General features: G+C 45.1%; 5 protein-coding genes and 2 long non-coding RNA genes across 23 annotated transcripts in view; 2 read left to right on the forward strand and 5 right to left on the reverse strand.

Annotated features, from left to right (window-relative positions):
• The first annotated feature begins 1,399 nt into the window (after window positions 1-1,399).
• FBXO10 (F-box protein 10) lies at window positions 1,400-41,029 on the forward strand. Its single transcript, XM_083481704.1, has 11 exons — window positions 1,400-2,445; window positions 9,711-10,301; window positions 12,719-13,576; window positions 21,278-21,427; window positions 24,083-24,219; window positions 27,329-27,399; window positions 29,448-29,600; window positions 30,389-30,664; window positions 31,825-32,135; window positions 36,916-37,097; window positions 37,260-41,029. Exons 2-11 carry the CDS (start codon window positions 9,717-9,719, stop codon window positions 37,435-37,437), a joined length of 2,901 nt encoding a protein of 966 aa, XP_083337830.1. The 5' UTR covers window positions 1,400-2,445; window positions 9,711-9,716; the 3' UTR covers window positions 37,438-41,029.
• On the reverse strand, window positions 26,039-27,360 carry LOC310696531. Its single transcript, XR_014520617.1, has 2 exons — window positions 27,249-27,360; window positions 26,039-26,658 (listed from the first exon to the last, which is right to left on the reverse strand). It is a non-coding gene; the product is annotated as an uncharacterized lncRNA (long non-coding RNA).
• Window positions 35,884-37,264, reverse strand: LOC310696533. Its single transcript, XR_014520619.1, has 2 exons — window positions 37,179-37,264; window positions 35,884-36,130 (listed from the first exon to the last, which is right to left on the reverse strand). It is a non-coding gene; the product is annotated as an uncharacterized lncRNA (long non-coding RNA).
• Window positions 41,030-43,072: 2,043 nt separating the features above from the next.
• POLR1E (RNA polymerase I subunit E) lies at window positions 43,073-63,010 on the reverse strand. Its single transcript, XM_083481818.1, is given in 16 exon segments — window positions 43,073-43,360; window positions 44,266-44,397; window positions 46,382-46,463; window positions 48,622-48,755; window positions 49,880-49,976; window positions 50,814-50,921; window positions 52,244-52,388; window positions 53,358-53,413; window positions 57,146-57,231; window positions 58,067-58,143; window positions 59,775-59,878; window positions 60,774-60,959; window positions 62,557-62,596; window positions 62,598-62,612; window positions 62,614-62,679; window positions 62,682-63,010. Coding segments are annotated over 16 exon segments (1,770 nt in total). The 5' UTR covers window positions 62,976-63,010; the 3' UTR covers window positions 43,073-43,212.
• ZBTB5 (zinc finger and BTB domain containing 5) lies at window positions 62,665-73,169 on the forward strand. Of its 15 annotated transcripts, none has more exons than XM_083481753.1 (4): window positions 63,139-63,455; window positions 64,073-64,449; window positions 65,192-65,237; window positions 68,215-71,115. In XM_083481753.1, the coding sequence occupies exons 2-4, from the start codon at window positions 64,392-64,394 to the stop codon at window positions 70,244-70,246; spliced, it is 2,136 nt and encodes a 711-aa protein (XP_083337879.1). In that variant the 5' UTR covers window positions 63,139-63,455; window positions 64,073-64,391; the 3' UTR covers window positions 70,247-71,115. The 15 variants fall into 15 exon arrangements, with proteins under 15 accessions (XP_083337885.1, XP_083337876.1, XP_083337881.1 ...); XM_083481752.1 differs by lacking the exon at window positions 65,192-65,237 and adding an exon at window positions 66,099-66,279; XM_083481747.1 differs by lacking the exons at window positions 63,139-63,455; window positions 65,192-65,237 and adding exons at window positions 66,099-66,279; window positions 71,373-73,169 and having other exon boundaries at window positions 63,573-64,449; window positions 68,215-69,995.
• On the reverse strand, window positions 72,795-88,197 carry GRHPR (glyoxylate and hydroxypyruvate reductase). 2 transcript variants are annotated; one of them, XM_083481885.1, is made up of 11 exons: window positions 88,171-88,197; window positions 84,624-84,692; window positions 83,311-83,576; window positions 82,150-82,274; window positions 80,436-80,508; window positions 79,641-79,757; window positions 77,945-78,033; window positions 76,583-76,687; window positions 75,295-75,430; window positions 73,744-73,874; window positions 72,795-73,018 (listed from the first exon to the last, which is right to left on the reverse strand). In XM_083481885.1, exons 1-11 carry the CDS (start codon window positions 88,180-88,182, stop codon window positions 72,897-72,899), a joined length of 1,245 nt encoding a protein of 414 aa, XP_083338011.1. In that variant the 5' UTR covers window positions 88,183-88,197; the 3' UTR covers window positions 72,795-72,896. The 2 variants fall into 2 exon arrangements, with proteins under 2 accessions (XP_083338011.1, XP_083338012.1); XM_083481886.1 differs by lacking the exon at window positions 88,171-88,197 and adding an exon at window positions 87,772-87,789.
• Window positions 88,198-129,008: 40,811 nt separating this feature from the next.
• The window catches only part of ZCCHC7 (zinc finger CCHC-type containing 7), a 122,077-nt gene continuing 108,527 nt past the window's right edge, over window positions 129,009-142,558 (reverse strand). For both annotated transcript variants that reach the window (XM_083481903.1, XM_083481902.1), the window contains exons 7-9: window positions 134,764-134,859; window positions 130,616-130,733; window positions 129,009-129,787 (exon numbers count right to left, since the gene is read on the reverse strand). In XM_083481903.1, coding sequence (XP_083338029.1) covers window positions 129,363-129,787; window positions 130,616-130,733; window positions 134,764-134,859 — 639 coding nt within the window. In that variant the 3' untranslated portion in view covers window positions 129,009-129,362. The remainder of the gene's footprint in view (window positions 129,788-130,615; window positions 130,734-134,763; window positions 134,860-142,558) is intronic.

The following is a 142,558-nucleotide window of genomic DNA, read 5'->3' on the forward strand; positions in this document are numbered from 1 at the left end:
ATAGAAGGATCTGGCAACTTCTGTTTCAGTGTATCTGAAGAAGTGTGCATGCACACGAAAGCTCATACCAAGAACTAACTTAGTTGGTCTTTAAGGTGCTGCTGGAAGGAATTTTTTTATTTTGACCCAGACTGTTGGTTCATCTTGCTCACTGCTGCCAATGGCTCTCCGGGGTTTAAAACAGGGAGTCTTCCCCAGGCCTACCTAGATATGCTGGAGACCAAATCTGGGACCTTTTTTCATGCAAAACAGATGCATTCCCACCAAGCTATGGCACCTCCCCATCTTTGGAGCCACAGTGTTTAGTGTTCTCAGGATGCAGTAGGGCTTAGGGAACAGATATAACTGATTAAATGTGGCATGAGCCATGAAAGCCATATTGCAATTAATATTAGTCTTTAAAAGTTGCCTACCATGCAGTCAATCGAACTTCAGCTGTAGAAGAGAGACAGAGCAATTGTCCTCTGCAAGGAAGGTCCAAGGTCTGTTGCTGAACATCACTAGGAATTCTGGCTCTATGATTAGGGATAATGAGGCGGCTGCCTCAGGCAACAGATACTGGGGTGCAGGGAACATTGCCTATGATAGCTGAGGCTGATGGGAATTGTAGTCCAAAAACATCTGGAGAACAGGGGAAACATCTGGGGGATGCTGCTTTTATGGTTTTTCGGTGCAACATGACACCTTTTTTGCTTTAATTTGGTTTGGGCTTTTTTTACCCCTGCCAGTGTATATTTTTATTTGTCTCAGATTTATCCTCTTTTGTTTTTTATTGGGCATGCTGTATTTTTATTTATGATTGTGAACCACATTTATGGGCCAGTGAGGGGCTAAAAGGCAAGACAGAAATGTTTTAAATAAAGGGGGTTAAGGAAAACTATCTGCTTGATTACTGCACCAGACAGATCAATTATTATTGTTTATTAAATTTGTATATCTCTTGACATTCTATATGTAGATTATAAGCATCTTACAATATGGATCCACCATAAAAAACCCTTTTTACAATGTCTACACTGAGTTACGTATTTTTATTTATTTACTTGATTGTGGGGGCAGCTGCCCCCTCCCCGGCTACGCCCGTGCATAGCTGTCAACCGTCCCTTATTTGGCGGGAAACTCCCTTATCCCAGCGCCATGTCCCGCTGCTGTCCCTTATTGATGATGTCCCTTAAATTTCCCAGGCTCACCCGGCTGGGGAGGGAAGCAGCGGCTTGGGGTCCTCCGCCAAGAGAGAGAGAGCGCGCGCATGGGCTGCTGCTTCTCCGTCTCTCCCTTTTCCCCCTCAGGGGCGCATCGTGAGGAAACGGGTGGCAGCGAGACTTCCGCCGCGCTGCCAGGGGAAGCCGGAGGAAGAGGAGGGGATGGGGAGGGACGCAGGAGGGTGGCGCTTCAGCGGCTGCAGCGGTGCCGCAACCACCTCATGCTGGGCTGGCGGGCGGCGTGGGCGAGAGTCTCTCTCCCTCCCTCTCTCTCTCTTGGGCGGGGAAGGGCCGATGGAACTCCTCGCTCCAGGACGACGGCAGCCCCGACGTGCTGCTTAGCATCCCCTCCAGCCAGTGCAGCATCTTAATGTAGTGATTTCCCCCTCTGCATTCCTTTCATAACTCTATTTTCATAAATCATTTGTCCATCCATAGTTCAAATTTTTACTACAAGTTTTCTGTCAATCCTACCAATGTATGTAACTCTTTACAATAGCTTTTCCAATAAATTATAAACTTTCCCCATTCTTTATTAAAGAGGTCCTCTTCCTGGTTTCTAATTCTGCCTGGAAGCTTTGCCATCTCGACGTCGTTCATCAGTTTTGTCTGCCCCTCTTCTTTGGTCGGAGTTGTAGACCCTTAGGATCATCTAGTCCAACCCCCTGCAAAACACAGTCAGGGGCAGCCAAAGCAGCCTGGCTCCATCAGTGCCGGATTTCTGTATAAACTAAGCCAAAATCCCTTATTCTGGCTGCTGATCCCTTATTTTTGAGGCTGCTGGTCCCTTATTTTCAAATCTGTAAGTTGACAGCTATGCCTGCCCTATCATGGAAGTGAGTTTTCCCGGGACTGCCCTGTGCACACGTGACGAGCCTGAGCCCCGAGGCTACTTAGAAACAACATCGCGAAAGATACACGCGTGTGCGTGAACGTGGCTGGTCTGCAAAGACACTGGCGACCCCCTTCCTCCAAACCAGGCTCCCCTCTCTTCTCCCCCCTTTGCTGCAGCCGATCTCTCTCCTCCAGGACCCCGGCGACCATGTGATCGCCATGATAGAGATCCCGAGGAAATGCTCTCCTCGTGCGCCTCCCTTCCTTGGGAAGATCTCTATGATCGGCGCGGCCGTGCGCGCCGGAGCCGGGGGAGTGGCTCCGATCCCGGGGTGTTTCCAGCAGCCTCCGGGCTCGGCTCGCTGGCGGAGAGGCGCTTTCTCGCCAGAGACCGGGATGCCGTCATAAGGTAACGAAGCAAAAGAGCAAAACCAGATCGGGAAACTCATGTTTGGCGGTGTGTTTTTTTGTGTGCACTTTCTTAGCTCTGCTAGCAAGCGGGGCCGGGGGGGCGCGCGCGCCCTGCACGGTGCAACCCGCTTCGCTTTTGCAGATCTTCAGGGGCGGCTGCATGCATGGTTTTTCCCCGAGATGTGTTTTTCTGCATGCATAGTTTTTCTTGGTGTGTGTTTTTCTGCATGCATAGGTTTTCTCGGGGCGTGTTTTTCTGCATGCATAGTTGTTGTTTTCTCGGGATGTGTTTTTCCTGCCTGTGCCCACACTTCTTCTCTTGGAGCAAGTCCCCTCGGGACAGCAAACATGGAGCGGGATTGCACAACGCGCTCACAAAACGAGATCTGTGGATGTTGTCCGGATGTGCTTCCGATTTCTGGGTGGTTTTTGGTGATATTTTTGGAGGGGAGGAGGAAGGCGGGATTTCCCCCCTTCACACAATGGCTTTAGACTTGTTGGCTTCGCTCTTTGTGCTCAGAGCTTCAATCCCTATGTTTGAAAACCCGGTGGGCTCCCCACTTTTTTGCGGGGGGCATTAGCAATGTATATGCACAAGTGGTAGATCTGTGCATAGGATGTGCTTTGCAAGACGCACATAGGATGAGCTTGATTAGTATTTATTATTATTATTATTAATAGCACAGGAGATAATAGAAATGCAATTTGCGAGCAGATCTTAGGAACCTAGGTGAAATATACTCTAGTGTGAATTTCATGCTCTTTATTCAGCTCATAGTAGCAATGAATGAAACTTTCCCTAAAACGTCTAGCTATATATACATTATTTACACAATAGGGCCCGCATGATTGGCTAATTCCGGGTTGCTCCTGTAGGCCAATCAGGTTGCAGATCCACCTCCTCCAGAAGCCTGATTGGCTGTTCCTGCAGGCCAATCGGGTCGCTGATTCACTTTCACCTGGAGCTGGATTGGGTGGCTCCTGCGGACCAATCAGACTGCTGCATTCTGGATCCTGTTGTTCTAGGATTCAGCTCAGTACATAACACTAGGAAAATGCTTCATAGTAAACCAGACTAGGGGTCCATCTAACTACAACCTTGGCAGCTGTCCCCCAGCCCTGCCTGGAGATAACAAGGACCGAACTTAGGACCTTGGGACCTTCTGCTCTAGCACTGAGCTGCCAAACCTTTCTTAAAATGTTACGGGAGTTTACCTGCCTTGGAAGAAGTCTGGGTGCTTAACAGTTCCCCTACAACAGGTAGATTATGATCCAGTGGTACATCACCGGGCGTCTTTGGTAGATTGCGGTAGACCCTACTCCCCGAAAAACCTTTGGCTCTCCCCAGATAAGCTCAGCAACTTTGCCTCGCCTAAAAACAGCTCAACAACATTGCCTGTCAATAACAATGGGTAGATTACAGCCGGTATTTTTATAATATGAGTACAGTGGTACATCGGGATACATACGCTTCAGGTTACATACGTTTCAGGTTACACACTCCACTAACTCAGAAACAGTGCTTCAGGTTAAGAACTTTGCTTCAGGATGAGAACAGAAATTGTGCAGCGGCAGCAGGAGGCCCCATTAGCTAAAGTGGTGCTTCAGGTTAAGAACAGTTTCAGGTTAAGAACGGACCTCCGGAACGAATTAAGTACTTAACCCGAGGTACCACTGTAGATCACAGTCTCTTGGGAGTTGGATGTGCCTGCCCTACAGTAAAGGAGCAAGCTAGAGAGAGACCCTGATGTTAAGGAAGTTGATACAAGTTTTAGTTTGCATTGGTAAAACACTTTTCTTTCAACCTTTAGGGGCTCATGCAACTGTGTGGCCTTTGCTTTCCTCTTAGGCTTAATTAGGCTTGCAGTTAACCCTCTTGTTATACTTGCAGTTCAGGATAATGAAAGGGTGGGTTTCATTTTTGCACACAGTGTGTATCCAGCAATCGAAATTTGCCAGGCGCATTTTGCACCTGCCTATTGGCCACATGCAACCGAGTGAAGATGCTCTGGCGTCAGGATGATGCCTGACGTCTCCACCATCTGGAGCGGCATGCCTTCAAGATCCTTGGATTTTTTTCTTTTTAAAGTGGCTACATACAAATTCAATAAAACAGAGAATATAGCACAAAGCAATACATAGTGTCGCAATAGCATTTCCAAAGCAGCTCCAAAAACCAGCCACAATGTATTGATTAAAAACCGGAGGAAACAAAATAGTTTTTCAACTACCTGCCTATATTATACGAAGCAGGTGCCAAATGTCATTTTACATGGATCCTTGAATCTTGACTGTTTTCACACGCTAGCAGCGCACCCTGCAGAATTCTAACCATTACAGTGGTACCTTGCGTTACAAATGCTTCGGGTTACAAACTCCGCTAACCCGGAAGTAATTGCTCCGGGCTGCGAACTTTGCCCCAGGATGAGAACGGAAATCGCGCGCCAGCGGCGTGGCAGCAGCGGGAGGCCCCATTAGCGAAAGCGCGCCTCAGGTTAACAACGGTTTCAGGTTCAGAATGGACCTCCAGAACAAATTAAGTTCGTAACCCGAGGTACCACTGTGTATTTTATCTGCACAATCAGAATTGATTTCAAGCAACCAAAAAGTCGTATTGAAAAAAGCAGCTTTTGAGTCGGTCTGGCCCCAAAATGGCAACTGGACATTCTGTTTTGGCGACTGCAATTCTGATTTAAGGACCCATTTGGCACCTAGTTTATATATCTGAGTTTCTAGCACCAATACAGTGGTACCTCAGGTTACATACGCTTCAGGTTACATACTCCGCTAACCCAGAAATAGTGCTTCAGGTTAAGAACTTTGCTTCAGGATGAGAACAGAAATCGTGCTCCGGCGACATGGCAGCAGCACAGGAGGCTCCATTTGCTAAAGTGGTGCTTCAGGTTAAGTACAGACCTCCGGAGCGAATTAAGTACTTAACCTGAGGTACCACTGTATCTGGAGGGTGAAGTGGAACTTATACCTTGCCTTAATGGTGTTGTATGTGGATCCAGGGAGCTATTGAGCTATGGGGTGCGTTTGAAATACCCCACAAGCCACCACTTTGATTAAAGTGGGACTAATAGCTGCTTTCAGGAGATGGGGGCGACTTCAGTCTAAAAAGCATTGTGGGGGGAGTTAACGCCTCCTTTCCCGGCACTGCCTGCTCCGAGCCAATTTAGCTTCTTTGAGCTTTTTATTTTTCATTTAAAGACATTGAGATGTTCAACAATAGATCTCCTGCGTCATGCGCGGTTTGGCTCTGAATGTGCGTATCAGTGGTGGCCTTGAGGAACTGCTTTTAGCAGAGCTGAAAAACTACAGTATAGCAATTTACCTCCAGATTTAAAAAAATAACAATTTCCCTCCAGTTACAGATAGGTAGCCGTGTTGGTCTGCCATAGTCAAAATAAAAAAAATTCCTTCCAGTAGCACCTTAAAGACTAACTAAGTTAGTTCTTGGTATGAGCTTTCGTGTGCATGCACACTTCTTCAGATACACTGAAACAGAAGTTGCCAGATCCTTCTATATAGTGAGAAGGTGGGGAGGGGTATTACTCAGAAGGGTGGTGGGAATGGGAGATTGGCAGATAGCTGAGATGAGCCTGTTGACGACTTAAAACCATGGAAAGACCTGGTCTGAACAAATACATTGGATTCTTATCTCATTATACATGACTAAGCCATTTCTCACCTTCTCACCCCTTGCCTTTTCCTGTAAGACCTATTACAGTCGTTAAGAGTCGTCAACAGGCTCATCTCAGCTATCTGCCAATCTCCCATTCCCACCACCCTTCTGAGTAATACCCCTCCCCACCTTCTCACTATATAGAAGGATCTGGCAACTTCTGTTTCAGTGTATCTGAAGAAGTGTGCATGCACACGAAAGCTCATACCAAGAACTAACTTAGTTGGTCTTTAAGGTGCTACTGGAAGGAATTTTTTTAATTTCCCTCCAGTGAAGCTAGTGATTCATGTTCTTTTGTTAAGGGACATCCTGAGCCCCCAAAGAGCGGCAAAAACAAGAAGGGGGAAAAAAGGATTCCACTTTAGAGGGTGGGGGTGAGAGTTCCCCCCTGAAAAAATGAAAATGAAGGCTAACGGTCAATGAGATCAGAAGGTGATGGTAAAAGAAAGTACTTGGTAAAATTCGTTTGGCAGTAATGGAAGAGAATGTACACAACAAACTGTCAATAGTGTTAGAAACTTGGTTAGATAATTTAGGCTCCGAATGGCTCCTTAAACTGAGGTTACAGTCACCAAAATGGAATATCTAGTTGCCATTTTTGGGCAAGACGGCTCAAATCACCGGCTGACTGTGATTGATTATCAGTTCAACATCTGGCTAGTTCAAATGACAACCTTGAGCTGGCTTAAGAGCAGGCACCCCTAAACTCGGCCCTCCAGCTGTTTTGGGACTACAACTCCCATCATTCCTAGCTAACAGGACCAGTGGTCTGGGATGATGGGAATTGTAGTGCAGAAACAAGCTGGAGGGCCAGGGTTGGGGATGCCTGGTTAAGAACTTTGAGCACCGAAAGAATAAAAGTCTCTTTATCCAGGGACAGTCCACAAAACCAACATAAACAAGACGGCGGAAGAAGATTGGAAGAAATTTAAGAACTATCTTAAGAAACATTGTAAAATTAATGAGTGTTAAAATGATGCGGCTTTAGAAAGTAAGTGGATTACAGCTGTAAAGATTAAGTTAAAAGAACAATTAGATAAAATTAAGGGTGAGGATTTGCTGAATATTTGAAATTGGAATGCAGAAAGGGGAGGTATGAGGAGGTCGGTGAAGTAAGTTTTAAGAAAATAAGGATTTGAAAGTATACTTGTTTTTTCTTGTTTGTGTTTGTTTGTTTTGTTGTGTTTGATTATATAATTTGTGAAAACTTAATAAATATCTTTTTAAAAACAAAACAAAACCAACATAAACAACAAAGACAAAATCATAGGAGCCAATTAATATATTATCAGAACAAGCAAACAGACAAAACCCCCATCAAGGTACTATATAATAACAAACAGTTATATTTTTATCTGCACAGTCGGAATGAATTTCTGGAACCAAAATGCTTTTCCTGTGCAGCCTGAGCAGCAATAGTCACAATTAAGAAAAAGAGGTTTGAATAGACCAATATGTGGATTGTCACTGGATCAAGTGACTTTTCTTCTGTAAGTTCTCAAAGCTCTTAGACTAGCTCAAGTTTGTAATCTGAACTCGCCGGATGTTTAACTGAGAAAAAATCACAGCCAGTCCATCATTTGAAAAATAAGACTTTAGAGCTGTCTTGCTCAAAAATGGCAACTAGACATTCTGTTTTGGTGACTGTAACCTTGATTTAAGGAGCCATTTTGTGCCTAACACTGCTCCATGGCCTGCAAATGCTCGATTTTCTTGTGCTTTCTTGTTGAGATTTGCAACTTGTCTTACAAGGTAAATAACGTGAACTACGGAAGGGCTATTTTGAGGCTGCCGAGCTGCCGCTGTGGCAACAGCGGAACAGATACAAGTTCTAAAAGGTGCCTGGTTTTTAAAAGGGATTCTTTCCCTATATCCCCTCTTTTGTTCCGGATACGTTACAATTTTTCATTGTAAAAGAAAAAAAAATGCCAGTATTTTCCCAGAAAATGGAGAGCACTGGCAGGTGCTGATAGGAGCTGTGATCCAAAACACCTGGAAGGCAACAGGTTGAGGGTATAACATTGCCCGGTTTGCAGATGCATATAGATCACTCGATTTCTGAAAAGTGTTGTTTTTGTGGGGATGTGAAATGATATGAACATAGGCATTTCTCTTGGAGGCAGAATTTGAGGGGCTGGCTTATTACAGGTGACAAAGCCCTAATGTGCTGAGGTTGGACACACATAAAAGCATCCAGATGTTTTGGAAGTTGCAGTCCAAATCATTCTAGAGGATAGCAGGTTGCTGATGGTTGCTTTTAGAAATTGCATTCCCTCGTGTGAGGGAGAAGAAAAAAGGGGGCTTGTTGGTCTCAGGTGCAATAGGTCGGTCGGTTTGAGCGTTGGACTAGCTGATCCTCATAGTCCATTTCAGCTCTAAAATTCTCTGCTTCTCTTTCTAAAAATCTTTTTTATTGATTTTTCACAGAAAAACTTTACAGGTTTTGACACAGACCATAAATTGCTTTAGCCATAGACTTCCCGCCCTGCCCCCCTTTCCCATGGTTTCCATATTTACCCTTTAAAGCTGCAAATTTCACGTATAATATTCATTACAGCCATTTTAACCTATTTATCTTAATACAGTGGAACCTCAGTTTCCGAGTGTCTCAGAAACCGAATGATTTGGAAGCCAAATGCCGAAAACCTGGAAGTAATTGTTTCTGTATTCGAACGCGCCTCAGAAGTTGAATGGATCCCGCTGTGTGTTTTTCCATTTTTTCAATGGATTTTGCCACCTATTGTTTTTCGAATGTTTTGGAAGTTGAAAGGTCTTCCGGAACAGATTACGTTCGAAAACCGACGTTCCACTGTAATTAATACTGATGCTTGTATTTCAAATGGTGCTCACGTTTTCATCTCGCTATAATAGTTCTTTAAATACGCGATAAAAAGTTTCCAGTTCTCAATGGTTATTATTTTTTGTTATTTTGGCCTCTAATCATTACTGTTAATCTTGCCAGTTCCACCTACTGCATCGTTTTCAAAAACCATTTACAGTTCTTTGATTCTCTTTTTTTTAAATAAATATTTATTAAAGTTTTCACAGTATTACATAATGAAAAAGAAAAAAGAAAAAATAGGAAATAAAAAAACCAGTTAAAAATAATTCCATCTTTACATCACTTATCTTTCATTTACTTGTTTCCCGGACCTCCTCATACCTCCCTTTTTTGTATTCCAGTTCAATTTATTAGTTCAGCAATTCCTTTCCCTCCTTATTATCCTGATCTTTAATCTTAATATATTATAACATTAAATTTTTACTATTAAAAATCCAATTTTCCCATATTCTTTTAAACCATTACAACTAGAAACCACTTAACTTCAATCCAACATCATTCTAACATTCCTTAATTTTGCAATATTTCTGTAAATAGTCTTTAAATTTCCTCCAATCTTCTTCCACCGACTCTTCTCCCTGGTCTCGGATTCTGCCAGTCATTTCCGCAATACAGTTCTTTGATTCTCTGGTCCCCATCCTTCATACAACCTTTGAAAGGAAGGGGCGGAAAGAGATGAACATCTCCTCTTAAGTCTAGAGAGTAATGAGTCTTTGTGCCTTGCCGTTCCCAGGTGACGATGGAAATCAGTGGCTTGCCACTGGAGTTGTGGCGCCTGATATTGTCCTACTTGCGCCTTCCGGACCTTGGCCGCTGCAGCTTGGTGTGTAGAGCGTGGTATGAGCTCATCCTCAGCCTGGACAACACCCGGTGGAGGCAGCTTTGCTTGGGCTGCATCGAGTGCCGGCACCCAAATTGGCCCAACCAGCCCGACGTGGAGCCCTGGTCGTGGAGGGAAGCCTTCAAGCAGCATTACCTCGCTTCGAAAACCTGGACCAAGAACAGCCAGGACCTCGAATCCTCCAACTGCTTCTACCTGTTCAGAAGGAAGAAGGACCGGCGCGTCCTTTGCGTGGGTCCCGGCTGCGAGTTCGAAAACCTCCGGAGCGCCTTGGTTTCGGCGTGTGTTTATGACCGGATCGTCCTGTTGCCCGGAGTGTACGAAGAGCAGGGCGAAGTCTTCCTTAAGGTCCCTGTGGAAATTATGGGGAGGGGCAAACTCGGAGACGTGGCTCTCCTGGTGAGCTTCGACCAGCACTGTCCAACCGTGAGGTTATGCAATTTGGTCTTCATGCCAGCCTGGTTCACGCCCATCATATATAAGGTGAGTGTGAATGGGTCAGTAAGGCTCTCCAGATATCGTTGGACTACAACGCCCATCATCCTGATGACTGGGGCTGATGGGACTTGAAGTCCAACACCTGGAGCTACCACCACCTTGTCTACCACTTACCGTATTTTTCGCTCTGTAGGACGCACTTTTTTCCTTCCAAAAATTAAGGGGAAATGTTTGTGCATCCTATGGAGCGAATGCAGGCTCCTTGGCTTCAGCGATAGCAACGCGAAGCCTCCAAAGCGCTGAGGGAGCGCTCCCTCTGCGCTCCGGAGGCTTCGCGTTGCTTTCGCTGAAGCCTGGAGAGCGAGAGGGGTCGGTGCACACCAACCCCTCTCGTTCTCCAGGCTTCAGGTATAGCCGCCTGAAGCCTTTGGACCGCAGCGGGACCTCGCACTGCGCTCCAAAGGCTTTGGGTTCCATTTGCTGAAGCCAGGAGAGCAGCGCCCCTTCAGCCAAGCGGGAGGAGAAATGGAAGGGGCTCTGTTTCTCCTGCTGCTTCGCTGAAGGGGCGCTGAGCAGAGAGGGGGAGATTTTTTTTTTCCTTGTTCTCTCCCTCTAAAACACGGTGCGTCCTATAGAGCGAAAAATACGGTACCTTTGTGGATCAAGCAGGGAACTCGGCACCAGTAAGAATAACAGAATGGGCAATGGATGGATCTGAACCAAGCGACGCAGTCCAGTGAAGGTTCTCTTGCTCAGGTTGTAGCACATTGAACAAGAGCTTCGCGAGAGCATGATGGTTTCTGTTTCGGGCATGAAAATGTCAGATCGGTCCTGCAGCAGGGGTAGGGTGGGATCATGCCTCAGTCATAGGTTTCTGCTCCCCCCCCCAGGACAGGTAGAAGACCAAGAGTAAACTGGGAGGTCCTGTGCTTACGACTATTGCTTTTAAAAATGTGTTTTTATTAAAAGGTGTACAAAGGTACACACAGGTTCTCAGTTTTCAGATCATAGAGTCCTTTGTACAGAGACATTACTGTTGTAGGCCGTATGGGGCTGGGGGGTGAGGGAAGTGGGGAGAGAGGGGAGGAAAAAGAAGTGTGTGGGGGAGACAGTAAAGATCCATTATTTATTTGGTTTTTCAAATTAGAGTTTTACAATCACATATCCAGCATACAACATAAAAACAAGATTCCAAAGAATTTCCCAGACTTCCCTCCTCCCCTTGGCAGGTCCTATTGTTAATCATTTCCTCCTGCATCTTTTATAATAATCCAAATCTTTTACATCTCCCATTATATCCAAAATTCGCCATTAAACTACAAGTGTTATTCCAATCCTACTAACAATTTTGTTTACAATGGTTTTTAAGGTAAATTATAAATTTCCCCATGTTTCATTCTTTTACGTAGTCTACGAGCAGAAGTTTTGTTTTGGCAACACTTGAGTAGGTATCTTTATTTTTTGCTGGCGGTGCAAGAGATCAGGAAGCCCAGGACATGGCCGGTTGTAGCCGGTGGGTTGCAGTGTGTTTTGTTTGTGTGTGTGTGATGGGAATGGAACCGTATCAAATTAGCCATATCGATTTGTGTGCTGTTGGGGGATCGGTCATTGTCTTGTTGGCCTATATATGTAATAAAGGGGAGCCACACCAGGGTGAAGGCGTCTTCCTTCGTTTGTCCCCATACTCGTTTCCATTGGTTAGCTACCTTTCTAGTAGAGCAGCTTCCCATGCAGTCTCCCTTGGGTTCGTTTGGTAATCTTCTTGGTGTCTGTTGTGAAATTGTTTTGTGACTGTGAAATAGTAGTACAGTGGTACCTCAGGTTAAGTACTTAATTCGTTCCGGAGGTCCGTACTTAACCTGAAACTGTTCTTAACCTGAAGCACCACTTTAGCTAAGGGGGCCTCCTGCTGCTGCCACGCCACCAGAGCACGATTTCTGTTCTTATCCTGAAGCAAAGTTCTTAACCCGAAGCACTATTTCTGGGTTAGCGGAGTCTGTAACCTGAAGTGTATGTAACCTGAAGTGTATGTAACCTGAGGTACCACTGCACAGTCATACCTCAGGTTACAGACACTGCAGGTTGCGTGTTTTTGGGATACGGATGCGCCGAAACCCGGAAGTACCGGAATGGGTTACTTCAAGGTTTCGGGACTCACGTATGCACAGAAGCGCTAAATTGCGCTTTGCACATGCACAGAAGTGCTGAATCATAAGCTGCGCGTGCGCAGACACGGCGCTGCGGGTTGCGAACGTGCCTCCCGCATGGATCCCGTTCGCAACCCGAGTGTCCACTGTAGTATTAATAATAATGATAATGATAATAATTCTATGTCACCTATCTGTCAGGGTTGCCCCAGCCACTTGGGCGGCTTCCAACAAAATATGAAAACCCCAATAAAACATCAGCCATTAAAAACTTCCCTGAACATATATTGATCTGGTGTCATTCTTTTCCTCTAGACAAACTCGGGCCACGTCCAGTTTGACAACTGCAACTTTGAGAACGGACAGCTTCAAATCCATGCCCCGGGCACTTGCCAAGTTAAATTCTGCACTTTCAACCAGTCCACCATCAATTTCCACAGCGTAGCCATCTGCCTGCTGGAAAACTGTGAGTTTGTGGGCAGTGAAAACGCCTCGGTGACTGTGGATGGCTGCCCATCTGTGGACAGGAACTGGGCCTGTAAGCACTTGAGCACATTGGCCAAATCCTGCTCTGCTTTGCTACAGACGCCGGAGCCACAGACACATTGCAGCGCATCGAAGCTAGAGAGCCGGGGGCCTCTGGTGACGAGCGTACGGACCTGTGAAATTGTGGTGGGTGGGGACCCTGGCAACACGCTGCCTGCTTCGCACCCTCCAGCAATGCCGAAGAAAGGGTGCGAGAAAGGGAGCGATGTCGCTGGGCATCTCCAGGGGGCCAACAAGGAGGAGGCCGCGACAATGGAGACGGATTCTAGCGACAGCGAGCTGAGCATGAGCAGCGAGAATGAGGAGGACGACGAGTCGATGTGCCGGCTGCCTTACCAGGCGCATAGCCTGAGTCACATGCTGGCCAAAGTGATTGACGGCAGGCCACAGGCCGACGGCTTGGCGGCGCTTCCGAGCGACTACGAGCTGAAAACTCTGCAGCAGGAGCTTCAGAAAGACAAGGAGGCGCAGTCTCTTGCCAACGCCATGCAAGGATGCCTCGTTCGGAAGTGTCTCTTCAGGGATGGGAAAGGCGGCATCTTTGTTTGCTCCCAGGGGCAAGCGAGAGTGGAAGGGAGCATCTTCCGGGACTTGACCTATGCTGTGCGATGCATACAAAACAGTAAGGTGCCGTACAAGACGAGGAGCAAAATCTTGCATGCCTGGGTTAAGTCGGCGGTAGTGTTCGGTCGGTTTGGGATTTCCTTTTATAGGCAAACGTTTTATCACAACCTTGAGCTTCACGCCTCTTAATAGTTGGGCATGTCGGCCTCCTAATTTATATCGCAATTTGGAATAATTGATGCCTGCCATTCCTCCCTAAGGAGATCAAAGCGTTGTGTGATGGAAACAGGAGAACACCGCAGAATACAGTCATACCTCGGGTTGAATATGCTTCGAGTTGAGCGTGTTCGAGTTGCGCTCCGCGGCAACCCGGAAGTAACTGAGCACGTTACTTCCAGGTTTCGCCGCATGCGCAAACGCTCAAAATGACGTCACATGCATGCGCAGAAGCGGCGAAAACGACACGCGCGTGCGCAGATGTGCCGTCACTAGTTACGTTTACCTCTGGATGCGAATGGGGCTCCGGAACGGATCCCGTTCGTATCTAGAGGTACCACTGCATAAGAAACATGGTAGAAAGCAGTAAAGCAGCAGCAGTAAGCTAAGATTAAATAAAGGACCGATTAAATAGGAAAGTTTTCACCCAAACAGAGGCAGCAAAGAAGCCAAAAAGAAGAGTTTGGATTTGATATCCCGCTTTATCACTACCCTAAGGAGTGATAAGCCAAATGGAGGTTGAATTGTAGAGTTGGAAGGGACCACAAGAAGCATCTAGTCTAACCCCCTGTTACTCAGGAATCTTTCGTCCAACTGGAGCAACCCAGTCAGTTGGGCATGGTACAGATAATAAAATAATAATAATTATTATTATCATAACGTGGGACTCAAACCCACAACCCTGAGATGAAGAGTCTCATTCTCTACCGACTGAGCTATCCCTCATCAGTCTACTTTAAAACAAGTAGGCCAGTAATTCTGCCATCTGTATAAATTATACAGATTAAGATAATTCACATGAGTATTTATTATTTTTCTCACCTGAATTCTTCAACACTGTTTTTGCTCATTTTTTTGTATACTTCTACTAGTTATGGAAGGGACACGGGTGGTGCTGTGGGTTAAACCACAGAGCCTAGGACTTGCCGTTCAGAAGGTCGGTGGTTCAAATCCCCGCGATGGGGTCAGCTCCCGTTACTTGGTCCCTGCTCCTGCCAACCTAGCAGTTCGAAAGCACACCAGAGTGCAAGTAGATAAATAGGTACCACTCCGGCGGGAAGGTAAACGGCGTTTCCGTGCGCTGCTCTGGTTCGCCAGAAGCGGCTTAGTCATGCTGGCCACATGACCCGGAAGCTGTACACCGGCTCCCTCGGCCAATAAAGCGAGATGAGCGCCGCAACCTCAGAGTCGGCCACGACTGGACCTAATGGTCAGGGGTCCCTTTACCTTACTAGTTATGGAGAATGGCAAATACCAGGATATTTGAAAGGTATTGAAACACCAAACCTACGACCTGTAAACGATGCCTTATGAGGATCGGCTAAGGGAGCTGGGCATGTTTAGCCTGGAGAAGAGGAGGTTAACGGCTGATATGATAGCTATGTTCAAATATATAAAAGGATGTCACATAGAGGAGGGAGAAAGGTTGTTTTCTGCTGCTCCAGAGAAGCGGACACGGAGCAATGGATCCAAACTACAAGAAAGAAGATTCCACCCAAACATTAGGAAGAACTTCCTGACAGTAAGAGCTGTTCGACAGTGGAATTTGCTGCCAAGGAGTGTGGTGGAGTCTCCTACTTTGGAGGTCTTTAAGCAGAGTCTTGACAACCATATGTCAGGAGTGCTCTGATGGTGTTTCCTGCTTGGCAGGGGGTTGGACTCGATGGCCCTTGTCGTCTCTTCCAACTCTATGATTCTATGACCATTGAAAAACTTCGCCAGCCTCTCTCCTGGTTTCAAGTCACCAGGCGTTCATTGCCTGTACACCTGCCGGCATATCATCATATCCATAAGGTTTCTTGCTTTCTTTAAAACGAAGCAGTAGCAATGAAAAACAGAAAACAGGAGTTTGTAGGGAAAATAATTTGTGATTTCCCCACACTTAGCTTTCAAAGCATACCTAAAGCTTGCCTGCCTTTTTTGCCAGCCCCCAAACCAGAAAGCTCATTTGAGCACTTGTTTGAGGGGTGCATTTAGTTGCGGAGGCCTGGCCAAAGAGCTGATTTCACCCAGCCACCCTCCTTGAAGTCAGAGATCAAAATATGGAGAGATTCTATTTTCAGAATCTGGTGAGGTAAATGTATGAATGTATGTCCCCACTGCCCTGATTTGAAATTCGTTGGTCTATCAGTACGGCCTTCACCATTCTTGAACTCAGGAGTGTGTGTCTGAATGAGCTTTCGCAAACCTGGACCCACCCCCAGATGCTGGCAGTTCAAAACATCTGGAGGGCTCCAGGTTGCTGAAGGTGGGTCATTCCTCAGAGAAGGGGGCTCTGGGGAGAAAGGCAGAGCTGCGGGAGTCCTCCCTGGTTGCCATTTCCACGCCGAAGAATTCAGAGGTCTAGCCAAGGTAGTTTTGAAAGGGCTTGGGAGATGTTATGTGAATTGTAATACACAATTTATGGTGCCTGCAACCATTTATGACTAGGTCTTAAATCCTGCGCGTATCTCTTCAAGAATCTGGCAAGCGTGCTTCTGCTCCTTGCTTAGCAACCTTTAAAAAGGAAGCCTTTTGTGTAGGGAGCTGCTGAGATTTTAGGATCCTAATTATTCGGAGACAGTGGCTAGGATATTGGCAGCTCCTGGGTACGGAAAAAAGAAACTGGGCCACGTTAATTGCTTATGCTGCACCCTTCATCCATGAATGCTTTGCTGCAGGGCTGGCTGACTGACCTTTTTGGGGGGGGACTGAGGGCCACATTTGACCTCTGCCAAGCATCTGAGGGCCACAGGGGATGTGGCCATCCACACACTTGCACACGCATTTTTCCATGCGCGCGCACACACATACAGGATTCCTTCCTTATTTAATTGTGACAAGGAGGAGGGGGTTGTTGACCCATCCCCAATCCGATGACTGGCGAGGGGGCCATTTGCATCCCTGTCAGGGTGCTGGGCTGGGCAGACACCCATCTCCCCCCCCCCACCTTCTTTCTGCCGCTTCCAAAACAGTAGAACTGTTTCCTTGGAATCCGTTCCCCCAGGGGGACAGCGGCTGGGGGTCTGCCGCTTTTTACAACAAAGGTGTTGAGTCGTACCTTGATGGCTGACAAATTTATGGTGGCATAAGTTTTTTTGGACCACAGTCCTCTTCATTAAATGCATGAATTGTTATCCTCAGTTGCAGATATACCCGTGGGTTGTGTTTTCATCTTGGGGTGCGCCTGTTACAAGCAGTGAATTCAGAGGGAAACAAAATTCAGGAAATATAGTGATGATTGCATCATTAATACCAGCAATTCTCGAAACAGTAGTAGACGATGCAGTGATCCTGGCATCAGTCAGCCAAGTAATGCATGCAGCGTGGTGAAAACCTGTTGTCCTGATTCAGTCCAGAACTGATGGCATTGAATTTCTTGATGAATTCAGGGGTTCCATATCACAGTCTCCCTTGGAAGGTTGCTTCTTCAACTATTAAGGATAGCACTTCATGCATCTCAGCTGGTCAGAGCGTGGTGGTGCTAACGCCAAGGTTGCAGGTTCGATCCCTGTATAGGGAAGCTGCATATTCCTACATCGGACTCCCTCAGAGTCCTTCCCAATTCTACAACACTGATTCTGTCTGATGCCATGTGATGTACAGCGGTACCTCGGGTTAAGTACTTAATTCATTCCGGAGGTCCTTTCTTAACCTCAAGCTGTTCTTAACCTGAAGCACCACTTTGGCTAATGGAGCCTCCTGCTGTCGCCGCGCCGCCGGAGCATGATTTCTCATCTTGAAGCAAAGTTCTTAACCTGAAGCATTATTTCTGGGTTAGTGGAGTCTGTAACCTGAAGCGTATGTAACCTGAAGCGTCTGTAACCCGAGGTACCACTATAGTCAACAGTACAGTGGTACCTCGGGTTACATACGCTTCAGGTTACAGACTCCGCTAACCCAGAAATATTACCTCGGGTTAAGAACTTTGCTTCAGGATAAGAACAAAAATCACACGGCGGCAGCAGCGGGAGGCCCCATTAGCTAAAGTGGTGCTTCAGGTTGAGAAAAGTTTCAGGTTAAGAACAGACCTCCAGAACGAATTAAGTTCTTAATCCGAGGTACCACATTAGTTTATACCAGCGCTAGCCAGTGTGATGCCTTCCAGCTCTTTTGGGCTACAGCACCCATCAGCCTAAGCCAGCATAGTTAATGGTGGGAGTTGCAGTCTGCAACATTGGCTACTTCCAGCTTACGCCATAACGGGTTTGTAAGCCTTAAGGTATCACAGGAGTCTTTGTCGATGTTGCTGCACCAGCCTCAACATGATGCCTCTTCTGGGAACATGGAAATGGAGGGATGGTCTCCGCAGATTGTGGAGGACGGCGTAAGCATTCTCTGTCTCTCCCCTGGATTTGCTCCTTTGCAATAACAGCATCGAGAAGTGCAGAAGTAAAACCGGGAGATGTCAATTGTCAGTGCAGGACTCCTGCGTTCTGCGCGTTCGGCTTAGCTGATGAGTGAAACATTAAGTGGGGGTTTGTGTGCCGTTCGTTACGCAGCTATTGTTCCCGGGTGAAATGCTCTGCAATTACACCTGCATTTTTCTGAGCAGCGTTCAGCCTGCCGTTCCAAGCCAGCAATTTGCTGCTCGTTTGTTTCACAGAGGAGGAAGGGAGGAGGGGAAGCAGAGGGAAGTTTTTTTTCTTGGCTTTTAAGAACAGAACTTTGAACAGAAGCAGAGGCTTTTTTTCTTAAAGGAATGTGTACTTTTTAAGATGGAATCCCATTTGTTTTGATTCCTAGTCCACTACATTCCCAAAACCTAGAAGGGCACTGAGAAACGACTCTGTATCTCATTAATTCTCATTACACTGTGAAGTGCAGTTTAAGTTGCAGGAGTGAAGTTACAGGGAACCAGGCAGAGGGCCTTCTTGGTAGTGGCACCCACCCTGTGGAACGCCCTCCCATCAGATGTCAAAGAGAAAAATAACTACCAAACTTTTAGAAGACATCTGAAGGCAGCCCTGTTTAGGGAAGTTTTTAATGTTTAATAGGTTATTGTATTTTAGTGTTTTGTTGGAAGCCGCCCAGAGTGGCTGGGGGGACCCAGCCAGATGGATGGGCGGGGTATAAATAAATAAATTTATTATTATTATTATTATTATTATTATTATTATTATTATTATTATTATTTATTTGACAAGAGCTGCATGTTGGATCGCCCTGCTCTAGTGGAAGCCGGTGTAAGGATGCCCATTAGGGATTTCCTTCCCCTCCCAAATTTGGCACGAACCCCCAAAAACTGCACAGATGGAGGAGAGGGGAGATCATTCAGTCAGCGGGAATGCTTGTGTTGATGGACCGATCGCATCAGTGCGATGTGGAATTCCACCCAAAGTCTCCGTTCAACCATACAGGACAATATGTCACGATATACCTAATAAAAATATTTTCATATTCAGGACGTACGATTACATGGAGAGTGGCTTGCGAATCGGTAGCTAGATTACCGGCTGCCTGGCTCTCACCAAACAGTTGTTGCAGGCCAGTAACTTGTGTGGCATTGCTTACGAGGCTGACCTTGGCGTCCGTCTCCTCCACCCCTGGCCCGGCTGAATGATTCCGTAAGTCCCCGAGGTGGATCCGTCCCGGTCAGAAATTAAGAGAGCTGTAAACACCTGTCATCCTATTAACTGTTATGGGGATAACCACAGTATTTTCTGTTAATGCGTCGGAGAGCCGAGCTTAGTATTCTAATCGGAGCTTGACCTCCATGCCAGGTCAATGGTGAGTGACTAATAAGGAGAGGAGCACAGCCATCTCCCCCCCCCCCCGGCTCCAGCATTTTAATTAACGGATTGGGGGGCGAGCCACCTTTTCAAATGAGCAAATAAAGGCGGCGTAATTTAATTATAATCTTTGATACGCGGCGCTTACCAAGGCGAGGATATTGCAATTTGTAGATTTATTCCTTTACGCTTGTCAGACATGGGTTTAAAGGTTTATTCGACTGGAATGGAATTAGGCAGCGCGGTACGCATGAATATCTAAACCACTTACATGCGCAAATAAAACAATGGCGGGATTGAAAGCGTCTTCTCACTTTTCACTTTCGCCAGCCTGCGTAGATTGTGCTTCGTGTGTGTGTGTGTGTGTGTGTGCTTTCAGTCTCCTCTTGCTCTGTAAACCAGGAACTTCAAAACTGTGTGTGGTGGGACTGCTGGCATACTGTGAGTTCAAAGTGTTCCCGCACCGAGGAGGCGGCCTGCCGCTTCTCTGCATGATTTACTGCTCTCGTCTTGCTTCCTTCTGCACAGCTTTCGTTCTGCCGTTCTTAATGCACATAAGGTATTCACCTGGGAGGAGCGCACCACCTGTATGTTTTCTACTCAGTCACTGTTCTGAAAACAGCGATGCGGAGCGGAAAATTTTCTGGAATATTTTCCAGTGCTTTGTCCTTCCACAGAGAACGTTCCACTTCCTAAGTTCATATGTAAGAATGAATGGGTGTCAGCTTTTAATAAATATTGGCGAGCTTGGCAGTTTCAGCATTTTCCTAAATGCAAGTTCAGTGGTACCTCAGTTTAAGTACTTAATTCGTTCCGGAGGTCCGTTCTTAACCTGAAACTGTTCTTAACCTGAAGCACCACTTTAGCTAATGGGGCCTCCTGCTGCCGCTGCGCCGCCGGAGCACGATTTCTGCTCTCATCCTGAAGCAAAGTTCTTAACCTGAGGTACTATTTCTGGGTTAGTGGAGTCTGTAACCTAAAGTGTATGTAACCTGAAGCATATGTAACCCGAGGTAGCACTGTAAAACAAATGGGCTTAATTTAGATCCCTCTCTAGGGCAGTGGTAACCAACATTGTGCCCTGTGGCTGTCATTGGATTCCATCTCCGATCATCCATAACCAAGAATGGTAATTGATCGGTGATGATGGGATCTGTAGTCCAACAAACTCTGAATGGCACCACATTGGCCATCCCTGCTCTACGGCATCGGAACAATTTCTGAATCAAATTATTCCATGCAAATTACTCTAACCTGCATAAGACTTTTTAAACAGTGCATTATCAGCAAGGTTGAACAACAAAAAAACACCCAGCTTATGCTCCCCCACCCTTTTCAGAGTTTTGGCCAAAGCATATGATTTCTCCCAGAGTCTTTTCCCCGAGAACTCCTCCCCATAACTATCTGGGATATTTTTCCAACTCAACATTTCCTCCCTGCGAGAAGTGAAGCTACAGGGAACCAAGCAGAGGGCCTTCTCGGTAGTGGCGCCCGCCCTGTGGAACACCCTCCCATCAGATGTCAAGGAAATAAACAACTATCTGACTTTTAGAAGACATCTAAAAGAGAGCTGGGATGCTCTCCCTCATTTCCCCTCGAGGCACAAGTGGTAGGGATGGCTGGATAGCGTCAAAGGAGAATAGGGACTTCCCTAAGGCCATCAAAGCAATTTGAGGCAGAGACAAGATTCAAATTAGGGACTTCTTGTGTCACAGCTCAAGTCTTGACCCTGTTTTGTTTGACCATCTCAGTCTGCCAAACGCTGATGTCTGTTCACTCGTAGCAAGCTGCTCCTCCGCCTTTATCTAGAAAAGCATTTGCCTTTTCTTTCCTTTAGATCGTCATGCTGAAGAATGACATTCACCACTGCAAGACCTCCGGGATATTTCTGCGCCTCGGGGCTGGAGGCTTGATTGCAGAAAACAACATCCATTCCAACTGCGAAGCCGGCGTGGACATTCGGAAGGGAGCCAACCCTCTGATCCTGGTATTGACCCTTGTGTGCTCGGGTTTTTACCCAAAGAGCTTGACGCAACAAACCTGGGATTCGCCTAACACAAATGTTTGGTGAATGTGGGCATTCGTAAGAGAGTAGCAGCAGGCGGGAGGCAGGTGCTTATCCCTCTCCCTTCAAGTCTCCCTCCCCAGGGCACTTTTCCTCCTAGCGGTAGTCTTAAGCTGGAAAAAGGGCCTGGCTGGGAAGGGAAGGAGCCTGGGGGCAGAGGTTGCATGGAGGGGTGTAAAGCCAAGCAGTCACACCCTTAAACACTTCTCCCCAGTGTATGCCTCCCCCAATTCACATTATGCTGCAGCCAGAGCTGGGAATCCCATGTTTGGTGCATAACGTGACAGCTGCTTTTGATCTAAGGCAGCGGTTCTCAACCTGTGGGTCCCCAGATGTTGTTGGACTACAACTCCCATCATCCCTGAGCTCTGGCCTTGCTAGCTAGGCGTGATGGGAGTTGTAGTTCAACAAAATCTGGGGACCCACAGGTTGAGAAAGGCTGATCTACGGCTATTTGTTTTATCCTCAAATTCTTCCTATGTTTGCATGAAAAACCTGTAGCTTTCAGCTACTCCCTGCAGTAAGTTTTAGGTTATCCCCATGCCATGCTAAAGATGTTGGAACTCCGTCATGATCAAGCAGCTTTCATTGCCGTCCAAGAGCCCAAACAAGTTATTAATTAGTTATTAGTTATTAATTAGTTGTTATTAGTTATTAATTAGTTATTATTGGGATGTGGGTGGCGCTGTGGGTTAAACCACAGAGCCTAGGACTTGCCAATCAGAAGGTCGGCGGTTTGAATCCCCGCGACAGGGTGAGCTCTCATTGCTCGGTCCCTGCTCCTGCCAACCTAGCAGTTCGAAAGCACAAAGTGCAAGTAGATAAATAGGTACCGCTCCGGCGGGAAGGTAAACAGCATTTCCGTGCGCTGCTCTGGTTCGGCAGAAGCGGCTTAGTCATGCTGGCCACATGCCCTGGAAGCTGTATGTCAGCTCCCTCAGCCAATAAAGCGAGATGAGTGCTGCAGTCCCAGAGTCAGTCACGACTGGACCTAATGGTCAGGGGTCCCTTTACCTTTAATTAGTTATTATTAGGGACGTTTTTGATGTTTGAGGTTTCAGCATGTTTTAAATATTCTGTTGGAATCCACCCAGAGTGGCTAGGGAAACCCAGCCGGATAGGCGGGGTATAAAGAATAAATTATTATTATTATTTGGGTTGTGTTCTGTCCCCACTACTGTAGAGCTTTTCCTTGTGTTGTGCAAGAGGGAGGCGCCATTAGTGAGAGGCTCTGTCCTTGCACAATGCAAGCAGGTTTGCTGATGGACAGCAGCCTTCCTTTAAGGAGGAGCAAGCAATTCAATTGAATCAGCTGCCCAAGACAAGGGCTGGAGGGACTGGAGACACTTCCCATTTATTCTGACCTGTCGGTGCAAGGAGGTTTCCTTGCCTGATGTGGTTCATTCCCATGCATTCTTTCTTCACCCTTCTTTGGGTAGAAAACAGAGCGGACCAAACCTTTTCCTGTCCATTGTGGTCCTGATTCCTCACAATACAGTGGCATGGGATGATAGGTTGGTGACGTTTAATGGCTACTTCAGATGTCTGCCTGTATTTATAAAAAGCATTTATCCCATCCTCAGTCAAACTGTTCTCAGGACAGCGTCAAAGAACCCATTTAAAGCAATACCGTAATTCCACCAGGAAAACAGAAAGCTAGCAAAAGAACAAATAATCTTAGAACACTGAGTAGCTGATTTCTGTTATTACATAGCGGAGTGGTAATTCATAAATGCCTGAGAAAATTGCCGTGTCTTAACCTGGTTTCCAAATTGAGCTGGCATTGGTGCTAGGCAGGCCTCAGAGGGGAGGGTGTTCTGAAATTGGGTGCCCCCTGGGGAAACACCTCTGAATAAATGGGGGACGTGTAGAAAATTGAGGAGACCCAGCAAGATGGTCTCCGACTTGTGTTTGGAATTTTAGCTGGCTCACTCAGCCCCAAAATCGGATCTAGATATGTAACATTGGCCTGTGGATGCCATTATTCTCTCTGCCCGAGGAGCTAGGGTTGCTAACTGACCAGCAAAGGAAGAAGAAACCCTGCCTGGCCAACTCCTGTGCCTTTTTAATAGCAGTTTAATCTGCAGAAATCAGTAGGTGAGGCTTTTTACACAGCAAGAAACCCAAACAACATCACTTGCTAATGACTGCATATTAAAAGCCACAGCTGAGACACAACTGAGAAGCTGCTAAGAGCTGGTTGATCCAATAAGCCTTTACCCTCTCCTTTATTCCAGTCCAGCAAAATTGGGAATTGGTGGATGAGATTATGTATTTGTCTGAGTAACGGGGCCAAGGTAGGATGGGAGCCCTTTGATTTCCATATCGAGTGGCTGCTATGGAGGCAGAAGGCTTAGTCGCAGCCGAAATGCCAGGCCTTCTCCAAGGAGACACAAAATTGGGCTCTTCCACTCGAAAACAAACCACTTCCAGCTTTGAAAGAGCAGGGCGCTTTTGTCCGGAGGCTTGCTGACCTTTCTGCTATTGTACTGAGTCCTTGACTTTTCTGTGGCTGATCTCCCTCTCTTGCTTTCTATTTTTCATTCCTCTTGTGCTTGTGGATAAATCAAACGGCAGTGTAATAGGATCCACGGCGGCCTTCGCTCCGGCATTGTTGTCCTTGGCAACGGGAAAGGCATCATCCGTAGCAATCAAATATATGGAAATAAAGAGGCTGGCATTTACATCCTGTATAACGGCAACCCTCTGGTGAGGTAAGTTATTCAACAGCAGCATTTCTTGCCGTTTTTTTGGATGTCGGTTTGAAACAATACACCCACACATCCTCCATGCAGCTAAAGAGCAGGGAAGTTTATTATTATTATTAAGAACACTGACAGGGAGATGAAGTCTTTAGGCCAATGTACCTGCGCGGGCGGCGCTGTGGGTTAAACCACAGAGCCTAGGACTTGCCGATCAGAAGGTTGGCGGTTCAAATCCCCGCGACGGGGTGAGCTCCCGTTGCTCGGTCCCTGCTCCTGCCAACCTAGCAGTTCAAAAGCACGTCAAAGTGCAAGTAGATAAATAGGTACCACTCCGGCGGGAAGGTAAACAGCGTTTACGTGCGCTGCTCTGGTTTGCCAGAAGTGGCTTAGTCGTTCTGGCCACATGACCCGGAAGCTGTACGCCGGCTCCCTCGGCCTATAAAGTGAGATGAGCACTGCAACCCCAGAGTCAGCCACGACTGGACCAAATGGTCAGGGGTCCCTTTACCTTTACCTTTACCTGCGTCTTTGCTTTGACAAAGGTCAGCACCAACACTTTGAATTGTGCTTGGAAACGTACTGGGAGTCAATGTAGGTCTTTCAAGACTAGTGTTATGTGGTCTCGGCGGCTGCTCCCAGTCACCAGTCTAACTGCTGCATTCTGGATTAGTTGTAGTTTCCGAGTCACCTTCAAAGGTAGCCCCACAGAGTGGGAAAAAGTGCTCGCCATTCTACATCCTTAGAGTTGCCCAGAACACACAGTATGAAAGCCACTTCCCTACAAAGCAGTGGCCCCCTCCCTGTGGAACACTCTGCCGTCAGATCTCAAGGAAATAAACAACTATCTGGCTTTTAGGAGACATCTGAAGGCAGCCCTGTTTAGGGAAGTTTTTAATGTTTGATGTCTTGCTATGTTTTAATTCGTTGGAAGCCACTCAGAGTGGCCGGGGTAACCCAGTCTAATGCGCAGCATATAAAAAATGAGAGCCAGTGTGGTGTAGTGGTTAAGAGCAGTAGTCTCGTAATCTGGGGAACCGGGTTCAAGTCTCCACTCCTCCACATGCAGCTGCTGGGTGACCTTGGGATAGTCACACTTCTCGGAAGTCTCTCAGCCTCACTCACCTCACAGAGTGTTTGTTGTGGGGGAGGAAGGGAAAGGAGACTGTTAGCCTCTTTGAGACTCCTTAAAGGGAGTGAAAGGCGGGATATCAAATCCAAACTCTTCTTCTTCTTCTTCCCAGAAAGGCAGCTTTCCCTCACCCAGTCCTGCAGCAGCAGATCATGGTTCATGCAAGGGCAGTTGTCCATCCCAGTGGGACATGGCCTGAGGGTGTGCTGTGAAGGGATGGGGAATCTGTGACTCTTCAGGCATTGCTAGCTTCCAAGTCGTGGCAGTTTCAGACCACCTTGCCAGCGCAGAAAGGGTTGATGGCAGCCATACTCTGACAATAGCTGAATGGCCCCAGTGTTCTCCATCCCTGGCACAGGGCTACTTTGGGTAGGCAGTCGATAGAGCCAGTGTGGCGAAATGGCTAGAGTTCGAATAAACCAGAGTTTGAATCCCAGCTTGGCCGTGAAGTTCAGTTCATCACCCTCCGGGTTGTGGAGTTTTCAAACTTGGGAGTCTGTAGGGCATGCAAACCTGCTCCTGATTTATTGGCGGTTCTTGTTTTGAGATGAACGTCGGAGCTGTGCTGCGAATGCAACATCAGACACTTCTTGCAGGAAAACAACAGCCCCACAACGCTCTTCCGAAACACAAAGCAACCTAGACAAGCTTAAGTATCCGTTTGGGAACGGCTTGTTCCAGCATAATAGCTCGACTGACAAGTGTGAAACAGATTTTATTAATCTGCAAACCATAAGGGTCACGACTGGGCTGAAACAGACCTGTCAAATAAGTAGCAATTTCTAAATAGGCAGCTGTCTTGTCTGGTGATTATGATGCAGCGAATGAAGTCTAGAGGAAATGAACATAAAAGGAGAAGGGAGCTCAGAGCGGAGACGTAATTTCTCTTCCTAGACAACGCTGTCAGCAGCATGCTCATCAGAACAAAAAACCCTGCAAGTCTATTATAATTGAGATCAGTTTGTCCCTGCTAAAACAAGAGGCATTTGACTTGATCTTGCCTAGTGTTTTTGTTGTGGGAGATGAGGCTTGTTATTCTTAAGAAGATATTATTGCTACGCTAATTATTCCCAAGCAGCCCTGAATGTATTTCAAACAGAAGTCTCACTTGGGTCTTTGGACCAATCGGAAAGCTTGTTTCTCCGGCGTTTTTTCTTAAAAGCCTCAATCCCAGAGGCATCCAGAGAATGGCTCCAGGAGATTCTCTTTAGGTTGACAGAGATCTCACCACACTATTATTCCCCCACAAAGATCATTTTCAGGTAATGGATGGGGGCAGTGTGGAGATAAGCACTGCTCGTTCTCCTTGATCTCATCAGCTTTCAATACTGCTTTTTTAAAAATAATAATAAAAAATTAATTGAAGTAAGTAAATCCGTACTATAAAAAACTCCCAGAATATTCAAGGGCTCAAGCTGTCATAATGAAAAACAACTGCGTCATGTTAAGGACACTCAGCTACCATACTCTTTTGCTGATAACTTTTGAAACTTCTGTCTTCAGTCTGACAACAGCAAAGTTTAAGATAATGACTTTTTGAATTCAGATATAGTCACTTATTGGCATCTGGTGACAATCGAAATCATTTTTGGGTACCACTAAAATAAAACTGCTGTAATATTGTCTCCTATGGAAGTGTTGGCAGGCATTTGTTGAGATGGGTAAACTCTATAGTAAAATCTCTTTTAAAAAGATAGCCAATACTATAAAAATAGTAGCAGTACAAATGCAAAAAACAAAACGGTATATTCTGGGAACTGCCCTGAGATGTTATGATGGGTAATATATAAATTTAATTAATTAATTATCCAAAAAAGACATAAGCCAAGTACTTTGGACTATTAGGAAAGCCAAATTTCACAGAGGGAGTTCTTTGTGTTTGCACTTGTGTAGAAGATAAAATCACCACTATTTTCTCCCCTTGTGCTGTTATACAGATAAGCAAACTGTACAAAACATTGACAGTGTCTCCACCCCTTTTCATTCTAGTGGGAACCACATCTTCCAAGGCCTCGCTGCTGGCATCGCTGTGAACGAGAACGGAAGAGGCCAAATAACAGGTGTGGGAAGAAAAGCATTTCTGGGGCATGGGTTTGGGTTGGGCAAAAAATAACCTCCAACCAGTGAATCCTCATTTCAGTTTTGGCAGGGGTTTTGGCACACACACACCCCACTACACTCCTGGGCAGGAAGGTCCCTAGCTCAGTAAGACTGAGAATGAATGTCAATTGCCTGAGCCACCCCCCTGGATCTGCTGGCAGTCAGTGTAGACAATACTGAGTTTGATAAGGCTGATTCTGTATTGGGCAGCTTCCTTCACTTGTGTGCTTCAAGTTTCATGTGACAAGGTTTTGGTGGTCCTTTCCCATAACCCTGCAAGGTAGGCCAGTGTGCACATCCCCATCTTACAAAAGAGAGACTCTGGCTGCTTGCCTAAAGCCACTTTTTGACTTCATGGCCGAAGTGCTGTTTGATCCATGGGCTTCCTAGCTCATAGGAGAGTCACCTCAGAACTGCTGCAGCTCTGAACAACAAAAGTCTGGTGACCACTTCATGGTTATTTCTCTTGTCCGTTTGGCGCCACCTGCCTCTCAGAACGTCCCTTTTTGAGCACGGCCAGAGCATTTCCTTAGTGCAGAGCTTTCCAGACTTTTCACGTTGGTGACACACTTTTTGGACGTGCATCATTTCACGACACAGCAGTTCAGTTTTACTAGCGAGCCGGAGGTTAAACGAACCCTTTCCAGCCCCAGGAGGAATGCAGGGAACATTTGTGCGACACGCCTACTCACTGCGGCCAACACACTAATGTGTTGTGGCACACAATTTGGAAAGCTTTCCCTTAGTGGTCTGTCACTGCGGTTCCCAGTCTGTCATAGTAGCCAAGGATCTGCGCTGGAAAGAGAACACTCTCCTCCTTTCTCAAAAGGTAAAGGACCCCTGGACGGTAAAGTCCAGTCAAAGTTGACTATGGGGTTGTGGCGCTCTTCTTGCTTTCCGGCCGAGGGAGCCGGCGTTTGTCCACAGACAGCTTTTTGGGGTCATGTGGCCAGCATGACTAAACTGCTTCTGGCACAACAGAGCACCGTGGCAGAAGCCAGAGTGCATGGAAATGCCATTTACCTTCCCGCTACAGTGGTACCTATTTATCTACTTGCACTGATATGCTTTTGGATAGCTAGGTTGGCAGGAGCTGGGGCAGAGCAACGGGAGCACACCCCATCATGGGGATTCGAACCGCCGACCTACTGATGGGCAATCCCAAGAGTCTCAGTGGTTTAGACCACAGCGCCATCCTCGTCCTTCATAACAAACACAATAATAACCTTTCATAACAACAAGCATTTGGCTAGCTACAAGCTGGATGATGACACAGCCTTGGGCTGCCTCAGGTTGATACAGAAGTCGAGGTAGAAACTGGACTTCCGGTCAGCGCCAGCGATTAATGGCGGATTGGGCATTGTCGGCCAGTCGGTGCAAAAGAAAGACAGAACATTTTTTATGTATGCTACAACAGCGGCAAGAATACTCATCGCAAAGTATTGGAAGACACAGGATCTACCCACCTTGGAAGAATGGCAGATGAAGGTGATAGACTATATGGGACTAGCAGAAATGACTGGCAGAATCCGAGACCAGGGAAAAGAGACAGCGGAAGAAGATTGGAAGAAATTTAAGAACTATCTTAAGAAATACTGTAAAATCTATGAATTTTAGAATAATGTGGTTTTTAAAATCAAATGGAGTACAGCTGTAAAGATTAAGTGAAAGGAAAGTAAGGATGATAATTAGATAAAATTAAGGGTGAGGATTTGCTGAACTAAATTTTTGAAATGGGAATGCAGAAAGGGGAGGTATGAGGAGGTCGGTGAAATAAGTTTTAAGAAAATAAGGTATTGAAACTATACTTGTTTTTCTTTTTTTATGTTATTTTTGTTTGTGTTTGTGTGTATTGATATGTTTGTTATAATTTGTAAAATCTTAATAAATATTTATTCAAAAAAAGAAACTGGCTTGACGTGAAATAGTCTTTTCACGTCATTCCTTCAGTGCTCCTTTGGATAATTGGCAGTCCTTTGTTTACCCTTCTTTTCTTAAACTGCTTTAGAAAACGTCATCCGGGAGAATCAGTGGGGAGGCACAGACATCCGCCGTGGAGGTGACCCTGTCCTCAGAAGTAACCTGATCTGCTGTGGCTATTCAGACGGCGTGGTGGTCGGGGAGCGTGGGAAAGGACTCATAGAAGGAAACACCATTTATGGTAAACCTCTGCTGACAGTGGCGTTCTTACCCCCTCCGTATCCTTGTTTCCCTGGGACTTGTGTGCTGAGTGTAGCAGAGCAGCTCTCCATGGACTGTTCTAGAATCCAGTTTCAAAATGGAGGGTGGCCTGTCAGGGACTGGCTGGACTCAGAAGAATGGTAGGAGGCACCAGCTAGGGAACATCCAAGGGAAAAGGGCTCAGAGCCCAGGGTTGCGGGGCTGGACAACAATTAGTCAGAGGGAGAAGATGGGGAAGAGGAGGTGTTGGAAGCCAAAGAGGAAACAAGGCTTTGTGAGCTTGGGAGAGGCTGTGGTAGAGGGAAGTCCGGGAAGCTGGATAGGAGGGAGGCCAAGAAGCAGAGATGAGTCTGGCTGGTGAAGAGTCACAGGTGTCTTCCCCTCCTGCTGCAACTGGCTCTCATCTCCCAGAACCAGTAGAGGCATGAAAAGGGCGGAGGAAAGGTTGGTTGCATACAGACGCAGTCTCCAATTGCCCGGGGAAAGCCTTGGAGAAAAGGGACTTGGATGTCTGTGGGGAGGCAGGGACTTTCTGTTTCAACAACTGATTTTCATGGAGGAAGACCACCAGGAATGAGCTGTCCTGCTTATTAGGCCTGACACTCAGCCCAGTCTGTGGAGATTGTGCTTCTCACCATTCTTCAGCCTCCAACCAGTTCAGGACACCTAGGACCCAGTTAGCTCCCAGCCCAAGCTTCTTCAGTCTCTTGCACAATGTTACATCAGGAAGACAGGCCAATGTGCTTTCTCCCTCTTCTCTTGGCATAGGGAACAAGGGCTGCGGCGTCTGGATAATGTCCTCCAGCCTCCCGCACATCGCAAACAACCAAATCGGTCACAACAGCATCTATGGGATTGCGGTGTTTTGCCGCAAAGATGATGCTAATGACTACCTCGCCAACCAAGGGGGCAACGAGAACTTCAATGACGAGGGAGAAGCTGCCAACTGGGAGAATGACCTGGAGAGTGAGGATGAGCGCGTGGTTATCCGGAGGCCAATCAGCGTGGCTCTCGTGGAGTCGAACAACATCAACCACAATGGAGGTGAGTGCTGGCCGGGAACATTGTGTAGCCAGCCTTGTCCATGGGGAAGGCCAAAGAGGCTCCAAAGAACATTCTGAGAATTTCTTCTGGGAAATAAATAAATATAATAATAATAATAATAATAATAATAATAATAATAATAATAATAATAATGTACTTATACCCCGCCCATCTGGCTGGGTCTCCCTAGCCACTCTGGGTGGTTCACAACAGAATATTAAAAACACAATAAAACATCAAACATTAAAAACTTCAGATGTCTTCTAAAAGTCAGATAGTTGTTTATTTCCTTGACATCTGACAGGAGAGTGTTCCGCAGGGCGGGTGCCACTACCGAGAAGGCCCTCTGCCTGGTTCCCTGTAGCTTCACTTCTCGCAGTGAGGGAACCGCCAGAAGGCCCTCAGAGTTGGACCTCAGTGTCTGGGTTGAACGATGGGAGTGGAGACGTTCCTTCAGGTATACTGGGAAGCTCCGGCAGAAACGCCACGCTTGCCCCACCACCGGTTTCGGTGACTTATGGTGCCACGATCCAATGTGTGGCACCAGTCACCATGCAGCCTGCAACCTGGAGCAATGTGACGCTGAGCTGCCGTGCCAAAACACTATAAAGTAGTGCCGGAACTCAGCAAAGATGTGCCAGAGCTCAGTTCCGGTGAGTTCTGGCTGAAAAAAGCCCTGCCATTTGGTATAATAAAATATCACACCTTCCTTAAAATCATGATCCTAGCCATATAGCTGGGGTCTGTTTAACTGGAGGCAATTTTTTGTTTTTAATGCAGATACAGTGGTACCTCGGGTTAAGTACCTAATTCATTCCAGAGGTCCGTACTTAACCTGAAACTGTTCTTAACCTGAAGCACCACTTTAGCTAATGGGGCCTCCTGCTGCTGCCACGCCGCCAGAGCACGATTTCTGTTCTCATCCTGAAGCAAAGTTCTTAACCTGAAGCACTATTTCTGGGTTAGCGGAGTCTGTAACCTGAAGCGTATGTAACCTGAAGCGTATGTAACCCAAGGTACTGCTGTATTAACATTGCAGCATCTTAATCGTTTGACTTCAGTGTAGGTGAATTTCCGGGTTTCTGTCCCTTGTTGTCCCAGGTGATGGTTGTTGGTTAAGATAGGTTATTGATTCCGGGGTGCTTTTCCTCCTCTCGTAGCTGCTGGCTTGTACATCAAGAGCAGCGAAGCCCTGAACATCGTCGGAAACGCCATCCACGCCAACCACGACTGCGGGGTCTCCGTCTTCCAAAGCTCGCAGCTGACGAGAATCGCAAACAACAGCATCTCTTGCAATAGCCTGGGGGGAGTCGTGGTGGAAGCAGAGTGTCGGGTGGAGCTTCGTGGGAACGGCATTTATGACAACAGCAGCCACGGGGTGGCCTCCAAGGGCGACGGAATCGTCACCGAGAATGACATTTTGGGCAATCAGGGCTGTGGCCTCAAGCTGCTGCAGGCAGCCGATATGAAGGTGCGTGGCGAAATAAAAGAGAACAAGCTTGCTTGTTACCTGGGAATTGTGGAGATGGAAGGCACCCCAGTGATCACCCAGTCTAGCCCCCTGCAATGCAGGAATTGCAGCTGACGAATGCCTGGTGGGTGGCCTTCCATAGAATTACAGAGTTGGAAGGGACCCAAGAGTCATCTAAATAGTTGTAAATAATCATTATGATGATTTGTGCTTATTTAGATGACTCATTATGATTATTTATATTTCACCAGCCCTCCAAGAAGGGTTGCATGCACAAGTTAACCTCATTTTTTCCTTCCAGCAGTGATATTTATATGTGTGAAAGCTGCCCCAGGTTCCTTGACCATTTAAAAAATATAGCTCTCTTTTTTCTCCTAGAAAAGACTGCGCAATATTTTCTGTTTAGAGTTTAAACATAACACGCTACTTTAATTGGAATACTAAAACATATTTTGTGTGTGTGTGTGTGTGTGTGTACCTCTTGGGCTTGCCGATCAGAATGTCGGCAGTTCGAATTCCCACGACGGGGTGAGCTCCCATTGGTCTGTCCCAGCTCCTGCCAACCTAGCACTTCAAAAGCACACCAGTGCAAGTAGATAAATAGGTACCTCTGCGGCAGGAAGGCAAACAGCGTTTCCGTGCGCTCTGGTTTCCGTCAGGTGTTCTGTTGTGCCAGAAGGCATTTAGTCATGCTGGCCACATGATCCGGAAATCTGTCTGTGGACAAATGCCAGCTCCCTTGGTCTGAAAGCGAGATTAGCGCCACAACCCCATAGTCGCCTTTGACTGGATTTAACCATCCAGGTGTCCTTTACCTTACCCATCTCTCTCTCTCTCTCTCTCTCTCTCTCTCTCTCTCTCTCTCACACACACACACACACACACACACACACACACAGTGGTACCTTGGTTCTCAAACTTAATCCATTCTGGAAGTTTGTTCCAAAATCAAAGCGTTCTTAAACCAAGGCGCGCTTTCCCTTAGAAAGTAATGCAAAATGGATTAATCCCTTTGCGACTTTTAAAAACAACCCCGAAATCAGCAATTTAACATGAATTTTACTATTTAACGAGACCATTGACCCATAAAATGAAAGCAATAATCAATGTAAAGGTAAAGGGACCCCTGACCATTAGGTCCAGTCGTGACCGACTCTGGGGTTGCGGCGCTCATCTCGCTTTATTGGCCGAGGGAGCCGGCGTGCAGCTTCCGGGTCATGTGGCCAGCATGACTAAGCCGCTTCTGGCGAAACCAGAGCAGCACACGGAAACACCGTTTACCTTCCCACCGGAGCGGTACCTATTTATTTACTTGCACTTTGACGTGCTTTTGAACCAAGCAACAGGAGCTCACCCTGCTGCGGGGATTCGAACCGCCAACCTTCTGATCGGCAAGTCCTAGGCTCTGTGGTTTAACCCACAGCGCCACCCGCGTCCCTAAAAATCAATGTACTGTACTATAAAATAAATAAGACAGTATTGTAGATACTTGGTTCCAGGAGCACACTTGGAGAGCTAAGAAACTTCTGTGAACACCGCAAAATACCTATTTCAAAGGAAGGAAGAAAAACGCGATGCTCAGAACCACCACCACCCCGCCCCCAAAAGGAATCGAAACACCTACACACACGTTCCCAAAGAAATAAAACAGACAAACGAGCTGCAACCAAACAACAACAAAATTCCAAAAAAAAAAATCCCACATCGCTCAATTAAAAAAAAATTGCAAAAATGGGGAGGGGTGCAAAGTGCCCACACACCTCTAGATTGATAAGTGAGCACATTTTAATAGGAAGCCTAAGGGTTGTTTGTTGCCTCTGCCTCTGTTTTCTCATTTGCGTTCTGGCAAGAATCCATTGCCTACCCCAAGAGAAGTAGAAGAGCAAGTAAACAGGTTGGAACAGTCCTCAGAGAAGCGGGGGGAAAGCTGCTCCTGTGGAGAGAAATATAATGTTGAATGTGGTCCCAGAAAATGACAGGTGTGAAGGAGGCGAAAGAAATAAACAAATGGGAGAAGATGAGGATCTACAGATCCATTCACTGACACAAGAGCCCTTAACACCCCAGCAAAACACACACACAAACATGCAAGTTCTGCAGTAGATACAGTGGTGCCTCGCAAGACGAAAAGAATCCGTTCTGTGATTCTCTTCGTCTAGCAGTTTTTTCGTCTTGCGAAGCAAGCCCATTGAAGGATTAGCGCTATTAGCGGCTTATCTGCTGATCAGATCAGCTGATAAGTGGCTTAGCGGCTTAGGAAAAGGGGGGGGGGGAGGAAAAAAACCCAGCAGGAACTCGCAAGACATTGTCGTCTTGCGAAGCAAGCCCATAGGAAATTCGTTTTGCGAAGCACCTCCAAAACGGAAAACTCTTTCGTCTAGCGAGTTTTCCGTCTTTCGAGGCATTCGTCTTGCAGGGCACCACTGTATTTTTTAAAGTAAATTGTGTCTTAATTTGTGTACCAGCCTCCAGGAAATGCTCCCATTTCTTTCTCAGTTCTTGTCGATTTCAGTATCGCCGTATAGTGGAATTTGAGTGTGTGTTGCACCACCAGCGGCTGGTAATTTTACAGAGTTTCCCACAGAACTGCTGTTGGCCTTTCCAATTCCCTCTTGGACATGGGCATAACCAGAATTTTTGTTGGGGGGGGGTGGACAGGACACCCACCTGACCTCATCTTCTGTCTGGCTCAGATTTGGAATGAAATGTCTCAACAACAGTTGTTTTAAATTACTTTCTTTTGAACCCCAAGTGCTCCGAAAAATCTGTCAAAATCTTCAATCATTTGAAAAGTTGGAAGTTTAAAAAAGACAAGGGAGTATCTTTCCTGCGGTTACTGAGTATATTTTGCCAATTTACAGAGAACACACTCTTTTTTTCATTCTGTTGGAAAAAAACCACAACTAAATTAAATCACGTTTTCTTGGATTTGCTGAAAACCTTTCAGCACTTCCTTCTTGAATAGCTCCTTTTTTCCAATGCAGTTTTTCCTGTGCACTCTCAGTAAGCAGAGCCCATTGAGACCCTCCCCTGTCAGACCCTCCGAAAGGTACTAAATGACTGCTCTGTGGTACAAGAGGTGCATGAGTGAGCAAGAGAGATGAGCCGAGCCTTTTTTTATGGTAGGGTAAAAGATTTCTGCCTCTTTTACTAGGTCTGCTATGTTCAGCTCTTTTAACTGCTCTTTGCTGAGCTTCTCCTTCGGAGTTGAAGTCTTGCAATTTTGGGTTGCCGGTTGCGTCGCAACATCATCTAAGTAACCCCAACACAGAGAAATATTCTGGTTATTTCTACTTTTAGTTAAGTAGTTTTATTTATTTACTTGATTTATTTAATCTTAGACAACCTTGTAGGATGCAAGTGGCGCTGTGGGTTAAACCACAGAGCCTAGGACTTGCCGATCAGAAGGTCGGCGGTTCGAGTCATAGCATTTTAGGTGTAACGTGGTGCTACGGCGTTCTAGAGCTGCATTTGCACAATACATGCAAAGTACCATAATACCTCTTCTAGTTCGTCTTCCTCCTCTTCTACAAATTTATTTATTTGGTTTCTCAAGTTAAAATTTTACAGAGATATATCAAAGATAAATCAAATAATAGAAACAAGATTCCTAGGAATCTCCCGGACTTCCTGTTATTAATCCTTCCCTCCCGCATCTTTTATGTTAATCCAAACCCTTTGCCTCTTCCATTATGTCCAGAATTCAACCTTAAACTACAAGTGATATTCCAGTCCTAACTATTTTAACTGTTTGCAATGGTCTTTAAGATAAGTTATAAATTTTCCCCATTCCTTAGTAAAATTTTGGTCTTCCTGATTTCTAACTCTTTCGATCATTTTAGCCCTTTCAGCATAGTCCATTAACTTCATCTGCCATTCTTCTCTGGCAGGGACTTTATCTTCTTACCATCTCTGGGCCAGTAACATCCGTGCAGCCGTGGTCGCATACATAAATAGTCTTTTCTTCTCCTTTGGGATTTCGGCACCTAGAATTCCTAAAAGGAAGGCTTCAGGTTTTTTAACAAAGGTTGTTTTAAACATTTTTTTCAACTCATAATATATCAATTCCCAAAATCCTTTTACTACCTTACAATTCCACCACATATGATAAAAGGTGCCTTCTTTTTCATTACATTTCCAGCATACATTTGAACCTGTTTTATGCAATTTTGCTAATTTACTAGGAGTTAAATACCATCGGTACATCATTTTCATATCATTTTTGTTCAACATATAACATGCCATGAATTTTAAATCCCAATTCCATAACTTCCCCCAAGCACCATAATACCACTTTAAGCAGACATGGCTTCTACAGCAGAATCCTGGGAACTTTTGTTAAGGGTGCCAGTGGTAAGGAGACCCTTATTCCTCAGAGCGACATAACCATCAGTTCCTCTTCGCAGAGAACAGTCTTCCTTTAGACCAGGCATAGGCAAACTTGGCCCTTCAGATGTTTTGGGACTACAACTCCTATCATCCCTAGCTAACAGGACCAGTGGTCAGGGATGATGGGAATTGTAGTCTCAAAAACATCTGGAGGGCTGAGTTTACCTATGCCTGCTTTAGACTTTTTCTCTCTTGAAGTTCAACTGGCACCAAATTTCCATGGTGTTCAGAAGCTCACAGGTCTCTATCAAGCTGTCTTGGGTTCTTCTTTTTTAAATCACCTGCTTCTGGAAAACCAACTCGCCCTCTCTCTTCCAGAATGATGAATCATCTAATTTTGCTAATGGAGTGCTATGTTACCAATAATTGTGTTCTCCTCTTTTCCTTCCAGGTAACCAAGAACAGAATCCACTCCTTTCGAGGTTATGCGATTGAGATGCTTGACCAGACCAAGGCCTTGGTGCAAGACAATGTGATTTTCCAAGGGAAGTCCAAAAAGAGCATATTGCAGCAGGCCTCCGACACGGAAGCCTGTGTCGTTCAAAGCAACAAGCTTCTGGCATTCAAGAAAAGGTAAGCCAAGTAGCCCTTTGGGGACTTGACAATATGAGGACCCTTATTCCATACAGCTGATGCTCTCTACATTAAGCATACCGCATTTTTCCGTGTGTAAGGCGGCGTTGATTCAGACTAGGTATCTGACGAATGCATTGTTATGTCTTACTGTCCTTCCAGGTCGGACGTTGCCTGGACCCTGGAGAACCCCCCGGCGCGGCCTCACATCGAAGGAGCCTCCAGAGGCGTATCAACATCTGGGAATAGTCAGAAAGTCTCAAACATGACCGCCAGGATAGCAGCAAGAGTGGATGGGGGCTGCCATAACAACGGGAGCATCTTTTGTACAATTGTGTGATCCTGGCCTTCCTCAGGGGCCACCCTGGAAAGTCCCTTCCCCATGCGTGCTCGTTGCAGGAGTGAACGAGCTCATGTTCAGTTGCTTTTCAGTGCAGCGGCTACAGTACGACGGGAACGGAAATGATTTTGCTGATTTTGCTCCCTGGCATGGTTGCTCCCTCACCTGTACCCTTACCTCAGGCCTCAGCTGCTGCCTCCTCTTCTTCCTTGCAGTCCTCTTCAGCTGAGTAGTCTTGTTTGTGAAGGGGAAAGCAGTGCCATTGTGACATCAGCAGCAGCCACCATGCCGATTCTCACTCATGTCTGACTCCTCATTGCCTTTTCCATTAGTGACACTGGCTGCTCAAAATCTGCTCTGGGATTCGCCTAGTGGATGATGTCACAAAGGCTGCTGATGTCACAAAGCTGGGGAAACCAGTACTTTCCCCTACATACAGCTTTTAAGGAGTGGGGAGAAGTTACAGGGTGCTGTGATGGGCTCCCAAATTGAAAGCTTCCCAAAAAGTCTCTTACTTCCCCATAGTTTTCAGTCAGTACTTCTACCTGTAAAAACAAAATGGTGGTGAGTAGGTAATAAATAGAAATGGGAGTGACAGCATCATGGAAGATGTTGTCTCTTCTGATAAATAAAGGTAAAGGGACCCCTGACCATTAGGTCCAGTCGTGACCAATTCTGGGGTTGCGGCGCTCCTCTCGCTTTATTGGCCGAGGGAGCCGGCGTACAGCTTCTGGGTCATGTGGCCAGCATGACTAAGCTGCTTCTGGCGAACCAGAGCAGCGCACGGAAACACCGTTTACCTTCCCGCCACAGCAGTACCTATTTATCTACTTGCACTGGTGTACTTTCGAACTGCTAGGTTGGCAGGAGCAGGGACCGAGCAACGGGAGCTCACCCCGTCATGGGGATTCGAACCACTGACCTTCTGATCGGCAAGTTCTAGGCTCTGTGGTTTAACTCACAGCGCCACCCACCTTTCCTTTCCTTTCCCCCTTCCCTCTTCCCTTCCTACCTACCTACCTACCTACCTACCTACACACACCCTTTTAGTGATTGCCAAAAAGCCAGCTGGTCAAGTTGCCACAGTAATGTTGACTATTCAGCCACGGAGCTGGTCTTTTTGATAAGACAGTGAAGCCTTGCTCAGAATGAATCTCCCTTTCCTCCATTGAATGTTTTCTTTGTTTTGTTTTCTTCTGTGCTGGGAAGTCCTTGGATCACGGCAAAATAGGCCTATAAAGCAGACAGAATTGGAATACGCCGACTCTTCAAGAAGGCAAATAGATCACTGTTTCTAGGTGGTTTTGCTGCGTGAAGTTTCAGCAGATGAACACAGCATCTCTTGTACACTGCAAGAAGAAAAAACCCGTAACTTACTCTTGACTAGCAACGTCAAAATAACATGGTGTTGGCTTTTAAAATAATGTACAAAAACGACCAGCAAAATTGACTCCCAGGCAGCTGGCAACCATTTTCATACCAGGGCAGCTCAGAACTTGAAATGATTTTATGCAAGAATGGCAAAGCTGCACACTGTGCCTTTGAAAATTATCTGCAAGAGAAAATGGACCTGTACAATTATGGGGGAAAGGTATTCATGGAACTCCTTGGCCTAAATAATGAGTTAGTTGAGTTGTTTCTTATTAGACACACGCAAAGCAGAAGCTGGATAGTGGTGAATAAATGGGGAGAAATATTTTGCTGCGCTCTTTTAATGAGACTGGGGGGGCATGGTAGCCGTTCCTCTGGTCAAAGAGGGACTAGGATTAACCCCCTTTTATCTTGTAAGACTCCTCAGTCTTTCAACAGGTACACGGCAGGCAGACATGCAACAGGTGAAGCCCTCCCTATTACTTTCTGCATGTCAGAATCTGCAAGCAGGATTTTTGCTTGTTTGTTTTAGTGCAACTGTTAAAAGCACCAAAACTGTGGGGGTTGCCCAACATTAGGACACAATTCAGATGCTCCAGAGTTGATGGAAGGAAACTGTACAAGAACCGAAAAGCCACATTAAGCGGGTTACAGGCGATAATTTTTTGTGTGCATTCAGAAATGGCAAACAAAGTAGGAATTGAATTTTTTTTTTGCTTATATTATCCCTTACCCAGTGGTGGCTCCCTGTGACTTGCCTATAGCATCTGCACCCAGAGAAGGTTCTTTCTCTATATGTATATTGTTGAATTCTAACCCCTTGGGTTTCTCTGCGAAGTTGCCAACTTCTTTTCCATTTTAATGGCCTTCACTCTTGTGCCTTTAGCAGCACTTTGGTCTGCAGCAGGAAGGTCACTCGAAGAACTCTTACTCAGAGTGACCACCAGAGTTTGAGGCAGTAGGTTGAATAGTTCTGCATTAACTTTGCATGTGCAAGCGAAAACTCGTCTGAAAGAAGAATGCTGGACTACAACTTCCATGATCCCAGACCGTTGGCCATGCTTGTTGGGGGCTGATGTGAGTCCACCGAGACCTGAAGTTCTCTTGGTGCCTCCTCCCTGCCTTACCTCTTGAAGAGAGCCTGAGGCCCCCCTTTTATTGATACAAGAGTTGGATGGGCTGTGCGCTAAGAGAGCAAAGATGGTAGCATTAGTTTTTAGTTGGCAGCACATACCAGTGACACGCATGAACAAGGACCGAATTGCCTTTTGTTTATATCTCATCAATGTGCAAGTTGGACTGGCTTATTCTGATGGCACGACATGGAGCAGTTCTCTTGAGCGAAAGCACTAGCAGTCCTACATCCAAGGCAAGTCAAAACTCTGCGTAGTCAACCGGCCACGACAATAAATAGCTATGACCTTGCATGGAGCAAAAGAAATTGCCTTATTCCAGGTCAGACTACTTGTCCTCAAGCCCAAGATTGTCTACTCCAGGGCTGGCTAACCTGTCGCCCTCCAGGTGATATCTTGGATGTCGACTTCATCAAAACAAAAACAAAGCAAAATTTTAAAAATGAATTAAAACAATGTGTACATAAACAACACCTGTACACATGTGTCATGAGGGAATCTTCTTGGATGCAGGGTAGAAATTGCTTCTGTAGAAATTCCTTGCAGGATGTGGCTGCCATCTTCTCTCTACTTACTCCAGAGGAAGTACCACTGAAATGAGTGGCATATATTTTGGAATAAAAATGCACTAGACCAGCCCATGTCAGCCGTATAAGCAAACCAAGCTACAAATTATAAATAGGTCCTCCGATGCAGATCAAGATAGTTTGTTATGGACCCATTGAAACTAAATGAATCCTCATTGCTTTAATGATATTTAGGCTATAATCCTATATCTGCTGCTCCAGGAGTAAGCCCTCCCCCCCCCAAAAAAAATCAATGGGTCTTACTTTTGAGTAGACACAGAGAGGCTTGCCAGAACTAACCTTGGCTGGATCAGGGCCATAGACATCCCCTTTAAAAGCAACTGAATTTCAATCACAGAAGGCCACTAACCTTTCTCAGAACTTTGTAAGGCTTTTAACTTTATGTTGGATTATGTGTTACAAATTCCTTTTTTAAAAACAGAAGTTAAATATTCTATGTAAAGTTTTATGAAGGAAAACCTGTATATTGCAAGAATAAAAGCCTCTATTTTAAACACCAAACCCTTCTTAATTAACCGGCTTGTTAGATATTGTTAGACATGTTATGCAGATGGCCAGCTGCAAAAGGACAGCATGGCTCCTATAATGTCAGCAGTAAGCATGTGGGTCCAGCTGTGGGGGGAAGAGGTGCTCTGGGAACTGCTCAGCTACAGCAGGCCAGATCTGGACAGGCTTACAGTACTGATTCCTAGCTGTCATTTCTTTCCATCTCTACAAAGTAGTGGGGGTGCTTCGGTGAAACTAGAATTTTTGGTGGCATCAGCATTCCAACTCAGTGGGTCTTGTTTGGAGGAGAGATCAGTGGTGGACTACTAGATAGCATGTCTCCTGGATTGGTTGGATGCAGAGGAATGGTGGGAGAACCAGCTGGGGAACCCCCAAGGGAGGAAGGCTGAGTGGCTGGGGAGTGATGGTGGGACAACGATGCAGAGGGAGAGGGAGAAGATGGGGGAAAGGTGGTGTCGGAAGCTGAAGAGGTAACGGGGCTTAGTAAGCTGGGAGAATCTGTGGCAGACAGAAGTCCAGAATCAAGAGGCAGAAGCTGGAGCAGGAGAGGAGGGACGCCAAGATGTCAGGCTGGGGAAGATTCACAGGTGTCTCCCCTTCCTGCTGCAACAAGCAACCCTCCCAGCTTGTCTCCCAGAACCAGAAGAGGCATGAAAAGGGCAGAGGAGAGGTTGGCTTCACATAGGTGCAATCTCTGATTGCTTGGGGAAAGCCCTGGAGAGAAGGGGACTTAGGGTGGCTGTGGGGAGGTGTGGGCCTTCGGTCTTGGCAACTGATCCATGGGGCAAGACCTACCAGGGGTGAGCTGTTGGGCTCATTAGGCCTGATACTCAGCCAAGTCTGTGAAGATCCGTTTTACTAATAAAGGGTTAACTCCAACTTGAACGGTATGATTTACTGCTGGCTCGCTCTTTGACAGGACGACTATGTTTTGCTTCTGGGGTCATTGAGAGCAAATAAGTACCAATTGTTGGGAATTGCAGGTGGGGAGGGTTGTGTTTGTTGGCTTCCCACCTGTGAGAACGGCACACTAGACTAGGTGAGCCTTGGGCCTGATCCTGCGGGGCTCTTCCGATCATATACAACAACAACAGGCACATGTATCTCCGTTTATGTGTGAAGAGGGTAGATGTGTGTGCAGAGGGCCACCAAGACCACTTCTGATTACAGTTTGATGGCTGCTTCTCCATCAAAAGCATGGCAGCCTGGTTTGTTGCAATTTGCCTCCCTGGAATAAAGGGCGGGCGGGCACACAGAGGGCCTGAAACACGCTGTCCCATCCGCTCCATTCAAAACAGTGGGGGGCAGGATACAAGAGGGAGAACTGACAACCAAGTTGATTTTTTTAAAGGTCTTTGCTGTTAAAAGTTTTGCAGTATAATAGCAGAAAACGGCTGTCAAATGCCAGCAGCAAAACACAGCCAGGCACACCCACATTCATCATACGGCGAACAGCTTCCACAGTCAGTGGGAGGAGAGCATCAGTCACCGTTTGTGACATGATTAATAACAGCAGTGGAGTGACGCATGCTGATGCTTCTCATTTTTCTGCCTGGGAAATGGATAGCTATTCTTTTCAAAGACTCGCATACAACAGAAAAATAAAGACTTCTCAGATCTACTTGCATATAGTAGGTACCTTTGTAGGGTACCAGAAAGCGTGACCTTATACGGTAGAAGTTAGCTCTGAGAGGAACAGAGGTCCATGGGCACAAGGATGTTTTGGTACGAGTCCCAACTATGTGAGGTGATGAGGTGGGAAAGCATGGTCTAGGGGACAGGAGAGAGCCTCTATAAGAACCAGGAGTGGGGTGGGTAGGGGCCTGGGGTATAGTGTGGAAAAGGATAAAGTGGTGGCAAAAGACTGACCGGGGTTTAGGACAGGGATGCATAATTCCTGGCCTTCCAGCTACAGTTGGGGTATACAGCTTTCCCCACTCCTGGGCCAAGAGAATCTTGAGTGCTGCAAGTTGGCAGTGTTTGTCAAACTTGGGTCCTGAGCTGTTGTTGGACTACAACTCACTCTACAAGAGCAGATGTCGGTCTAATCCTTTATTAAGGCCTTGTCCAGTTCAAGAAGGTGCTCAGTTGCAACAACTGGAAGACCAATTCATTCCTTCAGCCTGGTGTGACACTGTAGAACAGTCAGGGCTTGACAAAAGAGTGACAGTCGCCATTTAGTTCGCCTTGCGTTTCCTTCCGCCTGATGGCATTTTGTACACAGGCAAGGGCAGAGACAGTGTCCCCAGTTTGTGTTCATCCAATCCAGAGAGGCTTTTGCTTTTGGAGATCTTCAGCCTCATTGCCTTGGCAATGTCGAGTATCCTGACAGGAGAAAATAAAAGATGCATGTAAAGAGACCGATTTACTCATATTTGTGTTCCACCACCTTCACATTGTTAGCCTTGTCTCTAAGGCCAAACACCCAGCAACAGAAAGAAGGGGGTAACTTATCCTTCCCTGCTTCTGGTGCAACGGGACACTGTGACGGAAGCCAGAGCGCACGGAAACGCCGTTTACCTTCCCGCTGGAGCGGTACCTATTTATCTACTTGCACTTTGACGTGCTTTCGAACTGCTAGGTTGGCAGGAGCTGGGACAGAGAAACGGGAGCTCACCCCGTCACACAGATTCGAACCGCCGACCTTCCGATCGGCAAGCCCAAGAAGCTCAGTGGTTTAGACCGCAGAGCCACCCGCATCTTTGTAAGCTGTTCTGAGAGACACTTCCGGCTGAAAACTCTGATAAAGAAAATCTTCACTTTTCAAAAAAAATTCCCTTATCTGGATCAGAAGATAATAGGCCTTGGGGGTTTCCAGCTGTAATGCTTTAGGGGATACGAAAAAAAGGTTTACAAATGGGTAAAAGCTTAATGGTAAGGATTTGCTGAACTAACAAATTGAAGTGGAATACAAAGAAGGGAGGTATGAGGAGGCCTGGGGAAATAAGTATAAGGAAGATATGTTATGGAAAACTATTTGTTTTTTAACTGTTTTTATGCTGTATTTTGTATTTTTATTATTATTTTTTTCATTTTCATTGTTATATTTTAAAAAACTTTAATAAATATCTTTAGGGGGAAAAACAACAGAAGATAATAGGCCTTGAGACCAACACTGAAATCAATGGTGGGGTGTGGAAAGAGAGTCTTTTTAAGGTTCTCCAGGAAGCACTGGAGATGCTACAGAAGCCATGAAGGACTCGCATGAGCACAGTCAAGGTTAACCTCACCTGGAATCCCGCATTTTCAGGTCCCGCTGTAACACTGTCAGGTCTGTTTGGAAGTTGTTAATATGCAAAGCCAGCGCTATGGCATAGGCCGTAATCTTCACTTTCATGGAAGCAGAAACTTGATTCTGTAGCCTAAGACACCAAAAGAGGAGAGGGTGAATCAGGGCAGTGTACACCCTACAGGCCAACCCACAATCAGAACAAACGGAAGACCTTCACCATAAAAAAAAACTTACATTCCGGGACGAAATATGAATTCTGCAGCTGCAAATTGGAATCATTTCCCCCATTTTGCATAAATGTTCAGCAGTTTTTACTTCTTTACTTCATTTGCTCTATGCTTTGTCCCGAAGTGTGAAATCTTGGCCCACATACAGGCCTGAGTACATCATGGCTTGGGGGAAAGTGGTGCTTCTTACCAGGGTGGTATTTTAAGATAAGCAGCAAGTTACGCTTTGTATGAACCAGAGCAAGGTATATCTGATGATTCATAGCATTCGTCAGGTGCAGAATTTAGCTTCTGGAGTACTTCCTTCCTTTCCTTTTTTTTCTAAAAAAAGCAAGACCCAGACTCCCAAGGATGCAGCCAATGTGTGGTGAGATCTCTGAAGCCACGAAGGGATGCTAAAGATTTCCACAGGTCAGGGAGTCGAGCATCTACACCCTGCAGATCATTTACTCCCCACGACTAACGGAAGCACACTAAATAGATACACATTTGCCTTTTGCCAGCTTCATCTCATTCACCAGCTACAGCCGTTCCTAGAGAAGGATAGCCTATGCGTTGGAAACCTTTGAGGCTGGACTACTGTATTGAGCTCTATGTGGGGCTGCCCTTGGGTTTGGCTCAGAAACTCCAGCTGCTGCAGACTGCAGACACCTGGCCGAGAACGCATGGCACCATTGTTTTTTTAAAAAAAACCTGTACTTGCTGTCCATCTACTACAGAGCCAGGTTTAAAGTCCTTCTATTGATTTACAAAGCCCAGAGCAACTTGAGTCCAGGGTACCTCAGATATTGCCTGAACCCTTATATTCTAGCTCAGTTGCAGAGATCACCTGTAGGAACATTGTTGGGTGTTCCCCGAGTTGGCGAGGCTCATCAGACAACAAGGAATTTAGGAATGAATACCCCCCCACCACCGAAATATATTGCTGTATACAGCTGAAATGCACTGGGAAGGAAGAACACACACACACTTTCTCCTGGAAAGAATTGTTTCGTCCTTGTTGTGTTAGGGTACTGCAAAACCCGGCTTAGCGAGTGACCAAAGCCTAGCCAGTTCAAATTAAGATCAACAAGTTTTGATAGACGTGCAAGGCGAAAGATTTATACGATCTGAGGAGAAACCAGAATGGCAAATGTTTTAACTGATATAACAAGGGTGTCTCTGGATCTTAAATTGAGGCTCATACAACAACAAAATAATATTTAGAATGTACTGGACCTCATTACATTTGTTTAAAAAAGGGCTATCTAAGGTATCTAACTGTTGGAGATACAATAGGGATAATGCTTTTCTAAAACGTAATTTTTTTTCATTGTCCTATATTGAAAGATTTTTAGCAGAAGGTAACTGAAACCATCAACAGAACTGTACAGAACAACCTTATATTTAAAGAGCAAAATATCCTCTTGAATTATATACCCAGCACATGGAACCTTACAAAAGGACAGTATGAGTAGACTCTCCCTGCCCTTACCACAGCAAAAAGACTGATACTGATGAATTGGAAAAATAAAAATGTGGCTCCCTTCTACAATAGAATTGAAGATTTATACAAACTCGCAACATATGAATAATTTGCATATAAAAATGCAGACTTGCCATGGACAAATTCAACGATATTTGGAATCCATTCTTACAAATACTGTAATAGGTTGAGATCTGGTGAAGTACAACAACCACCTTGTAAAATATACAATTTTAGGTTCCTCCCCTCCCCCCTTTGTTTTACCTTCTACACGGGTTCTGTTTCTCTTTTTCCTTTTCTCTTTTTTGTTTGCGTCTCACCATGTTTGGTGCACATAGTTATGCACTTTTTGAACTTTCAATACATATGTTAATTTTAAAAAAATAAATTGAGAGACGTAAGAGCAAAGTAGTATGTTTTACCTGCCGTTGCCAAAGGATAGTGCTGTAAAGTTTTTCACAAGTTGGTTGCTGACAATGAGTGGACAATCGGGTCCCAGTGCAACTAGAACAAGAAGCATTGTAAAGTTAGTTCACCCCCCAAAAACCCCACTTTATCTGGATATATGGCATATATATTGTATATACAAATACTGTAAGGTAGAACCCGGCAGCGCTCACTGCAGAGTTGAGCATGCACATCAAAATGACAGAATGAGCTGTTGGGCATACAACGCAACATCCAGAAAAATCTCAACTTCCATTTTAAAAAATCAAGACATTTGCACCCTCCAGATGTTCATAAAGCAAAGATTGGAACTGAGGGAAGTCGGGGGTGGGTGGGTTATGGGAGGGAGGAAAATGGGGAAAAATTAAGGGTGTGGTGTTTTTGGATAATATGTTTTGTTTAAGTTTCTAATAATTTTATTTTTTTAAAGCAAGACATTCGTCCTTCCAGCTGAAAGTATAAATCTGAAAACAGAAGCCAGTGGAGAGCTCTGTAGGTTCATGGCATGGTTGCTCCTCCCCTTGATTAGCAGATTAAGCCATACAAAACAAGCTTAACTTGCATAAAACTCATACAGGTTGCAAAAATTCCCACCCTGCCAAGTTTCCAGAAAGATCAGCTGGGTCTCCTTAAGAGCAGAAGTTCAACATCTCTACATCTGCGTGTTGTCCACATGCTTCCAAGACCTGCTCAAAGATATCTGCTTAAATCTTTGCACCACAGAACGTCCTGTAGGCTTAAATTACCATTTTGAAATCCACAATAGCTTCATTACCTTTATGTTGTGAAACACTGTGGACATATTGCAGTCAACGTGAACTGGTCACCGGCCATTGCGCTTATTTGCCAGATATTGTATGTGCACAAATGAACAGCAAAAATCAGATTTTGTATACTGCACAGTTGATACAGTGGTACCTCGGTTTTTGAATAGCTTAGTTCACGAACAACTTAGAATTCGAACGCTACAAATCCGGAAGTAGGTGTTCCGATTTGCAAACTTTGCCTTGGAAGCGGAACATGCTCTGTTTTGAGTCCCGAGCTTCCGTCTTTACTGTTGCAATGCTAATTTGCGTCCCCCCATTGCAATTGAAATGGGACGCGGGTGGTGCTGTGAGTTAAACCACAGAGCCTAGGACTTGCCGATCGGAAGGTTGACGGTTCGAATTCCCATGACGGGGTGAGCTCCTGTTGCTCAGTCCCTGCTCCTGCCAACCTAGCAGTTCTAAAGTAAATAGGTACCGCTCCGGCGGGAAGGTAAACGGCGTTTCCGTGCGCTGCTCTGGTTCGCCAGAAGCGGCTTAGTCATGCTGGACACATGACCCGGAAGCTGTACACTGGCTCCCTCGGCCAATAAAGCAAGATGAGCGCCCCAACCCCAGAGTCGGCCACGACTGGACCTAATAGTCAGGGGTCCCTTTACCTTTACCTATTGCAATTGAAGGCTTCCCCTTCCGTCTTTACTGTTGCACTGCCAATTTGCGTCCCCCCCCCCATTGTAATTGCAGTGTTCTGAGGTTATATTTGGAGCTTATATTTGGAGCTTTTGTTTTTGCTATTTATTTTGCGTTTTTGTTTTTGAGGCTTTTTGGGGGGGTTAATTTCTTTTTGTGACTGTGCGGGCTGATTGGGATGGGGAGTGGGGAGAAGCGTCCCGGCAGAGCTCCACAGCCCAGCTGATTTGAGGAGAGATCGCACGCTGGTGTGTGGGGGAGAGCTGCCCGCCTGCCCACCCTGCACCCACCCCAGCCCCTTGGGGGAAGTTGGATATGCCTGATCTACTATACTGTTTTATATATTTTATAGTACAGTATACTTGCTTACATTTTATTGATCAATGGTCTTGTTAGATCGCAAAATTCATGTTAAATTGCTGTTTTAGGGGTTGTTTTTAAAAGTATGAAATGGAGCAATCCGTTTTGCATTACTTTCTATGGGAAAGCGCACCTTGGTTTTGGAACGCTTTGGTTTTGGAACAGACTTCCAGAACGGATTAAGTTTGAGAACCAAGGTACCACTGTATAACTAGCTGCCAAACATGTCAAAAGAGCATGCAAAACGTGACGGCAAAGAGATTTTTTCACACTGCCCATGGCACCTCTGCAGATGAGGTGTGGTTCTCAATGAATCAAAAGCCAAGTGGGTTAAAAGGATTACAGGTGACATGAATTGATTATCTTCCAGGTAAGTAAGAGGTCAAGGAGAGAAATCTTACGTTTCTTTTTAACTACCCTTTGCGAGCTCAGCTTGACAAGACAATCCAAAAACCAAAGACACCGAGCCTTGTGATCACGCTTCTTCTCATCCAGAGGCATGGCCTTAAGTTCATCCAGGACAAAGGAGCAGTATCTAGGGAAGACAGAAGAGGCTGTCATTAGGCCAAAGTACATCTGGCAACAGAAGTAGCTTCTCCGGCTACTGCAAATTAACAGAATTCTGTGTGATTTTAAAAGCAAGCGTAGTCTTACAACAGAAGCCGCCCTGTTAAAACGAAGATATTGGGTTGCGTCCAATGTTAGTCCTTTTCAGAGTAGATCCATTGAAAGAAATGAACTTTCAATGGGTATACTCCAATTAGAATTTACTTTGGACATCATTTACTGTCCTGTGAAACCTACTGTTGCTTGTTTATGCCCTGGCACCATCTATGATTAGGACTAAGAAACACAGATTCAAGAAGCTGGATGGATATCCAGCTCATCGTACCCCTGTAATCATGCCCGCCTGTATAGCGTTCCTCATCCCGCTATGCCGCTCAGTTCCTACCAGGCTATTCCCAATTCCTTTTCTTGTCTTTCAAGAAAGCTTGGTTTATTACAGAAAATAGGAGAGACAGAATATATAAAAATGCTGCCTTTGGCAGCAAAGTTACAGTCTAAGTAGGTAGCAAATTACAATACATAACACACCTTGATTAAAGAGTAAAAGATTCCCTAACTATTCTGAAAGCCTACAGTAGCATGGCATGACAATTTTGCCATAAACCGACACTAGGAGGAGAAAAGGAAAGCATACCTGTCCCCCCCCTCTCTCTCTGTGTGTGTGTGTGTGTGTGTGTAATATTTATTAAATTCTGTTTTACAATTTAGAATATTCATTTAAACAACCTTAAAACGTCAATGACTTTCCCTTCTTCTCTTTCCACTGTTCCTTTTGCATATCATAAATCCCTGCATATTTAACATAAACTAAACCATTCAGTATTCCGTTATTACATCCATCAAAACTTATCTACCCTGTTGAATTTATCTTAATTCTGCCAGCGTTTTCAGCTGTACACAGCTTTCACCCATATATTCAGTAAACATTTTCCAGTCTTCTTTAAATGTATGTTCTTCTTGTTCTCTTATTCTATATGTTAAGACTGCAAGCTGCACGTATTCTGTCAACTTAAGCTGCCACTCTTCTTTGCTTAGCGCAAGGCAGTATTTCAATACTCTCTTTCCTCAGCAAAACGTTAAGACAGCCCATACCTTTTCTCTTCTGCCATTTTGAGGATTTCTTCTGAGGTTACATTCATGAAAGCTGCCGCAGGAGCCTGAAGCGCCTCATATTCAGCAGGTGGAATAACTAGAGCCTTTTTCAGAAAAACAACAACAACACAGCTGGCTTTTGATGACTTCCTAAAGGGTAAAGGGACCCCTGACCATTAGGTCCAGTCATGGCCAACTCTGGGGTTGTGGCGCTCATCTCGCTTTATTGGCCGAGGGAGCCGGCGTGCAGCTTCCGGGTCATGTGGCCAGCATGACTAAGCCGCTTCTGGTGAACCAGAGCAGCACACGGAAACGCCGTTTACCTTCCCGCTGGAGCGGTACCTATTTATCTACTTGCACTTTGATGTGCTTTCAAACTGCTAGGTTGGCAGGAGCAGGGACCGAGCAACGGGAGCTCACCCCGTCACGTGGATTCGAACCACCGACCTTCTGATCGGCAAGTCCTAGGTTCTGTGGTTTAACCCTCAGCGCCACCCGCGATGACTTCCTAGGGTCCTCCAAATGCTAACTGAGGTTTAGCTCCCAGAGGCAGCCCTGCCATGAGGCAAAGTGACGTGAGGTGGGACATAATTAAGAATGGCAGCCAGCCCATCAGGACTGCACCACCCCCATTCATTTCAGCTAGGCACATGTAGAACTTTCTAATTAGTGGGGAAAGACAAAATGCTACCATCGTACCATTTCCCACTAAAATTGAGCTTCTGAAATCCCCAAGGCATTAGTCCGCTCTTTCTTACCAGGCCCAAAGAGATCCAACTTGTAAGTCTAACAGGCTAATAAGCCATCTGTGATTGAACTAGGAATGCTCCCAGCACACACACTTTCTCTTCTCCTGCCCCGTGACACTGAAGCCTATTCCTTTACATTAAGGTTGGGTTCTGCCCACATTGCAATGCAAGCTTATAAAGGATACTGTCCTCGAGCTTGTAGACATCCTCCGGTCTGCCAGCATCTTCGTGGCATGGGGGAAGAACGAGAGAGACATCGGCCTTATCGCCCTCTGCCGCATCGCTGACCAAAGCTATGAAAGCAAACGGAATGTTATCCCGAGAAGCAGGGAGAATATGCAACACAGAAATGCAACAGCTGCAACAGCCACCGTGGTCTGCCAGTGCATTGGCTCCGAACTAATGCGAATGCGCAGTGAGCATGCAGCCTGTAGTTCTGGTGACCATGAGCAATTTGGGTATGAGTGGTTGATTGGGCAAGGTATAAATAAAATAAAATAATAATAATAATTATGATGATGTGTGGAGGACTCCCTGGTCCTAAATGGGGAATGGGATAACTGTGCCACTGAAAGACCAGGTGTGCAGCCTGGGAGACATTTTGGACTCACAGCTGTCCATGGAGGTGCAGGTCAATTCTGTGTCCAGGGCAGCTCTCTACTAGCTCCATCCGGTATGCAGGCAGACTGTCTTGCCAGAGTGGTGCATGCTCTAGTTATCTCCCGCTTGGACTACTGCAATGTGCTCTACATAGGGCTACCTTTGAAGGTGACCCGGAAACTGCAATTAATCCAGATTGTGGCAGCTAGACTGGTGACTGGGAGTGGCTGCCGAGACCATATAACACCAGTCCTGAAAGACCTCCCAGTACGTTTCTGAGCACAATTCAAAGTGTTGGTGCTGACCTTTAAAGCCCTAAACGGCCTCAGCCCAGTATACCTGAAGGAATGTCTCCACCCCAATCGTTCAGCCCGGACACTGAGGTCCAGCTCCGAGGGCCTTCTGGCCGTTCCCTCACTGTGAGAAGTGAAGCTACAGGGAACCAGGCAGAGGGCCTTCTCAGCAGTGATGCCCGCCCTGTGAAATGCCCTCCCATCAGATGTCAGGTAGTTGCTTATCTCCTTGACTTTTAGAAGACATATGAAGGCAGCCCTGTTTAGGGAAGTTTTTAATGTTTGATGTTTTGTTTTGTTGTGTTGTTAATATTCTGTTGGGAGCCACCCAGTGTGTCTGAGGAAACCCAGCCAGATGGGTGGGGGTATAAATAAATAAATTATTATTATTATTATTATTATTATTTGCATGGGTGGTGAAAGAGATGCTATGAAGTGGTTGTGTGAACAGTGTTTATGCTGCCTAATAATTTCCTTTGATTTTTGTCATATAGTTATGGATACGGTTAATACAGATTTGGTTTTTTCTTAACGTAAATAATCAGAACTGTGTTGACTGTATTATCTGTGTGCTTCAACTATGCACTCTGTTTTTTTCTTCTTGTAAACCATGTCTGTTAATAGATCAAATAGATATGTTCAGAGACTGAAATGGACTGTGGGAAATCTATTAGGCAGGCTTGGTGCTCCAATTTTTCTTCTCCAAAGCTGTCGTTACTTACCAGCAACCCCCTTTGTCTCTATAATGTCTTCTGCCGCTTTGGTTACAGCCTTATTCAACACCTCCTTGCCAACTTCATTCATCCTCCGAGAATTCAGGGCTCTTCTCTGCTTGTTGGTTCCAAAGGCTTCAATGCACATATCTATCTGCAAATGCATAATCAAGAAATTGCTGCACCAGCACCACAAGGCTATTCTCACTGGAATAAGTCACAAGGCAAGCTCACTTTGGGGGCAGCTAATAAGGTGCTAATAATAAATCTCGTATTTCAAACCCATTGAAGGTAGTGGAATTATGAGAAGGCAACCAGGGAGTTAAATTATTCCAAATTATCTGGCAAACACTGTTTAAACAAAACATACCCATTCTCTCCCCAGTTACAGCTGGGTCATCTTTTTAGATTCAGCAACATAAAAACAGCGATTTCTAGAAACATTGCTGAAGCAATAATCCACAAAAAACAAACCATTAAACTATGAGCAGACGTATACTATTGCCAGAGATTCTATTGAGATTCTATTGCTAGAATCAAAAACTGTGAAATTGATGGCAGTTGAACACTCCAGGAAGACCCTGTGTGAGGGCAAAAGTAGGAATGAGAGGTCATTTACATACTTTAATAGGAACCTATGAGTCTTTCTGGTAAAGGCAAAGGACTGCTGGACAATTAAAGGTAAAGGTAAAGGTACCCCTAACTGTTGGGTCCAGTCATGACCGACTCTGGGGTTGCGGCGCTCATCTCGCTTTACTGGCTGAGGGAGCCAGCTTACAGCTTCCAGGTCATGTGGCCAGCATGACTAAGCCGCTTCTGGGGAACCAGAGCAGCACACAGAAACGCCGTTTACCTTCCCGCCGGAGCAGTACCTATTTATCTACTTGCACTTTGACGTGCTTTCGAACTGCTAGGATGGCAGGAGCAGGGACTGAGCAACGGGAGCTCACCCCGTTGCGGGGATTCAAACCGCCGACCTTCTGATCAGCAAGTCCTAGGCTCTGTGGTTTAGACCACAGCGCCACCCGCATCCAGTCAAAGGTGACTATAGGGTTGCAGCGCTCATCTCGCTTTCAGGCCAAGGGAGCCAGCATTTGTCCACAGACAACTTTGTAAATTGTACCTTCTCTCGATAGGATTTAGTCAAATATTCTGATAGGTCATCATCAGCTACACCATCTGTTAAAAGAAAAGAAAAGGAGAACATTTAGCAAAATCAGGACTGACAGCCCTCAAAGTCAGTCTGGCCCTGATCCCCACCAACGGGAACCTGAAGCATGGGGAAATGAAAGCATCTACATTACAACACCACGAAGCACAATGAAGCTGTTGTTACAGATCCTCTCATCGAAATGGCTTTCCTGCAGGATCTCTTTGCTCTGCCAATCAGAGGTTAGTGAGAACACCATGTTCTCTTCGGCCAATAAGGGGTTCTAAAGTGCTGTCCAGGAACCAACTTAAACATTCAGAAAAAAGCATGTACTTCACCAGAATTAGGAAGTGCATGTTTTAATATCCTCCCAAATCATAGAATTGTACAGTTGGCAGGTACAGTGAGGGGGGGAAAGTATTTGATCCCCTGCTAAATGTGCCTGTTTGCCCTCTGATGAAGAAATGACCAGTCCATAATTTTAATGGTAGGTTTATTGTAGAGACAGAATAACAACAGGAAAACCCCCAGAAACCCAGAAGACAAAAGTCAGAGACTGAGGTGCATTATAATGAGTGAAATAGGTATTTGATCCCCTATCAAGCAGCCAGATGTCAGGCTACCTGGTATCGTCACTGTATGTAAAGAGCTGAGATTAGAAGCACCTAATGTAAGGGAGAGGTCTTACCTGTAATCCCAGCTTGTTACAGTACCTGTACATAAGACACCTGTCGACAGAGGCAATCAATCCAGCAGATTCCAAAGTAGCCACTGTGACCAAGACATCTAGTTCAACCCCCTGTGATGCAGGAATCTCAACTAAAGCATCCGTGAGAGATGGCCATCCAAACTCTGCTTAAAAACCTCCAAGGAAGCAGAGTCCACCACCTCTCATAGGAATCTGTTTCACAGTCAAACAGCTCTTACGGTCAAAGTTTTTCCTGATATTTAGTCGGAATCTCCTTTCTTGTAACTTGAAGCCATTGGTTTGGGTCCCAGTCCCCACCCTGAGCAAGAGAAGACAGGCTCTCTCTATCTTCCATGTGACAACCCTTTAAATATTTGAAGATGGAGGGACGCGGGTGGCGCTGTGGGTTAAACCACAGAGCCTAGGACTTGCCAATCAGAAGGTCGGCGGTTCGAATCCCCACAACGGGGTGAGCTCCCGTTGCTCGGTCCCTGCTCCTGCCAACCTAGCAGTTTGAAAGCACGTCAAAGTGCAAGTAGATAAATAGGTACCGCTCCAGCGGGAAGGTAAATGGCGTTTCCGTGCGCTGCTCTGGTTTGCTCTGGCTTAATCATGCTGGCCACATGACCCGGAAGCTGTACGCCGGCTCCCTCGGCCAATACAGCGAGATGAGCGCCGCAACCCCAGAGCCGGTCACGACTGGACATAATGGTCAGGGGTCCCTTTACCTTTTATCCTATCTCCTCTCAGTTTTCTCTTCTCCAGGCTAAAAATACCCAACTCCTTCAACCGTTCCTCATAAGGCTTGGTTTCCAGACCCTTGATCACCTTGGTTGCCTGCCTCTGCCCACGTTCCAGTTTATCCTTCTTAAATTGTAGCACACAGAATATTAGCTTGTCTGGGAAACTAGCCTGGAACCCTTGTCCCTCACCTGCTTGCATTGCTCAGGCAGGGAATGTTTGATGTGGAAGGTCCACGTGATTGGTTTGCCACCTGCATTCATGTGTTGGCAGGTTCTCAGCAAGCTTCCAGAAGACCAAAACAAGTCATTCCAATCTTCCAAGCAGTAAGCAGGAAGAAGATACCATGAAGCAACAACTGCTTCTCACATGGCTTGATGCATCTGTGTGAGTGTAATCCATATTTGACCACAGAAACCCATCCCAACACCAAGAGGGCAGGAGTGAGGCAACAGCAGTGTATCTGGGTTTCATTTAAACCAAAAAGTAATACACCAAACCTTGCCTTCTAGCCTGAAACTGCAGGTAATGGCTCCTCATAGGCTGCATGCTTCTCTTTAGCGCTGAACTACACTGTCAACAGTCCCATGTGACACGCCTCTGGCTAGATTGTATTGCTTCACAGTACAGAAGGGAGGGGGAAATCACATACAGTGGTACCTCAGGTTAAGTACCGTATTTTTCGCCCTATAAGACGCACTTTTCCCCCTCCAAAAATGAAGGGGAAATGTGTGTGCGTCTTATGGGGCGAATGCAGGCTCCTTGGCTTCAGCGATAGCAACGCGAAGCCTCCGGAGGCTTTGCGTTGCTTCCGCTGAAGCCAGGAGAGTCTGCTCTTTGAGGCTGGCGGTGGGGGAAAGCAGCGCTTCCCCCATGGCCAGCCCCAGAGGATGGGGGGCAGCGGGAAGGCGCACGTCGCCTTCCCGCTACTCTCCGACCGGGATGGAGGCTGGCGGGGGGGGAGCAGCGCTTCCCCCATCGCCAGCCCCAGAGGATGGGGGGCAGCGGGAAGGCGTGCGACGCCTTCCCGCTACTCTCCAACCCTGCTGCGGGCTTTTGCGAGAGATGGGGGAATTCCCCCACCTCCCACAAAAGCAGGCAAAAGCCGCACGCTCTTTAAAGGAGCTCCGCGGCTTCTGCTGGCTTTTCTAGGAGGTGGGGGAATTCCCCCAGCTCGTAGAAAAGCCCGCAGGAGCCGCGCACCCTTTGAAGAGCGCGTTCTCTTGGGGCTTTTCCCCGAGGAGGGAGAAGGGACTGACTGGCCATTTCAGTCCCTTTTCCCTCCTGGTCGAAAAGCCCGTAGGAGTCGCGCACGGCTCCTGTGGGCTTTTGCGGGAGGTGGGGGAATTCCGCCACCTCCCGCAAAAGCAGGGAGAAGGTCTTGGAGTAGCGCACAGGCTGCGTGCAGCCTGTCCACTGCTCCCAGAGCTGCGGGGGGGAAATCATATTTTTTTCCTTGATTTCCCCCTCTGAAAACTAGGTGCGTCCTATGGGCCGGTGCGTCCAATAGGACGAAAAATACGGTACTTACTTTGTTCCAGAGGTCCATACTTAACCTGAAACTGTTCTTAACCTGAAGCACCACTTTAGCTAATGGGGCCTCCTGCTGCCGCCATGCCGCCGGAGCCCTCTTTCTGTTCTTATCCTGAAGCAAAGTTCTTAAACTGAAGCACTATTTATGGGCTAGCGGAGTCTGTAACCTGAAGCGTATGTAACCCGAGGTACCACTGTACTTGAATGTCTCTCCATTTGAAGAAGAAGAGTTTGGATTTGATATCCCGCCTTTCACTCCTCTTCAGGAGTCTCAAAGCGGCTAACATTCTCCTTTCCCTTCTTCCCCCATAACAAACACTCTGTGAGGTGAGTGGGGCTGAGAGACTTCACAGAAGTGTGACTGGCCCAAGATCACCCAGCAGATGCATGTGGAGGAGCGGGGAAGCGAACCCGGTTCCCCAGATTACGAGACCACCGCTCATAACCACTACACCACCCTGGCTCTCTTCATATTAAAGGAATCCTGCACACAGAAAAGTCGCATTTGAGGGAAAAGTATTCCTTACTAGCCTTTCTCCCTGACAGGCTAGGTTTTTATTTTTAACACGCAACAGCATTCAAGCCAGAACAATCCGGCAAGGAGTGTGTCATACAGTTGGGGTGATGATGCAGCTTGCTTCTTAGAAAGCCCCAACTTTTTCTTTGAGAACCGCAATCAAAATGCAACCTAGACAACATTCAGTATAAATTACCTGACTCTGTGTTAGTACAGGCCACCAGGAATATAAGCAGTGCCCCTCAAATCCACTATAAATATGAAGAAGCATATTTTACCCACCTGAAATCAATGGCTGCATGTTGAATAACTCTGCATTATAGACTTCCATTTGTCCAGAGTTCTTGTCTAATACACCAACAAAGTATCTAATGGAAGAGATAATATTTAATCTCAAAAGCTAGCTGGCTGTACTATTTTTTCCTAGTTTAGTAATAGCTAGCACATTGCATTGGGAGGACATCTTTTGTTTTCTACAGCAATTGTAGCCGTTAGCCAGACTTATTATTTTAGCGGTTTTTGTGTCTATGTAAGAATAGTATTTATTACTTGAAATCACTGTACTGTAAGCCTCCTTAGGACCTGATTCTGTGGCAAAAGGCTGGCTAAAATTATTATTTGGTTCTTCAGCTTTACTTACTTTCATCTTCCTCCCTGTCCCTGCTCCCTTTTGTATTGCAACCATTATACTAAAAGCCATTATTTTCAACTGTGAACCACCTTCAATCAATGCATTGGCAGAAAGGCAACATATAAATGTTGCAAACAGAATAATGAAACAGGCAATTAGCCAATAAACAAACAAACCCACAAGAAGCAATAAAGGGAGCAATTGAATAATAATCTAAATTGGTGGACCCCTAAACTTGCAAGGCTCTTTACATTTGTCACTTCCATTGGTAATTTACCAAGGGGCTGGGAACTATTGAATAAATATAAGCATTGTTATGGTATTATGCTCTAAGACATGCATAGTTATCTGATTTTATAGTCTATGGTATCTGTAGTTTATGAAACGGAGCACATATTTGTCTTTGTGACTCAAAAACACTCTGTTTAAATGTTAAGAAACAAAGATTGCTATCTTGAACCAATTCATACTTACAATCTCATAAACATTTACAACCAGCATTGTGCTGACAGTCTAAAGAAAGCAAACATACTGCTATACTCATGCATTTTAGACAGCTTCACAAATTATACCTGCATGGAGTCCTGCTTTTCATAGCTCCTGTGCTAAAGTTATTTCCTACATAAGAGAGTCTTTCTGTTTCCGCATTCTAAACAGGAAGGAAGAAAAGAAAGAGTGAGTTCTGGGTGCAGGTTTTCTAGGTGAAAGCGGATTTCCACACTGGGTTAAATACTCCTGAAAGCGCCATTTTTTCCCACCTCAGAATGGGGATTTGCTAACCTCAAGACTGTCAAAGTCCCAAATAAACGATAACACACGTGGTTGCACAGTAATCAAACACATGATTTTCTCCTGTTTCACCTTTCCTTCCAGCTAGAGGCTTACTGAGTCCAGTCAGAAGAAGACTAGCTGGAAAGATATACAACTTTTGTTGCCCCGGCACTGTAAAGCGGTAGCAATACGGAGCCAGCTGTTCTCCCTCCTTGGGCCAGGTTGTACCCATAGGCTGCCAATCCCTGACTCTTAGTCAACGTAATAAATAAGTTTGTTTAAAGAAAACTTTAAATTTTTGACAAAAATGGCATTGGCAAGAGAACTGCCAGTACCTAGCACCACCGATGCCATGGGCCCTTTCTTAGGCAGCCACCTTCCACACAAAAAAACAATCACAGGTTCTGTTATTTTCCTGTGGGTTTTAGATTTTGTAGGCCTCGCTCCAGAGGTAGCATTATTATCCATTTACGATGGGGTGGAAAGTTCTCAACCTGTGAAGGACTTGCTCACCAATTTATTGACAGCTGCACAAATTATGATAGCTAGGAAGTGGAAGGGGCAAGCAGAATATAAAATGGAAGAATGGTATAAAGAGGCGTGGGATATCGCTATTAATGATAAATTAACATGTGCCATTAAGGTAAGATGGGGAAGATGCAGGAGGAATGATTTTGAGAAGATATGAAGGGTGTTTGTAGAACAGTTAAAATGGAAAGGGGTCAAACCATCGCAAGAGGTGTTGAAATTTTGGGAGGTTGGAATGGTCTTGGGGGTGGGGTGCACATTTTTATTCTTATTCATTTCTTCCTCCCACCACACTCTCAAAATCTGCTCCAAAACCTTGAAGGATTTTCTGCAGCAGAGAGAAAAGGAAGCGGAAGTCCCATCACATCCACTGACAATACTAGAAATTGCCCTGAGAATTGCATTTTCCCAATGAGGGAACGTTGACATGGGTGAGCTAGAAAAATCAGTCAAAAACGAGATTTTGGGAAATTGCAACTTGTCCCACTGACCCTTTGTTATGGTGGGAGAAAATGTACCTCCAGATACGGTCTTTTCTATACAACTATTAAGATTTGCAGGCTCATGTATTACCACCATGTTCAAACAAATAGCACAGTAATGGCAATATGTGTGCGTACATGAATCAATTCCTTTTAACACATCTTAAGATGTGGCCTAATAAGCACAGCTGTGGTTTTTTAAAAGTATTATGAAGTCGCGTTTCAGGATCTCAGATCTTACCCTGGGCAGCATTCCCAACTTCCTATCACTGGAATATAACAGAAATGTTATGGTTGAGGCCTTTCCCAGCGGCCAAAGAGATTATTACAAAGAAAGCCTCATGATAAAACCACCGGAGCCCTACATAAACCTCTGAAAGCTTAATAAAGGAAAAGCAGAATGTACAGAATGTATAAAACTAATAATAAAAACAAACAAACACATATACAGTTCCACAGAAACATAAAACAGAACCTGTATTAAGGGAATGTCACTTACCAACATTCGTTTATTTTTCTTTTTGGGGTTATTGGTGTCTTTGTTTCTGTACAAGGTAAAATTCATATTTTCCGAACTCTTCAACTTCCCATTTGTAAACTGAACTGTAAGCAAATGGTGAGAACAAACCAATGAGTCTAGAGTAAGAGAAAGGGTGGGGAAGAAACACAGTAATAATATAAGAGGTAAAAAGGTAAAGGACTCCTGGATGGTTAAATCCACACAAAGGTGACTGTGGGGTGAGTGCTCAACTTGCTTTTCAGGCCAAGGGAGCCAGCGTTTGTCCACAGACAGCTTTCCGGGTCATGTGGCCAGCATGACTAAACCGCTTCTGGCGCAACGGAACACTGTGACGGAAGCCAAAACGCACAGAAATGCCGTTTACCTTCCCACCACAGCAGTACCTATTTATCTACTTGCACTGGTGTGCTTTCGAACTGCTGTTGGCAGGAGCTGGGACAGAGCAACGGGAGCTCACACCATCGCACAGATTTGAACCAACAACCTTCTGATTGGCAAGCCCAAGAGGCTCCATGGTTTAGACCACAGCACCGCCCGCATCAATATAATATAATAAATATTATATAAAAGGACAACACAGCACAAGATTTGGCATTCTTATACCTATTGAAAGAACAGGGCTTGAAGAGGCTTAATTTTATTTTATTTTTAACTGTGTCCAACATCGAAGGTCATGCCGCAACGCCAAACCACACTCACGGAAGAACATCTTCGTAACCTTCCTGCCCAATGCTAACGCAACCCTTGATCGCGACTCTTGGTCCTAATCCTTTCAATCGGTTTTCTATCTCCATTTTCACCTGCCCAGGAGGGAAGCTCACCTGCCGGCTGCCCTAGGGGCGCCGAGAGTCGAGCAAATGCACGCCAGATCTCCTGCACGCTGCCAAGCTACACATTCCCACGTGGAGCAGAGGGAGGCGGAAAAGTTATCATCGCAGGGTGCAAGAGCATTGCCTCCGGCTTCTCCCTCCTTCTTACCGAGCGGAGCGCGCTGTTCCTCCTGGGGATCCCCCCGGTAGCACCACCTGGCCTCGGCTGCCATGGCAAAACACGCAAGATCTCCCGGGTCTCCCGGTTGATGTTCCTCCAGCGTCCAGGAAGAGGAGGAGTGATCTGACTCGAGCTTCTTCCGCCTGTGCTGCTCCCTTAAGCCTCTCTCGCCACCTGCAGACGGGAAAGAGCCACTGAACTGGCAAGAGATTGACTCCAGATCCCTTCCCAAAGGAGATCGCGTTCACGTGTAGTTCCTTAGCCCTTCTCGAGGATCCAGGACTCGATTCTGAGATCTTCCGTCGAGTCTTCTTTGCTCGATTCCCAGGACATCATTGTTTCTGGAGAAGACTGGCTTTTTAAAAAGAGCAAACTGCCTTATGGATACAAAAGCTGGCTTGTTTGGGGTACCCCTTGCAGCTTATCATAACTAGCTAAAGAAAAAATAAGTTGAAGTATATAAATCTGCATCATTTCTATAGGTTGTGTTGCGGCATTCAGCTTTTCTGCGTGGATTTTTAAACATCTCTAGTCCTGATTATATAAAGACCATTTTATAAGTTGCTTTTAAAGCCAGACCAAGGGAAAGACCAAAAACCACTTGAAGCAAAACAGTTATAATTTACCAAGGAACTTAAAACATATATATTCCTCCACAGGGAAAACTAAAAATTATTTGTTTTTTAACAGCTGCAAGTGTATCATAAATAAGCAGATGACACCCAGCTCTCTCTTTCAGTCCCAGCTTCCCATCCCAAGGAGGAAGCACAGGTTCTTGAAAAAGTGTCTTTTGGATGGATGGGCAAGCTAAAATTTAATCAAGGCATGACAGGAGCACTGTTAGTTGCAGGTTTAGTACTGGTGATCCTGGATTGAGCCTGATCTGAAAGGAACTGCAGTCACTTTTAAGCAACAGGTTTGGAGTCTGGAAGATTTCTTGGACTCAGACGTGCAAATGGATGGCCACAAGTGTTTTACCAACTCCATCTTGCACGGCCCCCCCAAAGTCGATAGGCAATGCCATTCAAATGGTGTCCATGCACCGCAACATGTGATCGATTATGCAGGAGGGCGGGGATTTAGCTGCCCCCCCCCGGCATTTTATTGAAGTTGCCACCCCAGATCTTGCATGTCAATAGCTCGCTTTCCTGGAGAAATTTGACCTGATCTCCGCCAGTCCTGTTCCTGTCATCTCCAGGATTGCTTACATTAATGCGCTTTACAAGGATCTACTCTTGAAGACAAAAGCTACAACTGATCTGGAATGCAGCTGCGGAGATTCTTGACAGAAGCTGTAAATAGTTTGAGTTTTATTATTAATTATATTATCTTCGCAAGCCAGCTTGTGTACCGTGTTTAAAAAGGCAGGGTATAAATAACTCAAGTTGTGGCAGAATATACTCAATTTTTTGATATTTTTTTATTAATTTTCAATTACAATCCAATAGCCTCATTATAACAATACCAAATTATAATACAATTACTAATACCAATCATAGAATATACTCAATATAACAGGCACGGATACCCAGCTGACATCTTTAGCTGTTTATAGTGTTAATTTTGAAGTTTGTGGACACGCAACAGCCGCTAAATTATAAAGCGAGTCAAACGGGGATGCGCAAGAGCCATATCTTTCTCCGCTTCGCACTGAATTCTCAGTAAGTTAAGTGTCTGCGTCCTGTCCAATCACCGAGCCGTTTGTTGGGGGAATCCCGCCCCTCTCCTCGCATGCTCCCAATCCGTTTTCGCAACCAGCCCGAACGCCCACCCCATTGGCCGAAGCCCAAGCATGGGTAGCAGCTAGCCGTTGGCGACGGTTCGGCCGCTCAACGGGTTCTGGGTTGCCGTCTGAGGGAGCGACGTCACTTCCGCCCGGAATCCGCTGAGGGGGGGAGGGAGAGAAAAGCGCAGCCATTCGGCGAAGGCGGAGACTCGGCGGACGGCTGAGCCCGCCCCTCTCCCGCCTCTGAGGAGCGGAAGGAAGGACAAGCGGGCAGCGCCAGAGCCGAGAACAACGGGCGTCCCTCCCTCCCGGAGATACGGGGGCTCGGGACGGGAGGGGACCGTCGACGCCGACGCCGCCCTCCCCTCCCCCCCGCCCAGGTGAGGGAGGCCGCGAGAGCAGGAGGGAAACGGCCGTTGGGCGCGCGCGCTCCCGCGTGCTGCGCCGTGATTGGGCCGCGACATGCGAGGGTCTGTGGGGGGAGCGCGCGAGGGAGGGGCGTGGCGGGCGGCGGCGGGCGCGCAGCCTCGCCATTGGCTGCGGGGCGCGCGGCGGGGGTGGGGCGAGGCGAGGCGTGCTGCGGTTGGGTGGCCGCGGGGTCGCGGGAGGTGTGTGTGGGGGGGGGAGGGGTGGGTTGGTTGGTGTTCCTTCGCGAGCACGCGCACGTGAGGAAGCCCGTTGAGGGCGGTTGGCCGAGAGCGCCCGGTACGGCTTGCTTTGCATCCCCTCAGCGCGGCCTGTTTCAGAGGAAAGGAGCGGGAGGGGGGGCGGGGCGGGCTCTTTCGGGGCAGGTGCGCATGCTCCGTGGTGGTCCGAGGGGCGGCGTGATTCCGTGACAGACGTTGGCTGGGCTGTCAACGGAGAGGGAGCGCGAGGTTCCTGCCGCCACGCCCCCTCTCTCCCCTCCTCCCTCCTCCCTCCCGGCGAGGGCGGGGCATGGACTGGTGAGTGGCCTGTGGGGAGGGGCGCCTCCTGCCCTAGACGGGGGGGGGGCTGCCCCAGTTCTCTCTCATCGGCCCGCTTTGCATAGGCCTAACTGACTGGGGGTGGCTGTGTGGGAGGGAGGGGGCTGCACTTGAGAGCCTCCATTGTGTCGCTCTTCTGCCCTTTGAAGGGAGGGGGCTGTGAAACGTTTAGTGTTTGGGTTTTGTTTTTTAAAAAAATCATTCCTCGAACGAATGCTAATTTAGAAAGGCAGGATCTCAACAGATGCATGAAATCAAGTGTCTTCTTTGGCGATCACTTGTAGCCAAGTCAGATTGTCTTCCATGAACATGATTCTGTAAGTGGAGGCCAATTCTGGATCCACACGTCCTTCCATAGGTTTCCAGGTGGGGGTTGATCACAGTGATGAAGCCAAGTGTGCCTTCCTCTTAGCACCTTTCTCCCTTTCCTACCGAGTTCAAGTGTCTTCAAAACCCATGACACCTTTGGTAAAGGCTGTTCAGGACACAGTCGTCTTTGAACACTTCGCAGAAAAAGCTTGAATTGGGGCAGGGGAGTTGGCAGGCCTAATTTCAAGTGGGCTCGGGTGCCTTGTAACGTCGTCTTTCTCTTGCAGTTCATAAGGGCATGGCGGGGCTATAAATAGGCCAGCGTGGTCCTTGTGAAAACAAGTCTCGGGACCCAATGCTGACATCAGCTTGCAGTGTGTTCAGTCCTTTGGAAAGAGCGGCACTTTACTCTTAACTTTCGTTTGCCCTGCTGAATAAAAGATACAGGAGCCATCCCAGATTCCTTTGCATGAAGTAACTAAGTATTGGTGCTGCTGCCTTTGAAAAGAGCCCTCTGTTCTACTGCCATTATCCAAGAAGACAGGCATAGTTGCATTCTGTTCTAGAACTGTCCACGCATCTATTTCAATTGTGGAAAGACACCAGATGAGACTTCAGGGATTGTCAGGTGTGGACTTATGCCGAGGTACCCAAGAACCAGTTGGTAACTATAAATCTTCAATAGTTTTGTCATGGGGGTACAGTGGTGCCTCGCAAGACGAAAAGAATCCGTTCTGTGATTCTCTTCGTCTAGCGGTTTTTTCGTCTTGCGAAGCAAGCCCATTGACGGATTAGCGCTATTAGCGGCTTTTAGCGGCTTATCAGCTTATCGGATCAGCTGATAAGCGGCTTAGTGGCTTAGAAAAAGGGGGGGAGGGGGAAAACCCGCAGGAACTCGCAAGACATTTTTGTCTTGCGAAGCAAGCCCATAGGAGATTCGTTTTGCGAAGCATCTCCAAAACGGAAAACTCTTTCGTCTAGCGAGTTTTCCGTCTTGTGAGGCATTCGTCTTGCGGGGCACCACTGTATTTTGGATGTAAAGGTCTCTTTTCATCTAGGACTGAAACTATTTCAGAATAATTTCTGCTGTGTTGCCTCTTTCCTCTGACATGTTGTCCATAAACATACTACTTCTTGGAAATTCTTTATGAAATTAAGTTCTTATCACTGAATGTCAGTTGCAATTTGCAACATAAAAAGTCACTTGAAAAGGAAGCTGCCTTCTAAATCAGACCATTGGTTTATCTAGCTCAAGATTGTATATACTGATTGGCAGCAACTCCTGAGTATTTCAGACACTACCTAGATGTGCTAGGGATCGAACCTAGAACATTCTTTATATAAAACATATACTCTACCATTGAGCCATGGCTCTTCCCCAGCTACTACTAATTCTTTCTTTGCAGGAAGAAAAAGGGAAGAGAACATAATAAACCTTTGGAGCAGAACTTGGTAGTAGTGTGGACACTCTGAGAAAACTGCACAAATATCCTACAAAGAAAATTCTAAATTTTAATGACTTGTTCTTATCATTAAATAGGAACTTGAGTAATGACCTCAAAGACTAGAAAGTATAGAAAACAAATATTCATGTTTTAGCCATGGTGCAGTTCCTGGTGTCTTTAGCTGTAGTTTATCTCGCAAAACAATGAGCAGGGGAAAGCTATTTTCTAAGCTTTTTTATCAGCTTAGAAAATGTGACCCTAAGTTAGTTAGATGCTGGAAGCCACAACAAACTGTAAAATGTGATTGTGTTTTGCTGTTGTAACATAATGTTCTTTTTTAGGGTGACTTTTACTAAGTTTAAACAAGCATGTTTTACATGCTAAGAGCACAATTGATCTCTGGAACTTATATAACCAGGTTCCCTCCATATGTTTTGCATTACAACTCATAGTAGCCTTAGCTAGCACAGCAGATGGTTAGCTAATGTGGTTGTAGTACAAAATATCTGGAGGGCACCAGGTTGGGGAAAAGTGAATTACAGCATATGACAGTTGCACATAGCCAAGTAAGAGTCACTAGCTCACAATTCCTTAGGTTTTTAGCACTCTGAATTATAAATTGAAATGCTTGAAGCACACTTAATCTTAGTAAGAGTCACAAAGCATTCCCCTTTGAGATCTAGCAAGACTAGTTCTCTTACTGTTTTTCCCTAAAGCAGGAGAGTTGAATTTAAAACAGATTAAAGGGCCAAATTCCCTACCCAACAGATGCCCAGAGGCCACATCCACTCCTTTTCATCAAAAATAAGTAATTTTGTACCAAACTGTCCACTCCACCTTTAGGCATCAAATTTTGTCATACTTGCAGCTGGCACAGCTGTTGCATCATCCAGAGGTTGTTCTTGGAGACTTGGCCGCTATTGGAAATGGGATTAGATGGACCTTCTTGCAGAAACCGGCAGAGTACATGGAAGCAGCCACTTGTCATTCCAGATTATGGTCACTGAGTTCCTAGTACCCAATGGAGGAGCATCCCTCAGTTTGTCACAGTATTTCTTTAATTATTCTTACCACTTTGAACTGAGGAAATAATTGGTTTATTCAGTTTTGATTTCTTTTGACATTTTGTTCAGCCTATTAAAAATATTGCCCAATTTGGATTTTGAAATCTTATGAATCAACATATCTGCTTTTTATATTAGATGAAGTTATCAGTAGACTTATTTGTTTGATTCCGTTGGTGCATATGTATTTAACTGAATGTCAGAAGCGGTAAATACTGTATTAGTTATTCATGAATAAGGCCTGGTGAATATTTTCTGAATAAGAACAAAAATGAAACTTAATGATTGGCATAAAGGAAATTGGCCATTTTACCAAAAAATATTTTTACCAGTTGAAAAAAAGACTTCAAACTGGCAGTTTCAAAAAAGGCAATCGAAAGAGAATTTGGTTGTTGTTCTCTGACTTGATGGCAATTTGCTGAGCACTAAAGCCTTTAAAGCTAAGAACTGGCATATTTTGGAACCAAGTAGATGGAGGGGGAAACTTTTTCAAAGGGGAAGGCGGCGGGGAAAACCCCTTTAAAATTTCAGTTTTCAGCTATGCGTATGAATTGTTCTTTTTAAAAAATAATTCAAAATATTTCCAAACTAAAAGAAATTATTTGACTCAATGAAGTATAAGCAACAAGCAGAGAGTATAAGCAGATCTTGAACGGTTCACATTCTTCAGATGCCATAACTAAACCTGTTACCTTTCTTATCAGGATAAGAGCCTCTTTCTAGAAACAGCTGGAAAGTGGGCTTCCATCTTCATGGCCTTGGTTCTCCTCCCTGGGGGTTCCCAACTACCCAAGTGGCTTTAGTAATTGGTCTTCAATGCTCTCTGGCATGCACAAGGGGCATCTGACCACAGGAATTGTCCAGGTTCTGGCACGTGTTGTGGAGTAGAAGCCCACAAGGGCAGTAGAGAGTCAAACCTGTTGTGTGCTGTGTTTCCTGGGCAGCCAGTTCTACTTGCCACTGGCAAACTGCAAAACTGCACTCAATTACTCTCTCTCTCTTGGCTAATCCCAGAATTTATTCAGAGTTGAAGAAATGATTATTAATGAGCAATGACAAATCTAGCCCTAGGGCCAGATTGTACAGCAAACCATGACATAAGACAGGCTTATGTTGGGTCTGCTGAGTGCTGGATAAGGTAACCTGTTGCAGCCCATGCAACTCAAGCTGCTAGTTGTCCTATGGCCTTGTTATATATGCAGCTATTGAGTGTGCTGGGAATTCAGACATTTCTTTTGTGGGTGTTTCATCTGTCTGCTTGCTCAGCTGTTAACATTCCTCCCCTTCTTGGTATCCCCCTGTAATTTCTTTCGACTAATTGCATCTGAGTATTTTGTATAGGTATCTTATAGTTCTCTCCAGCACAGTCACTGCAGTCTAACATTAAATAAGCCACATGCTCCTAAACTGATGCCTTGGACTTGCCCAGCTCTTTTGTATTGCAGTCTAAACTTTGGTTTCCATTTCCAAGCAGAATCCCATTGTGTGTCTCAGGCCTGAAGCCGTTGCATTCACATTCCTACAAACTAAGGAAATCATGTGTATTTCAATATGGTGGTGATAAGTTTTAAAAACAAGCCTAGTACAGGAGCTTCTATTATCAAACGTCTACCGTATTGGCCTGAATATAAGCCACACTTTTGCCCCAAATTCTGACCGTGAAAAGTTAAAGTGCGGCTTATATTTGCAACCTTACAGAATGCAGCCAGGAGTGCAGCAAAGTGGCACCCGCCCTGTGCGTAGTTCCCTGTCCTCTCCCCCAAGGCTGGGAAGGGAGAGAATGAGGAAGGGGAAAGGCCGCCAGCTTATATTTGGGCCAGGCTTATATTTGGGCCAATAGAGTATATTTTGTGCCCGATTTGTGTGCTAAAAACCAGAAGTTTGGTCCTTGTTTTTACATCATATTCTCTCTCTTTGTAGGATCATGGATTTTCCAGGGCACTTCGAGCAAATCTTTCAGCAGTTGAACTATCAGCGGCTTCATGGTCAGCTGTGTGACTGTGTCATTGTGGTGGGGAACCGGCACTTCAAAGCGCATCGCTCAGTCTTGGCAGCATGCAGCACACACTTCCGTGCTCTTTTCACCGTAGCAGAAGGAGATCAGACCATGAACATGATCCAGTTGGACAGTGAAGTAGTGACAGCTGAAGCTTTTGCTGCTCTCATTGATATGATGTACACTTCCACACTCATGCTTGGAGAGAGCAATGTTATGGATGTGTTGCTAGCAGCTTCTCACCTCCATTTGAACTCTGTGGTTAAAGCCTGCAAACACTACCTTACTACAAGGACACTACCAATGTCTCCACCAAACGATAGAGTGCAGGAGCAGAATGCACGCATGCAACGGTCTTTCATGCTTCAGCAGCTGGGATTGAGCATAGTGAGCTCTGCATTAACTTCTACCCAAAGCACAGAAGAACAGGCAAATTCTATGAGCTCATCAATCAGAAGTAACATAGAGCAACGGAGTGCTTTTCCGATCAGACGTCTCCATAAACGTAAGCAGACTTCTGAAGAAAGAGCGAGACAACGCATTAGGGCTCCCATAGATGATTCTATCATGTCAGATGTTACTCCAGAGAGCGCACAGACTGTGGTTCATTCACGAGATGAATTCTTTTCCCCAGACTCGCTGAAAATTGTAGACAATTCTAAACCCGATGGTGTAACTGACAACCAGGAAGATAATACTATTATGTTTGACCAGTCTTTTGGTGCCCAAGAAGATGCACAAGTGCCAAGCCAGTCGGACAACAGTGGGGGAAATATTTCTCAAATGTCTATGGCATCACAGGCAACTCAAGTGGAAACTAGCTTTGATCAGGAAACAGCTTCCCAAAAAAATAACTTTCAGTGTGAGAATCCCGAGGTTGGACTAAATGAAAAAGAACACATGAGGGTAGTGGTGAAATCTGAGCCTTTGAGTTCTCCAGAGCCCCAGGATGAAGTGAGTGATGTGACTTCCCAAGCAGAGGGAAGCGAGTCTGTTGAAGTGGAAGGCGGAGGACCAAGTGCTGAAAAGATAGAACTGAGCCCCGAGAGTAGCGACCGCAGCTTCTCTGACCCACAGTCTAGTACCGACAGGGTGGGAGATATCCATATCATGGAAGTAGCAAATAACCTGGAACACAAATCTACCTTCAGTATTTCAAATTTTCTGAATAAGAGCAGAGCCAGCAGTTTTGGTGCTGGCCCGAATAATGAGGACAACATTCCAAATACTACCAGTGACTGTAGAATGGATAGTGATGCATCTTATTTAATTAGCCAAGAATCTGGACCTGCTAATGGTCATTCCTCTGCCACTGTCTCTCATGTAGAGAATCCGTTCAACGAGAGTGCAGACTCCCATTTTGTCAGGCCTATGCAGGATGTAATGGGTCTTCCTTGCGTACAGACTTCCGGCTACCGGGCAGCAGAGCAGTTTGGAATGGACTTCCCGCGATCTGGCTTGGGGTTGCATTCTTTATCGAGGGCAGTCATGAACTCGAGAGGCGGTGCCACCACCTTTCCTGGGTATCGCCGCATAGCTCCCAAAATGCCTGTCGTGACCTCTGTTCGGAGCGCTCAGATTCCGGACAATGCTTCGAATTCTCAGCTGATGATGAACGGAGCCACTTCCTCTTTTGAAAACGGGCACTCTTCCCAACCTGGCCCACCGCAGCTGACCAGAGCGTCTGCTGATGTTCTTTCAAAATGTAAGAAAGCCTTATCTGAACATAACGTCTTGGTAGTAGAAGGTGCCCGCAAGTATGCCTGCAAAATCTGCTGCAAGACTTTTCTAACTTTAACAGACTGCAAGAAGCACATCCGTGTGCATACAGGCGAGAAGCCCTATGCCTGTTTAAAGTGTGGCAAGAGGTTTAGTCAGTCAAGCCATTTGTATAAACATTCCAAAACTACTTGCCTACGCTGGCAAAGCAGCAATCTACCCAGCACTTTGCTTTAACTGTCTTCCTCAGTTCCATGATGCCAATACAGATTTTGAATAATCCATGGAACACAAGAGGTGAACATTTGCAGTGTGATTGTGCCACACACGCAAAAAAAAGGCTTCTTTTTAATACTCGTACCATACCTACCTCACAGGGGTTTTGTGAGGCTTGAACAACTTCTAAAAAAGCGCTTTGAAATTCTCCAGCTCTGACACAAATGTAGTTCTGAGAATGCAGTCTTAACACACATTTGGGAGTAAGCCCCATTGAACTCTCTGGGATTTGCTCCCAAATAAACATGCTTAGGATTGGACTGCATGTATTATATATGGATACGATCCTTAGTGTCATTAGTTCTAAGAGTAGGAGAAGGGTTGGAAGAATGAAAGTGTAGCTAGCACATAACTAACTAGCATGTTTCAAAAAGCTGAAGTGGAACCTTTGTAATGGTTTTTTAAAAAATGATGTGAAAGCATTTATCTGTAAAATAGGTTGCTACATGGAGTGTGTGAACAACGTTACTAAGAGCTCTTTATTGTGAGACTGCATATCTTGAAGAGAAATGACCTTTGCACCTCAAAGTGCTTTTGGAGTGTGTTATAGAATAACATAGTTTTAGGGGTTCTGAATGTATTTTTGGTTGTTTTGCAGTAACATACACTGTGTAATGAAGGTGCTTACCTTGAGTCCAATGCAAGTAACTTTTAGACTGTCTGATATATGTATGTGTGTATATACTTTTGAATACAGCAAAATCTAGGTGTTTCATAGTTTCTCTTTTTGTAAGATCTTGTACTGAAAAGTAAAGTGTGTTTGTGTCATGCTTGGTAGTGTTTCTAATCAATTTGTATTTCATGTGTTAAACTCAACATTACATCGTAAATGATCCGTCTACTGTTGTTCTTTCAAAAGGCATTCTTGTAAGTCCTTTGACAGTGCAAGTTGCCTTTTCAGGTGCTGCTGGTCAAGCTCGTCTGAATTTATGGTACCATTTTCAAATACTTTTTTCCTTCTTTAATGTGCATTTTAATATTAAATGTCAGTGGTGGCTAGTAACATTTTGATGTGGTAGGGCTAGTTTTTAATTTTGCTGTTTTCCTCACAATAGGACTCATATGGTACTTTTTTTTTTTTTTTTAGGAACGCGTGCCATTACACCAAGTGCAGAGTGCCATTGTCTTACCACTGAAAACCATCCATGACTCTCTGCACATCTTTGTAGGGGGCAGAGCTTCCGAGTTTGGTTTCAGCCTTCCCTAGCCCTAAGGCTACCAGAGCCTCAACAAGTAGGAGAGTATTCACACCCTCCTTTTAAGTTCAGGCTGTTGAAAACAGATGCACATCCATTTTGGGGGAATGCTTTGGAACTGCACGTGGCAGAGGCTATTACACAGAGGACAGGCTTTTTCCGGGGGGGGGGGGGGAGAAAGAGGTGAGCCACAGAAATTGGTGTGGGTACTAGCAGGAGGCAGAAGCAGATAGTGGGCTTGAAGCAGCACAATGCAAGCGACTTGATTGATTTCGACTGTGGAATTATGGTTTGAGGGGTGGATAGGAGAGAGAGATAAAATGTGTGGGAGGGTACCACCCCATTTAGACCTAACGACAAGAATTACTGTATATGGCAGTTTAAAGACAACTTTGTAAAAGTGTGCTTCCCCACAAGGAATCCATTCTCAGCAACTTTAGGCCATCTTACTATTTCAAGTAAATTACAGTGGTTTAAAAAAAAAAATTAAAAAATTTCTCTCTGCGGCAGGCATCCCCAAACTCGGCCCTCCATATGTTTTGGGACTACAACTCCCATCATCCCTAGCTAACAGGACCAGTGGTCAGGGATGATGGGAATTGTACTCCCAAAACATCTGGTGGGCCGAGTTTGGCCATGCCTGCTCTATGGCATCCCCATAATTAATTTTTAAAAAATTAAGATATAGATGCTCTAAGATAGAGCTTAAAGTCTGACAACTTGCTCTTGTTTTAGGCCTGTGCATGATCAAAACTGTAAGGCGCATCTATACTGTAATAATGCATTGATTAGGTTTCACTGCCAACCTTTTGGCAGCAACAGAACACTCCCAGTTCTGCTTCTGAGAGTGGGGAAGTTGTCATTTGGATGGAACTCAAGTTGCATTGAGGCCTCGGGGCCCAAAGAAGCTGCTTGGGGTTGGCAGAGGGCTGAACACAGTGTAAAAACTACCATGACAGCTGGACATTTAATCAAATATCAATAAGGCAGGATGAGAAACCATCAGTTCTCAGTAATTTGTAGATTGGCTACAGTTGGGGAAGCCTGGAAGTCCTTTTAAAACAGGTCATGGTAACAGCTCCCCCACTGAAGCCTATGACAAAGTAACTTCCAGCAGTCGAGGCCACTATAGGAGGGGGCAGGGGGAGAAGCCCATTATTTTCAGTCTGCTGCTTTCTGTTTGCTTCTGATTGAACAGTTGTAGAAAACATACCAGTACACAGCATCTTAATTACTTTGTATAAAATATAGAGTATTGCTTTTAAAAAATAGGGGTGAACTGGAACCTTTTGCTATAATACACAAAAGTCTGCCATTGTTTTAATACTTTATTTGAAAGACAGTTTGTCCCATTTAATATCCATTTGGGGCAAAAAGTTAAAAAAAATCCTTCAAAACTCTTCCAGTCTTGCTTCTCACAGCTTGAGTTCGCTTGGCATGCTTTCTCCTTTCAGTCCAGCCAGAAGGTTCTTGGCAGCCAACACTGACATGGCATTCCTTGTGGCGTAGGTGGCGCTTCCAATATGAGGCAGAATTACTGCTCAAGACACGGGGGGGGGGGGGGGGAGAGGAAGCAATTTAGGAAACAAGCCAGTATAATTTTTATCGACTTGTAATCACTAGTTCCTGAATATATCGTTTTATCAGATACTATATCTTTGAGTAATAAAATAAAACTTGCTCAGGCCAACCCATTCCCTCTGTATTCTATTTCCAGGGCCCCTCCTCTGTTAGATTAAAGATGATATTATCTGTCCTTTGCAGGGCATGCCGATCCAATTACAGCCCAAAGACACCTGCCTTGCGGAAAGGGGCAAGAGTGCAAAATTCAGAGGATGCCCTCTGCATTTTATTTCTTGCTTTACCCATGCACATACTTAGGACAACATCATGGGAGAGAGTATAGAAATGCCACAGGATGTGGCAGCAGGCATAGATTTCTTTTAAGAACAACTCCCAATTTAGAAAAGAACGACCCACAAGTTTCTAGCCCTTATGGTTGCAAAGATGTTCTTTTGACACATTTCCACAAGGAAAACCCTCCGCTTGCTATTGAGCCTTGCCGGCTCAGTGCAAGTGAGACTTGAGCAGCATCTGTCTGCTTCTGAAAGGCAGCCATTAATTCCCCAGGAGGAGACTGTGCAGAAATGGCCATGTGCACATTAAGTCTTTAGCGGAGATTCCTGCATTGCAGGGGGTTGGGCTAGATGACCCTTTGGGTCCCCTCCAACTCTACGATTCTATGAAATTACGTCAGCTTACCACAGTTCTTGAGGGAAAGAAGCGGATTATCAGTAGGCAGAGGTTCTGGGGTTGTAACATCCAAGCCCGCTGCTGCGATGTGGCCATTGACTAAAGCTTCGTAAAGGTCCTTTTGATTGACAACAGTGCCCCTAACAGAGCAAATTGAGAAAACATGGGGTGTGAAGGTGTTATTGAGCCTGTACAGTGGTGCCCCGCAAGATGAATGCCTTGCAAGACGGAAAACCCGCTAGACGAAAGGGTTTTCCGTTTTTGAGCTGCTTCGCAAGACAATTTTCCCTATGGGCTTGCTTTGCAAGACGAAAACATTTTGCAAGTGTTCCGATTTTTTCCCGCTCCCCCCCTTTTCTAAGCCGCTAAGCCGCTAATAGCCTTTTAGCCGCTAATCCGCTAAGCCTTTAATAGCCGCTAATAGCCTTTTAGCCGCTAATCCGCTAAGTCTTTAATAGCCGCTAAGCCGCTAATAGGGTTGCTTCGCAAGACGAAAAAACCGCTAGACGAAGAGGCTCGCAGAACGGATTAATTTCGTCTTGCGAGGCACCACTGTATTGCACGTTGCAGTAAATAATTCAACAAGACTCTCACGGGGGAAATACAGATTGTGACTTTTCTTGACAGCTTAATACGACCACACTGTTTATGCCTTGCCTGAAGTGGCAATGGTGCTGCTTTGCTGGGCTGCATCCCCCCCATCACTCTGGTACTCTAGGAAATTGTATGGGGAGGCAGCTTCCCCCAATCGGTGCAAGCAGCAGTGAGACAGAAATAGTGCTAAGGATTAAATGACTCCCAGGGTCATTTACTTACTATTCAACGCATTGCACTAACGGAAGACAGCACAATGATTCGTGCTACTGCAGTGAGACTTCCCTCCTCCCACTGCACCCAAGCTTCTTGGTGGTGGGGGAGAGATTGTTATGTCAAGCAAACAGAAATGCTTGAACTGATGGGACCTTAGCACTATGCAGAATACAACCTGCTGATATTGTACATGCTAAGTTTCCTATTTTGGCAGGTGTTTGCTGCTTTAGAAATGCAATAGGTATGGAGCTAGGCAACCAGTTATTAGGTAGACTGAGCAATATACAGCATTCACAGGAGCAATGAACATCCTGTCTAAGGGAAGGACTGCAGAATATTAGTTTTGAGTGGTGCAGGCCTGGATAGTGATAGACCTCAAGAGAGATCCAGCTAGTTAAGTGAATATGGAAAGCCTATTTCCACAAGTGCTGCTTCTTTACAAAACCAGGGCAAATGTCTCATAAAGGAAGCACAGCTGCGAAGATGTGGCGTCTTGTACTGCAATGTATTTATCATACAGTGAAGAGATTTGGACATGGTGGAGGCCCTTAATTAAAATGGGGAGGGGGGATGATTTGTGCATTTTAAAAAACTCACGATAGACAAGGGCATGTTGCAGATCTAGACTCACGCTCCTCCATACTGTCATGTTACTTCAGTCATGCTATGCAGTAGCACTGGGACTTGGCATTGTCTTGGGGGATGTGCCCCCGATTCCCAGCCTCCACTCTGGGCCACATCTGGTTTTACCTGCTTGTGTTGATGAACACAGACGTCTTCTTCATCTTGCAAAAGAAGTCCCGATTGCACATCCCCTGAGTGTCGGGTGTCAGAGAACATGTCACAATGACAAAGTCCGACTCTTCCGCTAGCTTGGCAAGGGGCACTGGAGAAAAGAAAGAAAGAGGAAACTCACTGTGGTCTGTTTAAGAGGTTTACCTACTTTCACTAGCTTTTCCTATTGACCAAAACAGCAAGGGTCCTTCTGAATAGAGTCAGGAGAGCAGGGATGATTCAGGCATGCTTGAGTCTGCACAATTATGCTTTTGGCACTCCTTGAACCCTGTTGCGGCATTCATATGAGCCAAGTCAGCTGGGAGGAATTGCCCTACTTCTGTTTTCAGAGTGTATTGTTCTCCCCACCACCATGAGGACGATGATGTACAGCGATGTGTGCATATCCAAGTGTTCTGTTCTTTCAAAAGGATCCTGTTTGACTCATTGAACTGCGTGGCACTGTGGGCTCTGAACTGCTCTGAACAAAAACCTAACAACCATCCAGTTTGTGCTGTACTTTGCCTGAAGGGATGGATGACTGATCTTCCAAAACACGCCTGTGTAAGGTGCATGTGGCTGCCATGTTTGTCCCATATCGACTCTTGACTTGTGGTGCAGCAGTTGGTACGTCTCATTGTAAACAGCATGTCTCCAGAAGGGAATTGCTGTTCTCTAAGCGAGACTAAGGTTAACTGGTGATGGCTGGGTCCCTGCTTTGGCAATGCTTGCATGACCAAATGACTTAGGGGGTGGGGTGCATAACCCTGATTCACAAAGGGATGTATACTCCTCACTTTTAACTATGGTCACTGGGAAGAGGAACAAATAAATCTTAAAATTTTGTCAAACTGAAACGTTCTCATTTGCAGGAATTGAGTGAATCCTGTTTTCAACCAACGTAACACCAAGTCTTCTCATTTCAGAGATTTCCCCCCCCCCTCAATGAAGTGACTTACAAAAAGCCATGCTGGATCAGGCCCCTGGTCCATCTAGTCCCAATGTTCTGTTCTCACAGTGGACAACCAGGTGCCTGAGAGGAGCTTGCAAGGAGAACCTGTGCATAAGGGCACTTTCTCTGTTTCTAGCAACAAGTATTCAGAAACATGCTGCCTTGGACCTATGGAGGCCGTGAATAGCCTCCATTGTGCCCAGTAGCCACTGATAGGACTTCAACTTCAGTTTTCTACTCTGCATCAATGGGGGAGAGGTAGTATTGAACACACATAGAGAAATTCCACTAATACGAAGACAGAAATCTCACCAAACTCAGCTTTCAGTTCCATAGCAGCTTCAGGTTTGGGGTGACGTCCTGCATACAAAAACTTCTTGACTCCAAATGGCTTCAGACGACGTGCTACAGCCTGCCCTAGAAACATGAGGAACCAGAGGACATCACATCACTCACTAGGCTAGGATGCTTCATCCTTCAAGACAGAGAAATGGGGCTTCTGAAAATGGTGTTAGCACTTCAAAGGTGCATGCAAAATTCACATAATCAAAGGCTTTCTTTAACACTGAGCGCTCAAATCAAAACTTAGCATTTGAGCATTCTCAGATAGAGAAGCAGATGAGAAAAATTGGTAAATCGGGGTAGATGCAAGCAATCATTTTACCACATCTGCATACCTGATCCATGGTTAAAATCTTACCATTTGGCAACAGGATAACTTTGCCACATGGTTACACACAAACTGTGTAAAGTGAAACTTCGGTTTTCGAATGTAATCCGTTCCAGAAGGCTGTCTGACTTCCGAAACCAAAAATCAAGGGTCAATGGGCGGTTGACAAAATCCATTGAAAAAATGGAAAAACATGCAGCTGGAGCCGAGGCGCATTCAAAAACGGAAGCAATTACTTCTGGGTTTTCAGCGTTCGGCTTCCAAATCGTTTGGCTTATGAGACACTAGAAAACCAAGGTTCCACTGTATTTGGAAAACTGCCCCATGGCTGCAGTCCCAGCCATGCCTCAGAGTAAGCTACACTGACTACATGGGACTTCCTTCTCAGTAAACACATCTAGGGTTGCACTATTACCAGAGTGTTGTGTGAAATCTTTCCAGGTTAGAGGCCACAACTATTCTGAACTCAAGGTTCCCCAGTTGGTCCATTGGCAGACGAGCCATGAGCAGAACTTAAGCTCTTGCTGTTCCCAGTGAATTATCGTGCCGATGGGCAGAAGAATGGGCGGGCTACCAGCAGCTCTATGTTGAAAAGGCGACGGCAATGGCTGCACTAAAGGCACCATATATCTCAAAAGTCGGGTATGTGAGAGAGACAACATCAAACACTGCACGGCTCCTTTGGGGGTCATGGATATTTGTTCAAAGAGACAATCAATAGTAGAAAGTCCACGTTCCGATAAAGTGAACAGCACAAGCTTTAGGACTGATAACCTGAGCCTAATCTCAGATGTTCAGTTCTGCAGAGATTGTGCAGTTAAATGTCTCCACACAGATGCAGCAGATACCTCCTTCAGGGTGGCGACTTGAGGTTTGGACCTGGACACGCATGTAATGTTTGTTTCTCTCTCGACCGACCTACCTTGCAAAGACATGATGGTCAAACCAGCTGTGAGCACCATGGTGGAAGGGCAGGCTGAAAATGAATGTAGAACTCAGCTTACCTATTCTTCCTAGCCCTATAATCCCAACGGTGCTGTTGGAAAGTCCATGGCCACACATCCAGAGGGGTTTCCATGTGGTCCAGCCACCACTGCGAAAAGGACACCAAATTACAATGGGACGTTAGCTAGGGAACAGCCCCAGAGCTTAGCAGACAAGCATTAATGTAAAGGCAAGAAAAAGCTGCATTGGCTAAACAAGCTCTTAGCTAAAATTCCAGCTGTAGACAATGGCAACCCACAGACACTGTTATCTTAGACAAAGGAAGAAATCCTGCTTTAAAAGCTTTGATCCACCCTTTATCTTGCAAGGCCCACAATGATTTCAGGCCTAATCCCATTCTCTACTCTCTATCCCCGTATCAGTTGGGTGGACTCCGGAAAGTAACAGACAAATATCAAATGGGCACTGGAACCAACATCTGTCTTATAATGTCCAGGGATAGATGCTAAATACTGCCAGTTGAGTAGCCCACATCTAGCTATCAGTGGTTCAGCAGCATACACTTAGATACCTTGATCCAGTGTTTCCCAAACTTGGGTCTCCAGCTTTTTTTAGACTACAACTCCCATAGTCCCTAGCTAGCAAGACCAGTGGTCAGGGATGATGGGAACTGTAGTCTGAAAGCAGCTGGAGACCCAAGTTTGGGGAACACCGCCTTGCTAGATTTGTACCACTCTGTCACCACAATATAACTAAAGCATTTATTCAACTGTAACTAAGATTATTATATACCCTTTAAGAATGCTTAAAAGGAAAGCAACACTTCATGCACACCCTCTCATTCATCCATACAACAACCCTGTAATGTAGGTCACTATTATTACTCCTCATATTGCAGGGTGAAGCTGAGAGTTCAGGATGTTGCATGCAGCTATCTGATGAGTTCGTGGCAAAAAGCAAGATTTGGACTGGGGTTTTTCCGCTTCACAGTTCAGCCTCGGGCACCTGGTTCAGACTGTAGTTGTAGTGCAACTGAACTCTGCTGCAAGTGTCAGCTTGCATAGCTGAATGAAAATAAAACCAGATGCCAAAGACAAAATAGCTTGAAGCCCAAAGTTCAGGGGACTTTGTCACCTTCTGGAAACTAGTTTTCAATGTGCATGGATTTTTAAATCGTGTGTGTGTGTGTGTGTGTGTGTGTGTGTACAAGGAGCTCCTCCTTAGGACAGTCCAGCAATAGTTGTATAAGTGCATCCACAAAGGTAATGCAAAAGGTAAGTGGCATTTCCAGGTAGGGTGCCCAAGAAGCCCACCTAAAACCCTGAAAAAGCGTCATCCAGAGTAGACAACACTCAACTACAGATAGGTAGCCGTGTTCGTCTGCCATAGTCAAAATACAAAATTCCAGTAGCACCTTAAAGACCAATTAAGTTAGTTTTTGGTATGAGCTTTCATGTGCATGCACACTTCAGATACCTATCTGAAGAAGTGTGCATGCACACGAAAGCTCATACCAAGAACTAACTTAGTTGGTCTTTAAGGTGCTACTGGAAGGAATTTTTTATTTTAACACTCAACTAGACAGACTAACCATCTGGCTTTGATTATGGCACCTTCCTACTTTGCTGTGAGCCACAGTTGCCTTTTTTAATATGCTGAATGAGGCTAAAAGACAAAATAGGACACGGCCACCCCCTCCAAGCAGTCCAATCAGTGTGGCGTGGAAGTCCCATAAATACCACTTCGGACACTCACTTCTTCACTTCCTCCACAGATTCTGGCAGCCTGCGGGACGTTGCTAGGAGCAAAGCTACTGTGAGTTCAGCGGTGGCATCTGTCAGGATGTCTGGCGTGTACCCCACACGGATCCCACTAGAATTTAAAAGAAGCAGTCAGATCTTCTGTGTTTTGAGCCACAAGGCACTTACTGACTAGTTTTGTGGTACTCATCATTTCTTCAACACAGGGGCAGCCTGAGCATCAATTGTTTGGTCCATAAGACAGTTGGGCAATGGCATGCATTTAAATCCCAGCCACTACAGTGGTGCCCCGCAAGACGAATGCCTCGCAAGACGGAAAACTCGCTAGACGAAAGAGTTTTCCGTTTTGGAGGTGCTTTGCAAAACGAATTTCCTATGGGCTTGCTTCGCAAGACGACAATGTCTTGCAAGTTCCTGCTGTGTTTTTTTCCTCCCCCCCCTTTTTCTAAGCCGCTAAGCCGCTTATCAGCTGATCCGATCAGCAGATAAGCCGCTAAAAGCCGCTAATCCGTCAATGGGCTTGCCTCGCAAGACGAAAAAACCGCTAGACGAAGAGAATCACAGAACGGATTCTTTTCGTCTTGCGAGGCACCACTGTAATTTTCCTGGGGAAAAGCTGCTCTGGGAAGAGGCGATTTTCAACAGAGAAGCCTCTGGGGAACAGCAAAGGTGGGTTATATAGGGCTGGAGTGATTATTAGCCCTTCCACAACAACTCTCTTTTCTTTTCTCCCTGTCAGGATAAGATGTAGTCTGCCTCTAAGAATCACCTTTAAAAAGATGTGTCTTACCGCTTTTTTATTTCCTCAATGGCAAGATGGTCATATCCCACGGACAACGTACTGATTACTTTCAGGGATGGTCCTGAAAAAGATGAAGACCACGGGCTCAGAAAAAAAGGTCATTAGGCATGAGAAGGGGTTAATTTCCTTTAATGTGCATAAATCACCCCAAGGATGAGCTAATAATGGGTGCAAGGTCAGTCAAGCCAATTGCTATGGTAACGGCCCAGTGCCCCAACTATATCTGTGATTAATGCCCATCAGTTTGTTAGTTTGCAATTAGTCTGCGAGTCGTCAGTCTGTTGGTGTTACTTGTCCAGTGTTACATCTTGAATTGCTGGAGTTCATTTGGAGCAATGGAAATATTTTGTGCTTGTATGTATCTGTATATGTCTGTATCTATATTCAGAACTGTTTTAGTGAGCCTTATCTTCTGCAACAGTAAACTATTTGGACCTTAAGCTTCTTCCATGTGGTGACAGGTACTGGGAGCAACTCGCACTGCGTGGATATCTCACCTGAGATTCCCAACAACTAGTTGGCAGAGAAAAGCAGTGAAGTGCTCACCTCAAACACCAAAGCTCCTATGAGCTTCAGAAAGCATTAAAAGCTAAAGAAGTTGGCAGCAACAGACTTGTCAAAGCTTTTGTCTGGTTACTGATAAACACAGAGAAATGAAGAAGGCGATTTTTTGATAAGGTTTCACAAGGTCCTGCTTGAAAAGAAACAAAATAATAAAAGAATGTCAGCTATGAATGGAAACCTAGCTTTTGAGCCATTAAAAAGCTGTGAGCTTTAATTCATTAATCTGTGCAATTGATCAACAAAATACAGTGGTACCTGGGTTCTCAAAGCCTTGGTACTCAAACAATTTGGAACCCACACATTGCAAAGTAAGTGTTCCGGTTTGCGAACTTTTTTCAGAAGCCGAATGTGCTCCATTTTGAGTGTTATATGCTTCCGATTTGAGTGTTACGCTGAGGTCTGCCTGTTTTTGCTATTTTGCGTTTTTGTGGCTCTTTTTTGTTTTTGTGACTGCATGGAACCCAGTTCAGCTACTGATTCATTGACTGTGTGACTGCAGTACATATTCTTATTGCTTTCATTTTATGGATCGACAGTCTTGTTAGATCGTAAAATTCATGTTAAATTTCTGCTTTCGGGGTTGTTTTTAAAAGTCTGGAACGGATTAATCCATTTTGCATTACTTTCTGTGGGAAAGCGCGCCTTGGTTTTGGAACGCTTTGGTTCTGGAATGGATTAAGTTTGAGAACTGAGGTACCACTGTATTGCATTGAGGATTATCCACACACCCAGATTTATCAGTGGAGTAACAAAAAACCCCAGATACAAACACAGTATAAAAATGGGATTTAACAGCACATTTGGCTCATGGAACTTTCCCCCCCAGATACAGACTGTTTGGCCAGATAATCCTGAGGAGCTGAATGCAAACTTTCACCAAAAGGAGATAAGAAGAAGAATGAGGCTGGGGTTGATGCCAGTCCCATGAGTTTATTCCAGTTCCCTTGAAAAGAATTAGGCACCACCGTCAGCTTTATACAGATGCAGGGCTTTGGTCTGCATTCGCACCAGTATCTGGGGAGCAGCCAATAACTTTCCCTGCCCAGGTTGTCACATGGATTGGCAAGTCACTGGCCGTGTTAATGTTTCTACAGCCCACTCTGACACCATTCCGTTGAGCTCCCGCCCGAGGCCTCACCTGCAGCATCCAGGACTTCCTTGTCAATCCGGTCGGACAAGAGGCACAGGAGCCCGTCCTTGCCAGCCACCCCCGCCAGCAACTCCGACTGTGGGATTGGTTCATCTGAATCCCACTGCTGGACGCTGCAGCATCAGAGGAAGCAGGAAAGGCAGAATCACACAGAGCAGATCACAAGTTGACACAAGGCGCAGGAGCAGCCTTTCTCAACCTGTGGGTCCTCAGATGTTGTTGAACTACAACTCCCATCACCCCTACCTAGCAAGGCCAGAGCTCAGGGATGATGGGCGTTGTAGTCCAACAACATCTGGGGACCCACAGGTAGAGAACCGCTGCACTAGAGGCTGCATAGCTTTCGCCACTTTCGATCTTCAGTTTTAATTGGCAAGGACAAACTTTAGTAAGATTGGGCACCAGTTGGTTAACCTGGAAGCTGTTCTATTGCAGGAGTGCGGTGTATCGTAACAGGGGACGAATGAAGATATTAAATTATACCACTCATGCTGAGGAAAAAAGGTAAAGGGACCCCTGACCATTAGGTCCAGTCGTGGCCGACTCTGGGGTTGCGGCGCTCATCTCGCTTTATTGGCTGAGGGAGCCGGCGTACAGCCTGGCTCCATCAGTGCCGGATTTATGTATAAACTAAGCCAAAATCCCTTATTTTGGCTGCTGATCCCTTATTTTTGAGGCTGCTGGTCTCTTATTTTCATATCTGCAAGTTGACAGCTATGTATTGGGCATGCTGGCTGGGACGCATGCAACCTCTGAAGGGCTGCACGTTTCTTATCCCTGCTCTAATGCTACAGACAGGCCTGCTCTGCTTTGCAAGCCGCCCACCCACCATTTAATTTTTGCAGGCCGCCTTTCCACAGCTCAAACCACGCTCGAGGCGGCTTACAATATGGGGGGGGGGGGAATACATAGGCACAACGTAACAAAGGTCGTCCTTAACAATACAAAAAAGCGACAGCAGCAAGCAAAAAGCCTCAAAAACACACACACACATACGATTTCCCAAAGGTGCACACGCAAGAGAAGGAAAGGGAGGGGTTCACACGTGCGTGCAAGAGTCCGGGGCCAGCCGGGCGACCTTCCCAAGAGGAGAAGGGGGCCGTGTTTCTCCCTTGCACCCCCAGCCCGTCTCCCCGCCAGCCCACTTACTCTCCGGCCCGGCTCAAGGCCGCCAGCCCCTCCGGGGGGATCCTCCGTGTCACGAAGACCTTCATGAGTCTCTGCACGGCCGCCGCTCTCATGCGCCGCGTTGCAAAGGCGACTCCGGGCGAAGCGGCTCCTTCCCCGCCCCGTAACCCTTGGCCCGGGCGGCGTCCGGCGGAGAGCGGCTTGTTCGGCAGCGCCCCCTGGTGCCCCTCCGCGGCCACGTCCAAAGCGCGCAGACGGCTGGCCTCGCCCAGATGTTGACGCGTGTTCTTTTTTTAAAACAAAAATCCTTGTCACTGTGTGAATCCTGCGGGTGAATGGGGCTGAGGCTCAGCCAAATAACATTGGTGGGGTTCTTTTCCGAAGGGCAATGTCCTTTTGTCTGTTTACTTCCTAGCTGTCGCGCTTTTTTCTGGGGGTACGCAGACCCCCTAAACATTTTGTGGATCTTTGTACTTTGGTTCATTTGCCGTGTTTCCCCCAGTTTGAACTATGAATTGGTGATTTTCTTGAGTCAAAATGAGAGTAGCCCTGAACATTATTTTAGGGGAAAAAGCACTTGGTTGCAAGCCAAGCAGATTTAGGTTTGATGAGGTCCTAAACTACTGAAGGTAATGGGACGCTTCATATGTAGAGCGAAAAATACACAAATCTTTTATTGAGATCACGCTGCCCACAAAAAGCTGGAAACAGTTCCTGCTGCTTTCAAGGTGCCTTATAGTAAGAAACTAGCTGAAGCTTTGAGGCACTGAAACAGGGAAGCAACGTAAGGACATTTTAGATTTAGAACACTCTCCCCTGAACACTTTAAAAAGAACACATGAGAAGTCATCAGTGTTTTATTGTGTGCTTCTCCCAATAAACCCACACTTGTTTTAATATACAAATTTTTGCAAGACTTACAAAAATGTACAGTAATCTTGAGTGGAGTCATGGGCCCTGTTATAGCCAGAGGTGGCTGGACCCAGAGATTGTTTTAGGGTAGCATGACTAGTTTGGCAGCACTGGCTTCTGGCGCTGCAGAGGGCACAGTGACAATGATCTAGGGGGCAAGGGGCACCAAATTTTAGCGCCGCACAGGGTGCTCCTGAAATTTGAGAGCCCCAAATCCTCCCCTGCTGCTCCCCCCCTTACCTGTTAGCCCACCCCAATGGCAAATTATCGTAGCAGAGCACAATCTACAGTCGTGTGATTTTAAGAATAGCTGTGTTGCCATTTGCAAACCGGTTTGAGAGGTGCAAATTAGGTAGTGTTTCCCATTAAAATGTGAACCAAATCAAATTTCTGCCCCTTCCCTAGCAGAATGCCCCATTTACCTGCACACAGAGAGGCCAATATCCTTCTGCTGATGTTACGAAAAGGGCAAGGATGCTGTGACCTGCACACTGAAATAAGATGACAAGGAAGATTATAATGTAAATAAACACTTTGCTTCCATTGAAGGAAATGCTAAGTGACGGGAAGTAAATCAGCTCTGCGATATTGTGGCTTCCAAATCCTCACCCCTTTTACCTTTCCTCTCCTGTTTCTCTTCCTGCCTGGTTGAATATATATGGTGGCTACACAGCTGTGATGAGAAACGGGGAATAGGCATTGATAGGATTCAGAAGCGATACATAAATCATATTAGAACAAAGCTGCTGCTGTTTATGCAAATAACCACAGACAGGATCCAATTGGCGGAGGAATGCTGAGCAAGGTGGAAAGTGACTAATAAATGCTATTAAACATGGGTAAATCTGACGTTTCCTCAGTGATGAATAAAAAAAACAAAGCACCATCGAGCGAAAAATATGCAGAGGGAATACATCTAAATGAAGCCCTTCCAGGGCTGTGCCAGGAACTAAGTAGATGCCAATCTTTTGCCTTTGAGGAACAAATGACATATACAATTAAAGAAAATAGCACTGATAAATACTGAGGTGGTTCCCCCCTTCCCCCTTTCAGGAGGCTTTTGATCACTAAAAAATTTGTGGACGAAAAAAGAGGAGGACCCACATCACTAGGAGACGGGAGATACAGAGGTCATTTCCTGCATGGTTACGTACGCTCAGTCTATGGACAAACATTTAGTCCGATACCACACCTCATAGTGCAGAAGGTGGGAAACCCAGAACTCTCCAATGTTGTTGGGACTCCAGCCCCCATCATCCTCAGCCAACATGGTCAATGGTCAGGGATGATGGGAATTGTAGTTCAACAATGCCTGGAAAGCCACAGGATTCCTGTTCCAGGTCTATGCTGACTGGCAGTGGCTCTGCAGAAGGAATGGGCTATACAGTGGATGCTTGGGTTGCGAACGTGATCCGTGCGGCATGCATGTTCAGAACCCGCAGCGCCAGCTTTAGCGCTTCTGCACATGCACAACCGGTACTTCTAACCCATTCCGGTACTTCCAGGTTTTGGAGGTCCACAACCCGAAAAAACGCAACCTGAAGCTTCTGTAACCCGAGGTATGACTGTATCTAGTTTTCAACTTTGTGATTTATCCACCAGCTAAACATCACAGTAGGGACGTGGGTGGTGCTGTGCGTTAAACCACAGAGCCTAGGACTTGCTGATCAGAAGCTCGGCGGTTCGAATCCCTGCAACGGGGTGAGCTCCCGTTGCTTGGTCCCTGCTCCTGCCAACCTAGCAGTGCAAAGTGCAAGTAGATAAATAGGTACCACTCCGGCGGGAAGGTAAACGGCGTTTCCGTGCGCTGCTCTGGTTCACCAGAAGCGGCTTAGTCATGCTGGCCACATGACCCGGAAGCTGTACATCGGCTCCCTCAGCCAATAAAGTGAGATGAGCGCCGCAACCCCAGAGTCGGTCACGACTAGACCTAATGGTCAGGGGTCCCTTTACCTTTAAACATCACGGTATACTGATCTATCACAATGCCTGAAATAAGGAGCTATGTTGTGGCATCGGCTGGCTTAATGGTTTCCCCTTCAACATGATTTTTGCATCACTCCCCCCCCCCCCATGATTCACAATATGTTGCCATGTCAAAAATTACAAAACTGATAGCACAATATAGACTTCAAACTGGTTTGATGTGATACATCACCCAGCCCTCCTTTGCAGGATTTCAGGCAGGAGTTACCGGTACTTCCAGCGCTGCCTGGATATGTTGGGTTGGACTTGGTGTCTTCTACGTGAGCGAAGCAGGCAACCCTATTTAAGATTCATATGGATTCTGAATAAGAGCGAGCATGGAGCAGATCTTTTGGAGGCATGTGTGCATGTGTGTGTGGTGCATGAACACATATGCATACATATTTCATAAAGGGAATAAGTATTCAGATTGGTGTCGCCGAAGGTTTGGTCTGCACAAACATTCAGCGACTAGTTTCCGCAAGTTATTTTCGCTCGGTGTGTTGCGAAGCATCCCTGGAGAATATTCAAATATAGCTCGGCTAGCCATGACTGGTCAGAGTCTCCCTGTGGCAGATTGCTGCTCAGTGGTTTCGCTGCGCCGCTAAGTGATTTTTGCTGGAAACAAATTTATAGTAGCATATCTGTTTCCTCAGAAATCTCAGGCAGGCAACTTGCAAATCCCAATGTCACGCATATTTGCCCCGCTAAGAATGAATTGCATGAGGAATGTTTGCAGAAAGGGGGATGCAAATAGACCTTCGGGTCTGTCACAGAGTCAGCGCGGTGTAGCAGGGGGCTAGAATGTGGGACTTTATTAGAGTTTGGTCAGAGGCCAAAGTAGGTTTTATTTCACTCGGGTCAAAGACCCAGTTTGCCTGTCCCCTATGTGTGTTTGCGTACACACACACACACACACACACACACACACACACAGGCTGAGAGCCTCAATGGTGCCCCTCTGGAGGCTTCACCCAGGGCATAATAATAATAATAATAATAATAATAATAATAATAATAATAATAATTTATACCCTGCCCATCTGGCTGGGTTTCCTCAGCCACTCTGGGCGGCTCCCAAAGGAATATTAATAATGATAATAAAAAGCAACAAAACATCAAACATTAAAAACTTCCCTAAACAGGGCTGCCTTCAGATGTCTTCTAAAAGTCAGATAGTTGTTTATTTCCTTGACATCTGATGGGAGGGTGTTCCTAGCTAGCCCCGCCCCCTCCAGCTACAGCTCTGGTTGGGTATATACAAATTGCAGAAAACAATAGTCTGGTAAAAACATAAAAGCAATGGCCAACCAGATGGCCAAAGGCACCTGGCGGACAAGTTCACTCTCCCCTCCTGTGTTTTCCAGAAACTGGTGTTCAGAAGCTTATTGTCTCCAACCATGTGGGCAGAGAATTGCCATCATTGCTATCTATCCTTATAGTCTTATCCTTCATGAATTTGTCTAATCCTCTTTTAAAGCCATAAAAAGGTTTTGGCCATCACTGCATCCCGTGACAGTGACATACATAATTAACTATGTGCTGCTTTCTTTTACCTGCCCTGAATCTTTTAATATTCAGAATAATAATAATAATAATAATTACCATATTTTTCGTTCTATAAGACACACCAGACCACAAGACACACCTAGTTTTTGGAGGAGGGAAACAAGAAAAAATATATTCTGAATCTCAGAAGCCAGAACAGCAAGAGGGATCGCTGCGCAGTGAAAGCAGCGATCCCTCTTGCTGTTCTGGCTTCTGGGATAGCTGCGCAGCCTGCATTCGCTCCATAAGACGCACACACATTTCCCCTTACTTTTTAGGAGGGAAAAAGTGAGTCTTATAGAGCAAAAAATATGGTATATTATATTATATTATTTATACATCGTCCATCTGGCTGGGTTTCCCCAGCCACTCTGGGCGGCCTCCAACAAAATATGCAAAATACAATAAAACACCAGACATTAAAAACTTCTGAATAACCACAAGTTCTGCTCTTACCCGATTGCTCATCTACACCAGCAGCAATGAATCTCCAGGGTTCCAGACGTGAGTCCCGATGGGTGTGAGGAGCGGAGATATATGCCGCCTTGAACTGCTTGAAGGAAGGGCAGGATAAAAATGAACAACAAATAAAAGATAAACACAGTAAATAAGCATTGAGAAACCTTAGTTTCTCAAGGCACAACTATGCTCACAGATCCCCAAATTCACTGCACACTTAACTCAGTGCTGTTTGGTCTTCCTGTCCACACAAAACGTGGCAAAGCTTGTTTGCGGTCATTTTTTTAAAATAGCCTAGGGGAGAAAAATAGCTATACAGTGGTACCTCGGGTTACAAACACTTCGGGTTACAGACGAAGTAGTACCTCGGGTTAAGAACTTTACCTCAGGATGAAATTGTGGGGCGGCAGCAGCAGGAGGCCCCATTAGCTAAAGTGGTGCTTCAGGTTAAGAACAGTTTCAGGTTAAGAACGGACCTCCGGAACGAATGAAGTTCGTAACCAGAGGTACCACTGTAATAGGGGAAAGATGGAGCTGAAGAAAATGAAATGAATTAGAGGGGGGGGGAAACAAATTAGAAGGAGCTACAGTGCTTTCACAGCAATTTGATGCTCCTTTACCTTTTTAAAATATATTTATATATGCTTTTTTAATGTAACAAGAACAAAGGACAGAACAGATGGCTGATATTTCAATATGATTAGCTACTCAGTAATTTTGGTTCTCCTTCCCTAAATCCAGTAAGTAAATAAGTAAATATTCACACCATCGGCCACTAGGTGTCTCCATGACACCCCCACCCTAACTTGGTGTCTTTGTTGCCAGAGGTTTTCGGGTTTAGATAAAGGACAACCAGGGCAAGGTGTGTGTGTGTGTGGTATAAAATTACAAGTGGTAATTGTTGTTGTTTTACTTGTACCCCACCCGTCTGATTGGGTTGCCCCAGCCACTCTGGGCGGCTTCCAACGTATGTAAAAACATAATAAAACATTACACCTTAAAACTTTTCCCTATACAGGGCTGGTATGGCGAGGGAACCAATGGCTTGTATCAGCAGTGTTGCAGAGTTTACAGAAAGGCTTCTGTCAAGGGAATAGAGAGGGGAGCAATGTTTGGCAAATGGCAAAATTGCCCCTGCAGCAAAAACCACTCCTACTGCCTCAAAACTGGTCTGGAGAATTAGGACACCTTCCAAAGCAGATCTGGGAACTGGGGAGGCAGGGATGGGGGCAGAATCAACGAAACTTGCTTCCCTCCGTGTTTTGCTGGCAGGATGTGACCCAGTGCTTATTTACATGACGAAACTGAGATTATCCACACGCACAATTCTGCAGTGTACGACTGCGGTGTCTGGAAGTCGCTCCTCCACTTGGGGGGAACATGCCAAGGAGCCTTGGACAGCAAATTCATGGCGGAACAGTCATCAATAGCTATTATTTATGTTGTTTAAACAAGGGATGCGGGTGGCGCTGTGGGTTAAACCACAGAGCCTAGGGCTTGCTGATCAGAAGGTCGGCGGTTCGAATCCCCGCGACGGGGTGAGCTCCCGTTGCTCGGTCCCTGCTCCTGCCAACCTAGCAGTTCGAAAGCACATCAAAGTGCAAGTAGATAAATAGGTACCACTCTGGCGGGAAGGTAAATGGCGTTTCCGTGCGCTGCTCTGGTTCGCCAGAAGCGGCTTAGTCATGCTGGCCACATGACCCGGAAGCTGTACGCCGGCTCCCTTGACCAATAAAGCAAGATGAGCGCCGCAACCCCAGAGTCGGCCACGACTGGACCTAATGGTCAGGGGTCTCTTTACCTTTATGTTGTTTAAAAGAGCTTCCATGTTCAGAGGCAGAATACCAGAGGCTGGTGATTAATGACAGGAGAGGATGGTTGAGTTCATGCTTAATGGTCCTTCAGCAAAGACTTTTCCTCTTGTAAATACCGTATTTTTTGCACCATAACACTCACTTTTTTCCTCCTAGAAAGTAAGGGGAAATTTCTGTGCGTGTTATGGAGCGAATGCCTGCGGGTGGCGGGGGAGATCTGCTGCAGTCGTGAGCAGAGGATCCATGGTTCCCCTTCCTTCCCTCCTCCGTGGTTACAAAGCATGGATCCACATGGATCCTCAGGATTTTTGCATTGGGCTACTCCAAACTCACTGTCAGATCACATGTCTGTGGCCACAGCATGAACCACAAAAATCATATATCCACTATTTCGTTTAGAATATTTTTTTCTTGTTTTCCTCCTCTAAAAACTACGTGCGTGTTATGGTCTGGTGTGTGTTATAGAGCGAAAAATACGGTATTTCTTGCTGGATAGGGAACCCAAACAGGACACAGTGAGATCCTGGCTTCATAATGTAAACAATCCCCACAGAGCTAAATTTCCAGGCGTAGCTTTTATACCCTCTGGGGCAAATTGCTATGAAAGCAAATGTACACAGAAGACCACTTTTAAAAGATAGTGTGATCTTTTGGTTTCATTTAAAGGATGAAACCCAGGGACTTTCAAGGTTTTGCAAACCGTCTTTAATGCCGGAGACAACCCCAAGGTCTCTTTGTATTTGAGCAAGGAAAGGCTCTTTGAAAGTTCCCCTGCAAGAGAACATTAGCTGAATTGTCTTTCTATATACACAAAGAAAATGGAAAGTAAAAAGTGCCAAGGTTGATAAGATGTAGAATATTTTATTTTATTTTATTTCTGGGAATGTGCCCATTCTTTAAATGCAAATATATTGGAGATCGTCCCTGCAGATTGCTCTAATGCTCAGTAAGAAATACAGATAATTTTAATGAACCGGCTCCCCCTTCGTAAATGCCAACTTGGCTTTTTCTTCTTCTCTGTCTCTCTCTCTCCCTCTCCCCGTTTTTTTTTAAAAAAGGTCACATTCTAAAAAGATTGCTTATCTCTCGGTGACATTCATGTTCCACAATGAGCAGAACAGCAGCAGCAACATCCCTGCTAATGTCAGAGCTTGTGTCTACAGGCCTGGCGGCATGGCTAAAAGCTTTGGAGAGACACAGAGCAATATGTAATTAATTAGAAAAAGCTATGTTTAACACAAGTTACGGTTGATAGGATTCATCATTTGCCAAGAGGCAAGGAAAACGGCCGGGAAGGAGCTGCTCCAGCCTCCTTGACCGCTGCTCAGTGATTTTCTACATCCATTATCTATATAAGACACTGTTATCTGGGTCTGTACGAGTCAATCTGTTCAATCTCCTCCCTCCCTTTTTAATGCTACTTCAGGGATACTCATTGGAAATATTTTACGCTTGCTCCCTGCAATATATATATATATATATATATATATATATATATATATATATGCAGGTTTTGGTGTCTTCGGGTGTCTTCCCGTGTAAGAGTTGGGGTGTCTAGGCGACGTTTCGACGAGGTCTCACTCGTCATCTTCAGGCTGGTGCTTTCGGCTTCTTGTTACTGGAACAGAGCAGGATCTCAGTGTTTGAGTTCCTATAAATACTGTTGAGGGGGTGTGGTGTATAGCCTCCAACGTTCTGGGCAGAGAGGAAGTTCCCAGGTTAGTGTGCCTTTTCTTCTTTTGTTCCTTAATTACTTGAGGGATATCTTGAGTGATTTCTTGAGTGATATTCTGAGTACCACTTAGGTGGGTCATTAAGTGTGGATTAGTTGCTAAAGCTTTCGTGTCTTGACCTCTTGAGCTTGTGAAGAGTTTTTCTGAGAAGATGGCTGTACTGCACTTAGTTGTGCTCTGGCTTGGCTTCGTGTATAGGGGCGAGCTGTGGTTTTGTGCCCTGTGCCAGCCAGATCTGTGTAGGGATTGCAGGGGGGTGCAGCATCCGGAGGTGCCACTATGGTTTGGCTACTGGATGGTGTCTGTAATTTATCTGTGGAGAGGGTCTGGGTTTGGGTCTGGTGTGGTTGATTGGTGATGGCGTTCTGTGTGCCTCTGGTTCTGGTGTCGGTTTTTGTGGGGAGGGCTAATTTCCAGATGTCTGGCAGGCGGGACGTGTCGTCACGCTTGTTCATGTTGTGAGGGTGTTTCTCTATCTCGATGGCTTCCATGATTATTCTCTTGTGGTGATGTTCCATGTTAAAGAGCAATTTGGAATCTGCAAAATTGATTTCGTGTCCTGTTTCTTTCATGTGTTGGAAAAGAGAGGAAGTTTTTTCTTCTTTTTTGACGGCATTCTTGTGTTCTGCGATACGTGCATTTATTCGTCTGTTTGTTTGTCCAATGTACGTGGCTGGGCAGACTTTGCAGGGTATTTCATAGACCCCTTGGTTTTCCAACTGGATTTTATCTTTGGGGTTTCTGAGGATATTGGCTATTTTTTGGTTGGTGCAAAAGGCTGTTTTGATATTGTGTTTATGGAGGATTTTGCTAATTTTATCTGTAGTGCCCTTGATATAAGGAAGGAGGGCCATGCCATTGTTTTCTTCTGTGTCTTGGTTTTTGGGGGGTGTTTCTTTTTGGATTAGCTTCGTAACCCTGTTTTGCTGGTATCCATTGGCGATTAACACATTTGAGAGATTCTGTAACTCAGTTGTCAAGTGGTCTTTGTCAGCCAGGCGTTTGGTTCTGGAGATGAGAGTCTTGGCTACGGAGTTTATTTGTGCAGGGTGGTGGTGTGATTGTGCATGTAAGTAGCGGTTGGTGTGTGTTTTTTTCCGGTAGATAGTGTGTCCTAGGGAGCCATCAGGTTTTTTGTAGATTAGGACGTCAAGGAAGGGAAGTTGGTTGTTGGCTTCTATTTCCATAGTGAATTGTATTTTGGGGTGTAGGCTGTTGAGATGTGTGAGGAAGCTATCTAGTTTTTCTTTCCCGTGTGGCCAAATTACAAAGGTGTCGTCAACATATCTGAGCCAAAGTTTGGGTTTGTGTTCTGACTTGTCTAAAGCATTGGTTTCAAAGTGTTCCATGTACAAATTTGCGATGACCGGTGAGAGGGGTGATCCCATAGGTGCTCCTTCTATCTGTTTGTATCTTTGTCCATTGTGGATGAAGTACGTGTTGGTTAGGCAGTGGTTGGTCAGGTCCAGGATGTATTCGGGGGGATTGTATTTGTTTTGAATGGCTGTCAAGGCTTCATTAATGGGCACTTGTGTGAAGAGAGATACAACATCGAAGCTCACAAGTAGGTCATCGGGATGTAGGTTTTGCTTCTTTATTGTTTCTATGAACTGGAAGGAGTTAGTAACGTGTGAAGCGATGGATTCTGCATAGGGCTGAAGTTGCTTAGCGAGAAATTTAGCGAGATTTTGTAGAGGTGAGCCTATGGAGCTGACTATTGGTCTGAGTGGTGTTCCTTCTTTGTGTATCTTGGGGAGACCGTAGAGTTTGGGGCATCTGGATGATTTTTCTCTGGGGATGATTCTTAGCTGGATTTCTTCACTGATAGGAGAGGCTTTTATTTTGGATTTGGTGGTTTTTTCCAGATAGGTGGTGGGATCTGTTTTTATAGGTTGGTAGGTAGGGTCTTGGAGTAGATTTGATAGTTTTGCTTGGTAGTCCGATGTGTTCATCACAACAGTGGCATTACCTTTGTCTGCTGGGAGAATGATTATGTTGTTGTCTTTCCTCAGGTTGGTGAGTGCTTTCTGTTCTTCTTTGTGTAAATTGCTTCTGGGTGGTTTGCTGGAGCAGAGGATGTTGGTGACTTCAAGTCTGATTTTATTGGCTTCATCTGGGTTGATTTTGGTTAGGCTAGCTTCGACTCCGCATATGATGTTTTCCGTGGGGATGCGTCTCGGGGCGACTGCAAAGTTGAAACCTTTGGAGAGTACTTTGGTTTCAGTTGAGGTGAGGATCCTGTCTGATATGTTATGTACTGTTTGTTTCATGGGTTGTTGTGGAGGGTGGCTGGGCTTCTGGCGTTTCTCTAGTTTGTGGAGTTTGTTGGTGTGTCTGTCTGTCTTATGTGAGGTCTCAGTTTCAGCTCTCCAGACGGCTAGTTGTTTGCATTTGTCCCAGAGTGCAGGGTGGATTTTGTTACAGAGTTTGAGGTGAAGAGTGAGCAGATCTTTGTTGGTTTGGTTTAGTAGGTATCTTTTCTTATGTATTTCGTTTCTGATTAGGGATAGTTCAGTTCGTTTCAGGATCCTTTCGGTAGCTGGGGTTTTAGAGTGGAATTTAAGTTGGAAGCATGTGGGAATTAAGTTGTTGTCTCGGCAGTTGCGTAGGAACAAGAGATCACATAAGATGGTGGCTCTTCGGATTTCTAGTTTCTCGTAGGTTCTTGTCAGCTGGAAGGTTTCCTCCCCGTAGAGGTGAGATATTTGCTTTCGTAGATTTTCACGGGTACAGGAATGCAGGTTTTGGTGTCTTCGGGTGTCTTCCCGTGTAAGAGTTGGGGTGTCACCAATCAACCACACCAGACCCAAACCCAGACCCTCTCCACAGATAAATTACAGACACCATCCAGTAGCCAAACCATAGTGGCACCTCCGGATGCTGCACCCCCCTGCAATCCCTACACAGATCTGGCTGGCACAGGGCACAAAACCACAGCTCGCCCCTATACACGAAGCCAAGCCAGAGCACAACTAAGTGCAGTACAGCCATCTTCTCAGAAAAACTCTTCACAAGCTCAAGAGGTCAAGACACGAAAGCTTTAGCAACTAATCCACACTTAATGACCCACCTAAGTGGTACTCAGAATATCACTCAAGAAATCACTCAAGATATCCCTCAAGTAATTAAGGAACAAAAGAAGAAAAGGCACACTAACCTGGGAACTTCCTCTCTGCCCAGAACGTTGGAGGCTATACACCACACCCCCTCAACAGTATTTATAGGAACTCAAACACTGAGATCCTGCTCTGTTCCAGTAACAAGAAGCCGAAAGCACCAGCCTGAAGATGACGAGTGAGACCTCGTCGAAACGTCGCCTAGACACCCCAACTCTTACACGGGAAGACACCCGAAGACACCAAAACCTGCATTCCTGTACCCGTGAAAATCTACGAAAGCATATATATATATATATATATAGTTTACAAAAATTAGGCACTTGAGGGCAGAGTTCCTCTGAGCACAGGCAAAATCCCTCCCTCCCAAGGGGGAAAGAAGCCTTTCAAAGGGATTTCAGCAAAGTGCACACACCATATGCAGACAGCCTGCATGAAAGTCTTAATCCCAGAGCTGTGGATTTGAGCTCCACACTGGGCAAAATATTCCTACATTGCAGGGGGTGGACTAGATGGCTCTAGTGGTCCCTTCCAACTGCACAGCTCTATGATTATATTGCCAATATGTGTCATGAGCCCTGAGTTCTAAATCAGATGAGGAGAGTCAAAGACAGTGGGGTTTTTCAGGGGGGTGGAGCTGGGGGAACTCACCACAAAGTGTTTTATTATTATTATTACGGGCCCAGTTGCAGTGCCACCCACCCATAGCTGTCAACTTTTCCCTTTTCTTGCAAGGAATCCTATTCAGGATAAGGGAATTTCCCTTAAAAAAGGAAAAAGTTGACAGCTATGCACCCACCCCCCTGCCCTGACAGTGGCTAAGAGGTGATTAATAAACTCAAGCAGACAATGATCAGGATTAGAAGTGGCCACAACATTATTGATTGCAGATATAGGTAGATTGTTGGCTCAGGTATTCGGTGTATACCCGTTCCAGCCCCTGCCCAAACAAAAAATAATCATTCTTTAATTTTTTTAAGGTATTGGGAATATTTTCTCCTTATAGGTTCATTGTCCTTCTAGCGTCCCCTCCACAAATTTATTTTCCTCCTAGATTTTCTCCCAAATCTTATCTCCCTTGTAATTCCCTCACATTAATTTCCCACCCAAATTACCCATAGAATTAATTCCACTTCAAAAAAACAACAACCCAATTTCTTCCCAGATTCTCCCACTCCTGCTTCTTGCTCCTCTGTCCCCAATGTTACCTTCCTTCACCCTGCAACAAAATCTAAATCCCTGCTTTTCTTGCTCATACATCCAGCTCTGCCTTGGTAGTTAATCCCACTCTAGGAGCTAAAATCAAATCAGCTGATCGCCAGGGTTGTGGAGTGCTGTGCACCCGGCTTCACAACCTCCAGTGATCAGCAGGTCATTGGTGGTTTGTTGGGTGTGCCTCTGCGGGGTCAGGTGTCACTGTGATATCCGGTGATTGACAGGGGGCGGCAGCCCAGGTGGGGTTAGGGAGACAGGGGTACAGACCTCAAGTCAGATCAAATTCCACGCCCGTCATATAACATCCCTGCAAACAAACAAACAAATGCTTAGCAAACAGCCCATGTCCTCTAACTTCCCCACATAAAAGGTAAAGGGACCCCTGACCACTAGGTCCAGTCGTAGCCGACTCTGGGGTTGCAGCGCTCATCTCGCTTTATTGGCCGAGGGAGCCAATAAACATGACAGCCGGGTCATGTGGCCAGCATGACTAAGCCACTTCTGGCGAACCAGAGCAGCGCACGGAAACGCCGTTTACCTTCCCGCTGGAGCGGTACCTACTTATCTACTTGCACTTTGACGCGCTTTCGAACTGCTAGGTTGGCAGGAGCAGGGACTGAGCAACGGGAGCTCACCCTGTCGCGGGGATTCGAACCGCCGACCTTCTGATCGGCAAGTCCTAGGCTCTGTGGTTTAACTCACAGCGCCACCCACGTCCTGAACATCCACACATACTTTGTACTAAAAATCAGGATGGAAGCCCACCAAATGGACCATCTGCAAGTGACTCAAGTCTCCATTTCTGGTTGTGTCAATAGCTTCTTTTTCGCTGGAAACTCTGTTCTAAGCTCTCTGAAGGCCTGCTAAGAATGTTTAGACATGTTCTACTTAGGTTTGATAAAATAACCCAGGCCAATATCCAGTGTGTCCCTAGAAAAGTTGATGATGGCAGCTGTTGGTTATCACTAGTCACTACTCAAAAGTTATTTTTCCCCACTGGGTTCCTCCCCAGTTCCCCACCTTTCCTCTCCAGCAACACAATATGGGATCCTGCAGTTATTTCTAGCTAACTACTCCATTGCTCTCGTCTTTTGTGGGATCAAGGGAGCAGCAACACACCCCTAACTAAATGAGCAAATGGACAAACTCAAGGCTGGTTTAAGGGAGGAGTCGGGCCATGCTAAATCACAAGAACGAGCACACAGGAGATCTGACGGCCATAAAGCATTCTCTGTTCTTCTGAGAATCAGCCCATTCTTTCTCTAGATTAAGGAAACAATGGTGCTTTCAATCAGCAGCTGGTCTGACAGCTTGTCATTAAAGCAAAATGTAAATGAACACAAACCTATGGGCGGCGGCAGGTCTCCCACACTACCACAATGTCACGGGACCTTTGCAGCTCAAACGCCCTGCAACAATGAGAGACTGCATTAATCCAAGCAAGATGTTTGTCTGGGTTTGGAGTCTATCGGACCAAATCTTGCTCCACCAGCCCTTCCGTTTCCATTCTCCAAAGAGTGGCACCATCTTGAATGCAAGGTTGTTATCCATTGATGGACCAGTTGTGTTTGGCGGCTTGTTCAGGAGATACTGAAACTGTCTTTATTCCCCTGTCATTTTATTTTAAAAATCAAGGTAACCGTCTAGTGCACCCAAAACAGTCCCATTCTATCCTGCCTTCCATTTTGAAGGTGTGTGTTTTTGGCTGGGATGGGGGCACCCCTGGAGAAACAAAGTGCATTTTTCTAAGAAATGAATTGTGTGTGTAGAGCATGGTGAGTTTCTTCTTTTACGTCACTTCCGTTCCAAAATTTGAATTACTTTATAATAATAATAATAATAATAATAATAATAATAATAATTTATTATTTATACCCCGCCCATCTGGCTGGGCTTCCCCAGCCACTCTGGGCGGCTTCCAAAAGAATATTAAAATACTATAATACATCAAACATTAAAAGCTTCCCGAAACAGGGCTGCCTTCAGATGTCTTCTAAAAGTCTGGTAGTTGTTGTTCTCTTTGACATCTGGTGGGAGGGCGTTCCACAGGGCGGGCGCCACTACCGAGAAGGCCCTCTGCCTGGTTCCCTGTAACTTGGCTTCTCACAGTGAGGGAACCGCCAGAAGGCCCTCGGCGCTGGACCTCAGTGTCCGGGTAGAACGATGGGGGTGGAGACGCTCCTTCAGGTATACTGGACCGAGGCCGTTTAGGGCTTTAAAGGTCAGCACCAACACTTTGAATTGTGCTCGGAAACGTACTGGGAGCCAATGTAGGTCTTTCAAGACCGGTGTTATGTGGTCTCTGCGGCCGCTCCCAGTCACCAGATAACAGGAACTATACATACAGTGCTCCCTTGGTTCTCGAACTTAATCCGTTCCGGGAGTCCATTTGACTCCCAAAATTGTTCAAAAACCAAGGCACAATTTCTGATTGGCTGCAGGAGCTTCCTGCACTCAAGCGCAAGTCGTGTCGGACGTTCAGCTTCTGAAAAACAATCACAAACTGGAACTCTTACTTTCGGGTTTCCGGTGTTCGGGAGCCGATTTGTTTGACAACTAAGCTGTTCGGGTACCAAGGTACCACTGTACAGTGGACGCTCAGGTTACGAACGTGATCTGTGCAGGAGGCACGTTCGCAACCCACAGCGCCGCTTCTGCGCACGTGTGGGTTGCAACTCAGCGCTTCCGCGCATGCGCAATCACCAAAACCAGGAAGTAACCCATTCCGGTACTTCTGAGTTTTGGTGGGTCTGTAACCTGAAAAAATGAACCTGAAGCATCTGATGGAGGACTGTATTTACCATTAGGCAATAATGGTTGGTTTTCTAGCTTCACATATCTGTGACCATATAACGATTGTTATCAGGAGCTGCCAGGGCTTGGACAAAGAGTCTTTGAATGTCATTGACTGGTTGGATGGAGAGGAATGGTGGGAGATCCAGCTGGGGAACCTTCAAGGGAAGTAGGCTCAGAGTCCAGGGATTGGGGGTGGGATGACGATGAGTGGTCAGAGGGAGAAGATGCAAAAGAGGTGTCAGAAGCTAAAGAATTGACAGGGCTAGGTGAGAAGGGAGAGTCTGTGGCAGAGGAAGGTTCAGAATCATAGAATAGAATAATAGAATCATAGAGTTGGAAGAGACCACAAGGGCCATCGAGTCCAACCCCCTGCCAAGCAGGAAACACCATCAGAGCACTCCTGACATATGGTTGTCAAGCCTCTGCTTAAAGATCTCCAAAGAAGGAGACTCCACCACACTCCTTGGCAGCAAATTCCACTGTCAAACAGCTCTTACTGTCAGGAAGTTCTTCCTAATGTTTAGGTGGAATCTTCTTTCTTGTAGTTTGGATCCATTGCTCCGTGTCCGCTTCTCTGGAGCAGCAGAAAACAACCTTTCTCCCTCCTCTATGTGACATCCTTTTATATATTTGAACATGGCTATCATATCACCCGTTAACCGCCTCTTCTCCAGGCTAAACATGCCCAGCTCCCTTAGCCGTTCCTCATAAAGCATCGTTTCCAGGCCTTTGACCATTTTGGTTGCCCTCCTCTGGACACGTTCCAGTTTGTCAGTGTCTTTCTTGAACTGTGGTGCCCAGAACTGGACACAGTACTCCAGGTGAGGTCTGACCAGAGCAGAATACAGTGGTACTATTACTTCCCTTGATCTAGATGCTATACTCCTATTGATGCAGCCCAGAATTGCATTGGCTTTTTTAGCTGCCGCGTCACACTGTTGTTCAGAATCAGGTATAGTTGCTTCTGACATCTTAAGACAGGAGCTGCAACCTGACCACCTAATGCCACCATACTTTTCCGTGTATGAGTTTTTATGAAAAAAATATGTTAACATTTGGGGATCTTCTTATACATGGATAGTGCACAGGGGGGACGTGGCATTGGTTGCTGCTGCGAGCCGTAGATTGTTGTTGGCTATTGGGCGTGTGATTGGTCGCTGCGACAAGGGCTGTTGATAGGTGGGTTTTGCAATGCATGCGAGTGGCAGCGTAGGTCAGGCATGTGAGCGATTTTTGGCAACCCCACCTAAAGAAAGCTCAACAACTCGGGGCCACCCCCCCCAAAAAAAGCTCAGCAACTCTGGGCAATCTCCCCCCATTTTCTTAATTTGGAGTCCCCCAAAATAGGGGGCGTCTTATAAATGGGAGCGTGTTATACATGGAAAAATACGGTAATAAAAAAAATACTACTACTACTAGCAATAATAAAAGATGCTGCTCATCTGACTGGGTTGGCCTAGCCACTCTGGGAGACCTCCAAGAAATTAAAACATCAAAGCACCCAGGCTCATAACTTCTTTTCCATTTCATGAAGGAATGGGGCAAAGCTGTAAATTTCAGTCTCTCTCCTTTTTTTCATTTTTCGATTCTTAACTTCAGTCCTCCACAATTCCACATCTGTTTGTGATTTTTTTATTGAAAAAACTACTCGCGAAAGTTCATCAGAAGTCCACTAGTCTGCATTTCTTCTCATATACACATATTTGTACGCAATTTGTATATATTTTTGCAAAGCCGTTTCCCCTAATAAAATGTAGATATATGCATCTTATTTTCCCCAGTCAATGCATTTCTATGCACACTTTAGCTCAGTATGTGCATTTCTGTACACGGTAGTTGGACTGAGAACTGTGTTGCAAAACGTGGAAAAGTGGATTTTGAAGGAGGACTATTCTTGTGTTTTCATATTGCTTCGGAATATGTCCTTTTTAGGCATGTTCACCTTTAAATGTGAACTTATCCTCTGTTCCTACATGTCAGGAAAAAGGAAATAACTATCTTCCACCCAGTTTCTGGACATCCTCTCTCTGATGCTGATGAAACACCTAAGAGCATCAGATACCAGGCAAAAGCTTTTAACAACAGGTCTGTCTACAGCGTGAAGTGTTCGTCAGCTTTAATAAACCCAGAGACCATAGGCTTACTGTAGTATATCTCCCCCCACTATGAATTGCACATAGTATTATGTGTGAGATCAGCTTATCTAATGAGACTGAAGCCTCCTGATAGGATTTTCGTTTTATCGCTTATCCATCACTTATTCCGCCATCCTGCACATTGTCAGATTACTCAGACTTAAGCCTTTTATTTTTAATAATTGCTTTAAAAGTTGATTATTTTCAAAAAAATGGGGCTGGGATGTGTAGTGTGGAGCTTATCTTCCTATGTGATCAAGGAGGGGATTTATGTCAGAAGTGTATATCCGCTTGGTGACATCTTTGTGTTTATCTCTTTGGAGTGCTATGTGCAGGAAATCCCCCCCCCCACCCTTCCTTTTTACAGTTTAACCGGCTATTGGAACAAGCGCTTCAGTCACAGAAGCCCATGGGTCAAAACATCAACACTTGACAGCGACACCTACACCCTTGAATCTCCCTCCTTTCTGCACTCAGGCAGGAAGAACCAGATGCACAAATACAGGATGGGGGACATCTGACTTACTAGCAGCACATGTGAAAAGGATATAGGGGTCTTAGTGGACCACGAGCTTAACATGAGTCAACAGTGTGATGCAGCAGCAAAAAAAGCTAATGCTATTCTAGGCTCATCAACAGAAGTATAGTGTCCAGATCAAGGGAAGTAATGTAAAGGTAAAGGGACCCCTGACCATTAGGTCCAGTCGTGGCCAACTCTGGGGTTGCGACGCTCATCTCGCTTTACTGGCCGAGGGAGCTGGCGTACAGCTTCCGGGTCATGTGGCCAGCATGACTAAGCCGCTTCTGGCAAACCAGAGCAGTGCACGGAAACGCCGTTTACCTTCCCACCACAGCGGTACCTATTTATCTACTTGCACTTTGACATGCTTTCGAACTGCTAGGTTGGCAGGAGCAGGGACCGAGCAACGGCAGCTCACCCCTTGGTGGGGATTCGAACCGCCGACCTTTTGATCGGCAGGTCATAGGCTCTGTAGTTTAACCCACAGCGCCACCCACGTCCCTTAAGGGAAGTAATAGTATCACTCTATTCTGCCTTGGTCAGACCCAGTGGTGTAGCATGGGTTGTCAGCACCCGGGGCAAGGCAAGTAATTTGCGCCCCCTAACCCGTGGATTTGCGCCCCCTAACCCTAACCCCCAGATGTTGCGCCCGGTGCGGCCGGGCCCCCCTACACCCCCCACGCTACGCCACTGGTCAGACCACACCTGGAATACTGTGTCCAATTCTGGGCACCACAATTTAAGAAGGATGTTGACAAGCTGGAATGTGTGCTGAGGAAGGAAACCAAGATGACCAAGGGTCAAGATGACCAAGGCTTACAAAGAACAGCTGAAGGAGCTGGGTATGTTTAGTGTGGAAAAGAGGAGACTGAGGGGAGATATGATAACCATCTTCAAATATCTTAAGCGCTGTCACATGCAAGAGGGAACATGCTTGTGTGCTCCTGCTCTGGAGGGTAGGACTTGAACCAACGACTTCAAGTTACTGGAAAGGAGATTCCGACTAAACACCAGAAAGAACTTTCTGACAGGAAGAGCTGTTCGGCAGCAGACCGCTCCATGTCTCCCCTCTGCTTTGCTGGGGGTGGGGTGGGGGGAGCAAATGAGGCCTGCCTTCATTTTCTAGCTAAGCAGCTGTAGGCTCCCCAGCCAGCAAAACCCCACGGAAGGAAACTCCCTTGCCTCTTTTGCAAGATGGGAGAGGAAGCCACACAAGGACACTGGAGAGAGTGCAGCTTAACTACCTTGGTCCTAGGGATGGCTGGAAGTCAGCTTTTTAATTTAGCTTTCAAATGGGAAATTTGCTTCTAAGAATCAGTGTCAAGCCTGCCTTGTTAAAGCGTCGGCACACAGCATGTTGAGCGGCGGCATTCTGCGCTGCGTGCGTTGCCAGAGATTTTTGCATACAGAATCAGAAAGCTGGCACCTTTTGTCTGGGAATTTGTGACACTCAGAAGTCCATTACCCAGATGGAAGTCTGTGCTCACTGGAGTGCAAATGTATGTGTTGGGGCTGTTTGAAAGGTTGCAGAAATAATCTCAGCCTAATAAGTTTAAAGTTTCCTGTAGGGGGGAAATAAAATAATAAAATAAAATAAAACGTGTTGCCTCCACTGGGGATATTAACCTGATCATTTAATCCTTTGCTCAGCATTACAGAGATTTTGTAATTAGCTAGTTGCAAACAACATTTGGGGGCAATTATATTGTAAGGAGCAATCTTCTATTTTTCTTTCTTTTGTAAGGCAAGCAAGACACTACCTTTTCTTTTTTAAAAAAATATCTCCCAGACCTCACATGTGACAATTTCAGCATTAGGTCCTACACCTAGCCTCAAAACAGCCAGAAAGGATTTGGTGGGTAGTAAGACGGCTGAGTTTAGGCCTGCCCAGTGCCTGGCTGGGGGTCATCTTAAACACACACAGAGCTGGCCCACCCATGAGGTGTCCCATTAAACTTTAATTAGTTTAATGCTAATCATATGTCCAGTGCGCTTCCAATGCCACAATGTCCCATTACAGCAGAGCATTTCGCACAGCGGCTCAAGAAGGGCTGGAGAGTCAGCATCTTTTCAATAAAGGAAGCTTGGAGCAAGCGGTTTGGAACTCAAATAAAAGGTTTATTTACACAAAACAAAAAACCCTGGTGAAGAATCACACATTTCAGCAAACACGCTCCAAAAGAAAAGGAAGGGGGGAAGAAGGGACAAACACACTAGTGAGTTGACTATTTATACAAACTCACATTCCTGGAAGGTTAACGACCTCCAGCTGCTCAGTGACTAGAGCGTCTTGATTAGAGCTTCTTAACCCTTTAATACCAACACCCCCTCTCGCTCGTAACACTGAGCTGTACCAACCTTAATTCAAATTTAAACCTGAACAGAAACATTTATGAGATTGCGGACTCAAAGCTTTTGTAAAACCGTCTGCGAGATTTTCTTGGCTTGGACAATACTTTAGTTCAATTAAACCTTGTTTTACACTTTGGCATACATTTTGATAACGGATATCCAAGTGTTTTGTGTGTGCCTTGAATTGACCTGATTTAGCTAGTTTAATACAAGGTTGATTGTCTTCCCACACTCTGATAGGTAGGGAACATTCTCCAAACAATTCTTGTACCAGTTGCTTATAAAATTCCAGTTCTCTACATACATCTGATAATGCATTGAACTCAGATTCAGTCGAACTTAAAGCTATAAGTGATTGTTTTCTTGATCTCCAACCAATTAGTGCATTTCCAAATTTTATCGCCATTCCTGACACTGATTTTCTATCTGGTCCAGCATCAGCCCAACTGCTGTCAGCCCAACATTCAAGTTGTGTGATGCCCTCTGCTGATAGTTTTAAGCGAAACGTTTTGGTAGTTTGGAGATACCTTAAAACTCTTTTTACTCCTTGCCAAGCATGCATTGATGGTTTTTCAGCTTGTCTACACAGCATGTTGACAGCATATGTTATATCGGGCCGAGTCCACTGTGCAATGTGGAGTAGACTGCCTATCGCTGACTGGTAAACCCCGGGATTACAGAACTCTGCCTGTTGCTCAGTTTGAGCATCCTTTGTGTAACTTAACTCCATTGGGGTTTTAACACCAGCACAGTTGTCCATTTTAAACCTTTCCAGCAACTGCTGGATCTTAGCTTCTTGGCTGAGCCAATAGTTCCCATCTTCATCTTGCTGAATTTTAACTCCTAGATAAACAGATACATTGCCTAGTGATTTTATCTGAAACCTTTCTCCAAGCTTTGTGGCAAATTGTTGTGCAAGTTTATCGTCCTTTCCACTGTATAATAAATCGTCAACAAATATCAAGACTGCTTCTTGTTCACATCCCGAGCCTTTTAGATAAAGACACGCATCTGCTGCGCTCTTTCTGAACCCCATGCTCTCTAGAGCATCGTTTAAGCAGGAATTCCAATTACGGGCGGACTGTTTCAACCCATAAATGGATTTGTGTAGGCGCCAGACCTGGTTTGGCTTGTCTCCTTCAAAACCTGGTGGTGGCGTCATATAGACTTCCTCCTGTAAGTCTGCATTTAAATAAGCCACATTGACATCAAAATGAAACAGCTTATTTCCCTTCTTAGCTGAAGAGGCTAAAAGCATTCTTAATGACTCCGATCTTGAAGTAGGGGCATAAATTTGAGAATAGTGAACTCCTTTGTGCTGCGAAAACCCTTTTGCAACTAGTCGGGCTTTATATTGCAACTCCTCAGTAGTTGTGGGCTTTAAACGATACACCCATCGACAACCTACAGCTTGTTGCCCTTTTGGAAGCTCTGTACTTGTAAACACACCGAGAGACTTCATTGAAGCCATCTCTTTTTCCATTGCTTCCTGCCACTTTGCAGCTTCTGAGCTTGGAAGCTGTTGTACCTCTACATAGCTATCTGGCTCACACTGTGCCATATTTACATATACACTTGTCACCTTAAACCGCTCTGGAGGCTTGCCCTTTGTGGCACGTTTTGACCTGCGCAATTGCCCCTCTTGTGCCCCCTCTGACCGTTGGCTGTCAGAATCTGTCTCAGACTTTATGTCTGGACGTGCCTCTAGGGATAAAGACCTCTGTTTAGATACCTCCCTTGGGCTTGGTGTTGCAGGCGACCTGCTTTGCTTTTGCTGTCTGCTAGGCCTAATGACTGGCGATGTTGGAACACTTTTAGATTCTGGCTTTTCTACCTTAGGAGAAGAACCTTGTGCCTGGTCAGAATCTGCATCTGGACCATGTGCACCATCCCCTTCTGGCTCATCACCCTCTGGACTTTCTTTCTCAGCATAAATGCCTAAATCATCTCTCAAAATGTCAGGGTTAGCATGTAAGTGAGTCCATCCGGATTGCTCACAAAATTCAGCGCTCCTACTGAGGACCACTCTTGTAGTATCCCCATCTGGGTTCACGAACCTCCAAGATTTGGCGTGTGGTTCGTACCCACAAAAGATGAGTTTCCTAGCCCTTGGACCACCCTTTTTCCTTAACGCTTTTGGGATAAGTACATAGGCTTGAGATCCAAACACCCGAAAGTAATTAACTTTGGGCTTCTTCCCATATAAAGCAAAATATGGCGTAGTACCAATTACCGAATTATATACTCGGTTCAGAACATGATTAGCCGTCTGCCAGGCTTCCGCCCAGTAACTTTGAGGAAGTTTAGCATCAAACAACATAGAGTTTGCCAACTCTTGCAGAACCCTGTTTTTACGTTCGGCCACACCTCCTTCTTGGGGGGAATAAGGTGTAGACAGACGATGCTTAATTCCCTTTTTCTTAAAGAAATTCTGCAACACAGACCCGGTAAATTCTGACCCTCTGTCTGTTTGAAAAGCAAGTACTCTAGTACCGAATTCAAGTTCTACTGCATGAACCCAATTTTTAACTGTTTCTGCAGTATCTGCTTTTGTTTTGAGAGGAAAAAACCATGTAACCTTTGTTTTGTCATCTGAGAGACACAGTGCATACCTCGAACCTCCCATGCTAGCAACAGGCATTGGGCCACATAGGTCCATATGCACAAGTTGGAATACTTTGTCAGATTTCCTATTTGAACTGGGATAGCTGCATCTATGAACCTTCGCCCTTTTGCATGCAGTACAATCCAAATACTTAGTACACTTTTTCATTTTGCACCCTTCTGATAATTCAGGTTGTCTTTTAACATACTGAAAATTAATATGTCCCAAACGGCGATGCCATAAATGAACACAAGAATTATGGGTAGGCGAGTTCACACAACCAGCATGAACCTGTTCAACTTCATCTGGACTTGTCTCAAAATAATATAACCCATTTCTGCATTCCACCTGCAAAAGAGATACGTTATTCTTTGAAATTGTGCAAACCCCATTTTCAAACACAGTTTTAAACCCATTTCTATCAAGTTCTGACACAGACAAAATACACCCCTTCATTCCCTTCAGCATGTAGGCATCAATTTCTGTTTGCAAACACTTCAAAAACACTGTGCCTACGGTCTCTAAGGAACGTTTAGTTGAATCTGCCATTGTCACAACTTTAAGGGTTTGCAAATGCCTGCAATTCTGCAAACGGACACTAGATGGCGCCACCAGGTGATGAGATGCACCACTGTCGATCAACCAGCGTAGATTGCTGCCTTGGCCACGCCCTTGCATCAACGCCATTGCTGAAGCCATGTGCTGTGGGAGTAGCCACGACCTCCTCCTCTTCTTCGACGTACCCTGGAACTCCTTGTCTGGTAACTAGGGGCAACGGCCTTGGTGCTATCTTGACCAGGTTCACGTGTACAATTCCTGATTAAATGGGAAGAGGAACCACAGCGAAAACAGTGTCTAGCTGTGAAAGCATTTACTGTGTTCTCAAACTCAGCATCCCCACTCTTAGGCACAGCATAACTCCCCTTTGAAGACAAACCTCTTTCTCTTTGCCTTTTATCCTGTTCATCAGCAAGTCGAGAAGAAATGTATTCAAGGGTTAATTCAGATGAAGGCATAGCTTCCAAAGTTAAAGCCAGAGTCTCATAGCTTTTATCAAGAGAAGACAACAATATGTATGACTGCTGCTCCATAGAGAAAGGAATGCCCAGCTGTCTTAGTTGATTAAAGGCAGACACCATTTTGGCAATATGTTCTTTCACACACGCTCCCGGTTGGAGACGTAAATCAAACAAACATCTTGTAGCATGGATCTTGGCCCCCGCAGTGTTTCTGGAATTTAACCGCTGCAGAACCGTCCAGACCTCATGCGTGTTCTTTAACTCAGAAACATAAGGCATTTGCTCTGGTCCCACTGCCAAAACTAGTAGACCTTGGGCTTTCTTGTCGCGTTTCTGAGAAGCTACTGCTGCTGCTTTGTCTTCTGCAGACGCGTCTGCAGCTGCCTGTAAAGGCGGTGCTTCAGTACAACTCCACAACTCTTTTGCTTGCAACCAAACCCTTACTCTAGCCTTCCAATCTTGCCAATTTTTCCCATTGAGTCGCGTAAATGGGACTGTAAAACTTTCCTGGGACTCTGCCATCCTCCCTGGGGCTTAGGAACTATACTCACAGACCTGTAGACCGTCTCCCAGCTGCTGAGGTGGCTCCTCGAGGAATAAGGCGTCTTCCAGCGAGTACAAACTGCACAGTGCCTCTTTAAAACTTTTCCTAGGCACGTTGCAGGACTCAAGCTGCTTTGAAGGCTTTCGTTGTCGGCAACCGCTTCTGTCTTCGCTCCAGTCCTTGCATAAATCACTCTGAACTGCACTCCTTATCTCCTTCTTGACATACAAACAGCCATAACCTGTCCCATTAAACTTTAATTAGTTTAATGCTAATCATATGTCCAGTGCGCTTCCAATGCCACAATGTCCCATTACAGCAGAGCATTTCGCACAGCGGCTCAAGAAGGGCTGGAGAGTCAGCATCTTTTCAATAAAGGAAGCTTGGAGCAAGCGGTTTGGAACTCAAATAAAAGGTTTATTTACACAAAACAAAAAACCCTGGTGAAGAATCACACATTTCAGCAAACACGCTCCAAAAGAAAAGGAAGGGGGGAAGAAGGGACAAACACACTAGTGAGTTGACTATTTATACAAACTCACATTCCTGGAAGGTTAACGACCTCCAGCTGCTCAGTGACTAGAGCGTCTTGATTAGAGCTTCTTAACCCTTTAATACCAACATGAGGCAAGGTGAGTGGACCTCCTCAGGCAGCAGGATCCACAGGGTCAGCAGATCCTGATGTAGATCCTTATTCCCTCCCTTGTTCCTAATGAGATCTTCACTCACCCCCTTCTTCTCTGGTGGGGAAAGGGGCACCATTTTGTGGTTTGCCTCAAGTGCCAAAATATCTTGGGCTGACCCTGAACACTCCCACACACCCCTCGGCTCCTTAAAGCAGCCATCTTCCAACTTTTCCAGACCCAGGAGGTCCCACCTTTGACCACAATCTACAATACAGGTTCTATCTTTAATACACTTTAAATTTTTTTTTTCAACTATGTCTACCTCTCTTCCTTTTCTCATCTGCTTCTGTCAGTCTTTCTCCTGCTCTGTTCACAGTTCTTCCACCCTTTCCCCTTCTCTTTCCAAAAGATGATATTTGCGTTGATGGTGAGACTAGGGTTGCCATATTTCAAACAGTGGGGGGCTATATTGGACCATCTTAGTCCAACTTTCTGCTTTCCCCCAGCCAACTAGTTAATTAACTTTTCAGTAATTACCTCCCATGAAGGAATGCTACTGTTCCTCTAGGCAGTTTGTCCCAGTGTTCTGAGGCTTTAGGATGCCCATCTTTGCTTTTTATAGGGCTGACATGTGCTGGACGGGACACCATTCAAGTCTGAGAGCTCCCACTGCTGCTTGCTGTCAGAGGGACAGTCCTGGCAGAGTGTCTTTCTAACTGGGTCCAGACTGACGGGCATTGGCAGGGTGGCTACAAGACAGAGATGGCATTGTGCCTTCTACCATCCTGCCAAACCAATTAGGATCTGACTTGCAGTAAAATGCAGATTCAGTACTTAACAAAACAATGTACATATATAAAACGAACAGAACTCCCGGGTGGCAGTGCAGAGCTAGAAATTATGTATGCTGCAAATACTATTGCCAGGTATTGGCAATGGGACTTCCCGCTCCCCTCCGTTACACAGGAATTGTCAATCTCTGACCAGGCCAGGCAAATTGAATTAATTCATTGCTAGATTGAGGACAGCAATCCTCCATATTTGTTTTGGTGGGCCAGCCAGGCAATTTTCAATATTCCTTGGAATTCAAAAGTGTTTCAGGTTACGGACTTGTCAACAGGAAATATTTGGAGTTGCCCAGAGGTCCAGGTTTCACAAAGGAAGCTGGTCTGTTCTAAGTTTGTTAAACTCTTGGGACTTTGTTGATTCTGCCTTGGGAGGAGCTGTACCACCAGCTGCTTTGTAAAAAAGAAAAAAAAGGTAAAGGTAAAGGACACCTGGAAGGTTACGTCCGGTCAAAGGTGACTATGGGGTTGTGGCGCTCATCTCGCTTTCAGGTTGAGGGAACTGGTGTTTGTCCACAGACAGCTTTCCGGGTCATGTGGTCAGCATGACTAAACTGTTTCTGGAACAATGGAACATTGTGATGGAAACTAGAGCACCCGGAAACACTGTTTTTCTTCCCGCTGCAGCAGTACCTATTTATCTACTTGCACTGGCATGCTTTCGAATTGCTAGGTTGGCAGGAGCTGGGACAGAGCAACAGGAGCTTACCACCACCACCACACAGATTTGAATCGCTGACCTTCTGATGAGCAAGCCCAAGAGACTCAGTGGTTTAGACCACAGCGCCACCCGCGTCCCAATCAGCTGCTTTGTGGAAGCATAGCCTTCAATATGAAGTGGCTCAAAATTGAGATATCTTCTGGGGCTGCACTCTGCACAAGTCACGTGACCCGTGCGAGATCGCAGCTCCCCCAAAAGCATTTCCCCCAGACATAGCACCCCAAAACACATTTTGTGGCACCACACAAGATTGCTGCCCCCCAAAAGTACTTTTTCAGGGTGAGCATGTGGTCTGAAATTGCATGAGACCGCGGCGGTCATTTGGGTCATGGTCCTCTCATGAGAAAAAATGAGATGCCCCATTTTTTCAGGGACAGTTGACCGGTATGTGGAGGCTGTGCGAATGCTATTCGTTTAAAGCATGCACACCCTAAGAATAATGGGAACTGTAGTTTGTTGAGGGTGCTGGGAATTGTACCCCTGTGAGGGGTAAACTGCAGCTCCCAGGATTCTTTGGGGAGTAGACCACACTTTGCATGTGCAGTGTGTGCGCAACTGGAGCCTATGTCTAAATACCTTTCAGGAACACATTATGGATGGGTTCAGACGTAAAGTTAAAACCATGTTTCATCATTATGGAAACAAGTACCAGGTAATCCCAGGTGCAGCCAGAAGGAGGAGATTGGAAGCATATGTTTAGGCTGGAAACTCTGGTTAGCTTAAACTATGATGTTTTTTAAAAACAAGCTAGAGTTATAAACCAGAGTTTGATTTGGGCTTGTTTTAGTAACCCATAGTTTAGGCTTATCACAGTTTGCCCTTTGAGGGCATAACAATAAACCATGGTTAATTTGAACCAGGAAGCACATGTTCCCAATTTCCTACTCATGGCCATGCTGGAATGGAAAGGGGAGGGGGAAGTGCGCAAGTCCAAGGCTCAATCATTCATCACACAGTTATGTCCCAAACAGGCCTAAGACTCTGGAATTCCCTTTTTCAAAGGAAACAGATCTTTCAAAGGTTGCCCTCAACTCTCCACTGCTTCATAAACGGGGGGCAGGGATGGGATGAGAAAACATCTCAGCAAGGAACTCCATTGAAGAACTGCTTGCTATGTAATAGTGTCTCTGTGATCAACCATTTGTACTTTTAATAAACTGCCCATGATGTGGCGCTTCTTCCTGCCATGGAACAACAGAAGTAGAGAGATCGATCTCTGCAGAAGAAAGCAACCTCGAATTAACAATAGTACATTCAGAGAAAAGAGAGCGAGAAAAAACCCCAAGGCAGATGGCATGAATATTAGTGTATGAAAATGACTAACACACTGAGAATTTCCCAGTGTACTTTTCCCTTGTTTTTGGCTTGCTTCTATAATTAATTTATGGAAAGCACCTAAATTGGGAATAAACACCATCTCGCAAATCCCCTCTAATCTCTGCCTGTATTTCTGAAACGATACCCTTAAGGTATAGTCTCCTACCATGATTAAACTCTTTCACTCCCTTTTTACAAATGTTTCTAAGAAGACCTTTTTAATTTTTATAGACAGTTGTGTACAGGGTATTAGCAGTCTGGACTGTACTCAGCACTATTTGGGATGCAATTTATCAGTGCCAGTTGTCTTGAAGAATGCTGCTGTCGCTCTGCCTGCCAAAATGTTTGTCTTGGGGCATGTATGAACAGCAGCTGTCTGCTCTATCATTATGGGGTAGGGCTACCTATGAAAGTGACTTGGAAACGGCAACTAATCCAGAATGCAGCAGCTAGACTGGTGACTGGGAGCAGTCGATGGGACCATATAACACCTACATAGGCTCCTAGTACATTTCCAAGCACAATTCAAAGTGTTGGTGCTGACCTTTAAAGCCCTAAATGGCCTCAGCCCAGTATACCTGAAGGAGCATCTCCACCCTCATCATTCAGCCCAGACACTGAGGTCCAGCTCTGGGGGCCTTCTGGTGGTTCCCTCACTGTGAGAGGTGTAGCCACAGGGAACCAGGCAGAAGTCCTTCTTGGTAGTTGTGACCAGTCTGGAACTCCCTCCCATCAGATGTCAAGGAAATATTATAAACAACTATGACTTTTAGAAGTCATCTGAAGGCAGCCCTGTATAGGGAAGCTTTTAATATTTGAGGTTTTACTGTGTTTCATGTTTTAATTTGTTGGAAGCCACCTAGAGTAGCTGGAGCAAACCCAGTCAGAGGGGAAGCATATAAATAGTATATTATTATTATTATTATTATTATTATTATTATTATTAAACATTGAACATTAAAAAAACTTCCCTATACTGGGCTGTTTTCCAATGTCTTCTAAAGGTTGTTGTCAGGGCTGCCTCAGGTCTCAGCTCACAAAAGACCAACGCCAAGCTCTTCTTATATACAAGGATGTTTATTGCAGTTCATTATCAGTTCCACAACCGGAGCGCGCAGCCCCGTGTCTCTTAGGCTAGACGTTTGAAGTCCCCTCTGAATCAGTCCCGCCCCTACACCAGCTTAAGAGGCTTGTGCTAGTCCACCTCTTCCTGTCTTTCCTTTTCCGCAGGGTCTTTCTGCCCCCCTGGGTTCCTTCCCTCCTGCTCTCTCCTGAAGCGGATTCCTCAGATGCCTGTTCCCCCCTCCTTCGTGCTTTGGGGCTAGGCTCCTCCTCCGGGCTCTCTCCATTTCCGCGCGCCTCCACATTTGAACTTGGCGCGCGTTCGCTACCCCTGACCTTCCTTTTGACAGTTACACTACTCCCTGCACTACTCTCCGCCTCTTCCGGCAGGACGTCCTGCCCCGATCTCCTTCCCCTGTCTCCATCCTGCTCCGCTCCGTGTGTCACACTGGGAACTCCACTCTCTTCACTTCGTTCCTGCTGGGAAGCCGGCCCCGATCTCCCACTCTTACTCGGGATTTCCCTGCTGCTTCCCTGCTCCTGGCAGGTCCCCCCTGTGACCCCCCTTGGCCTGACTAGGGGCGCCCCCTTCTGGGAATCCTCCGATTCACTTGAGAGACTCATGGAAGACCTCAAGTCATTGTCATCCTCTTCCTCACTGTCCTGGAATTCTTCCCCATCGCTCTCCGTCTCCCCCCTCACCTGTGCCTCTGTCTCTGAACCCCTGACAGTTGTATAGTTACTTATCTCCATACCTGCCAACATTTCGCCAATGAAAACTGGGACGTCCTAAGGAAAAGCAGGACATTCTGGGATTGAAACTGGGGTGGCTTCTGTAAGTCTGTCCCTGGAAAACAGGGACACTAGAAGGTCTGCAAGTGTAGAGTCAAAACCAGACAACTGGAGAGAAAAAGATGTAGCATGAATGTGCTTTTCGTTATACTAGGAGGACAGTCAACAGTTCCTTGGCTTGAGAAGGCTCTGTAGGACCAAAACTTGAGAATGTCTGATAGAAGGAAATCTCAGTGTAAGGAGTTTATGAAAACAAGCCCTGCCCCATGCTTGCAAAAGACGGTCCCCATCAGGAAAGTAGTCTCTCTCTCTCTCTGTTCCCCTGCAAGAGACAATGTCAGGGGTAATTGAGCCGTCTGCAGCGGACACCAGAGAAACCTATGGGCTGCTGTTTCACATGAATGCTTTTCATTTTATTGCCTGCTTGTATGTTTCTTATGAAGTCTCTGAGACTGACCAGGGCGGCTAAGGAGTATTCGCTGGGAGAATGTTGCCTCCTGCACTGCATCCTTCATTGCACATGAGCTCTTCCTAGGAAACATGTGTCATTAAAAGTAGAGGCGACCCACTCCACTGATCTTGTACTTTGTCTAACTGCAGGGCAGATCTATCAACAGAGATGCAATAGGATCAGTTAACTGCATGCAGTGAATGGACAAGATTTTGTAAGTGACTAAGTGCGGAATTAACATTTATGAAAATATACACATGTTGAATATTCATCAGTTCATTGGGCTTCCCCAGAGCCAAAATCCACACTGAAAAATTGATTTTGTAAAGGAAAGCAAACTAGGCTGCCAAATAATGAGAATATTTCTTTGGGACCGTTTCCCCTGGAAGTTGACCGGATGGTGCAAGGGTTGTGTGTATCCCATTGATTTCAGTGACATTGTGGAGGGGGTGCCCCGAGTGGCTTAGGGTGTGTGTGTTGTTTTGGTGGCAATCATTGGCATGTATTTCAGGGTCAAGTATGCCTGCGATTGGTTAGAAATAGCAAAATGCCCACCTACATCTGTAAATGACGTGGTTGCATGGCTATTTTGCATTTCTGAGTCTTCTTCAGAAGCAGCAGTGCTCAATAGCACCAGCTATTGAACATTTCGTTTAAGCTGCCCTGTCTCCTGCTTACATCATTTTGTAACATATGGCTATGAATTCCTTTATAAATAAATTAAATAATAAAATTTACACAATTTGTTACTTATTTCAAAGACAATCCTGTACCAGGGAGATGTACAAGATTTACAGAAAGGATAAAGGTAAAGGACCCCTGACAGTTAAGTCCAGTCGTGAACGACTCTGGAGTTGCAGTGCTCATCTCGCTATCCTGGCCGAGGGAGCCAACATTTGTCCGCAGACAGTTTTTCCAGGTCGTGTGGCCAGCATGACTAATCTGCTTCTGGCGAAACCAGATACATTGCCATAAAAAAAAATGCACGGGAGTCATAAAAATGATTGGTTCATTTTAACAATTTAAACCACCTAATAGGCCTGTTGACATTTATAAAACAAACAAAGTCTTCAAACATGTCTTCTGAACAACTGACCTTCTTTTGGGACTGCTATTCCTTTTTTATTGTCCCCAGTTGGGTGACGAGTGCAGAAACACACCTTTGGGACTGGGCTTAAAGGAAGACCATGGATGAAGTCCCTACAGGAAGATGCAGATTTGGAAGGGGACTTGGATGAAGATCAGTAACTCCTTTTGCTTAAGCCACCAGAATGAATTTAGTGCCGCTGCTTCCTGCAGACTTCCTGCCCAGTCCTAAGTTTCTACAACTCTCTGCTGTCAAAGAAACTTGTCCTGGAATATCTTACAAGTTGGGGAAACAGGAAACAAGAACCAGTGTCCTAGAATAAGTGGAGCAGAAATACTCAGTTCACAGACTTGAGTTACTTGCTACATGTGACACTCAATTCCTGTGTGGTGGCTTTCATGGAGGGGGAAAATGACTAAAATGCCATCTACTTTCATAGGAGACACACACACACACACAGAGAGAGAGAGAGAGAGAGAGAGAGAGAGAGAGAGAGAGGTGTGGTGGTGGTGATGATGGGTTCAGAGTTCCAGATTCTTGTAGAAGACCTTCAAAACAAGAGTGGCAGCCATGTTTGTAGTGATGCAAAACTCTACTGGCAGGTATGCATTTCTGTTCCCTAGACAGGTGCGTCTCAGAAGGATTCTCGCTTTCTCCCAAATCATTATTATGCATTAAAATGTATGATACATATTTAAATATGCATTTGGTAGTTCAAGTAAATACTTGGGTGAATATGCATGTTACAAAAATACATATTTAACTAATAGTGTAATTAATTGGGTAAACTACTTATTACTTAGGGGAGCAGAGCATCCTCAAAAGTGTTTTAATTACTGGAATCCAAATTGGAGGGGAGAAAAATGGGAGTGATCAGGATCTTTAAAACAATATCAAAATGTTCCAATTAAAAAAGGAAAGAAAAAGAAATGCCCCCTATTGCTCCAGTCCTTCAGAGTAATTCTAATTTAATAAATCTTGCAGTCCTAGATGAAACATGGGAAAAAGTTAGATGCAAACTAATTCCATAGAAATATTTTATGGCCACAGCTTATTTTTTTGTGCTGAATGACTTTGGCCCTTGCAAAGGAAGGCAATTCTTTCTGGATAGCTGTCAAAGTCATTTCCCTTGTAAATACTGGAATCTTTCAGGGCATTTTGTAATATCAAAGTGTTTACAATAGGGATGGAGGGCAAATTCATTTGGCCCACATTTTTAAGTGAACTGAGCTAATTTTTCAGTCCCGGACTTTTATGCAGAGTGGAATACAACCACTGATTGGATTATGCACACCTGTGAATATTGCGGTACTATTTCAGTTCAAAAGTTGTGCACAAAGATGTGCATTTTATGGGGGGAAAGTGCATACAGAAATGCTTATCGGGGGGGGGGGATGCATTGAAAAGCATACCAAAAATGCATAGTCCAGGGGAAGAATGTGTGTAAAATGCATACAAAATGTGTACAATTTAAACTATTCATGTCTTTTTTAATCTGCAAGAATATGGAAGGGAACAGACCTATGATTGACTGCATGCAAAACTAACCTGAAACAGAATGGGCTGAACCCTCCATCCCCAGCGCTTTTTTCTAGAAAAATAGGTGCTGATACTTACCATAAAGTTGTTACAGTATGTGCCATACATTTTAACAAGAAGAGGTGCCGGTACTACATACTCCTGAGTATCCCCTGAAAACAAAAGGCACTGTCCATCCCTAATTTACAAATATGAGTATTATGGTACAAGTGGAGTCTATTGCTTCGGTACAGGATTGTCCTGTTCCCAAATATCTCCCTGTGAGCAACAAAAGCAAACCCTTTTATTTGGCACAGACTCATCCATGAACAAATCTGCCAGTCTGCCTGTATAGTTAGCCTTGGAACAGGCCAAATTCCTGTAAAGACTACCATTAGGTCTAGGATCTCCAATATCCTAACTGTAACCAATCCCCCCCCCCTTCCAGAGCTTCAAACGACATTTCCTAATATTGTTGATGTCTACATACGCCACAGCCTTTGATTCCTCCCCTGTATTGTCCGCCAGCCTATCCACACCACTTTGGATGTCCACACCTTCACAACCCATTCCTATCAATTTCTAACGACTGAATCAGTCGCTACAAAGTCTCTCCCCTGCTTGCCTAAAAAAAAGTCCTGTTTCCCAGGGCCAGCCCTACTGTTAGACAGAGTGAGGGAGCTCCCTCAGGTGGCAAATGGTGGGATGGATGGAGCAGCAGCACCGTGTGTGGTACAGACCCGTGAGCAGTTGTCAGGGGAGTCAAAAGCAGCACTGGTCTCTGTCCCCCCTGTCCACTTCCTCCCGCTTGCCTGGTGAGCAGCTTGGAAGAGTGAGCAAAGGAGTGAGTGAGTGAGCAGGTAAGCAGTGTGAGTGGCACCACTCCCTGGGCCAAGTCCTGCCTGTTCCTCAACAGTGAGTGGGTTGGCTTCCCATGCTGTGTGCAGCTGCCCCCTTCCTCTCTTCTCCTCCTCCTTCCCCTAATTCTCTCTCTTTCCCTTACCCCAAAAGGCATTAGGAGCCGCCGCAGCAGATAGACTGCAGAGGTGCCGCAGAAAGAATGTAGTTAGTCAAGGGAGCTATGGACTAAGTTGAAAATCTCTGACCATTGCAAACTGCACACTGGGGGAACTTCTCCAGAATCAGAATCAGAAGAATCTTTATTTGCCTCAGCCACTAGGCATAGCCTGTTGTCTTTGTCCATGGAGTTTTCTTGGCAGGGATACTGGAGTGGCTTGCCGGTTCCTGCTCCAGGTGGATCACATTTGGTCAAAATTCTCCATTATGACCTGTCCATCTTGGGTGGCCCTGCACAGCATAGCTCATAGCTGCTCTGAGTTATTCAAGCCCCTTCGCCACGGCAAGGCAGCAGAGACCAAACCTTGCCAACAAAGGTCCGTATAGTTAAAGCTATGGTTTTCCCAGTAGTGATGTATGGAAGTGAGAGCTGGACCATAAAGAAGGCTGATCGCCGAAGAATTGATGCTTTTGAATTCTGGTGTTGGAGGAGACTCTTGAGAGTCCCGTGGACTGCAAGAAGATCAAACCTCTCCATTCTTAAGGAAATCAGCCCTGAGTGCTCACTGGAAGGACAGATCATCAAGCTGAGGCTCCAAGACTTTGGCCACCTCATGAGAAGAGAAGACTCCCTGGAAAAGACCCCGGTGTAGGGAAAGATGGAGGGCACAAGGAGAAGGGGACGACAGAGGACGAGATGGTGGGACAGTGTTCTCGAAGCGACCAGCATAAGTTTGACCAAACTGCGGGAGGCAGTGGAAGACAGGAGTGCCTGGCGTGCTCTGGTCCAGGGGGTCACGAAGAGGCGGACACGACTAAACAACAACAACAACTAGCCATAGCAATAAAATAAAATAAAGTGTACTGGAGACAGGGGTAAAAACTTACTATATAAAATACATTTTGGGAGTTTACATCAACAATCAAATAATATATCTTATTCCAATTACCCCCGCTAAAAACCTTGCAGTTTTTGCTGTCATCTTGATCTGCTAATAGAAAGGGCACAGCAGCAATCGTTGAGCGACCTGACACGGACAATAATAGAGGGGCAGTCACTCCAGACTGCAGGGCCAATGGCCAGGGATGATGGGAGTCGGAGTACAGCAAGCTCTGAAAGTACCACAGGTTAGCTGCCTTCGCCCTTGTCTATGCCGCCTTTATTGAAATTTGCCATTACTTTCCATTCTTGAAAACGCCTACTTTTTAAAGCACTGGGGGTTATTTTTTGCGTCTGTGTTCTGAATTCCTAATGCCCCTCAGTCTCAGGAAAAATAAATATCGGGCTTTATCTCTGCAGTTACATGTACTTAAACAGCCGGCAAGGCAGCCTTTAAAATGCTCCGTGAAGCTTGCTGCTTTCTAGCCAGCTCGACAACCCATAAGTCAATTTGCATTGGATAATTATTTTCTATTAAGTGATAACAATCCTGTTCCATATGGAAATAATCTTGTCCAGAGGCCAAATAGTTTATCCAGAGGAGGAAACAAGTCTTCAGATTTGTGAAACAGTAGAACATTGTGTTGCTATTAGCAGCACTAGGAATAGTAGAGTGGGGAGGGAGGACGTAATGTGGTAATGGGGGAGGAAGAACAGTCTCATGAAGACCACAGCACTATGAAAGGCAGCGCAGCAATGAACAGATCTTCGCTTGCCTTTTTCAAAGAGCCTGCGTGGTTTCATGGCTGAAATGTTGGACCAGGTTAAAAACTGCATTTCAGATATAAAGTTCACTGGGTGATCTTGACCCAGTTGTTACGTTTCCGGTAGGATTGCTAACTGAATGCCCCTTCAAAATAAAAAAATTCCTTCCAGTAGCACCTTAAAGACCAACTAAGTTAGTTCTTGGTATGAGCTTTCGTGTGCATGCACACTTCTTCAGATACACTGAAACAGAACTTGCCAGATCCTTCTATATAGTGAGAAGGTGGGGAGGGGTATTACTCAGAAGGGTGGTGGGAATGGGAGATTGGCAGATAGCTGAGATGAGCCTGTTGACGACTCTTAATGACTGCAATAGGTCTTACAGGAAAAGGCAGGGGGTGAGAAGGTGAAAAATGGCTTAGTGCATGCACACGAAAGCTCATACCAAGAACTAACTTAGTTGGTCTTTAAGGTGCTACTGGAAGGAATTTTTTTATTTTGACTATGGCAGACCAACACGGCTACCTATCTGTAACTGAATGCCCTTTCGATGTCGTTGGACTACATTTCCCATCATTCCCAGCCAGCATGGCCAAAGGTGGGGGGCTAAAGTGGCGGGAGAGCGTAAGACTCTGTGCCACTACCCTGAGTTCCTCGGACACAGTGGCTGATAGAATAAAACACTTCAGGGACAATACTGCTACACATCTGGTTTAAAAATCATGCTGACCAAGGTAACAGGTCACCCCTATCAGTTTAAAACAACATCCAAGTGTGCCTTAATACTTAAACCACTGGGAAGATGGAGTTTGCTTAATTTTAAATGAACAGGCAGATGCCCAAGGACTATGCAACACATTTTCCTCCATCGATTATTTCATTGTTTTCCATGTTGGGGTGGCATCCGTTATAATTATATCCCTCCTTAATGGTCAAATAAGCCTTCAGGGCTGCTCACAACCATAGCAACGAAACAGTACCTCTGATTACCCAATATATGATTTCAATTCAAAGTAATGTAAACAAATACAGCATCCTAAAACACATGAAGTTTAAGAGTCATATAAGAGTTTTTGAGCTTGGTGCTACTTCTTCTCTTCTTCTTCTTAAACAACACAACACAACACAACAAAAACATCTAAAAGGTGGAGAGAGACAATTTAAGAAGGATATTGACAAGCTAGAAGATGTGCAGTGGAGGGAGAGCAAGATGATAAAGTGTCTGGAAACTAAGTCTTATGAGGAAAGGTCGAGGGAGCTGGGGATGTTTAGCCTGGAAAAAGAGGAGACTGAGAAGTGATATGGTAGCCATCTTCAAATATCTAAAGGACTGTCACGTAGAAGATGGAACAAGCTTCTTTTCTCTTGGCTCCAGAGGCTAGGACCCAAAGCAATGGATTCAAGACAGGAGATTCTTATACTCTTACAAACAAACAAACAAACAAACAAACAAACAAACAAACAAACAAACAAACCAAAAGATGCAACAGAGGAGATGCATAGGCCAAATTGAAGGCAAGGGCAATGTTTCAAGGGCAGTCATATTTCTATAGTACCATTGATATATATGTGGTCCTTTATAGAGTAAAATCAGCAAAAATAAATTATATTTCAACCTGAATGATAAGGGGGAGACGAAAAGGACGTGGGAGGGAAGAGAGAGGTAAGAATCCTCTTATGAAATGGTAGTTCCTCTTAGAGATTAAAGGTAAAGGGACCCCTGACCATTAGGTCCAGTCCAGTCGACTCTGGAGTTGCGGCGCTCATCTCGCTTTATTGGCCGAGGGAGCCGGCGTACAGCTTCCAGGTCATGTGGCCAGCATGACTAAGCCACTTCTGGCGAACCAGAGCAGCGCACAGAAATGCCGTTTACCTTCCCAATGGAGTGGTACCTATTTATCTACTTGCACTTTGACATGCTTTTGAACTGCTAGGTTGGCAGCAGCTGGAGCAGAGCAATGGGAGCTTACCCTGTCGCGGGGATTCGAACCGCCGACCTTCTGATCGGCAAGTTGTAGGCTATGTGGTTTAACCCACAGTGCCACCCACGTCCCTTTTTAGAGATTAGGTGGTTTCAAAATGGGATTAGCCAGATTTATGGAGGATGGATCCACCATAACAACTAAATGGGGGCTTCTTCATGATTAGAGGTGGCATTTCTTTGAATATAATATTCTGGGGGCAAACTACAGGGAACAGTCATTGCTTTTATGCCTTGATGGTAAGCATTCTCAAAGAACTTGGTTGAGCGATGTAGAGAATTCTTCCATTTTATTTTTGTAACACTCACATATGTTGGGCTGGGCAGAGAGCGATTACTGGTGTAAGATCATTTAATTAGCACAGCTGCCACATAAAATGTGAAGATTTTTTTTTTAGCTTACTTGATTTCAGAAGGCTATTGCCTGACATCACATTTACCAATATTTTTGCATTTTTTTCTGACCAGGATAACAGTTTTGATATAAGTGATTAATGCTTCCCTTTGTTAAATTAACTTACATTTTGAAATACATTGAGTTCAATTCTTTTCATGCTTAACATGTATGTAAATCATGTTGAATTTAATGGGCTATAATATGGGATCAGGTAGCTTTAAAAAAACCCCAACCCCAAACACCATAATTTGAATTACCGTATTTTTTGCACCATAACACTCACTTTTTTCCTCCTAGAAAGTAAGGGGAAATGTCTGTGCGTGTTATGGAGGAAATGCCTACGGGTGGCATGCCTACGGATTTTCCTCCTCTAAAAACTACGTGCGTGTTATGGTCAGGTGCGTGTTATAGAGCGAAAAATACGGTACTCATTTGTAATAGAGATCTATGCTGGCATGTAGAGCAGATATTTTCACAAAGGACAATTAGGCATACACAAATATATTCCTGGTTAAAATCTATCAATTTCCTTCACATTTGTCAGGAATTAATTTTTTCAGGCTATATAAACAAAACTTCCTTTTTAAATACAATCTGCACCCTCTACATATAAAAATTAAATTTGCTTTGATAATGAACTGAAGTGCTAATAATCATTTTTGCAATGAAAAAGACTAATTACGGACTGTCACACAATACTGTGCCGATTCCTGCTGTTACTCGTTTTCCAAGGTACATTTACTATAACAGGGAGATTGTGAAATCTAGCCAAACACTTTAGATGGTGAGGTTCGTGCTTTGGGTTTCTTCACAGTGACAGCAGGAGGCAGAGACTTTTCTGTATCTTTGAGCAGAGACTCTCGTTCCAAATAAAGAACAGGAGGACACCCAAGTTCAGGAAAAAGTTTCACATTTGCTGTCATTCACCTTTCATCCCAGGTATATGAACAATGATATAACATGCACATTTGCTGTAAGGAACAGATTCAGGTGACATCAAACCAGCTTCTGGATAGCTGTGGCTTTGTAAGAAACGATTATTTACTTCCTTCTTGGCAAAACTACCACCAGATCTGCCCTGGGAAGTCGCAGTATTAATATTTACAGGAGTACTGAGGAACTGATCAGACCACAACAATATGCTTATCAAGAGGCAATTCCATCACCACCACCCCAGAGGCCACAAATTCAACTAAGCATAAGTTTACTGTGCTTCCTACCCAATGCGTACATATGCCAGGAAAAGCCTCCCAAGAAAGTAACAGAGAGATTGAGAGAAGTCCAGCCAGCTTCATTGCCGCTTGCTGTCTGGCAGAGCAAAGACAAGAGGCATTTCCGGATGCTCCCAGTACGTTTCCAAGCACAATTCAAAGTGCTAGTGCTTACCTTCAAAGCCCTAAATGATCTCGGCCCAGTATACCTGAAGGAACATCTCCACCCCCATCATTCAGCCCGGACACTGAGGTCCAGCTCCAAGGGCCTTCTGGCGGTTCCCTCACTGCGAGAAGCCAAGTTACAGGGAACCAGGCAGAGGGCCTTCTTGGTAGTGGCACCTGCCCTGTGGAACGCCCTCCCTTCAGATGTCAAGGAGATAAACAACTGACTTTTAGAAGACATCTGAAGGCAGCCCTGTTTAATGAAGTTTTTAATGTTTGAAGTTTTATTCTGTTTTAGTGTTCTGTTGGGAGCTGCACAGAGTAGCTGGGGAAGCCCAGACAGATGGGCGGGGTATAAATAATAATAAATTATGGTGGTGATGATGATGATGATGCTCTGAACGTCGCTGCTGCTGTTTTTATTCTCTTCTGCTTTGTTAGTTTTTAGATTAATTTTAATGGATGATTAAAAGACAGCATCTTAAAAAGTAGAGACATCACCTTGCCAACAAAGGTCCTTATAGTAAAAGCTATGGTTTTCCTAGTAGTGATGTATGGAAGTGAAAGTCGGACCATAAAGAAGGCTGATCACTGAAGAATTGCTGCTTTTGAATTATGGTGCTGGAGGAGACTCTTGAGAGTCCTGTGGACTGCAAGAAGATCAAACCTCTCCATTCTTGAGGAAATCAGCCCTGAGCGCTCACTGGAAGGACAGATCCTGAAGCTGAGGCTCCAATACTTTGGCCACCACATGAGAAGAGAAGACTCCCTGGAAAAGACCCTGATGTTGGGAAAGATGGAGGGCACAAGGAGAACGATAGAGGACGAGATGGTTGGATAGTGCTCTCGAAGCTACCAACATAAGTTTGACCAAACTGCGGGAGGCAGTGGAGGACAGGAGTGCCTGGCGTGCTCTGGTCCATGGGGTCACGAAGAGTCGGACACGACTAAACGACTCAGCAACAACAACAATGGATGATGTTGTGGTTTTGCTGATACTGTGAGCAGTTTTGTTTATACCAGGTTCAGTCCCAGCATCTGCAGGCAGGGCTGGGAAATACCCGCTCTGAAATCTCAAAGAGCTGCTGCCAGCCAGTGTCGACAATACTGAGTTAGAATGACCAATTGTGTAAGGCAGCTTCCTATGTTCCTTAACATACAGGCCAGCCATTTTGAATGGAATTTTCTCAAGTTTTTAATTAGTTTTCCTGAAGTCAATTTAATTTCTCTCTCTTAAGGTCCACACACTTCTATTCTTTTAAAAGCTTGGTTGTTACTTTGTTCTTTTGTTAAAAGTAATTCATTAAAGTAAAAAATTAAAAGGCAAAATGAAAATCCACAGTGCATAGAAAATCCAGCTGGAGTTCAATAGAACCTCTTAAGACGTATGCTGCTCAGCAAGTGGTGAATTTGCCATACACTATGGCTCCTGAAGCTTAGAATCTGTGTAAGCCCTAAACAACAGGATAAAAAAAATGTATTTTTAGGTAAGCGTCACCTCTTCTATGGAACGATTAGGAAGTCAAATTATGGGAGATTCAGCACCTCAAAGACCAGAGTCCTAATTAACATTGCCTTTTTAAAAGTTTTTTTTTTAAGTATGCTTGTTGAGATTGCAAGTCAAAACAGCTTATAACAAGCCCACATAGCTTTCATGGTTAATTGACTAATAGCTGGATTTAAACAAATAATTTTGAATGGTCTGGATTTGATGGCTGAGGGCCTCCTTTTTGGGTCCTTCAGTTCTGCACATTAAGAACTTCTTGAACTTCCTGAAGAAAAACAATGTAGAGAGGAGCACTGTTCTGACATCAACACCAGGCCTGAACTATGTGCTACACCTCACGAGCGGACGATATGTGGCAAATTGTGTATGTGCCTTTAAGAGAAGGGTGTGCAAAGGAAGATCAGCAGATGTCCAGTGCTACCTGAGAACTGATCCTGAAGGAAACTTCAGCATAAAGCGGACAAAGGATGGACATTCATGAAAATGGCTCCATGTATAAAACTGTAGTTATTGTGCGATCGCCTTAGATTGTGGAAGAAGCAAAGCACTGTTTCCAGATGTCAGGAAGATGAGGAGGAAATGGTGCTCCTTCTTCAATAGACTTTCTTGCACCCTTTCCCCTTCCATTAGCTGTCATCTCCACCACTTTCCTATCTGAGGGACTAGAGCATCTTCGGCTCTTTATTGGGACCTGGCAGGGCTGGAATGCAGACTCTGTTGGGAAGGGAAACTTGCATTTGCTTTCCATGAAGTTTCTTTTGGCAACCAGCTTTCTGAGCCTGGCTTCGTATCTTGGTTAGTCATCCGAGATTAAACTAGTTTTCTGGTCTGGGTGTCAGAGGAGACTGGCTTAAACAAACCAGGATAGAAGTGTCAAACGGGGGGAGGTGAAAGAGGCACAGGCATGGCATTCATTCTCAGTTTAATAAACTATGGTATATTAAACCAAGATTGTTATATCCAAGTGCCCCAAAGTGCCAGCCTAGCCTTAAAAATTCAGTAACAATTTATTGCCTTCTCCCATCACTATCTGATGCGAAATAAATTACGTAAAATAACCCAAAATATGCAGAATCAACGTGCATGATGTTTGTTTGTTTTTCTGTGTAACAGGGCCTTTTTCAGACTGCCATACCTCACCATCTTTGAACATGTCATTTACTTTCTCCCACTCTGCATTTCTGCATTAAGTTTGGGAAACCAAATTACACAAAATTAGATGAATCATGAAAATACGCTGAACTTTCATCAGCAACAGAGTTTGCAGAAGACAGCTTCTTCTCCTTGATGTGGAATTTAGACCATTGTGGCATGGATTTTATTTTATTTTTTACCTTGCTTTTCGTCAACCCTGATAATACTGAAATGCTAACACCAGATACAGGAAGCCTTTGTCATTTCTGTTGTGCGTGCATTGTAGTATTAAACTTCGGCAGCTTTGAAAGTAAGTGTTCCAACGCCTTAGCATTTCTTGCCTCCTTGTCAATTCAATTCCTCAGAATTCATATTCTGCTACAAGCAGAAGATAAGCAGACTTCAGAAATTGCTGCATGTTTTCCTCTTACAGAACTATCCACCTGAAGCCCACAGCAAATAATTAACTAAGTATATTCTTGCCACTTGTTCATACCTTGAACAATTCCCCACCCAAACCACTGCAGAACCAGATCATTCCTGCTTCCCATCTCCTCTTGTTAAATGGAAGCCCCTTATTTATTCTTACAATGGAGAGTCCCTTGTGATACTTTGCCAGTGCACGTCAACTGCAACCTTGAGACATCTTCCTCTCCGGGGATAAGAATGTTATTCAGTTCCAGGCAACTTCAGGGTAAAGACTAAGAGTTCTTTAAAAAGAAACAAAACCCAACACATGGGGATGACATATAGCTTTGAAGAGATAAAATAGGAACTGGTAATTTATACTGACCCAAAATAAACATGTGGAGGACAGACATGTCATTGAACAGAATTGTGCAGGATACTCATACAGTTTAAATACTGCCTAAATATTGCAGTTTATCATCCTACCTTGCTAAGATTATTGCTATATGTTTGTTCTTCTTTACTGTTTTGAAAGTTGCTTCTCATCTAATTTTTCAAGCCAGCCAATATGATGTCATCTAGCTCCACTATTTGTCTCTTATTTATGGGCCCCAAGTTGTTAAGCTCTTTTTCGACTCTGCCTCCTCACTCCTGTAACTTGCACGCATGGTGTTCTGCATAATCACAATTACATTTATATGTCAATTTCTACAACCTCACAGACTAGGTAGACCAGGGGTCAGCAAACTTTTTCAGCAGGGGGGCCAGTCCACTGTCACCTCAGACCTTGTGGGGGCCGGACTATATTTTTAAAAAATAATAATAAATGAACAAATTCCTATGCCCCACAAATAACCCAGAGATGCATTTTAAATAAAAGGACACATTCTGCTCATGCAAAAACACGCTGATTCCCAGACTGTCCGTGGGCTGGATTTGGAAGATGATTGGGCCGCATCCGGCCCCCGGGCCTTAGTTTGCCTACCCATGGGGTAGACCATCCCATTAGATTGTCTAGGCACCAGGACAGAACTGGCCCAATAAGATTATATTGTGGTGGGTTTATTTTCATTTTCATTTTCAGCTAACAAAATCAAGTTGCTGGAGAAATACTTTTATGAGGATATGAAGCTTGGAGCTTTTTCGGTTTAGGAAAAAAATGGTGTGTAAGGGAAGGGGAGGATGAAATAGAAGCTATAAAATTATGCATGGTGCTAAGACAGTGGAAAGAAAGAAGTTTTGAACGCTCTCCTATAATTGAAGCCACAGTCATCCAATGAATGCTGAAAGACTCGGGACAGACAAAAGGAAATACCATATTTTTTGCTCTATAAGATGCACCAGACCATAGTTTTTGGAGGAGGAAAACAAGAAAAAAAATATTATGAATCTCAGAAGCCAGAACAGCAAGAGGGATCGCTGTGCAGTAAAAGCAGCGATCCCTCTTGCTGTTCTGGCTTCTGGGATAGCTGCGCAGCCTGCATTCGCTCCATAAGACACACACACACATTTCCCCTTACTTTTTAGGAGGGAAAAAGTGAGTCTTATAGAGCAAAAAATACGGTACTTCTTACAAATCACACAGCTAGAACTATGGAAAATGTAGTGATGGCCATCAATCTGGTTGATTTGGAAACAGGATTAAACAAATTCATAGAGGGAATGGCCAATAGTCATGAAGTCTAGGTACTACCTCCAGTATAAGAGGCCATAGGCTTCTGAGTGTCAGTTGCTGGGGTCCCTAAGCAGAAGAGAGGTATTTCCATCATGCCTCACTTAGGATCTCCCATAGCCAACTGGCTAGCCATATTGATCAAGCAGGATTCTGCTTATGTTAAATGCTTAGGCTCCACTGCAACTGTGCCCCGCCCTCCACTGATGGATCTTTCATTCAGCAGAGCAGGAAGGGGTGGGGGAGGGACAGAAGAGTTGGGGACCCCCCCTACAAAAGCTTCCTCTCTCATTCAGAGTCCACTGTGCCCCTTTCCACACTGTTAAAGGTTCCTCCAACCCTGTGAAGGAGGTTGAGGGAGGGGGCTGGATAGGAAGGGAGAATTCAGTGAAAAATCACTCCCCTCCCCCTTGTCACAGAAACCTTTGCTGAATCAAAAAGCATTCTGTCAGGGAAGGGAGGGATATAATTGGATACAGCTCTTACTAGAAAAGTGGTTTATCATGACAATAAGGTTTCAGTGCTATTGTATAGTACCAAGGCTACCTTTTCCAACATGGAGATTAATGTCAGGCTCAGAAAAAGTAGTGTGTGAAACAGCCCAAAATCCTTGAGTTAGAGCTAACACGGGTTGGCAGTATTAATGTTAAGACGGTATAAGTGTGATTTTAAGGAAACAAGGAAGGCACTACAATTGTTGTTTTCCTGCTTGAATACTGCATTTTATTCCTACCTTAAAATTTTTACTGTAATTCAGTTAAAGTACAAAAATACCTAATTTTAAAGCAACTGAATTATATGTCATGTTATTTCTGAGAACAGGTATACTTCTTACACAATCATTATCTTTATAACTTGAATAGCTATCTCTATGAAGATTTAATTAACTATTTAAATTGGGGGGTTTTTAAAATAAAAAATAATAATTTAACTTCTTTGTTTGTTGGCAAGTTAAATATATTAGGAGACAACCATGAAGTCACTTACTAGTAAGCCCCTTGAAATTCAGAAGGGGAGCACCTGAGAGGCTGAGATTTCAGAATTGAAGCCTTCCTACATAAAAGACTAGCTCTTACAACCAGACTTGCCAGTCCAACTTATGACAAGTTAAAGGCAGTTCAGCATATTCCTCAAGGCAGAAGAATGCCGAAGAAGGCGACATCATGGATCAACTCTGGGATGAAAATAAATTAGGATGTAGATGAGAACTCTCTTCAGTATCCTGTTTCCTAGACCCGTTTCACACATCCTACAGAAGCACCAACAGAAACAGCACAAAGTGACTCCTGCTGTTAGGTTGTATGTAATTCTGTTCCCATTTCTGTCAAACATGTGAAGCAGCTTTAATTCAATTTGTTCAATATCCACGCCCTCTGCGAAGTTCTTCTCTAAAGCCTGCATGGAAATAAATCACATGTGCTAAAGAGAAGTGCTTTAACAAACAGCAGGATTTATTTTTAAAAAAAGAGAAAAAAAGACTGTATGCAACACAGTGGACCAATCCTCATTTTGCTTTGACTCTGTGGCACAACCCCTTACCCCCCACGTTCAATCCAAATACAGAAGTTGTAGAAAACAAGTACAATGTATAATCTCGCATACATTAATCATTTTTTGTCACAAACCAAATGAAATGGCACAGGCAAACTCACTGGGTTTTTGTTTTTTTTTTGTATCCCAGCCTGCACTTATGTCTGGTTTTATGTTCCATGGGGTGTGGGTGGGTGATGGTGTGAAAGCTGTCTCAAGCTTAACCCCCAACCCCACATCCACTCCCCCTTCCATCACAAATTGGGTTTCTGTTTCTGTTTTGATTTCTTCTTCCTCTGTTTTATCAGGAATAAACTCTCATCCCTGGGAGAGCTACCACTTGTGTTCTTTCTCCGTTTCTTCTTCCTCTTTTTTGCTGTCTTCAGAGAGACCTGAAGGATTTCTGCTTGGCCTCCATTTGCTGGGAGGCCAAAGGTGCCCTGTGCCCTGGTTTTCCTGCTCTTTTTAAGAGCATCCCTGTTACCACCTCTGGGAAAGTCCTCTTCCATGTTATAGTTACTCTGGACCACCTTCTTATCCTTCCTTCCTTTGGGTATGTTGGCCTGGGACATTTTCTTCAGCTTTTTAGGATGCTTATCTCCTCTCTTCTTTTTCTTATGGCCATTGTCTATGCGTGGTCTCTTCAGAGCCTTTGGCACAAGGCCTGCATCTTGAAGTTCTGTAAAAACCAAGACACTTGATAATACTTAAGAGGTCAAATGATTGATACACACACACACACACACACACACACACACACACACACATCTAGTACTGTTTATAATTTGAAGGCTTTGTAGGGCATCCTGCATGCAAAGTAATTAAGCAGTTTGATGAAATATGGATACTCATCCATTTTTTAAGGTCAGCTGCAGCCAGAAACTATGAGCAATGTTAAAAATCTTTTACAGCTATATCATTGAGTTCATACCGATCTTAAGTCCCCCAAGCTTTATAACTGTTAGAGCTATATGCTCAACCTCAAATAGGAAATGTAATGGCAACAGTTGCCAATATCACCCAGTAAAGCAGTTGGAAGTTATAGGCAGGTTTCAAAATAACATGATTTACCTTTTATCAAAATGCCAACTCTGCATTCCAGTGTTTTGGGAATAAAAAGTCACAAATTTGAGCACTGGTTGAAGAGTTCAGAACATTTCATCTAAATGCAGCAGCTTAAACATACAATGAAGCTAAAAAAGAACCCCAATTTCTCAGTAAAGATCAACTGTGGCTTGAGTGCTCAGTAAATCATCCCATAACTGTAAAATATTTCTCCTCTTCGTTTACGTACTCTGAAGCCTGAATTTCAGGCAGGTCTGTCTGGAGCCATATAATCAGAGAAGGTAAATACTTGTTGTTTCATCCTGGTTCTGAAATATCCCCACTTCTACTCCTTTAAATTATCCAGATTAAGTCAAGAAGCAGCAGACCTAACTGCAGCCATGGTTAAAGAGGAGCAAAACAAAAATGTGGACTTAGAAAGCTCAACAAATTTATATCATACCTTGCACTTTTTTCTTTATTCTCTGACGACGCCTCTTGAAATCGTAATTGCTATCATAGTAATAGATGAAGGGGGAAGTAGGAAATGTCCCTCCAAACATCCGCCTCTCTGAACATTCCTGCAAAGTAATATTTTAATGGCAACTTTTAGGCACATTTTCTCTTTCTGCTAGATTCAGTAACTCAAACCCTATCCAGGAAAAACAAGCCAAATGAACCGACATCAGTTGGTTTTGCTGTCTTGGGGGTGAAGAGATGGTTGATAACTGACATTAGCTAATATCCTTATGTGAAACCAGAGGTGGCTGGTCTACAAGAGAAATACATTTCTCTGTTCCTCTTTGAGTATCATCACCAACTAACTGTAAGGGTAATATCTGGTGCATAATTTGGAGGAGGTGAACTTGGACAGTAAGATTTTTTTTTAAAAAAATCTTAATTTATAGGAATATCCTATCCTGACGTTCTGATATCAAAAAACACACAAACAGTTCACATAAAAAACAAACCACAGTGGTACCTTGGAACTTGAACGGCTCCGTTCTCAAACATTTGGGCTCCTGAACGCCAAAAACCCAGAAGTAAGTGCTCCAGTTTTCCACATTCTTCGGAACACAAATGTCCTACACGGCTTCACCTGTGCTAAAAATCTAGCTGTCGGCCAATCGGAAGCTGCGCCTCGGAACTCAAACGTTTCAGAAGTCGAACGGTCTTCCGGAACAGATTACATTCGAGTTCCAAGGTACCACTGTATCATAAAGCAATTGACAGGAGAGCTGATACCTGAGCCGGAGGTCAGGTTTGACTTCAAAACTACCTGTAACCACTGCAGAGGTTGAGAACCAAATGCAGTGGTCTGCCCCCAGAGACTGATGGGAGCCAGAAAAAATTCTGGAATCCTTGAAGAAATAGCCTGCAGCTTTAGCTACTTGGAAGTCTGAGGCCATCCACCTGTTCTCTAGCTTCTTGCAGAGAAAGGCAGCTGGGAATGTTGAGAGAACTGAGGCAAGCGGAGTGCCTCCTATCACTCCTGATAGCACAGGCTACATCATCTTGCTGCTGCTGAAGGGCATACACCAGGTCACACACACTTAATTGGCTTGAAGGGCCAGGTGTTTCAAATGTCTGGGGATGGAGGAAAAAGAACATGCAGACCAGGTTGGATGAATACATCTCCCTCTTCATGCTGAATACTCTATGCTTCTCCATGATAGGTCACCATCAATAAGCAAAGGGCATGTGGAATGAAAGGTGTTGGGGTTTGTTTGTTTTTTAGTGAAAACCATGTTTCAAACATTTGAGAACTTTAAAAAATAAATAAATCTGTTGGTAGGAAATTTACAGCTGAGTGTTTCTGAAAAGGAAGAATTGCCAGTGACTTTCCATCTGTTTGTACCACATGTTTTCTAAGACCCCTTCTCCCCTAAATACTTTCAGATAAGGCTACGTGAAGAAGCACGGCTAATCTCTGATGGCTGTGGAACACGCTCCCCCCTCTCCCAGTGTCTTCTTGGAGATGTTGCACAAAGTCTAAAATTTATGCCACAGACAGATGGCCTTTGCGCCCCTCAATACGTTGACAGTAAAGCCCTAGTGGGTGAAAAAAGCACAAGCCTCCAGAAGCAAGAACTCCAGCTTTTTTCTTTTCTTTTAAAAAAATAATAAATCACTGCACTGAACAACCATCTCAATAGTGTATGACACGCACTTTCTCAGACCTCTCTCTTTCAGGTAAGCTGCCACACACTTTGTACCGTTAAATACTCTGGGGGATGCTCCTTAGCACCACAGCCAACACACAGAGGACGGAAAGCTCAGCCTGTTACCAACACACCTGAGAAGCGTTCTATCTGACTGACAGCTTGGAATGTGAATGCAAGGCACATCTACAAATCCTCCACTTTCTTCAGCCTAGCAGCAGTGGGCACAAACTCCGAATTGCTACAAGAGGCCCTTTGCAATTTAGGTAATGTTGGGTTGGCTCTTTCAATTTATAGTCTTGCCGTTTCTGAGCATATCTTTGAAATGTTCCAGAAATGTTAACTCTTCTCAACAACTGTCTCTGGCTTGTCCCTTTAACCCTCTAGTTGCTTTTCAAATAGGAACACTCCTATTCTCTGCCCAGATTGCTCAGATCCCTGTTCTGAGGAGGAAATGTTGAGCCTTTCTACAGATACAGATAGGGAACCCATTTGAATTCCCCACCAGACACCTCACCACTTATGGTTTGAGTTGGGGGAGAGGGAACTGACAGATAACCTCAAAGATGACAAAGGTCTGAAGGAACGTGTGTCCCATCGCACCAGGAAAAACACATTGGATTTGCAGATAACCACCACCTGCTATCCCACACGAGCAATTACATTACACAAATCCATAGCTCCACTCCTTGACCTAAAATCCTGGCATTTCAGGGCTGGAAAACAAGGGGGAAGTTGGTACTCTGCCATCTGTAGTGGATCTTGACTTTATTTGTCACAGCCTCGAGTGATGAACACAACCTCCCCAAACCTTGATTAAAATTCTTTGCACTGGCTGCTAGACTGTAGGAAAAGGGACATATCCTCTGCCATCAAAGCAGGAAACCAGAAACCAATTTTATCACATTGGAAAACATCCACTCAGCTTGCCAAGCATTACAGGAGGCTAGTGAAAAAAATGTGCAGGTGGTTGGCGGGAACCGAAGGAAAAAAACGGAGCACCTGTAGCCAGATATCAGGATGAGGGCTCAGGGTGCACAGGCTACAGAGCCTGCCCCCGGGACTTAAGTTTTTCCTGTTCCTTATGCAATCGTTTGGCAGAAGACCTGCCACTGAGGGGTTGCAGGGCAGTACTGACAGATTCCTAGATATCTCTGGAAATAAACCCTTTAAATCAGGGCGTGAACTTGAGGAATTCCCTCTGGGTAGGCACCACCCCAGGATCAACCACAGAAAATGGGGAACTCGCTTCTTCCCAGTTCACCTGTGAGATGAGCAAGGCTGCGGCATCAGGTTAGGTTGCCTGGACCCAACAGGCCAATATGGGCATCAGACACATCTCACCCATGAGCCAAGTCATTGTGGGAGACAGGGGATGCAACTGAGACAACATGCAGCACCCCTGCAAATTATGGGGAAATGCAGGAAACCTGCGGAGGCATTTGTGGAATCAGCTACTAGTGCTGCTTATCCCTCAGGGAATGTGGTGCTTGGACAGGTAAGGCAGATGTGATTATGTCAACGGCAGCAGAGATGAAATGATAAACCTTTTTCACCTTCCACCTTATTTCCCTTTTCTGATCAGGGTTTGCTGGTGCTCCCAAGCATGACAGTGCTCATAGCTCCACCACAGCTTTGTCCACCCACCCTAGACGGCCAACTCTATCCATGCAAGGTCACCCCCACTTATTCCTCCCAGCAACAGGCTGTTTGCACATCATACTAAAGTGTGGTTTAGCAAATTTTGGACGCACACAACTATTCTGGTGTCGCTGCACATACATTCGCTGCAACCTCACTATGTTCTCAACTTCTCCCATCCTCAGAAGTAACAGGGAGAGAGGAAGTGAAACAAATGCCTTTCTCTCCAGAGCTGATCACATTTACCTGTGGGTAAGATCAGATGTTATTTATAAAATACAGTAAGTAGACCCACAACTTGCACAGGAGTTACGTTCCAGGGAATTGCGCATAAAGCTAAAATTGCATATAGTCAGAACAACTCCAGAACAACTCCTGGTGACTATACCTACTTTTCTAAAGCTGGTGAGCCTTGTGAGGTATTGTAAATTCTCATGGGAGCCTCCCAGAATCCACACAAGAGAATCCTAGAACCCAGTAAGCAAGGCGGAGAACGTAAAAGTCCTTTCTGCAGCAGAAAAACCCAGCGCAGAAAGCACTTTTAAGCTTTCCACCTTATGTGCATTAAATTTGTGCAATTGCAACTGGCTGGCCGCCAAGTGCGTAAAGCTGGGTTGTGCAAGGTAATGCAATGCACACAAGCTGTGAGGTGACTGTATGCCTAAGGCCTTATTCTGTGTTGAAATTTCCAACTAGCCTAGCTATTCTGAGTGGCTGAAGTCTCTAAACTGCTGAGTAGGGGTACGTGATCAATGCTTTCTTCTTAGCAGAATAATCAGAAGCAAAGTTAGACGCTGCTAGGACTTACATATCCATAATGGCCTTTCTCTGCACAGTTGTAACAGTACATGGAAGCAGAATGCTCAACTTGTGTTTCAGCCTGCTTCAGTGGTCCCGGCCTCGTCTGCAACAGAAAAAATAGCAAGAATTACACATAGCAAGATCCCAAATACAACTAATTAAAATAGTTTAGCAACACACACCTACAACCTAATCAACAACAGTACAATTAGAGTTGTCAACCAATTCTAGATTTTGAATTAACCTCATTTATCAGCTAAGGCTGCATTTACATACACATTTATCTGGAAGCTAGACTAATTGTATGTTCATGGGGTCTTAGCCTAGATGTAAATTCTGCTAAAAGTGCGTGAAGTTCTAAGATCTGTCTTGATACTTTTTTTTTTAACAGCACAATCTTTAAAATGTGTACAGTAGTGCCTCAGGTTACATACGCTTCAGGTTACATACACTTCAGGTTACAGACTTTGCTAACCCAGACATAGTGCTTCAGGTTAAGAACTTTGCTTCAGGATGAGAACAGAAATCGTGCTCCGGCAGCGGGAGGCCCCATTAGCTAAAGTGGTGCTTCAGGTAAAGAACAGTTTCAGGTTAAGTACAGACCTCCGGAACGAATTAAGTACTTAACCCGAGGTACCACTGTACTTGGAAACAAGTCTTGTTGAGTTCAGTGGGGCTTATTCCCAGGTAAGTTGTATAAAACGGTGACCTAAGTATCCTTATAAATGTGTGTTTAGCAAACTTACAGCTTGATCCTTAACCTTTTCAGAGTTATCTGCTTACACTAGCTATCTCTAATGAACAGGTCCTTAGATTCAAGGGTGAGAAAGAACTACTTCTGACACCCTGGAAAAACCTTGTAGTCAAGGTAAAGGTAAAGGGACCCCTCACTGTTAGGTCCAGTCGTGGACGACTCTGGGGTTGCGGCGCTCATCTCACTTTACTGGCTGAGGGAGCCGGCGTACAGCTTCTGGGTCATGTGGCCAGCATGACTACGCCACTTCTGGAGAACCAGAGCAGTGCACGGAAACGCTGTTTACCTTACCGCCGGAGTGGTACCTATTTATCTACTTGCACTTTGACGTGCTTTCGAGCTGCTAGGTTGGCAGGAGCAGGGACCGAGCAACGGGAGCTCACCCCGTCGCGGGGATTCGAACCACTGACCTTCTGATCGGCAAGCCCTAGGCTCTGTGGTTTAGACCACAGCGCCACCAACGTCTCTGCGCCACCCGAGTCCCACCGCGTCAAGGTACACAATACTAAAAAGACCATGTGCTGAACTTGGGATAAGACAGGAGTAGCTGATGTGGGGCCATCCAGATATTGATGGACTCCAACTCTCATCAGGTCCAGCCAGCCTGGTCAATGGTCAGGGATAATGGGAGTTAGAATGCATAAACATCTGGAGGGGACTACATTGGCTATCCTTGTGGATGGCAACTTCTGATTTCTTAAAATAATGCTTGGGGTAACACAATATTAACTTACTGAAAAGGAAAAATAATCTGTCTTCTATTTTATGAAATAAACATATATCACTGAACCTATTCATCAGCGCGATACATAGCCTCTTAGCCACTCTTAAAATAATTGTATGGAATATAAAAAAGGGTAAATAAACCTACATCTGTAGACCTACAGTTTTATGATTCTATTTTCTGTTGAGTGCAAATAGCAGACAGATTAAAAATTGCTGCTTATCAATGTTTTTGTTCCAGAGCTGCTTATTTTAGTAAATTGGTAATAATGAGTGGAAATACTTCCAACCAATATTATCCTGCTCCCCAGCGTATAGAAAGTATAGCAACAATTTTTTTTCCATTGGGACATGACTGTACATCAGCAACTGGAAGTAGAAACAATGGGAGCCTGCTTTTCTGTTCTATAAATCTTGCAAAAATCCTTAAGGAGTTTTGGATGCATGAAGAATGTGTGTTCGTGTAACATCAAAAGATGTCTGCAGGGCACCTCCTTTTGTTTATGTAATAGAAAAGGTCAGATTTAAGGAGACAAATTAAATTGAATACTTGCTATTCAGATTAACTATGCATATCTCCCTACAGCTGTCCAAAAGGCAAAGGAGAGGGGGGGAAAGAAAGAAAAGAAACCCAATATGTTGTCAAGCTCACTATATTCTCATTATTTCAGATTTTAAAAAGCATTTAAGGCCTCTGATCCAATAGGTACAAAATGAAGTATTCATGATAGTAGCTGCTCTGTGTTATAGGATTTTTTGTTACAAACATTTAAATAATCTATATTTTGTAGGGTGATATCTTGAAGATTACTTCACTATCAATATATAGAAGTAATAACCCAGTAGATAGCATTACCTATGAAAGGTCCATCCCATCTGCTATTCTTGCTGAAAGCTTTTCATGCACCAGTAAACTCAGTAAATATCAGAAGATAAAGCATAAGCCTACCACGCCACGGATTTACTCCTAATGTCTCCTCAAAGTGCAGCCCCGATGCAACGATTACAAATGATTTTCTTCTAATGTCATTTTACATAACCCTTTTTTCTGCATGAGTAGTTAGTGCGGAATGAGTGAATGAATGAATGAATGCCATTAAAACAGTTAATCATTATCTGGGACACTGGCCTTCCTCCCTTCTCTGCAAGGAATCTCCATGACAAAGGCCAAGAGATCAAAATGCCAGGGCTGCCTCCACCGCCTATTTCTGACAGTAATTTTTTATGCAAATGGAACTGCTGGGCAGCTCTTTCTGTGACCTTGAGATGCCCTTATCTTAAACTGACTTTGATCCAATGAGGTCTTGCTTTTATGAAGCTCATTACTTCTTAAGATATGCATCTGACTTAAATTTCACTAATTAAAAGGAATTGCCTATTCACATTTCCCCCCTGCTCTATCTTCCAACTACACACGTACACAAGGAAAAAAACCAGCATGACATGAAATGAACACTAATTTCTTTTCATTCAGATGTGACTTGGGAGAAATTTGCTCAAGAATGATGCTAAAAATTATTTATTATATTTACACCCTCCTCTTATGAGTCACTCCCAAACAGTCTCCTATCCAGATTTCTGTTCAGGTACATACCCACTTAGCTGCGGCTTCAAGTACTCCCACAGCATTCAGTGAAAGCACACTACAATATTCCCACAGCTGACCATGCAGTATGAGATCTGAACAACACTTTTGGCCAGAATCCAAAAAGCTCCTTTAGTCAGATCCAAGACTCCAATGACCTGGATTGCTCTTTTGACTTTTCCCCACTTAACCATCGCCTCCTGTGTCACACTGCAAACTATTTTTGAAATTATCTGGAATTCAGAAAACATGTTGGTACGAGGAGGGACAGGTGTACTACTGCCAGGGTGTGGGGGAAGAGACACGAAATCATCCACAGGACACATGAAGACAGACCACATTTTCCCACCTTCCCCACAAGAATATAATGGCCTTACTGAACTCAAGATGCACTACATCCAGGGCATTCCCCCGATCCACCAAGTTTGCAACTTGTTTTTGAGAAAACACTCGACTCTATTTCTCCTTTACATCTGCAGGTGAGGCAGTGGAAGTGCTGGACCAGTGTCCTGCCTGGGTAATGGACTGGATGAGAGCCAACAAACTAAAACTCAATCCAGATAAGACTGAGACACTGGGTGGTGGGTGGTTCCCTAGACCAGGTGGGTGGGAGATTGCCTGCTCTTGATGGGGTTACATTTCCTCTGAAGGAACAGGTTTGTAGCTTGGGGGTCCTCCTGGAACCTCTGCTGTTGCTCGAGGCTCAGGTGGCCTCAGTGGCGCTGAGTGCCTTCCATCAGTTTCAGCTGGTGGCTCAGCTGCACCCCTATCTGGACAGGAATAGCCTAACTACTGTTGTCTATGCTCTGGTAACCTCAAGGTTAGAATACTGCAATGAGTTATACGTAGGGCTGCCTCTGAAGATGGTTCGGAAACTTCAGCTAGTGCAGAATTCAGTGGCCAGGTTGCTCCCCAGGGCAAGATGGTTTGAGCATATTACACCAATCTGACCGCACTGGAGTTTCCGGGCCCAATTCAAAGTGCTGGTTTTGACCTATAAAGCCTTAAACAGCTCATAACCGCAATGCCTCAAGGACCGCCTCTTTCCATATGAACCTGCCTGGACCCTGAGATCACCTGATGCCCTCCTTTGTCTGCCTCCTCCTCCAGAGGTCCGGAGGGTGGCAACATGAGAACAGGCCTTCTCTGCAGTGGCTCCCCATCTGTGGAATGCTTTCCCCAGGGAAGTTTGCCTGGGGTCTTCATTATTACACCTTTAGGCGCCAGGCAAAAACATTCCTTTTTAACCAGGCCTTTGGTTGATTTGATTGACATCCTATGTCCTTTTAAGATGTGGTTTTTTGGGGGGGCGTTATTGGATTATTGCTTTTATTTTGATTATGTATTATGTGGTTTTATATTCTGATTTTATTCTGTGAACCGCCCTGAGACCTCCGGGTATAGGGCGGTATATAAATTCAAAAATTATAATAATAAATAATAATAAACCCAAATCTCATAAAACCAAATCTTATGCAGCAGAGAAATGTTTAATGGCAAGATTGTGAAAAAAGAATAAAACACAAAAAGCGGCAATTGCTTACTAATCTTCCAAGATCTCCTGAATCTGAGGTTACAGTCTTGTGACATTGATCAGTTTATACCAGCTATCATTCTCCTGGTATAAAAAGGTAACCTGGCATCACTGTGAGTCAGGTGATGGAAATGTTAAGGGCAGGGAAATCATAATCTTATCCATCCACCAAATCCAGTTCCTCATCTCTGCTCTACATAAAAATGTCCATGAAAGCATTCGCACTTGTGCCGTGTGACTCCCCGCTTTCCCACCCTCTACCCTCTCCAAATCTGCTGTGGACAGTTGGTGGAACTCCCAGAACAGATTTAAGGGTCATGCAGAGGGAAGCCCTGTTGCGCAAGAGAAAATTATTGAACTGATGGGAGGCTTAAAGGTAAAGGGACCCCTGACAATTAGGTCCAGTCACGGACGACTCTGGGGTTGCGGCGCTCATCTCGCTTTGTTGGCTGAGCGAGCCAGCGTGCAGCTTCCGGGTCATGTGGCCAGCATGACTAAGCCGCTTCTGATGAGCAGCACACGGAAACACCATTTACCTTCCCGCCAGAGCGGTACCTATTTATCTACTTGCACTTTGTGCTTTCGAACTGCTAGGTTTGCAGGAGCAGGGACTGAGCAATGGGAGCTCACCCTGTCGCAGGGATTCCAACCGCCAACCTTCTGATTGGCAAGCCCTAGGCTCTGTGGTTTAACTCACAGCGCCACCTGTGTCTCTGATGGGAGGCTTATTTAATGCTATATTATTGGATACAGTCCATAAGCCCAAACTTGAGCTTTGTTTGCATCAGAATTTTTGCTATGAATTTTTGCTTATCTTAGCCAACAAATATGCATCTGAACTACACCATCCTTTACTGGAACAATCTTGAAATCTATGTAGCTGCAGCTATCCTCCTGTAATGTGGACAGAAATCTCACAAGTGGGACATAGTGAATGCCGCCTACATACAGAACTGCTCAAACTTTCTTTCCTACTTGGGCTTCTTTCTTGTCCCATCTCCCTGGTTTCAAAGGTGAGGCCTGTGGGTTATTATTTTCCCCCTCTAGATTATGTTTTGGAAAAATTCAGAAATTCATTACATGAATCCAAAAAAAATTCCAGGAACAGAAAACTTTATGAAGTTTCCTTTTTGTTGGAGAGGGGAAAGTAGTTCACTTCAGAGTAAAACTTCCTTCCTTCCTTCCTTTCCTTCAGACAAGAAGCTGAGCGATTCTCTCTCCCTCTTAGACTTTGTAATAATTAAGCCTAAGGCTAAACTTTAAAATACAGTTATTCATGACGTGTAATAACTATAACAGTTAAATAAAAACAACAACCAGAAAAAGTTTGAAATCTACTGGTTCTCTGAAGAACCATAAAAAAATCTTACTCCATCTTCCATGTGACAGTCCAACAGATATTTGAAGATGGCTATCCTATCACCTCTCAGTCTTCTCTTCTCCAGGCTAAACATACCCAACTCCCTCAATCATTCTTCATAAGGCTTAGTTTCCAGTTAGAATCTGACCAAGGCATTTGTTACTTCTCACTTCCTATATACAGAATACTCTGGCACTATCTTCAGTACGAGAATCTTCATCCCAAAGTAAACTTGCTCTTCCCTACCACAGAAATGCTTTTAAGAAGACAAACCTGTCAAGACAAACCTGTCAGGCCCAGGAAGATGCAGATGACAAGCTAAGATGGCACACTAGATTGGAGTGAAGTAGCATGTAACATAGCCATAGCTTTGGGATTATAGTCAGCTAGCAACGTCATGTCCGGCATTGTTTGGGAAATCTAAGAAACTCCCAAATCAGTGCAGTTTTAAAATTAGGTGTTAAAATCAGTGGAATTCTGAAAGTTTCAGTCTGCCATCTTGATTCAAAATGACATCCAATTGTATCTAAACGTGCTCCCTGATCTCAGGAACCATCATGCAAAATTTGGTTGCAGTATCTTAAGAAGTGTCCAAATTCACAGCAAACAAACAGCTTTCCAAAATACAGCAGATTTTTCTATCTAAAACTGTATTCCACCAGCCACAACTCCTCGCTTTCACTTCATTTATAAGTCTTTTTCTCCTGAGAATCCTTAAAATGTTACAGTAGCAGCACCTTTTTGTGAGCTCTTTCCATTGCATTGCTATCATGTTTAAAGGTTTTCAGGAGGCAGTAGACAGCACATGGGGAAACTGCAACCTTTCATTTGGGAAAATCCTAAGCATTATATGCTAACCAAACGGCCCTCAGCTGAAACACAATTTGCTCAGAAGGGCTCTGAGCAGGAGGAAGTGACTGTCATGTGTAAGCCCTCTCCTTTCTCCAGAAGATTAATCCAGACAGACCACACAGCCTGAATGAAATCACGCCACACTACAGTATAGACTCATGCACTTTCTTCATTCCATTTCTCCAATCGGAGTGTGATAGGCAGAGGGAAAGAAGAAGCAGCGGCTATGCGTTGGCCAGGCAAATGTATGGTGGTGAAGTTGCTGAAAAAGATGGAACTGGAATGGGAAAGAGGGAAGAAGCTAGATAATTATAGTCACTGGAACCAGGAGTCTCAAGTTATAACTTTCCCCACCCAGTGAGTGCAATTCAAAGATTATTGGACAGGCCTGCAAAACTCTCTTTTAAAAGTCAACATTTCCTAGACACCAGATAGGAGGACAAACCTGCTTCCTAACATATGCAGCAAATCAGGTGCCAGTCACCAAGTACAACTTTTTAAAGGTGTCAAAAGGTGCATTCCATCCCGATAATTAAACTTTCAGTGGAAACTACGTAATTTACCCTTGAAACTGATATAAAGTATTCATCTTGAAGCAGTTGCTCCATTCATTTCCCCAGTGGAGTGAAAAGCTCCACGACCTTTTAAACTAAACTATAGGTCTAGTTCTTGAGGACTGGTCCGCAGAGCTGACTGGTTCAAGAATAGCTTTCATTGACTTGATAAGGAGAAAAAGATTGGTTGAGACAAGCTGAAGCAAGCAAAAGTGCCTCTGAATCATCAAAGACTCTCCACACACACTATTATGGTAATGTAACCAGTGATGCACCCGATATACATTATATGTAGAGCACCTAAGGTATGGCTAAGTATCAGGCAATAACTTAGTAGCTGATGTCAGGTGCAAGCAATTAACAGTGAGGAGAAATTCTGCAGAATGGAGCTTGTGGTTACGAGCCCTGCTGATACATGGCATACGTAAATGAACCTGCAA

This window comes from Podarcis liolepis (genome assembly GCF_965112155.1).
Source record: "Podarcis liolepis genome assembly, chromosome: 17".
Lineage (NCBI taxonomy): Eukaryota > Metazoa > Chordata > Lepidosauria > Squamata > Lacertidae > Podarcis > Podarcis liolepis.

What these genes read in the sequence shown, in the direction of transcription:
- FBXO10 (XM_083481704.1), top strand. Translation starts at nt 9,717, where the DNA reads ATGGAAATCAGTGGCTTGCCACTGGAGTTGTGGCGCCTGATATTGTCC. An exon ending in TCACGCCCATCATATATAAG is followed by an intron (nt 10,302 to 12,718) that starts GTGAGTGTGAAT and finishes CTTTTCCTCTAG; the next exon opens with ACAAACTCGGGCCACGTCCA. An exon ending in GATGCATACAAAACAGTAAG is followed by an intron (nt 13,577 to 21,277) that starts GTGCCGTACAAG and finishes TCTTTCCTTTAG; the next exon opens with ATCGTCATGCTGAAGAATGA.
- ZBTB5 (XM_083481752.1), top strand. Translation starts at nt 66,167, where the DNA reads ATGGACCTTCTTGCAGAAACCGGCAGAGTACATGGAAGCAGCCACTTG. An exon ending in GCATCCCTCAGTTTGTCACA is followed by an intron (nt 66,280 to 68,214) that starts GTATTTCTTTAA and finishes CTCTCTTTGTAG; the next exon opens with GATCATGGATTTTCCAGGGC.
- GRHPR (XM_083481885.1), bottom strand. An exon ending in ATTGAGGAAATAAAAAAGCG is followed by an intron (nt 79,758 to 80,435) that starts GTAAGACACATC and finishes TTTAAATTCTAG; the next exon opens with TGGGATCCGTGTGGGGTACA. An exon ending in GTGTTCATCAACACAAGCAG is followed by an intron (nt 73,875 to 75,294) that starts GTAAAACCAGAT and finishes TTGCTCTGTTAG; the next exon opens with GGGCACTGTTGTCAATCAAA.